This window comes from Calypte anna, chromosome 3, assembly GCF_003957555.1.
Source record: "Calypte anna isolate BGI_N300 chromosome 3, bCalAnn1_v1.p, whole genome shotgun sequence".
NCBI lineage: Eukaryota > Metazoa > Chordata > Aves > Apodiformes > Trochilidae > Calypte > Calypte anna.
The window spans coordinates 76,880,038-77,024,216 of record NC_044246.1 but is presented as its reverse complement, the minus strand read 5'-3'; the positions used below and the strand labels follow the sequence as shown (position 1 = coordinate 77,024,216).

At 39.4% G+C, this 144,179-nt stretch overlaps 1 protein-coding gene across 1 annotated transcript; it reads right to left on the bottom strand.

Annotated features, from left to right (window-relative positions):
* Window positions 1-56,398: 56,398 nt before the first annotated feature.
* CD109 (CD109 molecule) lies at window positions 56,399-135,614 on the bottom strand. Its single transcript, XM_030447070.1, has 33 exons — window positions 135,500-135,614; window positions 135,005-135,165; window positions 117,676-117,704; window positions 113,431-113,661; window positions 113,174-113,299; window positions 104,174-104,213; window positions 103,468-103,552; window positions 100,513-100,609; window positions 99,320-99,455; window positions 98,507-98,616; window positions 96,561-96,800; window positions 96,120-96,221; window positions 95,963-96,025; window positions 94,489-94,665; window positions 91,524-91,676; window positions 90,690-90,764; window positions 90,233-90,293; window positions 89,529-89,664; window positions 88,679-88,796; window positions 85,826-85,939; window positions 85,406-85,627; window positions 83,752-83,896; window positions 82,747-82,923; window positions 78,879-78,960; window positions 77,381-77,609; window positions 76,683-76,848; window positions 75,578-75,768; window positions 72,538-72,693; window positions 72,387-72,452; window positions 64,624-64,760; window positions 60,494-60,650; window positions 59,977-60,079; window positions 56,399-57,708 (listed from the first exon to the last, which is right to left on the bottom strand). The coding sequence occupies exons 1-33, from the start codon at window positions 135,568-135,570 to the stop codon at window positions 57,518-57,520; spliced, it is 4,347 nt and encodes a 1,448-aa protein (XP_030302930.1). The 5' UTR covers window positions 135,571-135,614; the 3' UTR covers window positions 56,399-57,517.
* Between the last annotated feature and the right edge of the window lie 8,565 nt (window positions 135,615-144,179).

Genomic DNA, 144,179 nt, shown 5'->3' with positions numbered 1-144,179 from the left:
CTGTTGTGATACTGCAGATACAAATCTGCAGGTGTAATTTTGCCAAGCTTCAAAACTTTTTACCAGACTATCTGTGCAAAAGCTTTCAATTAATTTAATTTGTTGAGAATTTTTTGAATCCCAAAGTTCCTTTTAAACAGAAATGTTGTATACTAAAAGTGTTGTGTATTAGATTGCTAATGGACATGCAGAACTCCCATCATTTCTCTTGAATTGAAAACTATGTTTTATGTGCTATAGGTGAGAACTATAGCAAACATAACGTTTGCAAAAGCAAAACCAAAACATCTATCTCCTCCTCATTTGAAAATCCTCTTTCACAGACTGCACAGTCAAACGTCTCACTTTGGCTGGTTTGACAAGTAGATGACATAAATCGATGTCACTGGAATGCAAAGCAATGATTGCACCTGAGCAAACTTTCTGTCCATAAGACAATACTTGAACAAGGCTATTGCTTTAAAAAAGCAGCTCATTGTTTTATTTCACTTTGCAGCAGTAGCAGTATAAACAAATTACTGTAAGAGCTCTTCTTCGTGGGAGCATGCCATAGCAGGATGTTTGTTGTTTTGGGGTTTTTTTCAAGATTTAGAAGTTTTCTTATTGCTAGTAAAGAAAAAACCTGGACAGAATGTGAATTTAGGTAGTAAATTTGAAGAGGGCTGTGAGAAAAGAAGGCAGCAAGTATCTGGAAGAGAGCAAAGACTGAAAGAAACTGTTCTAGAGGGGAAGTAAATCAGACAGGCTTGGAGAAAAGGATGCCATGGGCTTACTCGAGTATCATGGAAACATTTGTTGGTGAACTCCAAAAGTCTCAGCAGCTGATTATAGGTTGGTATCTCAGAGATATACCTACCTCTTTATATCCAAACATATTTATCTATATAATCTTAGACAGAGGAAAGGGTGGAAGATCCCTCACCTGTGCAAACTACATGCCACCCCTGATTACACTTTGAGAGCTCAGATCCAAAAGCCTTGAGTTCAGAGGTACAACAGCAGGACTTGTTTTCTGTTTTCTCAAACAGTGGAGAATTAAGGATGAAAATAATTTTTAGCAATTTTTCTTAGAAGCAGTTGTCTTCCAAAGGTTTATTTACCTTACAGCTACCAGTCTTCATGGATCATCCTTGATGTCTCTCCATAGATTCATTCCAGGCTCAGTATATAACATGGCCTATTGATTTTGGCTTGTTCTCCTCCTCATCACATCCTTCTGCAAGATATTTATTCTTGTAGGTAAAAATTGTTGGATCCTGATACAAATAACTGGATAGAGGCAGTCACTAGGCTGTCCCTCAAAAGCTATACATAGAATAGAATCATAGAATGGGCAGGGTTGGAAGGAACCTAAAAGATCATTTTGCATGGACAGGGACACCTTCTACTAGACCAGGTTGCTCAAGACCCCATCCAACCTGGCCTTGAATACTTCCAAGGTGGGTGTGTGTCGGGGGGGGGTAGCCACAGCTTCCTTGGGAAACCTGTTCCACCACCCTCACAGTCAACAATTTTTTCCTAATGTCTAACTAAATCTTCTCTCTTCAAGTTTTAAACCATCTCCCCTAGTCCTCTCACTACACACCTGTGTAAAAAGCCCCACCCCAGCTTTCTTGTATGCCCCCTTCAGATCCATATTGATATCCTCTAGAAATTAGAAAGGAGCACATTTTCAAATCAAAGCAAGCAAATTATATAGGGTCTGTCACTCTGCTTCTATTGCTGATAAGCCATTTAAAGAGTAATGAATACATTACTTTTAGATGTACCTACTACATGAGAATAAGAGTTGCCTTATTATCATACTATACAAAAATATCGGATCAGTTCATCTCTTTTCCATAGAGACCTTTTAGTCTCTATGTGCTTTTTTAGTCTCATAGTGCTTTTAAGATCTTTTCTCTAATATATTATTTTGGAGTAAAATGGAATTTTAATGTGTTTGAAGAGCCAGATCAGGTTGTGTTGTTTTCTTGGGAAAGTAAATAATATCCAGCTGTGTCGGCTGACTCAAATTCTTTGACGAAAACTATCTCCAGCTCCTAGCATAGGTTTGCACTGTGTGTTCTGCATATCATCTGATTTTCAAATCTCCTCCAAAAGTCATGGCAGATCACCGTGAGCGTGACCATAGAACATAGCCCCTCAGAGCAGTTCATGGGAACCTCCCAAAGAGTGGCTTCAGCCCTGTTTCACAAGTGTGCCTTGGAAAATTGTGTTTCCCTTAGAAATAGGTGCAAAATGCAAAAGCTGGACCCTGGATTCAAACATCTTCAGGTTCAAGTGCCCTCACATTTGGCCAAAGGATTTTACATAGGATGTATAAGAGCTCTTTAGAAATATATCAATCTTTTTTTTTTTTTTTTTTTTTTTTATCTTCTTGCTGTTGCAGTACTTGGGCTCTCTGAAATCTCCCACAACAGAGGAACAAGGGGCTATGAGAGGGTGTCAGCACATCACAAATTCTGAGTGAACGGGAGGAAGTACTCTTCACACAACATCCACTTAACCTCTTGAATTAATTTCAACAAGATGTCAGCATTCTAAAGGCAGTTACACAGATTCATGTAAGAACTATTAGTCAAGGACTGTGAAGCTGCCTCAAGTGAAAATCTGGACACCAGATTATTCCAGGGAATATCACTAGCTGCTTGATGTTTTTATTCTCCTCTCCAGCACCTACTGCTGGCCTCTGACAAAGACTGGATACTGAGCTGAAAGAAATGTTATTATGACACAGGACCTATGTATTTTGTAATAGAAATTGCCACAAATCTTCATTTGCATGCTGGCTTCAGAGTTCACATAAACAGATATTGAGGCATTCTGGAAAATTCAGTACATTTACTGATGTACAATAAGAAGACAATAAAGAAATGTATTTATATTTCATAGTAACTGCTAAAAGGTTACTTGGATTTGTTCAGTGTTTATTTTCTCATGTTTCCCAGAATTTTTAGAATCCCTGTTACCTAAGTGCTGTACTTTCCTGTGCTTGCATGCAATCAGGCACAAGAGCCAGCTCACATTTGCAAGAGCTGTAAGCAGAGCTAGAGCTTGCTTGCCTGTAACAGCTCACAGAGGAGTACCTGAGAGGGACTGGGTTGTTGGTAGAGAAAGCTTCTCTGCCATCACAAACACCATCACAGCCAACAATATCAGACCAGTTTCCATTTCCACTGAGGTGTCAGACCCCAAGCCCTTCATTGCAACCACGTACTTTTTTTTAAGGATGTGTTGACTGTCCATGCAAATCAGAGACCTGAGTCTCTGCTAGTACTTGGAGAACAGGAGCTTCTGCTTGCAAATGTCCCACTACCTTTCCAGTTATTTGAGCTTCCAAAACCAGTACAAATTAGAGGGAAAAATAGGAAATAAGAAAGAAGAAATATGAAGAATATGAAGAAGTAATATAGAGCACATTGAGCTGTATATAATCAGTATATGGATTCTGCTAGCAGGTCTTGCATGCATGTACCAGAGATGACCTTTCCTTACTAGGAATGATAAGTGAAATTTAATTTATGCTCTAAATGCTTTGTATTGCTGACACAAGTTCAAGACATTATTGAACAGATGTTAATCCAAGAATCATGTATCCTTATAAGGAAATGTATGAGTAAAATTCAAGGCTAATTTATGTAAAATATAAAGTATCATTTTTGAATTATTATAATATGATACCATAGTAAAAAGAGCAAGGGAAGTGAAATATAGCACTACAAGTCTTTTGGTGCAGAAAGTCATATACACATTGTTCTTGTGGCTTTCGCACAGGGGAGAATAATTTTCTTCCAGAAATAGCCACAGAATACACATATGCTCTTTAACACTAACACGGTAAGTAGGTTACAGGCCAAATTTGTTGTGGAATTACTCTGTACATAAGACAAACTAAAAAGATGCTAACAACAACAAATGGAAGTTAACACTTTTGTTCTCATGAGCCTCAGATGCTCAGATGCTGTACTGCAGCTGTGTACTGCATCTCTATATCCTTGTGCTACCCAGTCAGCATGGGTTTATGAAATAAAGTTCTACCTGACTGACATGATTTCTTCTATGACAAGGTGATCCACTTAGTGGATGAGAGAAAGGCTGTGGGTGTTGTCTACCTGGACTTTTACTAAAGCCTCTGACACCATTTCCCACAGAATTCTCAGGGGCTGAGAAACTGGCTGTTCAGGACTTGGATGGGCATAGTGTTTCCTGGAGAAAAAAACTGGGTGAATGGCTGGGCCTAAGGAACTGTGGTAACTGAGTAAAATCCAGTTGGCAGCCTGTCACAAGTGGTGGTCTCCAGGGCTCAGTACTGGGAGCAGTTCTCCTTAATATCTTTATCACATATTTGGACAAGGGAATTGAGTGCACCCTCAGTAAGTTCACAGATGACATCAAGTTGGATGGGTGTGCTGATCTGCCCAAGGGTAGGAAGGCTCTGCAGAGGGATCTAGTTGGGCTGGATCAATAGGCTGAGGCCAATTTTATGAAGTTTAAGAGGGCCAAGTGCTGGGTCCTACACTTGGGTCACAGTAACATCATGCAACAATACAGGTTTGAGGAAGAGTGGCTGGAAAGCTGCCCAGCAGAAAAGGACCTGGGGATGTTGATTGACAGGCAGCTGAATATGAGCCAGCAGTGTGCCCAGGTGGCCATCCTGGCTTGTATCAGGAATTGCGTGGCCAGCTGAAGGAAGGAAGAAATTTTGCCCCTGTACTTGGCACTGGTGAGGCTGCACCTTGATTACAGTGTTCAGTTCTGGGTCCCTCACAAGAAGGACACTGAGGTGCTGGAGAGAAGGATAACAAAGCAGGTGAAGGATCTGGACCACAATTCTTATGAGGAGCATCTGAGGGAAATGGGGTTGTTTAGTCAGAATAAAAGGATGATCAGGAGAGACCTTATTGGTCTCTACAACTACCTGAAAGGAGGTTGGAGCAAGGTGGACATCAGTCTATTTTCCAAGGTAGCAAGTGACAGAATGATATGAAAAAGCATCAAGTTACACCAGGGTAGAATTATTTTATGTGTTAGGAACCATTTCTGCCATTAAAGGTTTGTCAAACACCACAACAGGTTGCCCAAGGAAGTGGTCTTATCACTATTCCTGGTGATAGTCAAAAGATGGGTGGATTTGGTTCTTGGGGACATGGTTTAGTGGTGGACTTGTCAGTTTTGGGTTTACAGTTAGACTTCATGGTCTTAAGGGTGTTTTCCAAACTAGATGATTCTATGATTTAGCCCTCAAGTAGGAGAGGCACAGTAAATCACTTGCCAAACATGTTTCTTCTTCATAGTGCCCTTTTCAGTATTAGAATGTTAATGCATCACAAGCCGAAATAGTACCATGAGACAGATAAAATGCAGTTTCTGTATTTGCAGTTTTCATGCAAAACATACTGAATCAATATTTTGAATTAACAGTGATTTTAATGTACATGTTCCATACTTAAAATGTCAGATTTGCTATGTGCTCCTACATACTGACAAATGCAATTTTTTTAAACAAGTAAAACCAAATTCAAATATAATATTAAATAACAATACAGCATACATAATTTTAAAAACACCATTGCTGTGAAAATCAGCTCAGCAGGACCAACATAGGTGGCAATAAATGCAGCATTACAGTATGTACATCCCATCCATTTCTCATTCTTCGTGTGTTCTGATTCATGATTAATCCTGGATGTGTACATGCTCCTATCCTCTGGCTCCAACACTGGCTCAGCTCTCCAAACAGCCACCAAATTTATCCAAAAGGTTCCACATAAAAATGCTTTGATATTTCCCAGTAATTGCTGTATTTTATTGTATGTTTTCTCTTGCAGGACATGTTCTCTAATCAGCTCCAGTTTGCTCTGTTTATCATTACACCAGAATGAGAGTTCAATGAGTCAAAAGTCAAATGAGCACAGACACTCCCAGAGTCAAAATACATTATTTGACAAACATTTTCTAGACTCACAGAGGTATTTATGGCCTTAATTTAGCCAACAACCAGCGCCAGTATAAAATTCTTTTTGAACCTCGAAAATACTATCTCTAAGAATTTATTCTGAAAAGGATTGTCATTTCAGACAACTTGGTGGGAGGGAAGAAACTGCTTTTCCAGATGACTGGAGTGAAACTTAGTGCTGCTAACAGCTCCAACTGGATTTAAGAGGACACCTGACTGGTGCAGACTTAATCTTCTCCTATATCATAACAGGCTGGAAAAGTTACTGCATGGGGATATGAACTTGAAAAAGAGCAGATCCAGAAGAATTCAGCCCTGCATCACTTGATGCATATAACTTGCCAGACAGATTATATGATAACCTGTGCTCTAAAGAGAACAAAAATGTGAGGTGCAGAGTTGTATTAGGAAGGGATGAAGTAACCCTTGACATGGGGGCATGCTCAGTCACAAAAATAGACTAATTCATCTGGCAATGACGAAATGTTCTAAAAAACATATGGAAGCTGTGATTACAAGGTTTATTTTTAGAAAATAATAAGTATAGATTAAAAATTATGGTTTTACAAGGTCATCAGTTTGAGTAGTACTTTTCTCCCCGTGTATAATTATGTATCAAGTTTCTAGCGGCTTGCCACTGTGGAAAATTCCCTGTAAACACACTCCAGCTAGTCTCTTCACAGCATTCTCAATGCAAACATGATAAAGCCTTGGCCAGCTTAGTCACACTGTAAACAACATTAAGTAAATATATCATGAAGTACAATAAAATGAACTGGAATGAAATTCATTTGCTGAATAAAGAACCAACAGAGCAGTCATTTATCTGACGTAACAGCAAAATCAAAATAGACTACAGATCTTCTATTGCCATAATTCCTGATCTCAGCAGAAACCCTTCATGAAGCAATTCTTGTGATTTCTGTCTGATGATGCTGTTAAGAATTACAGCAAGCATACTGACTGAAGGGTTCACAAAATATATCACAACATTCAGTGTATTTCTGTAGCACAGGCTACATTTACAATGAGCATGATCATGCTCAGGGGTCCAAGATCTTCCAAGCGTCCAGGCAAGGCAAGAAGTCACAATCTTTTACAGCTCCTTTTCAGCATATACAGCCATGCTCCCTCTTTGTGGAATCAGTTTAGAGAGGGTGCACTCATGAGAATATGGATGTGCCTGTGACTACACTTGGCATGCCCAGGTAGAAGAGTTTAGGGTCTTCCGTACCTTGTCTCACCTTTGGCTTCAACTATCCAATGCTGACAATGCTGGAAAACACTGTGAAATGCAAGCTTGTGGTTTGCAGTGAGGAGACCAGATTTTTTGTAAACCCCATCTGGACTGTCAGTCTATGATAACCTGTGGCAGCAGGTAACCCATCTCACAGAAGGAAGAATTCCCTCCATCAGTTGCTTCTCCTGTTTCCATAGGCCTGCAAAAATGTCCCCTGCCACAAGAGTTCAGCAAGTCAGGCCTTAGCAGAGGCGTGTCCTCCCCAGTGTAAGGGAAGGTAGAGATACACACAGAAGTTCTTTACAGTAGTGAGAAATGGGGTTCTTTATCAAGTAGTGATGATCTATAGCCCATGGAAACACAGCAGTAGATACCAGATATGGGAAAAGGAGAAGACTGGGATGGTATCAGACTGCTTCTCCAGACTACTCATCATCCACCTGGATTTCTCCAATAGCTCTGTCATCCATAAAAGTTGAGGGGAAGTATATTTGCCCAAGCACTATCTAGAAATAGGTAGGTGCTCCTGAACAGAGTAGCTCGCATACATAAAACTTATGTGTATTTTTCTTCGTACTCTTTGGAGTTTAATGATTTCCTTGGGAAGAAGTAACAATAAAAAGTTAATGACTAAGCTTGGACTCACCATTATAATTTATATGGAGTTACTGAGAAATTATAATTCTACAGTGGTCAGCTAATTATTTAAAGTCTTTTCTATTATGTTTTCTGGAAAACATCTTAAAAAAATATCCATGCCATGACTAAAAATTATTCTAATAAAAAATTAACAAAACCTCCATTACTAGGGCTTTCATCTGTGTTTACCTTTACTTGGGTTTCCCCTTTTATCTCTTTGGCCATTTCTCACAATTAAACCAGACCTTTATAACATTGCCAGATTGTATTCAGCTTGTTTATCTTAATCTTGACATCATACAGCTTATTTTATGATTACTCAACTATAGTTACCAAGATGTAAACAGATTTTTATTGTCTGGAAGGGAGGATGTCATATGAAAGAGAGTGACAGAGAGAATCCTGTTAAACCATATTTCATAGAAACCCTTCCTGAAGACAAAAAAGTGAGTGGTTTTCCCCACTTTTTTTTTTTCTAGATAAGTTAACTATAGCTAAATATGTTTTGTTGTACAAATAAAGTGCAACCTAGGGCATTTCATTCCAGCAAATGGAGAGATTCGAGGGATCTGTAAAACCCTGCAGAAAAATGAAAACAGGATTGTTTTCAGAAAACACACCTAAAGAACTGGGAGACATTTAGTCTAGACTGGGGACCATGGTAGTGGTCTTCATAAACATGTCTGCTGCAGAGAAGAAAACAAACTGCTGTCTGTGACAGTGACAAGAAGTCACTGGTTTGAAACTACAGAAAAGGAGAGAAAAATTTTGAAATCAATCCAGGAATAAAAAATCACTGAACTGGAACACTTCCTCACTCAAGAAATCAGTCTCTGACAAGGTAAGAACAAGTAAAACACCTGAGTCAAGAGTGATGGTAAATCCCATGAGCCTGCGGTTACCCAAGCATATGGATTAAATAACAGCTCAAAGTTTGTTCTAGAATAATCTGATACATTAAAAGTCACAAGCCTGCTGAGATCTTACCTGTGGTCTAGTATCTTTTCCCATGCCAGCCTATCCTTCCTTTCAAACCATGTGTTCTCTACAGAGCTAGTCCAGGAAACATGACACAAGCAGAGCAAAAGTGACTTTTCTGCAGTCAAAATGTATTAGAAAAATCTATTTTCCTGGTTGTTCAGCAATAAAAATAACCACAGTTACAGCAACGTCTCCAAGGTTTTAATTTTGCCTGTTATGGAGTAAAACAACTCTTTCTTTATAACCTTATTGGGACCTATATCTCATTAGTAATTTGTACCTCACTAAGTTATGGCATTTGTGATTCTTAAGAAAAGCAAACAGTAGAGAGCTATGAGGTTTTTTAATGGTGATAATAAGAAAATGAATTGCTTTTCATTTCACAAATTACCTGGAGGTAGGATATGTATGTACATGGCTACAAAAATTGGCATCTACAGCTTTTTCTAAAAACTGTAGAATCTTATTTTTTCTGTGGAACAAATGCATGTGTGATTTTGCCTTCTTCCCTTTTATTAACCATGAAAAAAAAAACCAAACCATATCTGTCTTGTTCTTATTATTTTTTTTTCCTGTGGCCAAAAATCTTACCTATGTGAATGCTGAATATTGCTTTCAGTAATACAGTAATATTTCCCATGACAAAAGTAATATGTCTGGTCTTGACATTTATACATGACAAAAATTACGTTCCTCTTGGGTTTGGAACCCCAGGGTTTGGAACTACTTTGAGTTTACATATATCTAATGGAGTGCAATGCAATCTTTCAGTTACAGAGAGTTTTTAAGTCTACAGCTGTTGACCTACTTAGTTTCTGACCAGTTTTTAAAATAAGAAATATATTTTAAAGTTGCATATGTTGTGACTTTTCTGTTTAAGACATTCATCATCTTTAAGCTTCTAATGAAACAAATTAGTAGCACTGAAAATTTGAAAATGAAGATCTGTTTTTCTGTGTAGACTTTACCATACCAAAACACATCTTACTGAGAGACAACTAATAGCTACACAGTATAAGTGCAACTCAATTACTTCAATAGCTACATCACATAGGTTAGAAATCTAAATTACAGTGCATGGGGTTTTGTCAGCATACACAGATATTTTATTTTATATTTCCCAAGATTAATAATTTTTTCACCAGCAGAGAAAAGGCTGGAATTAATGTGTCTTTTGATGCTCCACTAGTCCATAAGCTCCACAAAAACCAATTCAGGGACCAGGTTTTAGGGGATCTGAAATTATGCCAAAAAGCAAGACAGTCCCCTCCAACACATGTGTGTAGGGGTGAGCTGGGCATCACAAGCTGCATCCCAAAAGAGCTAGGACACTGGTTTCCTTGCAAGAGAAACACTGGGAGGCTTCCCCCTAGGCAGGTGTCCTGATGTCCCACCAGCCATCTGTCAGAGCTCTAACTTTTACCACCCTAGTGGTGACTTCTTTTCATTCCAACACAGCTATTAGTGACACACGGAGCACAGCTTCGCTGGAGGTGGGCTTCTTATGTTCAGGCTCTCACCAACACCTCAAGGCTTCCCAGTCCTCAGCTCCCTTTTCTGCCATTCAGGATTTGGATTTCAGCTCCTCCTGGAGCTCACCCAAGACTGCTGCTGTGAACCTCTCAAATAAAGGCTCCAGATAACCCTTTGAAAGAGCTTAATTTGGTTTGTCAGCTGAACTAACTGGGTGGTGAAATATCTCATTTTGTATCACACACACACACACACACACACACACACTCCTTTTCCAGCCTTCTCTAGTGAGACAGATCAGCTTGGCGACTGCCAAGTCCACATGGGGCCAGAATTGCAGGGTCTCAAGCAAGCCCTTAGGATTTTTGGTGGAGAGCTCTGTTCTATCTTAACTTGGCATCAGCTCAGTGATTCATAATAAAACCATTCATAGCCTTTCTTTATAGTTATAGCAGGCTGGGGGAAATGCTGAAAAATAGAAGGTGTTGCTTGCAGTGCCCCTGGAAGCTGTCAACTTTATGAGTTGACCCAAAGTGCTGAAATGGTGCCAATTTGTGGGGTTACAACCAGTAATTCTTCAGTGCCTTCCCTTAAGAAATTGGATATTGTTTAGAAGAAACCAGGTAATCTACTCCATTACACAGCCCAGTCTCTACGAGTTATCATCTACGAATAAATCATGTAGGGAAATGTTTTTGGCTTTCACACATAACAAACCCATTGAGATCTGCTGTGTCACCTTTGCAGCCAGCACACTACGCAGCAGGGGATGGAGGCAAATCCTGTTTGTCTTGATGGACACAACCCATGAAGATAAACATTGTGTTGAAACAGAACTAAATGACTGGACTGATGGCACATCAACAGAGCAAAATAAAACACCATGGCTAATGCGGAGGAAAGGAGCAATTAGAAGACTTTTGTTCTGTTAAGGGAAGGAAAAGAGAACAGACATACTTTGGTAGCACACGTCATAGGAACCCAACAGAGCCCACAAGAAGAAATGCAAGCTTGTAATCATCACTTCCCATGTGGTTTGTTACGCAGCTCGTGGCCCCGCTCTACTATGTTTTACAATTTAATGGTGCTTTTTAAATTACATTTCTGCATATTTCCATTTTATTACATCTGCGGAATGGAAACGGTGTCCAGGCATGCTAAGTGTTCCCTGGTTATCACATGGACACATTCAAACACACACATACACATAGCAGTCTGATGCAAACAGTTTTAAACCACAGGTATTGATTTTAGTGCATTTTAATGGTACTGGAATTGTCATTATATCCATAGAGAAGTGTTTACATCCCTCTACTTTTCAAGCACAAATTTAACAATGTTTTAAGACTTAAATAGTAATGGTTCTATAAAATATTTTAATCATTTTAACAATATTTTTTAATATTTTTTAAAATAATTTTATACCAGGAGACTTCCAGATCTTCCATGGCAGCGCAACATTAATTTAAATTTGGATTCTGTTTTTATCAGCAACAGGACACCATCTTCCTTCTGAAACTGCAGATTCAGTCTGTCTGGATAATTATTCTGATTCTCCAATAAATGCCATCTAGATTCCAGCATTTTCTAGGTTGTGATAATGAAAGAATTTAAATTAACTTTTTTTTTTTTTTTTTTTTATCTGACCATCTATCTGGATGGTAAATCCACTGACTTATCAAGAAATTAAAGTATTAAATAGCTAATAAATACTACAACTCTTTTATGTATTTGCAAAATACACTGTATTCCCTCCTAGCAGGACTCTTGGCAACATTGTCATTCTTCACAAAGGTAAAGCAATCGGGTCAATCCTGAATATTTTTTATCATCCCAGCTTCCTTTAGAGTATGTAAACTACAGCACTGATCATGTTTTCCCTTCAGCTGTTAGCAGCTTGCTGAGGTACTGCCAGGCTATTGCCTAAGAACATCAGCTAAGCAAACTCACACTTCCAGTCAGCATGAAAAGTCACTTTGTCCCACAAAGACATGACCTTGGCCATCTGCATGAATCCAGTCCAGATGGATTTTGACTGCTAGGAAGGAGAGAAGGATCTTTGCAAGAAGAAATCAAGGTGATCTGAGACAAATTTCACTGACATGACACAACACAATGGGTCAGGACCCATCTTGTTACCCTGAACAAGATTTTGCAAATTCTTCACAGAACACCACAGATATTAGAGATATATTAGTGATTAAATTATGAAATTTGTTTTGCCACTGACTTCAACATAAGAACTCTGTCAAAAAAAAAAAACTAAAGCAAAACAAAAAAAAGGTCCTCACAACACCACCAGTACAAAACCTTCAATGCTAGATTGTGCAACCAGGAGACCTCACATGTGGATAACCATGTGCTACAGACATTCTAGGCTCTCAAGAGTGTAGCTTTTCTGAGGTTACTTGAGGTACTCTGGTAAAAGTGCATGAATATACAAGTGATATGCCTGTAATAAAAGACAGCTTGAAAGTGACAGCAGGATGTAGCACAGACAGGGAAATATCTGGGGAAATAAAGCCTCTAAATAACATGAGAGAAAAACATACCACCTACAGAGCAATTTTTCAAGAATTAATTAGAGACATGGAAATCAGGTGGAGAACAGCTCAGGGCACAAGAAAGAAAAGTCTGTCATAAAGGGGCATTTTCTTTTTTTTTTTTTCTAAAATGCAGTTACTTTTAACAGCATGGCAAGAGTTTCAGATTTCAATAATCTGGTCAAAGAGTGATTTGCTCAAGAAAATTGTACACTTGTTTTCCAAATTCTGATGAGTTTTTCCACAAGATAAGACATTGCATTTATTTAGACTTGAGCTGGTAAAAACACACTCTTTTCCAGGCAGATATCCTTGCAGAAATTCTTTACACATTGCAGTAGAATTCCATCACTCTTGGGACAGCCCAGAGAGACAGACACCTCCTACACATCATTTCTCTCTAGGAAGTACCCAAAACCACAGTCACCAGTGCCACCTGAAGGAGCACAGGGCTACTAGAAACATATTTTCCACTTTACCCTGCAGACAACTTTGCTTTAACCATATCCCAGGTTATTGCTAAAACAGCCCTGATTCATAAACCTTATGAATTTAGTTACATGCCAGATTTTAGGATGAACAAATAGTACTTCTCAGAATATCAAGGAGTAACAGCTGGTGCTGAAACTGAGCACCAGTGCTATAATGTATGGCAGGCAGAGGTTTCAAGCAAAGCCTGGACTTGCCTTCCATGCATTATCTCTTTTGCAATGAAGAGCACAATGCCTGCCAGAAGTGTCTCCTCTTAGCAACATTAGATTTTGTTGTGGCTAATGCTATCAAGCATCTCTCTGCTTTTTGAAAGAGTTCCCAATTTCCATTTTACTAAAATGCAACAGATCTTGAAAGCTTTTTAAACCAAGCTTACGTCAGAAAACAAGCCCAGCATTAGTGAAAATTTTGTAGTTTCTTCAGTCCAGCTGTGTGTCATGACATCAGCTGAGAGCCTCAAACAGGATTACTAGTTTGGAACTACTGCCAAGATAGATGGCATTTATAATCAGTTTAGCATGCAGATTTATAGTAATGTTGAATCAACAACACAGAAATATCTAATATGACTGCCTATCACAGTGGATAGATCTTCTAGACTGAACTTTCTTCCGAAGCCTCATTTGACATACCACAACTAACAAAAGGACCTTAAAAACATATAGTGCACCTTGGTGAGAATACTGTTGTGGTCTTGCCTAGGCATAGCAAGCTGCAGCAGTTCTGTAGAAAATAAAGCCAAAGTTAAAATGATCCACTAATTATGCAAATCTATGTTACAGGTCACCCATCAAGTAATTGCAACAAGGTCAATCTCATGGAAATAAATTATAAATCACTGCAGCTGGGCCACTGTGTTCTGATGCTCCACTACCCTGGGGCAAAATGATCCATTACAACATGGGGAGATACTGCCAGGTAGGCTGAGGCATTCAGACCAGATCTACAGATCTAGGCAGAAAGATCCAGTGCCACCTTTGTTATTGAGCTAACTACCTTTTAATGGCTGTTATTTTCCTGCTGTCTATTCACTGTTCTTTGATCCTTCTAATACTTTTTAGTCATCTGTGCTTTTGAGCTAGTATCTCATGCTCCTTTTTCCCAGGTCATCCTCAGGGTACATCAGCTTTGTGGGTCCACTAGACCCAGCTAGCTTTGAGACACCACAGCACTTGAACAAAAGACATGGAATCTAAAGCATAGGTAATTACAGACTACATCTGTTGGGTTTTTTTACACCAATATCTGTTGGCAGAACCATCATTAGCTTCTGACTTACCACAAAATTACACATTTTAGTGACTACACAATATATCCCAAGCTATTCAGTAGATCTTTCATTATCAATTATTAAATAGCCGCTGAAGGATCAAAGAATGCAGTTTTATTGATATGAGTAGAGAATTGTGTTTTCTGGACTCCAGTCCTAATATATTTAGCACACCTCCATGCCTTGCAGTCCTGGTGCCCCGTCATCCACCGCTCCCTGCCAAGCCATCAATCCCAAAGAAAAGCAAGGTAAAGAAGCCATTTATTCAGATATTTTCCTAAATGGTGTTGGACCACAAGTGATATTTACCTTCTGTTGGGAGCTATGAAGCACTCCTATCTTCAGTTTAGACACAACCCCAGTGACTCTTTTTGCACATGCTTAGACTCACGAAACAAGTCAGGAATGAAATCCACGTGGCTTGCTTCCCTGATCACTAAAGACTTCTGTAAGTCAGCTGTAACTTTGCTGAGGCTTAGTCACATGCTTCTCATATCATTATGCACCAATGAATGCTTTTATGTGGTGCACAAATCTCCATAAGGCAGACAGAATTTGTTGTAAGAAACATTATTTTACCATTTCACTCCCATCCTATCCATCCCATGTTTGACTCAAACATTTTTCTCTAGAAATTTGTGGATCCTTCCATGGTATTCATTGGTAACCACTCAATTTTAGGAATGCCCAACCTAAGAACTGTCAACAAGCTCATCCTACCTGGATGCATCAGAGTTATGGTTTAATACTGAGCCAGTAATTAACTGAATGACACATGCTCTCTATTAATCCCCCTCCCCTCCCTGATAAAGAAATGAGGAAGAATAAGGGAGAGAGACTTACAGGTTGGAAACTAAACTACAGAGCTTTAGTGAAAAAGTAATGATAAAAAGGAAAAAATTATTAAGATCTATACAAATATAAAGAAAAATGATACTATGTTCCTCTCCCTTTTTTCCACAGTAAGGCTCACATCACCACAGAGGCTGTTAAATTATAATGAGACATCAATAGATCCAGTTTAGAACACAGTTAAAAGATGCCTACTTATAGCATTTCGCCTAGAAAAAACAATCTGCAAATAAATGTACACTCTGAGGTTAGTAAAATTGTTGGTTTCACCGTGAAATGTGCAGCTTAAGCTATGAGGAATGGAGAATCCTGTGAATACAGTGAACAACTATTGCAACAACAACCTTCTAAATTCTAAAGGCACCCATTCTGTCAGAAATAATTAAAAATGAATATTCAAAAATGTTGGTTTCAAAAAACACCACTTACAGTCTGTCACAAATCACGTCCTTATACAAAATCCCTCCTCTTGTGAAGTGTGTTTTTGTATGGAAAAAAGAAATAACAGGTGAAGGAAGGAGTGGGAAACACTTCAGTGACTGGCACAGACTGTGGTGATATACTTTAAAACTACTCTGTATTACTCTTTTTTCTGTTATATGGAATTCAAAGTTTTCTTCCTTTGTGTAATATAACAAGTATATTTTGTATCAAATATAAATATAAATAAATATAATAAATATATAATATATAATAAATGTAATGAATAAAAATAATGAATATGATAAATATAATAAATATGATACATAAATATAAATACAAATATAAATTTTGTGTGTGTGTGATTAATAATTCATTTAATTTCCAGCAAACATACAACTTTAGACTTTCTCCTGCAGTCATTCAGAAAAAGCAGAAGATTATACAGATACAGGGATGATGACTACCAAGAATGTTATCTTTCCTTGATAAATAAATAGAAAGAAATAAGCAGACTGAGATAAAATAAGAATAAGCATTTCTTAATTCTTCAACACAGATGTCTCATTCAATGTATCAGATTCTTAGTAGTGCTTGAGAAATCTGCTGGAGAGGAATTCACTGATTCAGCAACAGTTCTTTCCATAGATGGAGAACACAAGCCTAGGACTCTGACCCCCACACATATTGGTTTAGAAAGCTTCAGAACATTTGTAGTCACATTCCTCAGGTGGTTTTTTTGTTCCTAGTCTGACAGTTAAAACTGCCATGGCCTTTCTCTTAAGGTGACAGGACTATCTGTTCAACATGAGAAGAGGGTAGCCTTCAGGAATGGGGATCAGAAAATACCACAGTGGCAAATCAACCAGCAATATTGATCAGTGCCCTGCAGACTGGAGAGAAAAAAAGAAAAAAAAAAAAAAAGAAATTCTAGTTCTACTTCAGCTATTGATGCCCTAAGCCACAAGACGCTGTGTTTTGCTTGCAAGCTACCCTTAGAACATCTTTCTGCCTGTAACAAAATTCTCCAGATACAGGTGATGGAATGTCAGCAGGTCCTCAGTAGATTCTTTGACCTTGTTACTACACCCTGTTTCCTTTACATCCCCATAGGGTTGACCAGCTATAAGAAACACTCAGGATGTGATAGGGTGAAAATAATGTTTGAATTTAATTACCTTTCCTTGCTGGTACTGCCACAGTTCACAGCAGATGATAAAACTTTTTGAAAGCATTTACTTGAGATCTTACAGCAACATAAATGCAGTCTCCAGTCCAGATGGGTTCTGCTACATCAAGTTCATATAGCTGCTGATCCAGAACAAACTCTGAAAAAAACATGCCTAGACAAATGGCACATTAACATACATATAATTTACTGAAAACCAGTGCTGATTCAATGTCCATAAACTCTAGCCTGTCTGATTACTCAGATCATGAGGCCAAAGAAACAAATAATATCTAACTCACAGCTTTCAAGAAGCATAGAATCAAGGTTGGAAAAGACCTCTAAGATCACAAAGTCCAACCATCATCCCAAAACTACCATGCCAACTCAATCATGTCCTGAAATGTCACATTCACACTTTTTTTAACACCTCCAGTGATGGTGACTCCACCACTTCTTGGGCAGCCTGTTTCAATGCCTGACCACTCTTTCAGTAAGGAAATCATTCCTATTATCCAATCTGAATCTCCCTAACACAAGTTGAGGCCATTTCTCTTATCCTATCAGCAGTTATGTAGGAGAAAAGACCAACTTCTACCTCACTACAGCCTTGTTCCAGATAGCTGTTGAGAACAATAAGGTCTCTCCTCAGTCTCTCCTTCTCCAAACTAAACAACTGTGGTTCCCTCAGCCTCTCCTCATATGAGAAAATTGGGTTTGTTCAGCCTTGAGAAGAGAAGGCACAGGGGAGACCTTATTCCAATGGTCCAGTACTTAAAAAGCAGCTACAAAGAAGATGAAGACTCCCTGTTTACAAGGAGTCACATGGATAAGACAAGGGGCAAGGGGCACAAGTTGCTCCTCTGAGATTCCATTTGAATACGAGAGGAAAAATTTTCACTATGAGGACAGTCAGACATTGGAATGGTCTCCAAGTGGTGGCTTGGAAGTGGTGGCTTCCCCCACTTTGGAAATTTTAAATTCTCATCTTGATAAACAATAAAATTAGAAGGGGTGGACTAGATGATCCTTGGGATCCCTTCCAACATAACATTCTATGAACCTGTGTTTCTATGATTCTCTGACTTGTGCTCCCATCCCTTCACCATCTTTGTTGCTCCTCACTGAACTTGCTCCAGCGTCCCAATGTCCTTTTTATAGTGAGGGGCGCAAAACTGAACATAGTACTCAAGTATAGGGTGACAATCACCTCCCTGTTCCTGCTGGTCACACTGTTCCTGATACAAGCCAGGAAGCTGTTGGCACATGGCTGGCTGATGTTCAGCCAGCTGTCAACAAACATTTCCAGGTCCTTTTCTACTGGGCAGCTCTCCACCCACTCTGCCCCAGGCCTGTAGCTTCGCATGGGGTGCATACACATTGCAAAGACAATCAAAAAGCCAGTTAAAAGGCTTCCCTATTTGAGCCTGGTTTAAAGTCACCCACTTCCCACTGACTTCCCATAAATACAAACTCATCTGTTTTGTAACTTGCAGCTATTTTCTTAGAAACGCCAGCTACTTAAGGCATATTTTCTGGCATCACAAAGGTAGATTCCTTTGTTCACAGCATTAAAAGACAAAACACAAAGCATCCTTATGCTTTACTATAATTTTTCCATCCAAGGAGTCAACGTGCTAAAGACCATGCCCATCAGAAGGAAAAGGTACTAGAGAATGTTATTATATATGATGCAGAAGAAAAATGTGACTGTGAACACTGGCCTTGTATTCAAGTCAGAACTGACCAGATTATTTTATTATTCTAATAAACCCTTTTAAAGTGTTTCACATGAACAGCAATGTGTCAGAACAGTCCCAGGACCAGACCTTCATCAACTGCAGTTTCAGAAGCCTCAGCTCCCCAGCACACGCAGGGGAGGTTGCATGAACAGAAGTCTTAGAAATAGCAAGGCAATGCTAATGCAGTTATTTTTAGCATTGTTTCAAGATATGTTTTACTTCCCTAGATCCCTGTTACAGCTGAGATGCTGCAGAAATCTCTTAGCATTTTGTCATACGCCTCATGCTGGATTCTCTAGCAAGATCTGCTCTCTGCTGTACCTCAGATAGATCTGAGCTGTGCTGTGAACTCAACACAGTGCTGGATTAACCCACAATGCTAAAAGAAAGAGAAAAGGAATTTAGGAAAGGGTACCTAAAAAAAATGAGAATCTAGTATGTAATATTTAGGCTTATTCTGTGGTCAAAAGAAAGCTGGGTACCTGGCTGATGGTGACTTGAGATGAGGTACTCTCTGGAAGGGCCTCTGCCTCTCTAGAAACAGTGAAAAGAGTCTGAACAACTACTTTTCAGTGGGTATTTTTAGGTGTCTGGAAATAGTGAGCTGTATTCCACCTCCCGGGCCACCTCTTCTGGCACAGAAGAACCCCCAATGAGTTTAGCCTTGTTCATTGAGTCCATGCAGGAGAGACCTTCGGAGAGAGATTATGAGAGTACAATGGGATTCTATCCTAAATTCAGGATTCAGCTGAGAAAGAGGAGTGAAAATGGAAGAACAATTAAGTAAGATATTCCCTTCTGCCAGCTATCTGTTCCAAAGCTGAAATACAACTCAAGAGCATCACCAAGTGACTTCAGACTAAAAGTGCATTTTAAATATAAATGTAGCAAATATTCAAATATTAGTCTCTGGGTATTTTCAGACATCCCCACCCATTCTCGTCTATTTGTGATGCATCAGGAGCATCACAAATAATCACGCTTCTCTAAACTACCCCTATACTGACTTCATTCCTGTATCAATATTTACAATTCAGATTTAAGACAAAAAGATATAATACCAGAAAGGTTTTTCACCATGTCACAAAACATTCCTCCTAGACCTGTAAGACACTATAGCAGTGAGGCAGACATCGGTTTATCTTACTTTTGGCTGAGAAACTGGAAAATAAATAAGAGAGAACCTCTCAAACCTGAAGGAAACTCCCAGAGTATCATTCTCTCACCTCTAACTAATTCTTCTTTTCTGTAATATTAGTTTGGCTGCTTTCAACAAGTAAAGAAAACTTCAGCAAATTGACAGAATATTTAATGGAAAAACCATGGAAAACTGTCTTATGTGTGTGGGCAGTTCAGTTTCCTCCCCACTAATGCTACCTGAGGGAATCAGCTCCTTACTGTGTTTTGACCTCATTGGATTCTCATGCAGTCGTTCCATGAGAGTCTCAAAATTTAACTGCTATTTGTAATGGGAATGTCTTGTACTATATGTTTGCTGATGAATAACTACATGTGAAAAACTAATGAGATCATAGAGCTATAAAATAACTTGATTGTATTCCTAATGGCAAGAAAAACTCATTTCAATTTTTCCAAGTGGTTCATCTTACTATTTCAATTAGAAGGCTAAAATATTTTTTATTTCGAATACAGCACGATTCACTAAATAACATCACTTTTAAAATAAGGCATCTCACCTAAAAAATGCTGCTAACAAAACAAAAAAATGCAGCAAAATTACGTTTGTAAGATCCAAATCCTGCTGTCATTGTTCAAAGCAAACAAGCCCATCTTTTCCTGGTTCTACAAACAACCTTTGAGAAACACACCACCTTTGCAGTTCCTGGAGGGGTAATGTCCTGACAACAAAACTCTTAATCTCAATTATTTACTACCTATTCTTGGTCCTCACACAATTCAATCTGAACTCTGACTAAGCAAGATCATACACCAGCATGAGAGAGGAAAGCAGCCACAAGTGGAAGAGGAAAGGAGGACAGCTTAGAGTTAAACCCAGGCTGTTCAGTTCAGGTAGAAACAACCTGCTGACAAAGCCTGACCTACCATTCAGCCTGGAATGGTGCTGTATTTCATAACCATTTCACAGCCATATCATATGTGAAAAATGAAAAATTGAAAAATTATGTAAAATCAATTGATCAATTGAAAAATGATGAAAAATCCTCATTGTTCTTTTACTGCTACTCTCCCAGCAAAGTACAGAAAATATCAATAAATTTGGATTATACAGATCTCTCAGTCTGCAACGTAAGAGTTTGGAGCTACAGTACAGAAACTTAGGTTTGCCACATCTTGCTTGAAACATCCACGGAAGCACTGTGGCTCAGGAGGCACGTAATAACTTGTCAAACTCCACCAATTTGGATGGTTGTCTGAACCCTAAGGCTGCTCTGCAGTGACTTATCTAATCAGACACAAAGATTGTGAGGAGCTGCCACACCTCTCCTGATGGCACAGTCGGAAGGGAATTACTCATCACTCATGCTAAAAATGGGGGGGAAATACAAAAACATTCTGGTTTTTCTTCCATGTTCCAAAAAGAGCACATTGAGAAAATCCCCAGAAAAAAACCAAACAAAACAAAACAGTAACAGGCATACTTGGTATCCATCCTCCTCACTTCTGATCTAATTAACTCAACTGAACTCTGACATCCAAATATGAAAAATATTGGCTTTTGTATACTGGAAAGTGGGAAATGAATAAGCAATGATGAGAACTCAACAAAGTGCAAGCAGGGAAGGTCCAAAGCTCCCTGCACTATCCCAGAAACACTGACTTGAAGCAGTGTGCCCTGAGGCTGCCAATAATGTTGAATTTTGTCATTCTCTTGTTATTTTTATAGGGGCAAAACAATCCCATTCATTTCTTTTTGTGACCTTCTCAGAGCTTGTGTCTCAGTCTCCCATTCTGAAAAATTTCAGAAGGAACTGTTGATTCCGAGATTATTGTTCATAATATATAACCTAGATAAACATTGCCCTGGCATTTGAAAGCTCATCCTAAAAATCTTTTACTATTATCAAATGATAACACAGTCTTAATAAGTATAATTAACATGTATTATCAGTAATACAGATACTACACATCTCATTTCGGGTCATATCTCAGACCTAGGTGCTAACTTAAATTCACATATTGAAGAAGAATCATATTTAGTCTGCCAAGCATTGCTTAGAGCAAGAACAATGTTTGAAAAAATCTCAATTTGTCTTACATCTCTTAGGCATCTTTGATGTTCAGACATGAAAGATTTTCCTCTCAGACTGATTTCAACAGAAGGTTACTGCTAGTCAGCCCCTTTCATGTTGCTTTCCAGCTGTCTGAAAGCAAATTGTCCTGGCAGAGCAACTTGTATCATTCTTAAGCATCTATCCAGATATTTCTACCTCCTTTTCTCAGTAAATTGATTCAAAAGGGTTTTGTAGTGAATGTCATAGCAGCATATTGCAGCTTTTGCATAAAATGTTCCGCTTCACTCCCCCACCTCTGCCTTTGCAGCCAGTTGTATCACAGTGTCTGCCTCCAGATATGTGGCATTCCCCTAACCTCAGGCAGCACCAGTTTGTAGTGCTTGTCTTTCAAGCAACTCTGGAGAGTGCTGTGCCCTCACACTCCCTCATCTTCCCTGTTTTCTACCTGTCTCATATCTTTTTTTTTTTTTTTTTTGTGCTTTGTTTTATGCAACCTTCCCACTGACTTTCTTTCTGGTGTTGATCCGAGGAGCAGATGCATGTTATGGATGCTTTCCTTTCACACACATACCTGTATGTTACTTTCCATATTCAAATTCTAGATTTGATCATTTGGGGACTGACAGCATTTGTAGGATCATAGAATCATAGAATAATTCAGGTTGGAAGGGACCTCTAAAGGTCACCTAGTCCAACTCCATTACAGTAAATAGGGACATCCTCAGCCAGATCAGGTTGCTCAGCGCCTCGTCAAGCCTCACCATGAATATTCCAGGGATGAGATCTCAAATACCTCCCTGGGCAACCTGTTCTATTTTTCCACTACCCTCGTGGTAAAGAACTGTTTTCTAACATATATTGCAGCAGTATAACATATACTGGAACAGTATAACAAATACCGCATCAGTATAACAACATCCATACAATCTCTAGGGACATAGTACTTTTATTTATTTTCCTGAGACAGGTGCAATGTTTCAGGCAGCCCTGAAGTAGGTTCCTGAAATTGTGGCAGGATCTTCTAAAGGACCCAAACAAGGTCCACTGTTCCCCAAAAATACATAATGCAGAAAGGTGAGGATTATGTTCTGCGCTTTAGGATAAGACCCAGAGTGTACTTTAGGGATAAATCTGACTCAGGATTTCTTGTCCTCAGAAATGTTGTGATGGCCATCAGCTTCTCCCACAGGAAACCTCTTTGCTTGTCTTGGTCCCTGGTTCACCACATCAGGTAAAAACTCAAGCCAGTTGAATTCTTCCCCTTCTTCTCTTATGATAGATACCATCCGTGGGTCTTTGTAAATCAGTGTTTGAACTGCTGACCTAATGTCTTCATTCACACTGTCAGTGTGTAACATTTCCTAAATGTCATTTTCTAGAATAGTTTGCTAATCTGGAGAGAAACAATTAGATGTTAAGGGGCTTCACTGTAGAAGTAGTGTTTCTCTTTCAAGAGGTACAATAGGTGCTCCTCATCATAGATGCTTCCCTAGACTGTTTGAAACTTCTTCCTTTTTTTGTTTTAAGCACTTTTATTACCTTCCAGGTAGCCACTTTTCTTTAGTGCAGGTACTATATCTTGGTTTTCATTTCATTTCATTTCACTTTTTCCATTGCTGGCTTTGCACTAACGTTTTGGAGACGTACTCCTATAATTTGCCTTGTCTTACACTTCTCAGCCTTTCCTCCATTTCCCAAATGTGTCTGTCCCGAAGAATCTTTCGACAAGAGTCATTTTTAAGTAAATTGTTACCTGGGGAGTGTACATCTGTGGGCTGAAACATTTCTTTGGTTTCTGTGCAAGCACATGATGATGGTTCATCTTTCTCTTCACAGTTTGAAGGACCTTCAAAGATCTTCCCCTGACTCTTATTTTTTCTAAATTGAGGTGGGTTTAGCATGAGAGAAAATCCACACCTCACAGTTTCTGAGACTATGGAAAAATATAAGCCTTTCCACTATTTCAAGGACACTTCAAGGAAAGGGGTAGCAGAATGAAACCTAAAGATAGCTTACATCAAGGGATTGTTAGCAATAGACTTTCTAGCAGATCCTTCCCACGTGAGTGGTCAAAAAAAAAAAAAAAAAATGGATTTTTTTCTGCTGTTGTTATTAAGAAGTAGTTTCCAAATATGGTAATTTTTTCTGTACTTCCTAGCCCCAGAGCCAAATCTAAAAGAAAATTATGTAAGAGGAAGCAATATATTTTTGGTTAAAGGAAGAGCCTAGAGTACTTCTGTTGAGAAAGTCTTCTCACCTAATTTTACATTCAAAGCCATTTCCATCCAACTAAAAAGGAAATGGGGCTTTGCAGCATGTTGAATGAACTATGAAGCCAAAAGCCCTACTATTTCCCATCTGTTAAAGGGACCTGGACTGTCATGTGAGAACACTTAAAGCTTTCTGGTGACCCTTTAAGCTAAGGCTCATGCAACAGTGAAAGTGCTGAGGGTTAGAGCCAGGCTGGCTTCTATCCCTTGTTGTTTTAACTGCCTGGTTACCTTGTGTTCTCAAAGACCTGGGTTAAATAATTGTCACCAGCAGTCAACCTAATGATCCTGGAACAGCTGAAAAACAAAGAAGACCCACCTGAGAGGTCATAGCTCACATAAACTGTTGCAGTTAAAGATGGTTTGAAGGTAAGTGTTAACCCAGAACAAATTAAAGTTTCCCAGTGAACCTCTTTAAATGCAAGTATGTTCCAACTTGTGAATAGCAACAGAGGACCAAAGGTGTTGTATCATATCTTCCAGGATACCTCATGTGTTAAGTCTCAATAGGCAGATGTAGCCAATTTTGTTTGATCTCTGCTGTCTGAAACACACTACACCTGTGAGACAGAACCCATGTGCAAATCAGCTCCTGTAAATGAAAGCCAAATGTGGTTGGCAACAGTGCTTGCAAATCAGAAATTTAGCCAGTGCTTTCTCTCAAAGTTTTGCTAATAATTTCCTTGGTCTCCTTTTAAGTGAACTATGTGTGTACAGCTTCTTTGGCCTTGTTACTGATAACTTTCTCAGCACTAACTTCCAGTCAACCCCAAGAGACCCAATTCATTAACAACCTGCTTTACACTTCTCTTTTACACCAGTCACAAAACAAACTCAGAAACAAAAAACAAGTTTATTCAGTGCAGCTCCATCACAGCAGCTTCTTGGGGGAAGATGAAGCTCCAGCATTTGTAATCAAATATGTTCATTTCTTTACCAGCATAAGGCTGATAGTCACCCAAAACTGTTCCCTGGTCTCACTATTACTATGAAGCATGGTGTGATGTTCAATACCTAGCAGAACAGGAGAGTACTTAGAGGCTGTGCATTTCCCAATTTTCATTCATGTGATCTGTAAGGAAGTTGAGTCTTTGAAGTTGTATGACTGAGACAGCTCTTTATTATTTTTCTGGCTTTCCAGTCTTGCAAACAGAAATCTGATACACACAATTTTTCTTTTCCCAAATGATTATCTGCCTCCCTGTAACCCAGTATTAAAAAGTGCAGAAGATATGCAGTCCCATGAAGTTGAGCTGCAGTTACTGGGTGCAAATTACTTGTACCAGGAAGGGAGCAAAACCAATACTGAAGATGGGAAAAACAATACTGTTGAAGATACAAGCAGCAGAACATACTGCAACAGCTTGACACCTAGACCACAGTGTTTAAAATCTAATGACCATGCTTTCTTGTGAAGCGACTTGACGAATCCCTCTGAAGTCACTTTGGAAATAAAAGTCGATGTGAGCAATTTACAGCATCACAGCATTCACCACATGGGGTGGGAAGAAGATCCATTTCTGTAGCCATTATCTCCAGTGGTTTTTTTGGCCTTTGCAACCTAAAAAGGAATGGTTGCTGAGAGAGGGACACTCAGAGAAATTTTTTTTATGCCATGTTTCATGGCATACACCCTACTTGTTTTCACATGTCTTTTTCAGTGAGAAAGGCATTTACTTCAGCTATGTAAAATATTGCAGAAAGAAATTGTTTGCTGTGCATGCACATCTCTTCTAAGTAAGGTGGTTTTTTTCTCTGTCTTTAGAAAACCTGTAACATCATGAACTGAAGGGGAAGGTGTGATAGGTGGAGGAATCATCAGGGAAAAATAAACTTCTATTATAGGCTACTCAGACACTGTTTAGAAATTTTTGAAATATCTGGTGAACCAGAGGTCAGTCAGGGGTTAGATGTGGTAGTGGAAAAATATCTGGCTGGCATTGTCCATGGAAGAAAGTGTTGCAATCACTCTGAAAAAAAACTTGAAATCCAAAGTTGAGGAATTTTATGGAAATTAAGGAGTTATTTGCAACATTTTTGAAAGAAGATATTTCTGTGGAAATATCCTCATCCTGAAAAACTCCCAGTGACATTTCTGGCTCATTTGTTTTTATTGCATGGCAATAGACTGACATCTAGTGGATATGGTCCTCCCAGGAAACCTGGGCATAACCAGGGCTGGGAAGGAGTTGTCTGATCTAATCTTTTTTATTATTTTTAATGGAAAAGTACATTTTTGACTAGGCAAAAAGTTTCCTGGAAAATTTTCTCTTGCATTTGGATTGTAAACCACAATTCTTTCATCATTTCTTTTTTTGAAGCATTCTCCCCAAATATATGACTTTTCTGGGGGTTTGGCTGAAACCTAACCTGCAGTGTTTTTTGTGGGTTTTTTTTCTGTTTCACACTGAAATTTCCCAAACAGCAATGTCAGCCATCTCTATCTCTGTGAGATATCTATCGCTGCTCTACCATAAATCCTCCTCCTTTCTCTGAGGGTTCAAGGAAACAGAGCAAAGGTCTGCTCAGCACGGAAGGGTCACAGTTGTAGAAATTATTGTTTGCCTTTGCTTATGCCCACAGGCAATCTTCATAAATATCCTTTCAGCTCGACTCAAGGGTGTAACTTCCAGACTAGATGCCTGTGGATCAATCCTCACCTCGAGGGTGAGGATTTATCCCCCAGAGAGAAGTTCCTGGACAGAGCACGGGCACAAAGCTCATTTCTTAGCAGCTGGTGTGTGGCAGAGCTGTGCCAGAGCACAGAGTCCTGTGCATGATCTCTGCTTTGTGGTCCAAGAAAAACACAGGAAAATTAAAGCCTCTGATTCTCCCTCCCTCCTAGCAGCATATCCTTTCCTCAGGAGCTGGGTTTCTTGCTGGGTGATGACGTCATGAATCCCCTTATAATCAAAACCACCTTTTCCCTTTTTTCTGCACTTCTGATCTACCATTCCCACTCTTAGGTGTGATTAATCCCTTTACTCACCAAAGGATCTCCTTCTCAAAGCCTTCTCCTTTGGCACAGTGTAGGGGCTTGGCTGAGACCCCAGCCAGCCCACTGCAGCAAGGTTGGACCACCCCCACAGTCACCCCTTGGTTGGAGACCAAAATAATCCATGGGGGTGACACGCCTGCTTCCCTGACATCTGTGAACAGGAATGGTTGGGGGTTTCTTGTATTCTGGAGAGCATTGTGGTGTGTTAAGCCATGAGAGAGACTAGGCAAGGGAAAGGGAAAAGAGTCAGCAGGGCTGCAAGGTAAGGGTCTGGGAGGTCTCTGACTAGCCATGGTCTCACAGCAGGAAAGCCATCCTCATCTCCATCCTCATCTCTACCATCAGGACTACAGCTGGTTTCCAGCTGTCTATTGGCTTGATCTGCAGGGCTGCTGAGATACCTTTATTCCTGACAGAAGAACAGACTAGTAGTGGTCATCCCTGAACAAGTCAAAAATGTAGAAAATCTTCCCCTGTACCAGGGAAACAACAGAAGCAATGACATTCAGCTGGGGCAGTGTTTCAGCAACCCAGTTTCCAAGAGTACAGACTGATCCAGAAGACCTCAGTGCCTAGATTTAAAACTGGAGAAAGGCCAGCAGGACTGAGACCTTCCTGTCATTCCCAGCATGAGAACCACAGGCAATAATCCCCAGGGAAGGCAGAGCAAGGGCTGCACTACTCACTGCGAAAGAAACTCATGGGATGGCTCCTGCTGGCAATTCTTTTCCCATTGCAAATTCCAGCAATCCAGTATTCAATTGCCTTTACTTCATTGGGGTTCCTGCTTGAAAGAAATAACAAATGTAATGCTGGTCCTGTAAAACATATACACTATGGACTCAGGTGTTCACAAAGTCTGAGCAAAAGATCTTTATTCAAACATGTGAAATGTTGGTCAGAAGTTTCACTGAGTATTTTTCATTCTTTGCATTTATTCAATGAATAATTTTATTCAGCAGATAGATTAGACTGTAAGGCTATGTTGTTCGAGAGAAGCTGGGACAATAAATCACATTATGCATAAAAGTTACTGCTCCAGCTTTACTGGAGAGTACAAACAAGACCAGTCTTAGAAAAAAAGACACAGGCATGATACCAAATGATGTCACAGTTCACATCCTGCAGAAAAATGAATCTGGAAGAAATAATACATACATTTCCAATCATTTTTATTTGGCTTGTATACAAACACACAGAAATGGCTGTAGTTCGTGAGGTTTCTTGTCTCCTACTTCCTATACTACAGCAAATATTTTTCCACAGTTGTTTTGATGCATTTTTTATAGTGTTATTTCATTCCTGGAACCAGAGGAAAAATGAATGAGGAGCAAATTTCCAGCACTGCTGCAGCTGGGAATTTCACCTTGACAGTGAAAAGCTCAAACAGGGACCAGCAAGAGGCCTAACAGGTGCTCATCCACAGCATTCATAAACCTTCTTTCTCCAGCCTGAAAAAGAAACTGAGCCTGCCCTGAATGTATTTTAAATTCTAAATAAAAGTGATAATATAAGATCATTGCCACTTTCCCATTACTCACTGATTCTGATAATTCAAGGCAAACCATTATATTCAGTAGATTTTGCTGTGACTATTATTGTTAGCTCTAGTAGCCACAATAGCAGTTTGGGTATCTTTAAAGACCACAAGATCAAAAGTCTCAGTTGACAAACCTAAAAATGTCCCATCACTTTCCTGGGTGGACTCAGGCAGCGGTGGTCAAGCAGCTGGGCATAGGCTGGCATCCTGCCAACCCTGGAACCAGACATCCTGCTAGCCCTCAAATTGTCCTCCTGGCATTTTTCCTCTCAGCCTCCAGATCAGAAATTTGCATTTGATTACATTCAAAGGCAGATTGTCTTTGCTGCTTGGCCCCTGTCCCTGCAGCAGCAGAATATCCTAATTCTTTTTGCAGACTGCTATTTTGCCATCACCACAGGCCTGATGGCAGCCTGCCTTAAGGGCAGTGCACAGGTTAAATAGGGCTACTGGGCATACCTCTTCCCTTTCTCATTCCAGAGTAGGAACAGTGACTGTCGGCAGCCTCACCCACCCCAAAAGCTCACCCTTTCACTGGTGGCAAATTCCTCAACACCAGCCTCATCAGGATCACACGGAAACAGCTTTCTGAGATCAGGAAAAAAATAAAGACCTGCCAAATGCTGTGTCTGGTGCAGTTTCTTTCCTCAATTGCCATGGGAATAGGATGGGAAATCAGGGGAAGGTAATGCCAGTTTTTGCACTGTTATTCCATTCTCCATAGCTGTGAAATGCTATAGATCAGATCCAAATTAAGGGAGACACTAAAGAAGCAAAAAACAGAAGAAGCAAATTTACTCCTCTTTGTTAAAGTGAACATTTACAAACCGAATGTATCTCACTTTTTTGCTTCCACTGTATTGAACCACTGACTAACAAAAAGATGTCCCCATTTGAGCTGGGTTTAAATCAGGCACTTATTTCTGGCATCTCCTTTGCCTGTGGATACACAGCCTTCAGAGAAAATGTTCCCCTCCTGATTAAATATCCAGGCTAAAGAGATGACTCTGTTGCACTGTTCTTCCCTGAGCCATGCTTCCATAAGGATGCAGCTCCAGAGGGCAAAACCCCTGGCCAAGGGCCAGCACCAACCCTGGGACAGCCAACTCCAGCCCTGCCCCCTCCAAAGGCAGTGACAGCCACATCTGCTGAGACCCAGCCTTAGGGGACTTGGCAGAGCTCTGCTGTGGTCTTGAGTTGCACCAAAGAAAGTCAAGGAGAGTCAGGAACTCCCTGCCAGCCCTGCTCGAAAAGCAGTATTGTCACTGAGAGAACTTTGAAATGGACCAGGTTGCTGTTAATGGTGCCTGGAACCAACCTAGCACTGTTTGCTTATTGGTGGCATGGACTGCAGATGACACCGGCTCTCAGTCAGGGCAGTCTGTGCCCTCCCATCAGTTTTGAATAGGATGCGTACTAGGATCAAGTCCAGTGAGGGTCTAGGGTGCTCTGAGCCTCACATGATCTAAGTTTTAGGTATGTACCTTTCAGATCACCATGCAAGGCATTAGGCAAGTTGGGTACCTTAGGATAAGAACTTCAAAAAAACCCAGCACTGACTGGGAAAGGAAACAAACAAATCTCACCAATGCTTTCAGAGCAGGCCCTTCAGCTCTTCTCCCATTGCTTCTGGTACTACACCTTGAATTTTATTTTTTTCACCCATTCTTTGAGGAGTAATAACTCAGATCCCTCCAGACAGAAGCCTAAATATTCCTTTTTTAAAAAGGATGAATGGGTCATGTGCTCACTCCCTTTGCCTCTTGCTCCTGATTCCTATCCTTGTGCAGAGCTGGCAGAAATGGCCCTAAGTTGCCTCTTCTGCTCCCCTCCCACCACACTGTCCTCTCACTGAGGATAGGATGCTCATAAAACATGGACTGAGATGTTGCCTTGCCAGCATTATTCTCAGATATGTGGAGTATCTGCAAACTCTGAGGGCCTCAGGACTGTATTAATGAACAACCACTGGATGTGGTGAGGGCAATACACTAATGACAATCTGCTTTAAAACCACTGTCTCCACTAACCAGAGCTGGCAGTTGCATCAGGTAGCATTTTAGGACACCGCAGGGTTGGCTCAGGTTAGGTGATCCTGGCTGTTTCTGCAGAGCAGTCAGAAGAGCCACACTTTCTGCTTATTTCCTGACAGGTGTGTGCCTGCCTTCAGCTGCTTGGTTTAGCAATCAGGCTGTCAGATCATCATCCCAGCTGCCAGGCAAAGATTAGCACATCCTATAGCAAAATTTGCTTTTTTTCCACTTACCAGATGGCTAAAGGATTGTGCCCTTTTAAATTTTTTTCTCTTTTTATATGTACTTTGAAACTGTCTTTCAAGACTGTATCAGCTGGAGATGAGATGATAATGCTGTGCTGTGCATAAGGAAATGGCCTGGCTCTGTTTAGAAGCTGCAGCTAATCAGCTCAGCCTCCCACTTCTTATGAGGCATTTCCTTTCATGAAGATACCAAATATGGGCTCTCCACAGACTTACAATGTCCACGGGCTACCTGCCAGACCAGTTTTAGGAAGGTCTCTCCTAACAGATGTCCTCTTTTCCCTGTGGTAGCTGGTCAGAGCTGCCTTAGAAATGTCCTATTGCTGAGCCCCATTGCTGCAGGAGCAGGAACACAGCAGGAAAGTCTCTATTAAGACTCAGTGTCTTGGAAATTATTTTTCTCCTGAGCCACATGCAGTCATTGGTCTCTGAGAAAGAATCATATTCCTTGCCTGCGAGGACGTGGGTGGGGAACCCAGGGACATAAAGCTCTGCAGATGGCAGAGGGGTGAACTCATTTCCTTCATTCTGATTGATATAGCTGTGATTTGGGGATATGCTCAAGGAAATGCAAAATGATCGTTTTAATACACTTCAAATTCTGCCAAAGGAGCCAAAGCATTGGAAGCACTTTCTATTTATTATGAGCTTCAATATAAATAAAAAGTCACACATGAAAAGAAAGGAGAAGCAGGTTCTCAAGACTTTTGAAAATATAGGTTTCTACTGCTGCTGCTACTGCTATTGGAAAATTCAAACCTGCTTTTGAATGCCCAAGTGAGAAGAAATTGCAGCTCTAATTTGTGCCAGTGGACCTTATGGGACAACACTCCTGGGAGATGTTTTTTACCCAGGACAAGTAAAATGTGCCTCCAGTTTGAACTGTCATGCTAACAGCAATTTCATGAAGGGCACAGGATGGGAATTTTGGGGAGTAGAAACTGTTGCAGGGGAGCAGGAATGGTACAGGGGTGGTTATTGAAATGCAACATTGGTTTTGCTGTGAGAAGAATGACTGATGTGAATCTTTTAAGAACAGGATAGACAAATAACTGTCAGGCATGAGAAGTAGTTATGGAAAAAATGAAAACAGTGATCAGCTGAAGTTCTCTGTTTTCTATCATTTCTGGGATGGTCTGTTATTTCTTGGTCAATCATATAGCACATTTTTTAATTGTGACTGTTGTAAATCCAGACATAGTAATAAACTGGTTAGAATTATAATATTAGAGCTATTTGTACAGCAATTGGTCAGAATAGGGCTGGGAAAATATGTATGCAAGGGAAATACGTGATGTGCTAGGTGGTCCTTTGCTCATCCTCAAAAAATGCCTTCTGTTCCTAATTCATTGACTATGTCTATTAGTTATATTTATTTGAAACAGTTTTAAAAGCATGAAGGATTATGTAAATGGAAAAAGCTCCTAGAGATTTGCTGGAATCTTTCCATTCATGCCTCATCTGTAAAAATTACATCAGACCAAGGAAAAGGGGAAAAAGCCGAACAGAAAGTCGTGCACAACAGGTGAAAAATGAACAGGGCAGCACACTCCTCATCCCCTCTATCAGTTACAGAACACACCTCAGTGTGCCCTGAAGGTCTGTCCTCCCTGATCTTGAGCCACAGAGGGGAATGGCCTCTGACCACCACCTCTCCCACCAGTCCATCCCTGTTTGTGAACACATAATAGTGAGGCACCTCCCCCGGTAGGCTCACATCCCAGCTGTGTCAGGAAGTTCTCTTCCATACACTTAAGGAACTTCCTAGTCTGTCTGCTCTGTGGAGGAGTCATCCAGCAGGTTGAAGTGCCCCAGAAGAACAAGGGTTAGTGATAGTGAGACCTCTACCACCCACGTGTAGAAAACTTCATCTGCCTCCTCATCCTGGTTGGGTGGCCTACCACAGACACCCAACAGAATATCTGCCTTATTCACCTTCTTCTTCATCCTTACCTATAAACACTCGACCTTCTCATCACTATCAAGCTCTAGACAAACAAAACACTCTGTAACATATAGAGCCACCTCACTAACTACCCTTTCTGAAGAGCTTGTAGCCATCCACTGCAGCATTCCAGTCATCCCACTATGTTTCTGTGATTGTGAATACATCATACCTGTCCTTCCACACAACATCCTGCAGTTCCTCCTGTTTGTTGCCCATGCTGCATGCATTGGTGTAGATGCACTTGAACTGGGCTATTGGTTTCAGCCCTAACATGCCACTCCTAGGCTCATCTGTGGCAGCCTGGTTTTATCCCCTTTCCCCCTTCAAACCTAGTTTAAAGCCTTCTCAATGAGCCCTGACAACTCCTGCCCCAGAATCCTTTTGCTCCTTGTGGATAGTTCCATGCCACCTCTTGCCAGCAGGACAGGTGCCATGATCATTCCATGATCAAAGTATACAAAATTCAACATATTGCACCAGCCTCTAAGCCATGTGTTGATCTAATGTGTCTTCCTGGTCTTTTCACCATTCCCTGACACTGTAGGAACTGAGGAAAACAACACCTGCCCTTCTGATCCCTCTGCCATTTGGCCCAGTGCCCTGAAGTCCCTTTTTATTGCCTTAAGACTTCTCAGGGTAATCTCATCACTGCCCACCTGCATGACCAGTAATGGGCAATAATCAGAAGGTCATACCAGAGCTAGGAGCTTCCTAGTTATCTCTCTGACCCAGGCCCCAGGGAGGCAGCAGACTTTCCTGTGGGATGGTTTGCAAGACAAACCTCTCTTAGGGTACAACACTCCAAGGTCCAACCAGGTGTTCCAGCAGAAACTCAGGAAGAATGCTCTGAGTCTATAGCCCTCAGGGTTGACTAGCCTGGATCAGTGCTATTGCTCCGAGAGCAGCCAATCTCTCTGCTGGCTTGCTCAGGAGTGAGCTGAGCCTGTGCTTCAAGCCTCACCTTTTATTGGCCCCCTAATCCTGCTCATGCACAGTTAGGGCCCTCCTTAATCAGGCACAGGTGGGCTTAACACAAGCTCATGCCCACTACCTAGCAATTAGTGGCACCTGGTTGCCTCATTTCACTACAGGATGGGTCTGGCCAGCATACCAGTTCCTCTGTTCCTCTCAGAAGGGAATCTCCTATGACAATTAGCCTCCTTTTATTTTTTATAGGAGCAGTCCTAATACATGGGGCCACTTGTCTCAACAGCCCCTGGGTGGACTGTAGCAGGAAGACCCTTTCTTGGTCCTGAGGCTCAATGAGCTGCAGGTCTCTCCATGCCTTACACCAGAGTGACCTTCCTCTCTCTGTAGGTGTGTGTCCTACCTTTATTGGTCCCCTGGTCTTGCTCCTGCCCAATAGGGGCCTGTCCTAACCAGGCACAGGTGGACTCACACCCACTCTTTGGCAACTCGAGGCACCTGGTTATCTTGTTTCTCTACAGTGGATCTTTATCAACATCCTCATCTGCCAGGTCCTCTAGTTCCAGAGCCTCAGGTCTATCAAGAAGGGGAAAGTGGGAAGGTGGGGGAGGCTAGGAGGGGATTCACCTTCTACCCCGAGCAGGTCTTTCCATTCACCCCCATTTCTTCAGTCCTCGCCATCTGCCTGGGAACAAGAGGTCAGGGGGTCCTCTGCTTCTAGTCTCCACCTGTTGCCTTTGCCTCAAGGCCAGCAGGTTGTGGCTCCACCTATCTCTCTCTTTCACATTCCTAGATACTTCTAGCTTTTTCCACCTTCTCATTCAGTTCTACCCTTAGGCTGAGCAGATCACTCAGCTGGTCACAGTGTACACAGACGTTGTCACTGCTTGCCTTTGTTACATGGACAGACTAAGCACATTCTGTGCAGCCTGGCACCTGAACAGCCTCCAGCACAGCTCCATCTGGGTCACATTCTTTTTGGACATGGTTTTGGGTAGAGTGGACACAGTGGCTGAATTTTCTTCTGGGAGGGAGATGACCCCAGTTGACCAAGCTTCCTGAGCTGCTTGCCTGGTTTCTGCTCCCTGTTCACCTGCTCTTAGGCAAAGGGACTAAGACTTATCTTCATTAGTATAAAAAAAAAAAAAAAAAAAAAAAAGCATTACATAGCTGACAAGGATAAATGGTGTGAACAGTAGAACAGCATGTGCTGGGAAAGAGAAGCATGCAGGATTCAGGAGGATTTTCAAGTTGGCAGTTATGCAACTTAGCAGAGGATCTTGGTGACAGCACAGTAATCATCTGGTCCTCTTCATAAAAACACAGTTTCAGCTGGATGAGGGAAAAGAAACAGAGATTTAGACTGTCTATACTTTTCAAAACCTTTAAATCTGAAGAGGATAGACTGAGCTCAGTTGCTGTAGATAAAAGAGGAGAATTATTAAAGATGTCTCCTGCAAAATGCTAAGGCTGTATTGTCTTCACTGAAGGGGAAAAAAATATGAGGAAGACAAAAACATATTTGAAAGAACATACAGAAAAGAAGGTCAATGGTAATCAAGACATTGTTTACCTCTTGTTATTTGTTCAGAGTTCTCCATATTTCCAGACTAGCAAAATGAGTTGCAGGAGGGAAAATAATCTTTAAAAAATTCACAGTGAAAGACATAAACAAAGCTATGTGTAGAATCCTGGAAACAATAACTGTCTCAAAACAGCCTCCCTGAAAAAATGGACACTGAGATCAGGTGGAGGCCTCATTCAATAGCCATCTGGACTCTCTTCTCTCAAGGAACAACCCTCATTTGGGTAACCATCCTGATAAACAGGGCCCTATTCTCACAAGAGCAGCCCCCCTTTTATTGGCCATCCCAATAATCTGAACACTATCCTGGCAAGGGGAGTTCTGTTTGATGGCCACCCTGGCAGGTAGGACACTGTCCTTATTCCACAAGGGACAGGGACAGGCAAGGTGTACCCTGTGGAGGCAGAGTCACATCTTGTGTGTGCCCTGTGTGAGGCCACTGAAGAGGGTACCTGCACAGAAATCAGGGTTATTGCTGTGTCATCCCATCTGGAGGGGCCCAAGTGAACACCTGGCCTCACAGGATATCCCAAAGCTTTCCCTGAAAAGGTGGGGTCAGGTGGCATAAAAGAAGCACACTGGAAATGCTGGATGTGCGCCCGACATCCAAGGACCACAACTTCCTACCAAGAGCATCGCTGGATCCAGGGGTGGTGATAGCTTTCCTATCTCTTGATTTTGTCTCTCTCTGTGTTTCTGTTTCTAACCTTATCTCAGCACTTGAGGGTAACATAGTTTCCAACTTTGTCAAGTTTTGTTAGTTGTAACCTATTGCTTTGACAATTTCCTTAAGTTTTTCTAAATTGTAATCCATTGCTTTGAAAGTACCATCATTTGGTACTTTGGTACAGAATTTATAATTCTGCTAGTTGTAATCTGACATGCTTTACAATCTTACTCATTTTTAAGTAAAGTTGTGTTTTATACAAACCTCCTGGGTGATAATCTTACCCCTATAGTACCCCACAATGAACTTAATCTCACCTAATGGGTTGTTAAAAGAGGAGGAGGATTGAGCCCAGCTGCACCAAGGCTCCTCTTTGAAGGAGTTTAGAAAGCAACAGGGTCCAGTCTGAATCTCCCTGGGCTGACACCCACTCTGGGGAACTCCACCCGTGCCCACTCTGTGGGATGTGATATTTGGTTTGGCCCCCACCTCTGGGGAGCCATGGTCACTGTGTGAGACATGACAGTGCTGCACCCACCTGGTGGGCTGTGACACTGTGCTTTCCAATTATGTTCTAAAGAGAGTTTAAAAATCCACACAATGGAACAGAAAAGAAAGAGAAGGAAAAAAATATGAACTGCTGAGAGTACTCCAAAATATTAGTCATCCCTTGAGTCTACCCTGAAAGGTTAGTGTTATTTTTAAGAACACATTCTTTTAAGGAAAAGAATAATTTCCTAGCAGAGGTAATTTCTGGATGGTCATAAAACTTTCTCAAGGGAAGTAGAAGACCCAACAATTAAGTCAACAAAAGCTAGGCAGAGGAAGAGGGGGAGGAAATCTGTACAGAAGTCCTCAGGGCAACCCCAAGAGTGATCTGATACTGGAAGGGAAATGATACAAAAAGAGCCAGGCAGAGAGCAGTTGTTGAATAGGTAAAAATCTGAGTGGGAGAATACAGACAAGAAAAGGGAGCAGAAAACAGGTATGTGCTTCCTAGGTTAGATGGCAGTAATGTCCTCATTGTGGTGACATGAAGAGAAGGATGACACATTATCATTTAGTTTAGGTTTGCTTCATTTGAATTATATAAGGTTTTTATTGGGGTGAAGGCAGGCCAAAATGCTGTCACCTACCCTGTGGCCTGTAACATAGAATTTGTGAATTTTTAGTTTTGAAAATTTTTCATGGTATCTCTATCAACATTTAATTAACTAAGGGCTGTTATGGAGACAAGAGTGACCCACCTCTGGTTCCATCCCAGACTCCCAGGCCAGCTTTTCCTCTAGGCAGTCTCAAGTTACACTGGAACTTGATCAGTTCAGCAAGGAAAACATCACTAACTTTGCAAGCTGAAAACACAATATGTTTAATTTACTGAAAAGACTATGTGTTACATTGCTCTGGAACTGTGAGTGGCACCATGGTTCCCAGCAGCCACAGGAAAGCATGGTCCATGATCTCAGTTGGAGGTCTTATCCATCCCTGAAATAAAATGAACACATGAACAGTGCTCATCAGTCTGAATAAGAACTATGCCAACATCTCGCCTAGAAGACTCCAAAGTTACAAGTTTCTGACTGCTCCTAAGCCTCTCTGAAATTCCTGGAAGCTAAGGCTGCCCAACATCTTGATGAATCTCTAAGTACTATGACAATTTGATCCACTGACATCTGGCAAACACACCAGACTTCTCACTGAATGGCAAAGGTTGATACTTGGCTCACTGGGACCACTTAATGTGTTAAAAAAAGTTTTATTGCTAGGCATTCTTTAAAATTGGGGGAAAATACTCGCAGTCACTTGATCTGCTATGAGGTGAAGATGCCATTTTTCAAAATAAGTGATGACACTTCACAGGAGTTCATGAAGGAAGAAAAAAAATTAAGTAATGTTAGTCTACAAGTTCAGTTTATCAGTTCAAAGTAATGGGTCATTGCTATAGTCAGTAGACATTGAGACTCCCAAAACAAAGAAATTATCATTCATCACAAGACATGTGATGAACTTCAAGTTTCTTTTGTTGTCTGCCTTGTCAATAGTTATCCTCCTCTGAATCTGTCGTTCAGTCAATAGACAGCTGGATTTTACCAGGCTGTGCATAGTGCCAAGCCCACTCTAAGCACATTTGAAAAGTATTCATATTGTGAGAACAGGTGAGAAAATCTTTGTGCAAGGAAATACAGTTTGGAGCTCCATTGTTTGAGCTTTAACCATAGGGTCAGTCCTGAAATGCAACCCACGTGATTCCTAGCACAGAGAGAAACCTTTTGTGATGCAGAGAGTAACTTGGGTTAGAAGCTTTAATTAAACACTACCAAATTCATGCTCTTGAGAAGTCCAGCAATGATGTTATGTGATGCTACTACATCAAGAGCATTGAAACCAGTTTCTAATGGTTTTTAATGGTTCACCAGTAGTCCGACTGGAGCTGCCTAGTGAAAGCAATGTATTCATCTGCTAACATTAAAGCTGTTCTTCATTGCTTTGTGACTTTGGAGCCATGAAACTGGAATTCTAAGAACTGATAAACACATGCCAGGCCAAAACTAGCTGTTTCTCCCCAGGAGGTGTTGGGCTTGGAGGTCTCTTTTTCAGTAGCTCTTTATTCTGAAACAACTATCTCAATATTGCATCTCACCAGAATCTGAAGGTTTATTTTAATTTCAATGCTACTTCTTCCAGCCTTCTTGTGAGTTTGGTGCGGTCTTGTTTTCTTTGAGGTTTTTAAGGAAAAAAAAATAAATTTTATTACCATAAGGTATGACTTTTGGCTTAATAGCTTTTTACCCAGAGCTCAGAAATGTCAAGTACTTTTTTAGAAAAGAGTTTCTTTAATCCTTAGTAGAATTTCTGGTGCAAAGAAAATCAGTCCATAAAAGAGTAACAATAGCCAGATATTTAGGAATTTATTTGGAGATGCAGGGTTCATATGATGTCAGTCTTAAAACACAGCGTATTGCATTACAAGTGTTTAGGACTCCATCATATCAGACATTGTCTAATCCATAAAAAGAGCAGTAGGCATTACTACAACTGTACTCTTCTAGACAATACTGTGAGAGTTTTATCTTTTTCAATATTATTAAAAGGGTTTATGGAAGTACAAATGCCTCTGCATGCGCTGCCAAGTTTCTGAAATATCAAAGACTAAATAAGTCTTGAATTTAAGGTATTTTTATTAAATGAGGTCAGGAAGGTAATTTAAGGAAAACTCACAACTCAATGAATTTGGAATCTTTGAATCAAATCTGAACCTCAGCTTACCAAATCTGCAAGCTTCTGCTAGAGAGTTAGACTTCATGATTTTTCTACAATTCCAGTGATATTTTATGGGTTTTTTCCTCAGTTTGTGACAAATTACAACTTTTAGAGAATGAAAACATTACTATAAAATGCTGAATTATGACACTGAGAAGATATGTAATTCACTCATCATAAAAGACTCTCAAAAAAAAAAAAAAACCTCTCAAGAATATCTTGGTTTTAAAATCTGCATTCAACATCGAAACAGAAAAGAAGAGAAAAAGAAAATAAGGAAATTCTAAGAAATTTCTGCAGAAATTATTTCCTGGAATTATATCAACAGGATCAGTCCCCTTTCTTTCATCCCAGTGCACTGGCAATAATAAGCTTCAGGCCAAATTAGCCACATGAGCCACCCTGAACTCTCAAAATTGGGCACTTCAGGGGCCCTTGTGCTTGTGCCTCAGCTTGGTTGGTGAAACATCATTTCTGAATATACATATCTGAAGAGCCATATCCTCCTATATATCTTCTTGTTGTTTCAAAATTCAGCCCTTGCAAACAGGTGCCCAGTTTAAGTAACACCTTTTAAGAGACCTCCAGGCTTGTGAAAAAGTATAAAATGTAGGACCAATTGTTGATCAAAAATACTATCTCCTCATTCCAGATGTTCTTACACATCACATCCCACATACAGAGCAGACCTTGCAGTGTTCTGAAGTACAGCCAGATGAGCATTTATCTTTTTTACCTATACAAGAATGCATGCTGCCCTTCAATCAGACCCAGCCTTTTCCAATTTTTATAAATTGGCTGATAAAGATTTTTGCAGTCCTAAAATACTTTGCTTCCTAAGCCTTTTCAATGAGCTCAATCTGTTGGAGATGTAAAAGTGTTGGCTTTATTACAGTACTTGGCAGCATGTGTGCCCAAGATGCAAGATTTCTCTGGGAGTAACTTTGAATTTAGTTGCTTTATCATGTCTCCCCAAGCTGCAAAAAGTCAAGTATTAAACAACTGGAGAAATTGTACAGTTCTGATCTTTCCATATTTCAAGAAAGAAACTTGGAAATTTAATGTAGTTCAGGTTTGAGCAGAATTTTCCAAAGTTATTAAATCTGGATTCCTCCCTTTCTCCACCCCTAGAGCTCTTCTCTGGACCTCCTCTGTTTCTGAATCACCTTCTGTATGGCAAGGCAGTTCCAGAATACTGTGGTCATGTTTTCAATTTATGAAGACAGCATTTGCTGAACTGGAGATGGAGTCAGCAATTTTAATTCCTTTTATTCTTTGGTTTCTTGTGTGATTTTTCCACTCACCATCTCTGCACAGAGGTGGAGCAGCAGTCATCCAAATGGGAAAATAGCTCATCAGAGAATTTTTGCTTCTATGTAATTAACTTATTCTTTTAAAAAAGCACAATTGTATCTCCAGAGCTTTGACATTCCATTGCATTAAAAACCTTCTGTTTTCCATGGAGAAACCAATGCAATGATGAAACTTCTCTTATGGGCAACATTTTTTTGAATCAACTTTAATGATATTTCCAGAATAACTATTTAGTTACATGAGGGAATAATATAACCAAAGAAATGCATTTATTTTATTGTTTTTATAATATTTAAACCAAGAGACAATCTGTCACCCTTAAATTTTTAATCCCTTCAAAAGTTTATAGCTGAACTAAAATCCCCCCAGGGTTCCTCCTCAGACCCTTTAAATTGATCATGACAATGATCAATTGTCCTAGTCAAAGCAATATTGATGATCCTAGTGTGTCCTTGAAGTCATGCAAAGCAGCATAAGCCTCAGTTAATTACACAGTTAAAGTAATTGTGCAGTTGTCCATGCTTTGTAGCTTTAATGAGATTAAAAGAGAAAATGAGAGCATTACCTACACTTGGGCACTACCAGACACATACTGTGAATCAGGACTGATCTACCTACTGCTTTCCTGCTGTCTCACTATTCCTTCTTTATCTGTTCACACCCTTGTGTATCCTCCCTGTTTCAAGTGTTGATAGAGAATCTTAGGGTGTAGGGACCATATTATTGCTTCGTGATTATACAATGCCTGGCAAAGGTGTCTTATGGCTGCTGGGAAGGACTCCTGGGCTGACCCAGGTAACATTAATGATACAGGCAGTGGCAACCACTTTTGCACCAAGCCCTGACCCACGTAAGCATGCTGAAGTGATAACCATCTCCACCACACCTTTTAAGTCTGGATATTTCACAAATACCAGGAAAAAGAACATGAAGCATATATTGAATGATCTGACTAGAGAATTTTTGGTTGACAAGTTTTCAATTAGGTTGCACTCAGCTGAGGCTGAGCTATTTTCTAAACTATTCCATTAGTTTAGTACCTGAAAGGCTGTCCAGAAGGTTTATATGAAGTAGAACTTTATTTCAGAAATCTGTTTGGGAAAACCATACATCATTTACTTACAGGAAGCTTTTCAAAATGGGAGTTTGCTACTCATAGCTACTGAAGACTAAACTGGTTTTGAAAGTCTGTTTGCAAAATCTTTTAGTGAATGTATCTGAAATACTTTACCTGATATACTGTTATAAAGCCAGCTATAAATTCTTTCAATAATTATATTTAAAAGCAAAATCTTGTTTAAAATTTGTTTTGGTACTGAACTTCATATACTTTCTTAATTTTATATCAGGAGTCAAAGAAACACAGAATTTTTCTGGTTAGAAAAAACCTTTCAGACCATTGAGACCAGCCATTAACCTAAGTCTACCAGAGTCTATACAAGACTTACTGTCTTTGAGACAGTAAGGATAGGATAGAAAGGAATAGGATAGTAAGGAATAGGATACAGTGAAAATGTACTGTGGCTGAATATGTATCTTCTCTAAGCTAGTGGCATTCCCCAAGTAAGCTAAAAAAGTAGGATTTTCAGTCACAGTTACATGTGAACTACTTCTGGTTGAGCATAGAATCATAGAACTATAGAATTATGAAGGATGGAAAAGATCTGTAAGATCATAAATTCCAACATCAACCCAACACTACCATGCCAACTAAACCATGTCCTCAAGTGCTACATCCACACATTTTTTTTAACAGCTCCAGGGGTGATGGCTCCACCACTACCCTCAGCAGCCTGTTCCAATGCCTGACCACTCTTTCAGTAAAGAAATTTCTCCTAATAGCAGGAATATCAGCCTAGCAAACTTCTAATAAGAAGCATCAGCCTTCTTCAAAAACATGACAGTACATAAGCTTTGCGTGCTCTGCTGCAAGTGATAAAAGGAAAAAATCTAACAGCATAGTCATTTGAACTTTCTACCCCCTTTATTTTCTCTGCTTAACTTCACGTAAGGAAAAAACTGACTACTCTAATAAAACCAGATAAAATCCAATACAGCATGCTGAGGTGTAGAACTAAAGTTACACTGGGCTGTTTGTTGGCATCAGGGGAAAGAGGATTAAAAAAAAAAACATTTTGAATATTGGCAATGTTTCCTCCGAGGTGAATCTGCCAGTAAGCTTTTATCATAGTTAGGTCACTGAGCAGCAGTGAGCTCATTTTCAAAGGAGCAGATCACTTACAGCTCCCTTGGACTCTGGGATATTCAGAAACAAAGGACTGAAATTTATCTTCATTTCTGACTCTGAAATATCCAACACAAGTACTTGAAGATGGTCTAAAAAATAAAAACATATGCAGCTGGCAGCTAAGCATTACATCTGCACTTTCAGAAGGTTCCTCAGCTGAGATTCATTGGTTGCCTCCAAAGAAAATTCCATGCCTGGCTCAGTGTATGCTCCAAGTGCTGCAAGGAGTGCACCAATTTGGGCTAATGTTTAGATTACTGCTCTCGCCAAGAAATAATAATTTTTTTAAGTAAATAACACAGCAGATTATTTTTTAAATGGATGCAATCAGTTGTTTCCCAGATGGTAAAACTACAATGGCTCAAGGGGAGCACTTCTGGTATTTACTCTGGCCCAGCACTGTGGCTTCTTCCATGGGCATCTGCATCCCAGAAGGACAGAAATACAGAAAGTATCTGATGAGTGCACATACCTCATCAACATTCATTTGGAGATGTTGAGTTGAACTCCTTCCAGGATATAAGACCTAGATTACTGGGGATTTCACAGATTTGGGAGGATTTCAAATTTGAAGTGTTTATATATACAGCTGCAAGTTGTAGAACAGAAAATAACAAACCGCTGTGCTTCTATTCAAGCCATACACATGTGGATATGCAAAACTAGTAACTTACCGAGGTCAAAAATCACTCTCTGCAGTTATCTCTGTTCCCATGCAGTCTTGCAGTTTGGATGATTTCTGCTTGACATGTGTGTGCTACCAGCAATGTTCTCTGTCATTCCCTCAGTCACTTGAAATGGTAACTAGGATTTCTAGCAAGTAGGGTTGCTGAGAAATCAGGATAGATCTCCTTCTGTGACTGTTATCAGGATATTTGAAAGGTTTCAGAACATTGCCAAAGGCTTTTTCAAGAGCTAAAAGTTTAAAGACGTCAGGGCATCTCTATATCCATACTCATTCTCACTGCAAATTGCCTTTATGGAGACAGTGAGTATTCCTACCAGGAAAAGAGAAAGTCCTTATTTCTTCTACTAACTGTGTCATCAGTCTCTGTCTTGCAATTTTGATGGCTTCCCAAGGAACAGGGGTTTTTGAATAATCAGGCCAGCAGTTGTCATTTGTCACTGCCTCCAGACCACTCTTGCTGCAGACGTTTTCTACTGAGACTGACACCCTACAGTAGTTTGTTGCATGGTTGACTTCTTTGAGGTTCAATTCTCAACACAATCTCTCCTGGAGAAGCAGTTTGTTGATTAATATGAAACAGCCACCTACTACACTGCACTTTTCAACACAACAGTGAATGTATTACATGGGATAGATATTTAGTCATTTAAATAGTCACTCTTTTTTTCCACCACCACCTCACTGCCAGGAAAAAGCAAGAGCAGGGTTATTCACTAAGAAAGTCCATGAGGACTCCTAAGCCTAAGACACCCTAAAAAGGCCCTAACTCTTGGGGTCAGTGTAGCCTTGGTCTCCTTAAAACATCCGCTTAAAATGTAGCAAAACGGCATGAAATATGGTAATAGGAAGCATTGGACCATTTCATCCTCATCTGTATATGCATTGGAAAAGTACTGAGTGTAGAGATGTTCTTCTGCCTAGCATCCTATCTTCAGAACACTTCACATCCTATCTTCAGTTCATTTGGTCAGCATCTGTTTGGACAAGCAAGCATGAGCTCTGATTTCCTGGAAAAGTTTAACTAAAAGTCAAAAATGTTCTTTTTATCTTTGTTATCACAATCTTGTTTTTTCCGAGTGTTATTACGTGCCCAAGGTATAGTCAGTATAATATTTCTGGTGTTGCAACCTCTAGGATTTTGATTTTATCCTTGGGGAGAAAAATGGGTAAGAAGTAGGAATGTTCAGCATAAATATGATATGGAGGGCAAAGCCTGGCACAGAATTGTAATGCAAACACCCCCAGAGCAAACTGTGCATGTTCTGCAAAGCTGAATCTCCATACTGTCATCTAACAACACAGTTGTAACCAGCACAGACACAAAGTTGTAATTTAAATCTCTTTATAATAATGAGGAACTGGTCTTTGAAACCTATAAAACCTATGATATGATATGATATGATATATGATATATGATATATGATGATATGATATGATGATATGGCCTAGCCTTGGGACCAGCCTAAGAAAAAGGTTCCTTGTGTATGTTTATGCAACTCAGATCTGTAGCTAGGTTGCCTGCTCACATTTGTTAGGTAAAGACAACCCCTGAAGGACTCAGAAACTGAGTTCACTGTCCATAGCACCCCTTATAGGATGTTTGATCCTATACTTTCCAGTGAGGCAATTGCAAGAGAGACTGTTTCATTCTACAGATATTGTGAACCCTGTTATACATTAGAAGTCCAATGTCCTGGTGGTCCAGCTGTACTTTTAAAAATCTGCATTTACTTATGGAGGCAACTATGGGCTAGATTTTCATTTACACCACATAAATTCACTGTAACTCCAGTGAATTCAAAGAAAGGTTTTTAGTGCTTATCTTAGCATCAGCAGAAAATTACAACTTGCACACCTCAGGGAGTCTTGTATAAAAGCTGTCCAGTGCTGTGTCCTTGAAGCAGAGCTTGCAGATATCAGCACTGGAAAGCTGAAAAAAAAAAGCACAAAAAAAAGAACACAAAAAAGCACTGGAGAGGACATCAGATTATACATTCTATCTCCACCACTTAGATAGAGTTGTAGAGAACCAGGTCATTGCTAGCAAATGTTAGTCTAATTTGCTCTTAAAATGGTCTTGCTGAAGCAGCAGGTTATCATCTTCCAAAATAATCTATACCACAGTTCATTTCTCCTAGTAGGAAGGTTTTCCCTGATGTTTAAACTGAAACTCTCTTCAATTTAATCACCTGCTTCTAATCTTACCACTCATGATCACAGCAAATAAATTCTTCTCCTCAAGTTTTAGAGTTTTTTGAGATACTTAGACATAGTTGACAGAGAAACATCTTAACCTGCATCCCTACTTCTAGGTTTATCAAGCAACCCTAATACATTTAACCTTCCCATGGTGGCTGCACTTTCTAGACAACCCTAGTTGTCCCCTGGGTCTCCCCCTGGGAATTCCACAGCCAGACCACTGCTTTCCTGTCGCAGACCTCAACAAAACATGACTGTGGCATCCCTTATAGCTGGGAAGCAGAAAGGCATCATGCTTCTCCCAAGCTATATCCTTGTTTACCCATTGAAGTCTGTTGTTTGCCTTTCTCCAGCGCAGCTTGATGCTGTTGACTCTTGCTCAGTTTGTTTATGCCAGCATGTTCTGTTCCTTGATGTCCTTCATAAAGTGTTCTACAGCATACATAAACTGAATGTGATGCAGAGCTCAAGATTCATGTGCAGCCTGTCAAAATGCATCTTGAGTATCTATAAGAATGTGTTTTGCAACCCATAAAATGGGTCATGTAATGTCAGGTTGAAGAGTCAGTTTTTGCTGCCACTAGCACAGAATAAATATCCATCCATTGACCTAGCACCAACAGTCCAAAATCATCCTTCTCTCTGCCTTGCTTTCCCTCTTCCACACAGACAGATTCCCCTGTGCCTCACATCCCATTGCCAAAGGTATCTTTTGGCCAGTGAGCAGGCTCAGGCTGCTGCCCTGGGTTGGAGATGGCCATTTTCATTCCTGAGCACTGGCACAGACTGTTATTGCTCCAACCAGTCACTTTTTCTCCCTGTTTCTCCCCTTCTCATCCTATGCCTTCAGCTTCCCAGGCTTGAGGAGCAGAAGAGCTCTTGGCTTAGCTTGCACGCAGCTTGTTTTGAATCAGCTCCAGTAAAAGGGCCAGGTACAACCCTCCTGCAAGTCAGATCTGCCCCACCAGTTGCCAGGTAAAATGTGCTAATTTAGAGCTACTTGGGCTTTAGGTTTGTGTCCAAGAGCATTCCTTGTGTATTTGAACTTGTGCAGCATTATCCCAATCCTCCTAGGTGTAAATGTATAAGAATAATATCACTGTGAATAAGTGGACAAAGAATGAAACTAGAGAAACAGATGAGGCAGAGTTCTCTGTACAATGCGATGATAAATGTCTCATACTCCTCTTATGAGAGGGACCATTTTGAGACTGCACACTGCACTTCTCCACAAAGAATTTACACCTTTTTATTTGGTTTTGCTACTCCTATAGCCTGTAGTACAAATCTTCTTGACTGTGGTTGGTCCCTGTGTATTGGAAACATGGTGGATGGAGTCAGTGAAGGAACGATAAAAACTGCAGTGTCCTATTTTAAATGGAATAAATGGCCTGTGCAGAAATTACGATCTCACTCCTTAAAACCATCCCAATATTGTTTCATGTTTCTAGGCATTAGGAGTGCTCATAGCTTTACTATTCTAACTAAAAATTCAATTAAAATCAAGAAAGAAGAAACAACAGACCTAAGCTGTGTGTGAACAACAGACCAAGGTACGTGATCACGCACAAGAACAAGGCACATAAATCTTATTGAAGCTCATCTCACATCCAGCCAAGCCATTCATCTTTAAATGATCACTATGATGATGAGGCATAGGTCATTCCTGAAACTAAATTGCAAACTATACAGGAAAAATCACATGGCACCTTCCTTATACATGTTTTTGTACTGAACTGAGAATACAATGTACAGAGAGCTCTCTGGTTTAATTAGTTGCCCACTGAGCTAGAGTTGGCTGCTATCTTTTTTCTCCATATGAAACCACAGAGCTTTCTCAGTACATTATTTCCACATGTGCTTATATTACTATCCCTATCCCTTGATCCAGCATTTTAATAAGCATTCATCTCTAAAAAAAAAAAAAATATAAAGAAATGTCTATCCACTTACCTAAAGAATCCTCCAGCCCAGTCCTTCCTTCTCATCAATGTGAGCCAGAAAAATCCCTGAGGAAATCCACAGTCTCCCTAGTATGCGGCTGTTGTGAATCAGATCAAGGGGCTCTTTATCATCCCTTTAATAGGGCTACAATTTCTCATTCTTTGGTCCAGACGTATTAAAATCTTTCTTTCCCAAACAGCAGTGCCTAAGGTCAAAACAGACACACCCTATTATACCACTGAAAAGGGAACAGGATACAGAGGTCTGAAAAAGAGCATCACCAACATGCATGTCCTCTGCAAGTGCTAACAGGTGCTTTAAAAGAGTCTGTGGTTCAGGAGAAAAAAAAAGTCAAGATTTCTGTACCACATGCAGCTGCCTGCCACTTCCAATTCTGCTTATGTAGAAAAACAGTATGTTTACACTAATATTTACATTTAAACCGAAGCTATGGTTTTACCACGCAGCCTGCAACAAAACCGCTTTTCCAGGAAGTGATCCATAGTCCACGTGTCCTCTTCCCAGTTTCCTTATTTGGGAGTATAGTATCAATATTGAGACTAAAAATAGAAAAATCTATTACTTTGATTGACAACCAAAGTTGGTTTAAGGTATTATTTCACATTACATTTATACAATCTTGGTTTTATGCATCACCATATTTAGATTAGAAAATTATTCACAAAACTGAAATTCAAAAGTCCATGTAAGTGACTCAGTCTGGAGACCACAGTACCAAATAACTCCAATCAGACTGCAAAATTACCTTCCTGTTATCTACCACTCTACAACCCTTAAACTGTCTGAAAATTTAACTGTATGTGAATTTCTTCTAAAAATTAAATATATTGTCTGTCATTGTAATAAACTCAGTGGGTTTCCTTTTTCTTACAAGCTTTCATGAATGTGACTCAGTTTTTATTACATTCTCAATGACCATAATAAAAGTTTTGGCCTAGAAGATATACCTCTAGGTTTATTAAGCCATTCATATATCAGCTGGGAGAATATGGCAGAAAGCAGTGCATAAAACTACATAAAACACATTTTAAGGCAAAACTGCAAAGAAATCCTTATAGTCAGCTTGCAAAGAGTCAGTGGTATGGATTTCATAAAAGACTTAAAATTGAATTCAAATGGAGAAAATAAAACAGGACACCAAATGCAACAAACAGTAACTAAAATACAAAACCTAAATGTAAATTGCCATTAGGAATATAAACAAAAAGCAAGCTTTGCATATAAATAAGACCACTCCACTATGGAACTGTTTATGCAAGTGCTTGCTGTGGCCTTGGGGAAGTCGAGACACAGATAGGTTTTTGGACCCAGATAAGTGCAGGGACACTGAGAAACCAGATCCATGCTCCATGCAGGATTTACAACAGTTTCTCCATGAAGTGCCAGTGTCTTACATCAACCTTTGTTAGTCTCCCAGTCCAGTCCAGGCATTCCTAGATCAAATTTACCTAACTGCTCAAAAGCCTCAGCAGGCTTCTCACTTTTTCAGTTGCCCAGCTACAAGAGTTGGATTTCATATCTTAAGCTTCCACAGTATTATTTAGCTTACAAGCTATGTGCAGAAACTTAAGACTTCAAGACCTGTTTTATTAATATCTACATTAAATGCTCCTTGCTGCCATTGAAACCTCATGGCTTTTATCCTAATAACCTCTATGATAAACTTTTATCACATTAATCTCTGCTGTCTGTTCTGCAGATTAAACCGCTGCTTTTTTTAAGCCCTTCCTCATACATCTTCTCTGAAATTTTGGCTGCCATTTCCACTCAGAGCCCCTCATCACTGGCGTGTTGTGGCCTTGTCCAAGCAGCTGCTCCAGCTGTGACTGCAGCAATGCTGGGGGGAGGAAGAATCGCTCTTCAGGCAGCATTACTGTGTAAACAACCCAGTGTGTTTGCTTAATTTGCAATAGCTTGACAAATGTTGTCTGATGTGATAGCCTGGCCTTCATTCAGTGAGGGATCCATTTGCATCCCCTCTTTTCTTCTGCAGAATTTCTACCTTGTTTGTCATTTCCCCATCTGTGTCCGTGCAGTTGAGCACGGCCATTGCTGAGCACTGAGCTTTGCTGTTATCTCTGTTAAAGTGGAACTGACACTTTTAGAGCATTTCTGCATTTTGTCAAGGTCAATTTGAATTCCAGTCTCCGAAGTGCTGGAAATCCCCCCAGCCTATTGTTGCCTGCACATTTAAAAAGGCTCTTCTCTAACTTTCCATATAAGATCCCAACATATCCCTGTGAAACGACTCAACTTTTCACTCTGGAGCTTCAAAAGACCTCCAGACCTGCATAAACTTTTGTTCACTGTTGGTTGTTTTAAGGCTTTCAAAGCCCAGAAGAGGATGATAAGCAAGGATCAGAAGGACTGTGGGTTTGCTTTATTGTGGAGAACAGCGGAAAGACATCCAGCTCAGTAGTGAGGATGAGGATGCTTCAAAATAAAGGTAGGAAAATTTAGCTGTGCAATACTCAGCATGACATCCAATGTATTCCTGATCTCTCACAACTCAAGGCTAATTTAAACCTCTGATGTTTGGGGTTTTTTTTCATGGGAAGTGTCTCACCACAACAGTGGTTGCTGCATGAAGTAATTCCATGTGTTAAGAGACATGTCTGACTCAGGGTCTCCTCTACCTCTGGAGACTCAGGACTTTCTGTATCATGGTGGGGGACTTCTGTTATTCCCAAGAGAAGCCAAAGGTTGCACTGGTGGTTCTTAATTAACTCTGTCTTACCTTTATATATACATGTCATCTCTTCCCCTAACTTACTGAGCCAGATGGATCTTAAGGTACGTTCTCTAGGGTATCAGTCTCCTCAGGCTCCCTCTAAAGAAGCAGCACAATAGGTATATAAATGAGTAAATAAATCAAACAGGAGATCATCCAGATGCTCTAGCTTAACCTTTTCAGAAACCCACCTCCTTCCATCAGTTATTTAGACAGGGTAGGAAGATTTGCCTCCTCAGTTACTCCCCTAAGGTCACAGTCCCATCACCCCTCAGGCTGATGCTGTGTTTACTGGGACTGAAGAAATATGCTAGTGACAAGAAGAAATTCTTTTTCTTTTTTTTTTTCTTTTTTTTTTTTTGGTCAAAAAAAAAAGGGGGGGGGATTCCTGTGAAGCAGCAGAAAAGGACAATTTGCAGAGTATGCAAAGCCTGAAAACAGCATTCACCATTTTCTATTATTAGAAATTCTATTTCTATTATTAGAAACCCTCCATATTCAGTAGTCAGAGCCTGCTACATTTCTCACTGCCATTAAAATTGCCACTCCTCAGTCCCTAGTGTGCTAAAAACAGGGAAAAAGGAGGCAGAAAGGGAGCAGGGACAAATGGCAGACATCAGGCAAACATTATCTTGAGCATAAGGGAAAATATTTTTAGAAAACAGAAAATCCATGGAACCATCTTCTACTCTGGGAAGTGTTTTTCTATTAAAAGAACATCAGCATAAGTTATGTGTTAAGAACATGCAAGTACGACATATGGAAATAAGATTAAGCAGAGTATTTTTATTACTTTATTATCTTCTCATACTGAGAAAAAAAAAAAAAAAAAAAAAAAAAAAAAAAAGAAAGATAAAACCCCCCACAAACCTGCATCTCTCAAAGCATTTACACACATAGGAGAAAAAAGCAAGAAACAAGACTGAAACGTTCTGTCCCTTTTATCCTCTGCTGACATCTGGAAATTGTCCAAGGTCTAAGGATTGTGGACAGACCTCTAGGTGAGCAAAACAAATGCTAGAATGGGATTTTTTTCAAAGCTATCATACAGTAATTTTTCTTTAGTGTGGTCTTAATCTGTACAACTAAGGTATTTTTAAATCTATCAAAATATTTTGGAATTATTCCATTTCCAAATTTATCTTCCCAGGCTTTAACATACCTTCCAGTAATATCCTTTTATATTGAGAGTCCCTACTGCAACAAATTTGTCCCAAGGGATCTTCCATACCACTCAGTGTCATCCTCAGCAATGAAACTGGAGGTACTTTCCAAAGCAGCTGTTGTTCAGAAACTGGCTGGGCATCAATCTGCTGGTGTGGGATGGTTAGTGATAGTCTTTGCATCACTTGTGTTTTCTTTTTTTTTTTCTTCCCTATTTTCCCCTGCCCCTCTTAAACTATCTTTACCTGAGCCCATGAGTTTTTCAGCAATTAGATCTATATCTGAAAGGATCACTTTTGTTCACAGAATCAGGACAGTTCCTGAGGTTCTCCAGGACCACAAAAGGCCTGCTTCAAGTTTATAAAATAATCTCAGGCATAATACTTCTGTTGATGTACCTGGTAAAGCTTCAAATAGCTCCATGTTGACTAAAATAATATGCTTTTAAAATACAGTGATCCCTAGTCAGAAAAGTCTCAAACAACCCTCTGTAAGGTCATGGTTAGCAACCTGGCCCTGGAAGTCACCAAAACACCACTTCAAATCATAAGCTTTAAAACAGAGGTGAGGCAGCCTCTAAGATTTGGTGAGGATGGGCAGTGGTCAATACTGTGATCCACCAAAGGTGGCTTTATTTTTAAACAAGCAGACACTAGGCATACATTATTAAAAGTCATCTTTAATAGAATTTAAAAATAGCTACTGCAAACTTTATTTGAAGAAAAATAAGTCAATGACAATTTTCCAAAACCCTGTGAAACAGTCTAGTTCCTTAGCATTTGTTTTATTATTTGAAAAGACAAAATCATTTTTTTCATAGCTGACATGTCAGCTCACCCCCATTTGCTCACAACAGCTCATAAAGCCATTCTTTTTCTACCATGTCTGACTTAATCAAATGTGGAAATGCATATGATAATCCTAACAAAATCAAAGTGGGTATTTCAGGGACTACTTCTCAAGGCAGCCAAGAATTTTAATTGAAATTGCTTAAGGCCTGATATGGAAAAAAAGAAGAGATGCAATAGTTAGTAGCACAGTTAACTTATGGCACACTATAACTGATTGTATGATACTTCCTTTGAGCCAGCATTTTTTGTTTTTTCTTCTTAGTATTAGTACACCACCCAACCCAATAATACTAAAAACCACAACAGGAAAAAAACCATACATGATATAACAGTATAAGATCTGAGAAAGGCTGATTATTAATCCGTTGGGTAAGCCCTAAGGAATACAGAAGTAAAAACTATGACTAGGAATTAAAGAGAAATCTTAACACTGGATTTCCAATGATTCAAATGTAGCACATAAGCTCATAGGCATCTGAAAATAACAAGCTATCCATTAGGAAAAATAATCACTGGAGTGATCTAACACAGCACAGTGTAAGAGTTTATTGCATAGAATAGCATTAGTTTAATGATACCTCCTAGTGACACACAAAAATACAATAAACAGAGTAAGGATCAACACTGAAGTCAAATATTTTGACATGGGGAGAAGGAGAATCAAATAATAATTCAAAAGAACTGATCACACAACTGCTGTTATATTTTATGGATCAATTACTAGTGAAAACATCTAATTTTAAAATCTTCCAAGTATTAAGAGGACTAAGCAGATAAAAATGGTTAACTGCATAGATTTATGAGAGATGAAGAAAGTATCAGAAATATTATTGGCCATTAGAATTAAAATTAAACAATCTTTATTAGGATTTAAAATAGATAGAAAAGGTATACCATTAGGCAGCAGGTACTTTCCAAATATAGTCTTTCCTAAAAGCTCACCTGTTTGTTTTGAAAAACAGAACATCACCCAGTGTTGCTGGTTTTGCACTTTGGGAAGATCTCATATTTTTTTATTTGCACATACACTGCATACTGCAGTACACTGGAGAATATATAATGGCTACATATTACATATGCTTTCTATAGTAATTTGCTTAAACCAAATATAGTCAATATTCACATCCACTTGAGCAACACCTCTGGAGACATTGAAAGAATAATATTTTGCAAAATGAAAAAAAAAATTTGTAAAATGAATAAAACCAATTTTTAATCAAGTTTGATTTCCAATGGTGACTTTCAAGGCAAATGTGAGGGATATAACACTGGACCTTGGCATTTCTGTTTCTCCTGCACCAGGGGCACCATGTCCCCCTCTATCACTTGCCATTGATGTGCCCAAGCCACAGGCTCCTACTCATGAAGTAAAGAGGAGGGTGTCAGTGCCACACTGGGAACCCAACCAGGCATCAAGCTGGCCCAGCTGCTGCAAGCTGCAAACTCATGAGGCAGCACTCTGTCCTGTACAAGAGTGGTTGGTATAGAAGGTTTCTAGAGAACACACAGAGAGAAACATGTATAGGAAACCTCACCTAAGGTCATGGGTGACAGCTAAGATAGAACTTGAGGAGGGCAAGCCTTTAAAATGCAGTAGGCTTTTGTTTTAAACTCAGTCCCAAACAAAGTATTTCTTACTGATTTAATAGTATATTAATGGCTCTGCACAGACTACGTCCATTGACAGCACATGGCTGAAAAGGGCACAGGAAGTATCAGAGAATACTCAAATTTCAAAGAGCAATCACACAAAAATTTTCAGGCAATGCAACATGAAGACTCCATCACAACATGCTTTTCCCTGACTGCCTCTAGCACCACACTTTAAAGCTCCCTAAAGACCTTGTTCCTACAGAGTTCCTAAAGACCTTTTGCTACACGGTTTCCTAGGAACTGGAAGGGAACATGTTCCCTCTAACATCAAAAACTGAATTTACGAAGCAATGGAAAAAATATAAATGCTGAACGTTTGTGTAAAGGTTCATACAAAATGAAGAAAACAAAAGAAGCTACTATGCCATATAATATTCTCTTTCCTCCATTCTACTCATGACCAACACACAATATAAAATTTATCCTTTGCAACTCATTCAAAGCACTCACCACAACTGCAAAGCAATCCAAGGCATTGCTGTAGGAAAGTTCAAGGCCACCTAGTGTAAAAATGTGTTTGAAGTCACAAGATGTACCCTGCTCCTTTAAAATAGTTTAGTACAGAGGCAGATTTGGATGCCTCTAATGATAAGCCTGCTGTACAGAGAGTAGTGACATAAAAGAGGATAGCTGACTCCAACAATTTCCATGACATGATACATTATGACTGATACTTCTTAGTATGATGTGCAAAGCAGCCAAGAAACATTTAAAACCATGTGTTGTTTGTCTCAAAAATGAATGTAAAGGAACACTAATACAAGATCCCTGTCTGAAATTAGACTAAATCCATTTTTCTTGAGGATATTCAGGGATCTGTGACTGCCTGCAAAGTAAACCTATTTTATTTCTCCTATCTCCTGCAAAGGAGAAGTTTATCTGCAGTACATCTTGTCTAGAAAATAAGCCCTTTATCCTGACATTAATCAGGTATCAATGTCCCCCTTAGACCCTCTACATATATTAAAAACTGAAAGTATGTGAGCTTTGGATTCTTGAAGTTGCAGTAAATGGGGGCAAATAACATGTCAAGGCTGCTGTCCCCAAAGGCAAAATAAACCTGCTTTCACAGTTAACCCACTGCAAAACACATCCCAGTTCAGAGCATGAATGTTTTCCATATTTTATACTTGGCACAATTCGATCTATGCTCCCATACATGGGTAAGTGATTCAGGATGCAAAGATATATTTCAGCTTGTAACTTGGTTTCTATTAGCTCTGGACATGTGTAATAAAGGGCACAACTTGCAGAGGGCTAAATCCTGCTTTCTATTGACTAAGTAGTGCTTTGGATTTCAGTAAGTGTATGATCTTATTCCATGTGGGTCAAAAAGCAGCACATGCACTCATGTTAAGGCACTAATCAACTATTCAGGGAACCAGATCCAAAGTGCACCAAAATCAAGTGAAAAGCATGAACAGAGTACAAAGAACCAGGCCTAAGCTCTGCCAGAGAGACAAAACAGAACCCCACGTTTGTGAAAAAACTGTAAATTCTAAATACAGCTAAAGTAAAACAAAAACCCCACCTAAACTAGTTTTGCAGATAAAAACTCATACCTCAGTATTAGAAGGCACTCAGTTCAGGAGGTTCTGGCCTGTTCCCATGCTAGCATGCACTAATTTCTGTTTTGAACAAAATTATAGATGAGCATAAAATATAAAAATATAAATTTTAAGCAGGAGTTAAATTTGAATAGAAATTGGAAATTATTCAAAGAAAAGCTACTACCCTATTATTACATGTGCACATGTACACATTCCGTCTCAAAAAGGTATGATAGAAAGGGAATCAATAGCCTTAGAACTTCTGTTAGTTGGCATGACAACCACTGACTTAATTTCAGTAACTCGGAATGTTATCAGCTTGGCTTCCTTATCAAAAAGGAGTGTGCCTTAGACATCACAGACAGTGTTAAAGAAGGACAAATCAGCTGCCAGACAGGGAAGATGTTCATACACTCACTCAGGCAGAAAGAGTTCCCATGCTCACAGATTTCCACATTCCCAGAGACCTGAATTTGTCCCCACATGCAAAGAGCAGGTTTGGGTGTAAAAGTGCTTGCTGCTCTTCACCCTCCCTCCTCCCAACCCCACTTCACAGCGAAGCACTTAGGCAAACAAGGGTGTGCTTCAGGCTAAGCAAGTATGTCAGGCATTCTGCTGGGCTGAATTCATGTGCAGTCCACAGCTCCTAAAAACCTTTCCCACCAGCCTACACCAGGAGTTTTATGCACAGATGGCATCCAGGACCCATCAGATGACCTGGCACAGAGAGCAGCAAACAGCTGCTTAGAGTTATGCCACTGAAATTGTTGACAACGCCACAAATGCGAGACACGAATGACGCCCCACAGTGACATTTCTAGAAGACTACAAAAATACAGAAAAAGATCAAAGCAGTCTTCATCCTGCTGGCAATAAATGCACCAGTGGACATCGGTATTCTCATGCGGAAAGAGAATTAGGTTTGTTTTTTAATAACCCTGCAAGAACGAAGGCTCAAACATAGACTCCATCTTTGATGCATTTAAAGTAAAAGCCTCACAGTGTAAAATGCATGAGAACATCCTGAGGCCTTATTTTCAAATATGATTAGCTTATGACTTGGCAAAAATTTCACCTAGCTTCTCTGTGATGATAAAAAAGATTGACAACTTTCTGGAGCATGGAACAGTCTGTGAACGCAGAAGTTTTTAGCTCTTGGATCTGTTACAAAGCCAGCTCTTTTTATTTTTCATATTATTGCCCATCAGGGTAAACAGCAAACTTCAATATTAGTGTTAAGTGTCATGTTGGCAGAACAGAAGGCAATCTCTGATACCAAGCTCCCAGCACTCTACTTCCCAGCACCCTAATGAAGAAGCAGATAGTTTCAGAAAAGCACAGTAAACTAACTTATGTCCCTAAAAAACAAACACACTGAAAGTTGGGGTGAAAAGGGAATAGGAATATAGAGCTAGGTTTGTATTTTCTTAGGCTGCTCTCTTGGTTAGCTCTGTGCTTCTTCAGAAAATGACTTCGGTATGAAACTAGCACTTGGAAAGTTTTTCCTGCAGACACTTAAAGAAGTCTTCTGGCACAGCCAGAAATTTCCCATATGGGCCAGCCCAGCTCCCCCTGAACACAGCAGGAGTTTGGTCATAATCACTAAAGATGGGCTGGTATCTGAGCATAAAATTTTCTTTGGATAATTTATGGAAACCTCAGATGTGAAACATAATCTGTTTCCTTTTACAGCATCCAACTGCACAGCAAGTTTACATGAAGGACAAATAGCACGCAGAACAAGGAGGCCAATGGAGAGTGCTGAAGCAGGGCTGGAGAGCCATCTCGATGGCAAAGACTGCAATCACTTTCACAGAAGTCACAGGGAGTTATACTTTGCATTACTTCTGAGTTGTAGCTTCTCACTGCTCTTCTCCCTGTTGCAGAAAGGTGAGGTCACATTGGTTAATGTACTTCCGAGACCTAACTAACAAATTAGCTTCACAAAGAAAGCATATTTAAAGGATACACTAAACCCTGTTATAGACTTCACCATATGCTGCAAAGTACTTCCCAGAATGGGTGTTTATGCCCAGGCAGTAATCTTTGTTCTTTTCACCAAACATCAAAACATTCCCAATAGATTCAGGCAAATGCTGGTGAAAGGCACAGTTCCATTGGCTCAATCAAAGCTGACACAAGTTCATAAATCTCAATCAAACATTTTAAAAGAAATTTTGCCCCTACCTACAGAGTAACTTTTATGATAAAGGAATTGGGATGCTTTACCTGGCAGGTTACTGGCTATGACATTCAAGAGGCTGGTGTCTCGTAATTCATGCTTGCTCTCTTACTACTCTTCAGGGCATTCAGCTTCCTGAAATCTGGGACTGCCCACCTCATCTAGCTCCTGTTCCTGTAATTTGCCCCCCTGTTTCCTGAAGTGTTGCTACAGAACTGAATAGACTAGAAGCCTGGAAAGCCATATTAATTTCAAAAATATCAGTGCATGGTAACAGCTCACAGAAGAAGCTTTTCCAAAGTTTCATTCCTATAGTGGGTTTTGTGGTTTGAAGGGTTTTGTCCCAACTAGGGACACTTGAATTTATTTTTTTTTTATTAGTAATATTCTTAATGGAAATCAGGTTCAGTTTCCTTTCAAGACTTGATATATTGAAAAAAAAATAATAAAAGATATACCTTTACATTACACTTACCCAACAGTGACACCCAGCTAGCTCTGAACAAAGTCAAGTAAGAGAAACAGCACAGTCCTTTCAATGTGCTGAGTATGCTAACCTTGGCAGACCTCCTTGCTGGCACTGATATATTGGCATCCAACCCAGGTCTTATGCCCATACCATAACGTAGTAAGCAGTGGTAATGTTTGCCACACAGACATACATTGCTTTATAAATGCTGAAACATGAGGAACCTCACAACTCTAAATATGACATGAATCAGACTGTCACCACAACATAAAATACACACCTGCAGCTTGGGTCACCAACTCAGAGAGTCATGGATAATAATAGATCAAAAAGAAACACATTCCTACATTACATAGGAACGAGGTCTCTATGAAGAAGCCAAACTCATGACATATGTGTATATATATATGTGTGTGTGTATTTTATATAATAGATATACGTAATATCTATTATATATATATATATAATGTTGACCAATAATACACTATGCTACACAATAATAGGAAGAACATCTTATAAAATAATATATGAAACAATCTTTTTCTTAAAGCCTTCTATTGTAGCATTGAATACAGCGTGCAAATTTTATTCCTTAATGATACTAATTTATATTTTTTAATCAATTTTGATTTATTAATTGATAATTTATAGACACTAAATGTATTTAATCAGAAAAAATATTTATATGTGACTTTTTTTATACATTGGCCTATCTAAAATCATTCTTGCAAAAGACTAGTTCCTGAGCTCTTCTTCCAGTCATTTAAGCATGTGAAAATCCATTTTGGCCATAGATTTTAAGTGCTGTGTGTTTGCTAAAACAAACCAATGTGAAGAAATTTGTCAATACAACTTAATGCCTCAAATCAAGCCAAATTTTTTAATATGGTTTCAGCTGGCTGGCGTAATGTGAATACCTCTCTAGTACCTTCTGCAGCAGCTTATAACCTTTCTTTGCTTCCCAATTTGTCCAAGAAAAAAAAAAAAAAGAAAATCCAAAGCAAGAAATTTGAAACTGTTTTTCCCATGTACATCTTTTTTTCAGACCTACAAAAATACAGAAATCAAAATACTGGCATTTTCGCCAGCGAAGGACTCGTAGTTTAAACAAGAAACAGATTAAAAACCTACACGGAAGATAACAATTAACTTGGTAAGTGAACCATAGTGAAGTTCCTGCTTCATTTGGTAGTTTTGCAAACACATTGGACCAGACTGAAGCCAATTCATACCATCTGACAATTAAGTTATGACAATTCACACCAGCTGAGGAACCAACCCATTAGGACAGTAAACATTTATATGGAAAAATACTATGATTTGTTGGAAAATTAGTCATGTCAATGTCCAAAAAGGCTGCGGTTCTATGAAAAAAAAAGTACATTTCAGAGCAATGTGGTTTTCTCTCCATGAAAATTTGCCCCACTTCATGAAAAGAAACTTTTTTTAAAACTCCTGAGCCACTACAATCCATTTGGAATGACTGACACTTACTAGGTTCATAATAATCCACTACAGTCACTGAAGCATCTTGGATATTTGCAACTTTGAAGTCTCTCACAGCTGGAATATCCACACAAACTTGTGTTTCATTTAGCTAGAAAAACAGAAGAGAAACATCACAGAATCACAGGATGATTACTTTGGCTGGAAAAAACCTTCAAGATCCTAAAAACCTTGGTGATGGTGATTTCATGAAAGAGGTAAGGACTTCTAGCTCAGCAGTAGTTCCCTTGATTTCCAAAGACTTGGAGTCAGATTGCATATAAAAGGTGTTCTTCTCATTCATAGTAATTTCTTTTAAGAAATTACAGACTTCTTGAAATGTATAACTGATTTATACCTACCCAATCAATCCCACTAAAAACAGTGGAACAATTAATTCAGTGTGAATAGCAGACATTGACTTCCCCAAAGAATACAATCATACTGTCTTTCCAATTCTAAACCAAAAAATTTGAGTCAGAATTAACATCACTACAAAGACATTTCTTGGTTATTTTCAACTTACAGAATCTAAGTATAGGTTGACTTTTCCATTGTCCTTTTCCATCTTCTTAACTGTGTTGTCTAATGGGATGAAATCTGGTGACACAGAGAAACCACTGAGTAAGCCAACCTCCATGAGGACCATACCACTACTGGGAGCTGTGCCAGAACCCAAATACCTTTTCAAAGGACAGAGACAAAGAAAATTTTAGTATAAATACAGTGGTCCACTATCCAATGAAACTGTTTCATCATTAAATCCTACCCATGGAAGCAACAATACTTAAGAATACTTAAGAAACAACTGAAACAAAATGCCAACAAGAACATTTCCAATGATAAAGAGGTAATAATTGATTTCTCTCTTATTCTGCCAGATAATTTCAACCACATATGCAAAAGCAGGCTTAGCACTGAGAAAACTACAGTACAGAAATCATATAAGACATTACACTGACACCACTAGGAGCCTTCCATTGGCATCCCTAAGTGCAGGTTTACATCACAAATATGCAGGAAACATTGCAATTAAACATGTTTTAAAATAAGTAATTAAGAAAACCATTGTAGGAACTCTTAAGAAATACACATATTTCCTTTTATGCATGCATTGTTGTGTTTTTATTCATTTTTGGAGGGTGAGATACAGGTATACACCAAAAAGGCCTCCCAAGCCTCTTCATATTTCTTTGACAGTGATTGATGGTTCTATTTAAAAAGTCATCATCAGATTATTTCTCAAAGCTCCAGTTTTAAAATGCATAGCCATATTATTAATGGAGTTTTGGAACAAGAAGCTTTATGAAGTTGTGTTCCTTCTTTTTTTTCCCAAATAATGCTTATTATTACATCGTCTTCCAACTTGAGAATGAGTTGCTAGACTGAAACACTCTTCTGAGCAAGGTTTACATACTATGGTGCACAACAGAACAATCAACATATGTTTATGGTGTTCTGCACTACAAGTGATAGTTAAGTGACCTGCAAAAGTAGGTCATTTATCTTTTAAATAAAGTAGGAGGCAGAAGTGTCCCTCCCTCATGATACAGAGGGTAAAATATTATTGTTAGACTTGTTGTTAGAATAGAAGTATCTCCAGTCCTCTTCTTTTAAAGACCTGACAGTAGTTGAAAGCAATTGGATAAAAGTAATTCTTTGTGGAGCTGGATGGTTTTTAAAAAGGGAAGACTTGCTTTCAAAGCAATGCTGTTAAGCCTGGCAGCATGGCTGATTGAATGCAGATATGACTTTGAAAGAAATAGAGCACAACTGCTGACTTCAGTCAGCTCATGAGATTAGAAGCAAACGAAACCATCTGTTGGGTGATGTGCTGTGCTGAAGTAGCTGCTATTGAAAACAACTGAATTTTAACTGGATATAATTATTTCTACATAATTACCAATAAGAGGGGAGGAAAATACCCAAGTTGTCTCGCCAGGCTGAGATGCTACCAAAATACTAACAGGTAACAAAAAAAAGGTTGTAATGGTTAAGTGAGTAAGAGATATCCCAAGAAGTTAATTGGATCTGCTCTCTTTAACAAAGAAGAGATACAGCCTTGGAGGTGGCTTCTAGTATCATCTCTTCAAGTCCATGATCTCCTAAAAAAGAAAAAAAATCACCATGCAAGAAGAATGACTAGTCAGAGAAAGACAACTTCAAAGTTGTATTGAAGAGAACTGAGAACATTTTGAGTTCAATTTTATGTTTCACTTCCTCAACAATATGAGATCATCATAGATGATGCAAAGAGAGTGAGTAGGACCACTCAGCACAGTTTCTTATGCCTGGAAATGATGTGTGCGCACCATGACTGACCACAGAAGAAACTTGCAGCCCTGAGTATTTGCTTCTCAGACAGTGACTTAGCTACTCTAACCAAGAATCACTTCAATTGGAATGAAACATCATCTGCTACAGTGTTTTAGATGATACTCAGCTGAGATGACCATGGCCAATCACTGTCCAGTTGGTTGAAAGAAGATAGAATATTCTGCAGGTTAGAGAAAGAAAAAAATTGCAAAGCTGCAGCCTCCATTACCTGCTTATGTATACCCACAGCTACTAAACTGGTTAAGATTTCAGCCTTTCTGTCTTTGTCTTTCTGTATAGGCTTACTTTGTTTTCTCTACCAGAAACACACATCATGCTGTAAAGATTATAAGTAGACCAACTTTAAACTCATTCAGAAACTTAATATAGCTAATGCATGTATTATATACAATATAGGGGGTAAAAAAGAAGAGGATGACTAGTCTATTGAGACTAGTACCCTTCGAACATTTTGCAATTAAAACATCATCACCCTAGAGCCTTCCCAGAGAAATGGAGCCCTTCCTGTCTGTATTCCTGAGCCAAAGATCTTAGCTAGAAAACCAGAATGCTCAGCCAAGACTGATCCCAGACCCAAGCTCTTAACATGCCAGGAGTTTGTGTTAGACTTTAGAAAGCTGTTGACACTTCATAGAAAACTTTAAAAGAGAAAAAGCCTCTTCTATTTCAAGAGCTCTCTCATGTATTCTGGTGTCCCTGATCACCATCTGTATCACTGAATTGGTTACCAGAAACAAACAATAACACAGCTCTCTGGCTTTGTGTCTGCTGGCTTTTTCCCAAATTAAATCAATCCTCTCTGTACTGAAATCATCTTCACTATAGCTGATTATTTGTATGATGGTGTCACCTAGAGGCTCCATCTCCAGTCACAGCTCCCTTGTGGTAGGCAGAGCAGAAAAGTAGTTCTAGGCATATGGTGCTTAAGTTTAAATAAGTAACAAAAAGAAAATTTGAAGGAAAGGAATGCAAAAGAAATCATGGTGGGTCAGGTGGTACTTTGAAAATTTTGCGTTTATGAGGAATGCATTATGTCACAAGAATAAAAGAACGTTTCTATGAGAAACTATTCACAAACCGATGAAATCCTAAAACACCAAGAAGGTAGTCATGTCAACATCCTTGAAGATAATAGAAAATGAAAAACATATATGTAGAGTGATGCAATGCCCATATAGCATTTTCTGTGAAAGACACAACACTCTTTAACTACGTTAAGAAGTGCTTACTGAGTAAACTGCCAGAGAACATCTTCATGTATTTATTTTAAATACATATATAAATATTTTCACAGTAAGTATGGATAAGGCAGCAAGTACTCAGAGGAACAACTTGGATTAATGACTGGATGACTTAGGAATATACAATATGACTGCTCAACGTCACCTGTTCTCATCTGATCAAAATTCTATCCAGGTAACATCTGGTGGCTGTTTGGCAGTATCTGAGATGGTGCTTCAGCAGTCTCAGCTCAGTTTTTAGTAGATGTTTACTGAACAAGAAACACCATCCCAGATGTACACACACCCTTATTCAGCAGAAAAAATCAGACTGACTAGAAAACTCATCACTTCTTTCAGCTCTAGAATGATACTTACATTTTATTATATTTCCAAATCCATAACTATAAGACTTATTGGCAAATGAAAGACCACAAAGATGATTGAACAATAAGACAAAAAGGCAGAGGGATTTGTCATAATGTAAATATGGATCTTTTTGCCGTACCAAAAATTCTTCTGAGCAAAGTTTATTTATAGAGATGACCAAAGAATGATTACCTCTAGTTCATTTTGTTTTCAGCACTTCAGAACTTCCTCTTCTTTTTATGAAAAAGAAGTTTTAGATCAAAGCAAGGCATTCTATTCATGAAAGGTAAAAATAATGAGCAGTCGTCACAGTCTAGAATTTGAATGTGGAAGATATTGGTTCAGTTTTCAGGTCTGCCCACAGTTCTCCATGTAACTAAGAAGCACTTGCATCAAAGGAGCCTTTGAGGTTTTTCTTGTAGTTCACAGTAACTCTTCCATTTACCTCCAACATTTAGAGTAACACTACCATTTTGCATACCAGTAAATAAATATGACCTGGTTAGCAAAAATTTAGCAAAAAAAATCTATCACTCTATGCATTTATTCACTTATTAATTGATTTTTAGTTTAACTACTGCCATTTTTACAAATTCTTTTATTCTCTTTAGCTATACATTTATATCACATACACTAGTAAATCCATATAAATGAACAGATAATTCAGCTCATTAAAAATAATTTTAAAGCTGTCTAGACAAAGAGTGCATTTCCTCATTGAATTACCTACCTTGTACACACATTCAAGGACAATCGGTCTTTATCATCTTTGTCATCCTTAACATCAACATTCAAGTCAAAGGCTTCTTGTTTTCGGACAGATCTGAGCTTCTGATCTGTGTGTTTTGTGTTGTAAATAACATTTAGCTGTGGATTGCAAGTAGAGGTATTAGATGACATATCTAAAGTAAATCTGTGTGGTTAAAACACTATGTTTGTAGCAGCACAAAGTCAGAAGAGTGCTCACATTAGACAGGATACATGGCCTTGTATCTGGCAGTTGCACACATGAGATTCATAGGAATTATATGAAAGAAATATCTTTTCTGAACACTTTGTAATGCAGCAGAACCAATGCAATTAGCCAGACAAAACTGAGGCAAACACAAAGGAGGTCTAGGACAACCAGCAATTCTCTCCCCACATGCTATCTGCTGGTATATAATGTGTGCAGCTACTTCCTGACAGCATGAAATGGGATTAATAAAGGCAAACTTCAAATACTGACACCCACTGGGTTTAAAGAGACAGGCTGTATATGAAAGCAGATGAAGAGCAAATGCATGATGTGTGTACAGAATTTGTCTTCAGTCTTCATGTCACAGCATTCATATACTCAAAACAGATGAGGAACAGCATGTTACTCTAAGCTCAGAACAACTCAGTTTTCTTGCAGTTAAATAAGTAGTTTCATCATGTGGTTCATCTGTGCAAAGACAAAGCTACAGTTTTCAGCCTGCCTCAAGGACAGAGCCCTGAAAAGTTTCCAATTCTTCTGGTGTAGATGTGTGTAAGATGCTTGAAAAAGTGGCAGCAGAGTGCTAAAACCAGAAGCCCTCAAAAGATTGTCTGAATGATTAGGAGACAGCCCCATTATTTCAGTATCCTATAAAATTACCAATGCTAACAGCCAAAGAAGAAATGCTGGAGCCAGAATTGAGCAACCAATGAGTACTCTCACAGAATCAGCTATGACATAAAACCATGCAGTAAAAAAACAGGCTGTCCTGCCTACAAAATTTGACTTGGTGAGGTAACAACACAGCTGAACAACAACTTGCACTGTTTCTTTAAAATTGCCTTGGCTGGAGGATGACAAACATGACAAATTTTTAACAGAGTACTAGGGATCTAGAGAACTATGGATGTCAAGTAAACTTAAATCTGTACCAGAAAACATTTTCAAAACCATAATAATGAGTCAAATCAGTGGATAAATAAATATGACATGTTAATTAATATCTGTGGGGTGGGTGTGAAAAGGAAGAAACCAATCCCTTTTCAGTGGTGCCCAGTCAAGGAAGGTTTAATAAGGAATTCCACCTCAACATGAGGAGAAACTTCTTTACTGTGAAGGTGATGGACAATTGGAACAGGCTTCCCAGAGAAATTACAGAGTCTCCTTCTCTGAAGACTTTCAAAACCCACCTGGATGAGTTTCTGTGTGGCCTGCCCTGTGTTATCTTGCTTTGGCAGGACTAGATGACCTCAGAGCTCTGTGTAGTATAAGCTACCAGGATGTTACATAGGCTTGTAGGTGGTTAAGAAGCTTACTAGTACTACTGGATTAGAAGAAGGTGCCAAGGAATAAAGGGTTGTTAAAAGACAGGAATAGGGGGTAAGAATGAAAGGAGTGGATTCCTGAAGGAATCTACTGGGTGATTACCATTAAAGATACCCACACGGTGTAGAAAACAGGTTGATTCCTGATGTGAAAAAGTTTGCTGATTATACTAATTCATCTGATGTAGCAAAGACTAGGATTACTGAAAAGAGCTGCAGAATTAAAGAATTTTAGTGTACATAATAATGGGTTTTGACTTGGCTACCACCAGATCTGTTTACCATTAAAGAAATGGTACAATAGATGAAAATTCAACCAGACATGTATATTGGAAGAAGGACAGAGTAAAGGTCTACAGATTAATGACCTGCAAGGAAAACATTAGTAGGAAACAGTTTTTCATGCAATGGAAGATTAATTCATGGAATTCTTTTCCACAAGATGCTGCAGATACTAAACTGTACAAGAACTCACAGGCAGAACAGATAACTTCATGAAACCAAATTTTCTAAGACCACAGAAACTACCTTCAGCTGAAGGTCTTGACTAATACAAGGTAAGAGGTGAAAAGAGCCAGGTAGTACATAACATGTATTTGTCTTCTTATGGTCCCTCCCTCACATAAACCTCTGGTTGTTGTGGAAAACAGAACACTGGGCTATACTGAGCTTGGCTCTTACGCCTTCTCAAATACAAGAACTGGGGAAGGAGATTCGAGAAAGAGATAATGCTTTTTCATGCTATACACCATTAGCTGCAGAACTACTTGCTGCAAGAAGCTGTGGCTGCTAAAAGCTTTAAAAATATTTCTAAGTTACATATTTTTGCAAGAGAAAAAAAATCAAGGAAATGCCTACCAAGCCAGGGAAAATACACAAAGATGACCTATGAGTAGAGAATGCCCTATGTTGCAAAATGGAGAAGGGCAAAAGGATATACCAGTGGGATTGCTATTCATGCTTGCCCTGTTTTAGTAGCCTTCACTGGTCATCTTCTCTCTACTGGCCACAATGGGGTACAGGATAATGAGCAATATCAGTTGCCCCAGCTTATCCTCTCTAGCACAGTTGTGTACTTAATGCCAAATAAAATAAACCCAAAATTAAACTTGGCGAAAATATCCTAAGGTTCTTCTAAGATCCTATGAGGAGAGGCTGAGGGAGCAAGGGCTGTTCAGCCTGGAGAAGAGGAGGCTCAGAGGAGACCTCATCACTTTCTACAACTCCCTGAAAGGAGGGTGTAGCCAGGTGGGGGTTGGCCTCTTTTCCCAGGCAACTCTCAGCAAGACAAGAGGGCACAGTCTTAAGTTGTGCCAGGGGAGGTTTAGGTTGGACATTAGAAAGAATTTCTTTACAGAGGGGGTGATCAAGCATTGGAATGGGCTGCCCAGGGAAGTAGTGGATTCTCCGTCCCTGGAGATATTTAAAAAGAGACTGGATGTGGCACTCAGTGCCATGATCTGGTAACTGCAGCAGTAGTGGACCAAGGGTTGGACTTGATGATCTCTGAGGTCCCTTCCAACCCAGCCAATTCTGATTCTATGATTCAGACTAATTAACACCCAATGTGATGCTGCTGGTAACTGCAGTATCCCTTTGCTGTGGCACAGCAGGGACACCACCTCTGACAGAGGACAAAAGAATGGGACTGCCAACTCAGCACTTCAGTTGGATGAATCAGAAAGCCCAACTTTCAAAATCCTAGAATGACAAAATCAAATACAGAAACATGAGAAAATACTTACTTTCAAGGAAAAGACATTTGGCAAAATAGTGATTTTCACCAGCAACAGAACAGTAAGTTTACAGACAGTTTTCACATGCAAACTGATAATCACTATCTGCTCCTCTAGTCATGAAGACAAAACACATAGCTGGGCAGGAGGAGGATCAACTTCTTAGATTTTCGTAGAAAAATAGTCAGAAATTAGCTCAAATAACTCCTCTTGTGAGACCCCAACATGAACGGTGCTTGGCTAAGGAAAAGGGAATGAAGAGTGCTTCTAGAAAATCATAGTCCCTTTACAAGTTTCTGGCAGAAAATGTCAGTCCAAAGTAAAAAGAGTCACAGGGAGCTGTTCACATTATAGGTCAGCAAGTCTACAGGCTAGCAAGACAGAGAAGCCTTTAATTTCTGATTTTTGCTTTTGCTGCTACATCTCTCAACCCTGGTACAAAAGTTTGGCTCTTTCTTTCATGACTTCTGTTACCCTGCCCTGTCCTGCTGAATTTTGCATGCTGTATGAGTAAAGAGCCAACTGCACTCAAGACAACTGTGGTGCAACTTTGAAGATTTTTCCTGTACAACTGTTCCACAGGAGAAGGCAATACCAAGGATGAAGCCAATCCAGAAAGCCTGCCCATTAAAGGCATGCAGAAAGTTTGGTAAAGACAAGCTGGTGGTGTCATCGCAGAAGAAAATCTGTTTTAACTGTTGCCAGAAAAATCTAAAAAATGGGAATTTATTGCCAATGCAGGATGGATGAAACCACTTACTGAACAGGTCCATGAGTTAGTATTTTCATGGAATAATTTATCTCTGTTATGGTCTGATTTTCCTTCCTTATTCCTCATGACAATGAAGGGGAAAAAAAATTTCACAACACAGAGTTTAACTGAAACCACCTTCTCTATACGCTCTTAATTTGGGGAGAGATGGCTATTTATTTTATATATATTTATATATAGTTACAAATTTATATATAATCTCTTACATATATAATTAACTAGCATTGAATCAACAAACTGAGAAACTGCATTTCTTCTTAACTCTTTTAAGAAGAAGCTGCCAAAGCTAAAGACAGAATTGTTCCAGTCTTCTCATACTTCAGCCAATTCTGGTGACAGGCCCAAGAAAAGAAAACTTAAAGCTAATCCACTGAATGAGAGATGCTTGTAACAGTATCAACTGTGTGACATTTAAAAAAAAAATATGACCCGTCTATAATGCCCTAATCAATGTCTCTTTGTCTATCCTTTTTGTTCTTAAACTAGCAGTACTAATCTGCTTGATTGAGGGCATGAAATCAATTCAATAATTTCCAATATTTTTCTGTCCCTTTATGACTCCTTAGTATCCACTCAAATTTCAAAAGAGAAATATGTGTGCATTTCCAAGTGTAATTTTTTCAGTATCATCACACTGAACAACATTGTCCCTTGCATAAGTCTTCAAAAATAAAGTGGAAAAAATAGTCAGTACATTTCAGTAATGAGTAACAGGTGATTCTCAGTTTGTTCCTCATTCCCTCTCTATACATGACCCCAGAGATCAAGGCAATCTTGTTCACCTATCCACTTTGCCCATACTCATCCCCTTTCAGCCTGCCCACCCTTCCCTAATGGCTAGTCATGGATTTCAGTGGCATTTTCCATCCTTCCAGAAGACCACTCCAAATTTTTGAGGCATTTGCAAAGCCCAGTTCACAGTGGTTCCAGACAGCAGCGAGGTGTTTCTTCCAAGACTTTCAGCAGGCCATCAAGAAAGGTGGGAACAACACTTCTTCGACTGCTTTCTCTAGAGTGTCTTTACTACACCCTAACCCTACAATCACCCTTTCTTTCCTCCTGTGTAGTCCGTGTCTTAGGTCACCCATAGTACATACCTACATAGTGAAGGGATGAGCTAGGAGACTTTGTTGACAGCAGGACCACAAAGCCACAAGTAAACGTCTGCTTTTGCAATTATACTGCCCAAAATAAATACATTTTATGAGATCCTGCAAGGTCAAGAGAAAAGGCACTGCCAACACGCACACACAGACAGTGGAATTTCACCAAAAAATCAGGTTTTTTTTTCCTAAGAATCCATTCTGTTGGGAAAGCAGTCTTTTCCATTGATGGACTGAATCTTGCGTTTTGTGATACTTAAATGAATTACTGCTTTGACATGCTGCATTTGGCCAGAAAGTCAAATCCCAGAACAGTGAATCTCACCACTGAACTTTGGCGGGCCGAAGACAATGAAACCCAGCTGAGGAAATGTGATCACATTGACATTTGCTATCTGATTTATTAAATATGACCCAGATCTTGCTTGTGTCTGGGAAAAAGAAATCTCGTTCAAATGGTATCAGTGTTCTTTCTTTTAGAATATCAGATCTGCCAAAGGAAAAAGGAGGGAAGAATTGATCCCAGCAAAGAAATAGCTTTGAAGAAGCTACTCCAGTGTGTTAAGTGCAGTATTTTGAACCAAGTCACAGCATCTCTGAATCAAAGCTGCAGGAAAAAAGGCAACAGCATAGTGACCTAAATGAAGAATATAACCTGGCAATGGTTCCTGAACACCAGTTATTTGGGAGCACATTTTGTTTGTGTTCACACAAGAAACCAGGAACTTAAACCATAAACTTAGGGGTGTATAGCACCATGTTGTTCAGTCCTCTAACCATGGAGTGAACTACTGGCTATTCTGAGTGGAAGACTTCTGCTCAGCCTTCACCAGACATGCTGGTTTGGATGAGAAATTTTCCTGCTGGCAAAAACATAATTGGAACCAATGTGCTTCCACAAAAGGCATTTGTTTCCACAAATCAATGCCTTCCAGCAAGAAACAATTTGCTGAAAAGTTTTTGATCAGCTCTTCTGACAAATCAGTTGATTTAGTATCAGGGAGTATTTCTCAAAAATGATTAAGGTTAAGTAGTCCTAACTGTTCTGGAGCCTCACTGTTACATTCCACATTCAAACAGAACTGAAACCACAGATCTGTGAAAGCAATCCTGCTGAGATGTTCATTCCTATCTTGGCCTGCAGGTCTGATCTAAATTATACTCTGAAACTTTTGGACTTTGTTGTAAATTTCATTTGCACTTCTGGGAATTAATAAACATGGGCCATGATTTATGGCACTGTGGGTTTTGTAAACTGGTGCTGAATGAACGAGGTGTATCTCTAGCTGATATTCACTGATGATAGGCAGCTATGAAGAATTCTTTGTAAAGGTCTTTTATCCAAAAGCATATTTACCAAAAATCACCATGTTTTTAATTTCTGAGATACATAAGAACACTGAAGTGAAGGTCAGGTTGGAAGGAATTTGAGATGGAACCATCAAATGGAATGGCAGAACACTTTGAGATGATTAAAGGCAGCCTAAGTTCAGTGTTCCCAACTATGACTAGAAAAAGCCTAACAGGATCTCTGCCTAGTTTTTCAATACACTCAGCAATTACAAGTTTATCTATATACTTCAAATAAAATTAGCATTAGACTAATATTTCTGTATTGTCCAACTTTTCAAAGATCTTCTCTTTCACCTGTGTGGTTCTAAGCTCCTATCAGGGATGGGAAAGGAAGAAAAAAGAACAATTAAGGGCCTTATTAAATCAGATCCAGTGCTGTCTTCTACTCATACCACATTTCCCATAGGCTTAGTGGTAATTTTGGAGGTGGAATTTCTTCAGAACATAATCTCTGTTGGAGGGGGGGGAGGAAGAAGAGGTATCTGAAGAGCATAAGAAGGCTATTTACAGTTTGCTTGTTCTAAATACAGTATGTGCTGATCCCAGGTTCATTTGTTTAAATGTAAGTAAAGATGTTTGAATTTATACTACCAAAGCACAGCCTTCCACAAGACAGGCAGAGAGGGGATCACTATACATCCTTCCACTTTTTGCTGTGCCCTCACTTCTGTCCAATGTTAAGTACCTATTACTGTGGACTGTTTGCAGGATCCTTTGAGTTCACCTTTCAGGCTATTTCAGAAAAGTGTAAAAATTCTGGCCACAATTTTTCTTTATATCTAGTTTTTTCACTATTCTTGTATTCTACTTCAACAAAAGGAAAATAAGAACTAGCAGTGTAATCTTGTTCTGTAATGATCTGTGCCTTACCACAGGCTGCTGATGAGGTTTTTCTGTCTGGTCCACATGCCTTTTTTTACTTTGACCTTTGTGCCTGTCAGTGTACCACTGCAAGACAAAGGACTCTAGGACAGGGCTCTTTTGATATGGCTCTGGCCCATGGAAGTGGCATAAAATTGTCAATCATCCAGCAGTGTTTGAAAGGCCAAGCCATGGAACACAAAAAAAAAAATCACATGAGTATGCTCCTTCACACAATAGCTGGTTCATAGCCATTTATCAACTAATAAAATGCTTTGGTATTTAAGACATTTCAGAAGATCGTTCTTGTTAACATGTTTTATAAAGCTTCTAAAATATACCATTTCTTACACAGAACATACATTTAGTAGGAATAACTGCATACCTGAAAGACAGCAAATCCTGTTCCCTTTGCTGACACTGTGATTGTCATTGGTTGTGCAGGGACAATCTGAAAGACAGGCGAGTAAAACAGTATTTTCAAAGTATTTTCAGTCAGCAGACTTTACAGAGGTATTCTTTGGTTTCTACAGTACCTCCTTGCTCTGAAGCAGAAAACGGTTTTGAGTATCAATTGAAAATGTTTCTGGTGTTTCCAAAGAAGGTGCTGTCACTGTTACATCCATTTCTGTTTTGCCTGCAGTAGTGAGAGTTGCAAATAAACTCAGGGCTTGCAGAGCCACCACTGTGTCCTGTTGAGAGAAAGAAATCCTTCTGCATTAAGTAAGAAACCTACACAGTGAACTATCTGTAATCCATGCCCTGGGAAGTTGACAGTCCCTGCACTGGTCCATTTGTTGTTGGTGCTTGAGTCTTCATCCAGCCATCTCCACTGGGATCCACTGGCATGAAGGATCCCAGGACAGAAGAGGGATGGCAACACAGGAAAAGAAGTTAGCTACTGTGACATGCAATGGAGAATGCAGTGGAAGCCAGCTAAGGAGGTTTTCCTGCTGTGCAAGCTATATGGAAGACCTGACAAGCCAGATAGACACAAGAGTCAAGATTACAAACCACAGACAGTGAAGAGCAAGTCCATGTGGAAAGCAATCATATTGCTGCTTTCTAGGTTTATTTAGTGACTGTGCATTAAATATCCTCTCCTGTACAGGAGCTATTCAGGGTACTTGATCACCCAAGCAAAAAACATAGGTGTCAAACTTGGTTAGTCCTCTGCAGAAGACAGTCACAAAGTATTTGAATGATTTTTTTTTTTTCCACTGGCCTTACTCAGACTACTCATGTGTCAGTTTCTGATTAAGACTTACAGCTTGGAAGCCCAAATTTATAAAACTTCTTTCCCACTGAAGTCAATGAAACTACAGCAACCTTACATGTCTATTTATCCGATTTATCTTATAGGCTGAAGGACCTATAAAACTTTATTGGAGAATCTAATATTAATCATCTGGAATCAGACATACACCTGCCCTTATCTAAGTCGTCGAAATCAAGGAATACTTTGAAGCACCTTTTCCAAGTCTTTACAGTTACATTTCCTGCTCTAAATTCAGACAGAATTCAAGATTAGATATTAGGAAGAAATTTTTTAGTGTGAGGGTTTTGAGACACTGGCACAGGTTGCCCAAGGAAGCTGTGGATGTCTCCTCCCTAGAAGTGTTCAAGGCCAGGTTGGAGGGGGCTTTGAGCAACCTGGTCTACTGGAAACTGCCCATAGCAAGGTGGTTGTAACTAGATGATTAAGGTCCCTTCCAAACCAAACCATTCTATGATTCTATGTTGAGAAATACTGTCTCCTATTGCTGAAGATTAATTCTAAGGTCTTTCACAGAGAATCAGAGTCATAGCATGATTTGGGTTGGAAAGGACCTCTAAAGGTCATCTAGTCCAACCTTCCTGAAGTAGGCAGGGACATCCTCTACTCCTAGGCTCAAACGACGCTCTGAAACACATGAAAAACAAGAGGGCAAACAGCCACCTACAGAACAATACAAATAAGCAATACAAATAAGCATTTCCCTTGGCATGCTCTATAGCAGAAAGCATAACCAAGGCTTTTCACCAGGAAACTTTCACAGCTGAACTATGAGGTGTACAGCTCAATATGACAATGCTGTATTCCACAGACTATCTGAAAAGTTACGGAATACTGTCTCAAGACAGACTCAAAGCCCCCTCTTGTCCACCAATACAGGCTTGGCAGAATTTGCTACTCTTCCCTACCATTTAAATCTACATTAATAGGTATGCTTTTTTTTTTTTTTTTTTTTTTGTATGAAACACTCCTGTACATATAAAATGTACAAATTGTAATCCTAAACATTAAAAGCATTATAAAGCAAAATATCCCAATTGCAAATTCATCCTGCTCTATACCACATATACAAATTGCAATGAGTTATCATACCCAGACTTACAAAATGTAACACATGCAACTGATTACTTTCTTTCTTGTGGTTTAACAATATATTAAGTTTCTATTGTAATAAACTGATGGAAGAAAATCCACAGAACATTTTTTTTAAGCAAGCGTAGAAGTTAACAAAAAGTATGGGGTCATTTCTACAAATTAAAAAAAGGCGTGCAGAGGGACACTGGAGTACTTTTGCAAATCAAAATAGTTTAGACTATGGAAGAACAAAAGGATTAAATTAATTTCTTCACCCACAGGGGTAAATGGTAGACTGCTGGACCTTCAAACTTTCACGCAAAAATAGTTTCTGAAGTGTAGAGAAAAGCTTTTTCAACTCATTCAGTGCTTCAATCAGCCTTTTCAAAAAATAAGCAAGAATTAACACATTAGGAAAACACTAGAACCTCAGGGGAACAGGTCTGGTTCTTAAACTGCATTTTATTAGTAGAACTAATTTCTCTCAGATTAATACCAAACATTTGAAAAATAACAGATAGTCAGTACAGCCTGGTACCAAGCAGTATGATGGAATGTGACATTTTCCTGTGACCAGCATTTGTAGTTAATTTAAGCTAGTTTAAACTAATGCAATCCAAATTACTATATAAATTTTCTGGATGCCAGCACAGCTTACAAGATATGGTTTCAATAACATGGAAACCTCCTGGAGACAATGAAGATCTTCCAAATTTCATGGCCCATCAAAAATCTATGTAATAATGAGGACAAAGTACATTATTAAGATCAACTGCCAACAGAGGCACTAGGTTAGACTATTTCTCTAAAACCTACTCCCCTTTCTTTCAGGAGTTTGAAAACTCACATATGGAAAGAATAGAAAGAGGTTTCTCTCACGGGAAAGAAAGTAAGCACAAATATTTATTATACTTGCTTGGAAAATCTGATTTTTTTTCCATAGGCATCATTTCTTAAATTAAGATCTTTGGTCATTAATATTTTATATAATCACAGTGACCCTCTAATTCTATTCTTGATTATACTTGCCAAATTACTAAAACTTAAAGTCCAGGTTTAAGATGCCAATATTACAAAGAATTCAAGCTTGCATGTAAACAAGGCTATTACAGAAAAACAAAATTTAAGAATTACGTAAAAAAACAAAAGGTCCCTTTTTTATTTTTTTGTTATATACAAGTGCTCATTTAGAAAGCATAAGAAAGATCCTTGAGACAAGATATTACCTGAGTAGATGAAAATCCTCCAAGATGATTTCTTTGATGACTTAACCATTTCATAATAGGGATCCCCTCTGCTAATCTGTCCTGATGAAAGTGTGAGAGCAGAGCATACGCAGCAAGCTCAATATCCATGGACCGTGGCTGCCATGAATCAGAAATTTCAGAAGCAGGTGTTACCCAAAATCGAAATTCTCCTGCAAAAGGAACAAATAATAACTTCAGATCCACATAAGTCTTTGGACTTCTGGGAAAGGCTTAAAGGAAACCTCTTAATTAATGTTTACACATGGGATCTAGCAAGGTTCTTCAAAATTGCGTTAATGTTAACAGAAGTCCTGTAAGCACTTCCTCAGCAGTGGCTGAATCTAAATACAGAAAAAAACTGGAGTCCAAATAGTCCCATTAGCTTCAGCAAACTTTATGTTGATTCTTCTGCTGTCAATCTTGAAGTGGTCATGCAAAGGAGCTCCTGTGAAAAGATCACCTTGTGACTCTGATGCTCCTCTCTCTTCAGGACTAGAAAAGGCTCCTCAGGCACCAAGATTGCTCACTAAGCTCATTCTTGAGTGAAGCTTTCCAAAAAAGTGATTTCCTCCCTTCCCAAAAGTTACTGTTTGAAAGATCCCTACTGAAAATGCAGCAGACTTTAGTACTGTCTTACAGAAAGTCCAGTCCTTCAACTCTTCAGTCCAATACTGATCTTAAACACCTACCCCCCAGGCCCACCTGATCTATCCAAACCACTTTTGAAGAGCTAATTTCATCCACCTCTCTTTAACCAGGCTGATCGCACAAGTGCACATAATAACACAGGGAAACTGACAAGGAAATGTCTTCAAGAGCACCATGGTATTCCTATCAGGAACATGGTAATTGAGACTGAAAGGCCTAGCTTGGTTGTGAATTGTCATTCATTTATGGACACTTTTCTTTTAGGCTGTCTTGAAAGTTCTTAGATAATTCTCCGTATCATACTCAAAACAGATCCTGGATTCAGAAGAAATATTCTTTTATCTCTAATTACATATGTAGCTGCAGATATACGATAGGTATTTTAAAATATGACAAAAATCCATCTATATAACTGTTCAAGATAGCTGTGCAATACCTTGGTGTTCTGCTCTCTGGTTCAGTATATTCAGTGCTTCCTTTGCTTTTGTACTTTTTGCCCAGGACAATGCATAGGTCACAAGTGCCAAAGTGTAATTATCTGAAATGCCTTCTTCTAATTTGTCTTCTAGAAAGTTTGTAGCACTCTTGATAACATAAGCGTGCTGGAAATAAAGATCATATTGAAGACTGTAAAGTGAATAAAACATATCTTGAAATATTATAATTTAAAAGAAACATTTGTACAGAAACAGAAACATTACTATCACCAAACAACAACCAAAAAATACTGAAAATCTCTTTCAGGGTAACAGGCATGAACCTCAAAGGAAAGTCTTTTTGATCTGGCATTGTCTTTTATGAATATGAGTAATCTCAATGAAATCAATTGGAATGACTTAACATCTCTAAAGATAGTTTCCCCTATAAATTCCTTCGCAATTTCTTGGACTACAGCCATGACAATATTCTTGCTAAAAGCAACTGCCTTTAGATTTTGCAAAAGTACATAAAATTGGAGGCCTTAGCAACACAACATATTGTCTTGGACAGATAAGTACAGAAAAGTTTAACAAAATCACTTTAAATTTTGTCTCTGTTCAGATGTCCCCATTAAACTGCCAAGTGTTTGCCAGGAAGAATGACAATTTATTAAGTCCTGGAATAATTATAGATTCTATTTATGAATTTCAATACCTCTTTATCTGTGAACCCTAGGAGGGATGATACGATGTAAGCTGTGAGAGCAACTGGATTATTGGTGCCTCCTTGGAGATCACTGTGTAACACTTTCCCAGGCTCATGGAATTCCCCATTTAATTTCTGATGCCGGACAATCCATTTAGCTGTATCCATGAGTACATCTTGGTCAATATCTATGAATGGATGAGCTTGAAGGAAACATCTTAAAACAAAAGCTGATAACCTTGAGGGGAAGGTTAATAAAAAGCAAAAAAATTAGCAAAGTATTGCATCTCCTTCTGTTTAAGATCATGCAAGAATACTGTCATGCATAAGGTGTTCTACACAGACCTCCCAAGCACAGAGGAGAATACACACCTCACCCAGACAAGCAAGCAGACTATGTTTAATCTTAAATATTATCCCTCTGGCATCTGCTGTGTTTCAAAAATAAATAAAGTACAGACTCAGAGTCTGCTACCACATGTGTATCTTTATTCAAATGTTGCTCTCCTGCCTTTTGCTGCTAGGCTAAAGTGGCAAAAATCACAGTTTACAAAGTAATGCAGTTACGAGTGTGATGATAATTACTACAATTTTTCCTATACTGATGTCATTGAAATGTGCTTTGGTATTCACTAATAGTCCCAAATTCTCCTTTGTACATTCATGGAACCTGTCACCACACTAATAAAGTACCAGAGTTTCCAGTACTGAGAAATTATCTTCACTTTCCGGTCCATCAATACTGTTTAAGGCAAGTCCTGCTGATGTCAATAAAAAATGATGCTTGACGCCAGAAGGAGTGACTCAGTCAGTGACACAGAAACTGGGATGGTTAAAATCAGCAAAGTGTACTGAAAAACATACATATATTGAAACAAACTGAACCTGGATCAGCTGAATAAAATGCTGGACTTTGTCACTGATACCTTTATAGTTTCCACTACTATGCTCACCATGCTTCTCAGGGTGAAAAGGCTTTTTCATTTGTATTTCACTGAAAAGGCTTTTTCATTTGTATTTACTGTTTCAAAAAAGAGCAAGTATAAAGATGTATGTAGGACAGATTTTTACTACCAGTTCTGTTCACCCCTTAGGAAAGGCCTCAGGCAGTCTTTGGCCTCCAGTATTGACAGAACTGAAAATCTGCTTGAAGCACTGGTGATGACAGAGCCCTAAATGGTTTCAGTCAACTTCAAGAATAAGTCATTGAATTATTGTTCTTCTTTTCTTTGAGAAAAAAAACAGAAAAACTTTTAGACCAAGCTAGTCCTCTGGCTAAAATAATTCATTATTCGTCTTTTGCAAAATTAGGAAACCTTGCCCTGGTAATGGCAATGATAGCATGTTGTCCAGCACAATGACCTTAGAGTTGGCCTTAACACCTAATGAAAACCAGAGAGAAGGTGAATACAGCTGGAAATTTTTACCAGCTTCACAAAAAAATTTAGTCGCAGGGAAAATACCTAAAATACTCAAATTCCACAGTGAATCTGGCAGAATTACTTACCATGTGCTCCCAGAGGGATCTTCATTTCCAAAGGCACTAAAAGAGCCATCATCCCTCTGGAAAAGCAGCTCTCTCTGGTAGCCTGAAGTAGAAAAGCAGAGACAGGTATTGAGGACATTCCTCTCATACAGGTTCCAGCACAAAGTTTCTGCTGATGTGAAGCAACGCACTTTTTCAGGCTGAGGAGGGCAGAACTTGAGCTCATATTCTATCTCCCAAACATGAAGGATCACACAAAAGCCCTCAGAAGATGACGAAAAAGTTGGCATCAATAACACAAAGGATCCACAAAAGCAGAGTTAAAGCTCCTGCTCCTCTGCCACCCAAACAGTGCAGTGCAGAGACACTCACACATAACCTGGTGGTTCGAGGAGCACAGCAGCAGCAGCTCTAGTTCAGTGCTCTGTTCATTTTGGGTGTTGTTTGCCCATGGGAATGCTCTGTCTTTCCAGCAGAACGGAAGGACAAGCAAAAATATTTTTCACATGGAAGGGTAAGGGTACAGCAAAGCTAGAAATGCTGTTCAAAAGCACACTTTCAGGAGGAATTTGCTTTTGCCAGTTCTAAAGGCTATCAGGAAAAGTGTGCTGGAAGAGGCTGTTCTGAAAATAGTGGAAAATTTTAATATCCTAAGAAGAATTCATTTAAAATATACCTAGAGATTTTTTGGTATCTAGAACAAGAGTATCTTTCTCCTGACTGCTAAAAATCTATAACAAAAGGGCCCCAATGGCTCACTAGCTGCTCCTGACCATCATAGAATCAGCAGCGTCCTCACTAAATAGCTGACTCCAGTGCAGAACCTATGTTAGAAATCAAGTTTCTTATGACATGCTATTCACTGTAGATTCTGGTATCTAAAGCCTTCCTTCCTGTACATCTTGACTGCCATTTGTGTATCCAGAGCAACAATCATATCTATTTATAGCATTTCAGAAGATACCTTTTCTTCTTTTGCATCCACCTTGTCTTTTCCTTGGCTTTACTATTTAGGCTGTAATAACTGAGGGAGTATATTTATTACTCTAAATCCTGACAGAAAAAGATATCATATTGAACCATCCAGGCAGAAAGAAAATCCTCAGACAACCATCATTAAGTCCTACACAAACAAACGAATTTACAAATACACCCCATGAGGTGCATCCAATTACAATCATTCCCCCGTAAAATGTTCTTGCTTTCAATGATAAAGGTAAGTAAGTTACATCACTTACTTATGTACTAGCCTGAATACATAGTGAGTGAACCAAAGACTTAATTATTGAGGAACAAATGGCCCACACCCTCAACCTAAGTCACAGTGTCAGATGAAATCCTAGACAGTCTCTCTCTATAATAAGAGATAAAAATGTGAATCTCAACTGCTACCTTACACCACTACATCTTTCTATATAAACTCTTACCCCTATAACATTAGGTTTAGTTTTCATCACTTTTAAAGAGTTTGAAAGTACAATTCCCACTTAAAGAGAGAGGGGCTTATTTTTTTGTTTGTTTGTTTATTTTTGTATTTAGCAAGACAGTGGTTAGTTACATGATTGAAACAGGTGAATCTTTCCCATACAGACATATCTGTCATCTCAGTAAATGATCTTGAGGAGTCAAGCCCTCTTGAGTTGGAGGAAAAGAGAAGAAATAAGTGGCATTTCACACCAAGTCACTGTCAAAAGATTAAGCCTCTTCAGAACTAACTGACCATAAGGCCTGAAAGCTGGGGTCTTTTTCTTTGGAGAACCAGCAATATACAGCACTAAGTATTATAATTACTACCCCAGTAGTAGCATAAAAAGCCCTAAACTAAGACACCTTGCTTAACAAGCACTGCTAAGCAGCTTTTCGACAGGAACAAATTTATCTCAGAATTTTTTAAGATTGGGAGGGATCAGAGATGAACAGAACCAGAAGGAGGCCAGAGCAATCACTCAGCTATTTCCTACAGTCTGCTTGCTTTCTTCTCAATGCCAACCCCATTGCAGTCACGCAAAAATCTTCCAGCACGAGCGTACCTAACACGGGAGGGCCTGGAGAGCCTCCTGGAACAGAAGACCTGGGGCTGTGAACCACCACGTTCATTCCAATGGACACTCAACCAGCCGTGAAAAATGATACTTCAAATGTCAACACACCCAAGTGAAAAGACAAGGAAAAGAAGGATCCCATTATGAAGATGTACACGAGTGCTCCCTGAAAACTGGCTGGAACCCAAGAGATGCAGCCTGAGCAAGGCAAAAAGAAGAGTGCCTCGGGATGGAAAGGACTTCAGAAATATGTGAAAGACTAAAAGGTCTCACATTTCAAACAGCTTGGAAAAGCTGCTCAAAGAGATTGCTTGCTTTAGGTTTAGGACCAAAGTTTTCAGACCCACCAGGATTATTTGGTTTTATTTCTGAAGAGGTGATTGAAAGATCTGTCATTCACACAACTGAAGAAAATCTTTAAGAAGCAAATTCTGTTTTGTTTTGCCTTCGTTCTAGGTAAATAAAAATTGCTGAAGGAATGTTCGCTTTTTTAAATATTTAGTGAATTCTGATGCAAATTAAAATCTGTTAAAAGTCTGTTTTAAATTAAACTTCATCACAATTCTTTCAAAACTGTGTTTATAAAAGTCCCATTTCAAATTAAAGATAATTTTTAAGATTACACTGCGAAAAAATCCGAGAAAAAACTGAAATAAACCGTTAAAGTTAAAAAAAGAAGATTTTTTTTTTTTACGATTATAGTTCTTTTCTTTGTTAAGGTTACAAGATTTTCTGCATACTTACTGCTTTGGCTACTACAATGTTAAAAACATGTAAATTCAAAACACCAGAAATACATGAAATAACACCATGTTTCATATATTGTGACATTTAACCCTATAATTTTCATGGGCTTTCACTGTTTAAATCTGCTTCTGCAAAACTGAGACTACAAATAGTGGTAAATTGCTTACAAAATTCAGAGTAGCTGTTTACATAACACATCTATTTCCCCTTTCCCCTCACTTTTCAACTAAATCATATAATCGAAAGAGTGTAAAAAAATCACCTAACTGCTTTTGACATAAAACTAGAATCTTGATGAAAGGAAAATTTATTTTGAGCTGTGCCTTTTCCAAGGGACATGTCAACAACTTTAAAAAAATATATCAAACACCAAAAAGAAATAAATTAAAGACTTAAATAGAGTAAACAAAATGTGAAATGTCATCATGGTGCCTTAGTAAGGGTCCAGCTCACTTGAGGATGGTCTCATTCCTCTCTCTGAACCAGGCTTCCAGCATGGAGACTGATGTGGTGAGCATGCTACATCACAGTTAGACTCTGCCTGATCCAAAAGGCACAAAGGAGCTTACTGCAAATATGGTCTGTACACTTTGGGATGCCCTTGAGTGTTTCCCAATTCAAACATACATTTTCCAAGTAAAATTTTCAAGCGTTTGATTTCCAGCACAGACTTCATCTCTGTGGGCAAAAGCCAAGCACCAGAGCAAATGACAGCCCTGGAGCTTTATAAGGTCATGGTAGGATGAGGATGGTGTCGCTGAAGGCAGATAGGCATGTGGGGTCAATATGGCTCACACACTAATTTTCAACTTCTGTGCCTCAAGAAGAGGTCAAAAAGTGTTTGCTCACACATGATTTCATCAAAGAAGATATAAGAGCCACCAAGGAAAACCACATAAATTGTCTTCTAAAGCATAGTTTTCCTCTGAAAATTAATAAATGTTTGCCCTGTAATTCTGTCAGCCCAGCAGAAAGAAGAAAAGAGGGACACAGGCTTTTTTTGATGAGCAGTACTTCAAAAACTAAATGCAGAGTCACAGGTATCTTTTACTAGTGAGAGTTCTTAAAAATCTTAACATATTTCTTCTAAGCATACAGACCTTTTCTCATGAATGACAGAGCTTTTGATTTAATATCCTCTCTCAGCTGCCTGGTTTTAGTCAAGTATTGCAGAACATAAACATTTGGAGCAAAATTGATCATATTCTGTTCACCACAGCCATAAGGCATCTTAATCAATGATGACAAACCACTGATAGAAGGCCCAAGTAAATCACCTGAAAGACAAATTTTAAAGACAATAAATTAAGGCCTATTGCAAATATCTGACACGTAAAGGGTAATATAATCCATACTGGGAGAAAATATGACATATTGGGAGCTTCTGTACTAAATATCACTAATCAGGCAGAAAACTGCACTAAAGATGCATTCATCTTCTGATGGGCTTTTTGTCCACTGACCCCACTGCTGTATCCACTGTTGTTCCCACAAGGAACAGCAATCAGTCTGGTTGTAGGTGATTCTGCAGAGAAGCAGAATTAAAATAGGACACCAGCAAAATTTGCAGGACCTTCCCTATTAAAATCCAGCTCCCTGTGTTACTCTGAAAAAGGATAGTAAACACCATGTCAAAAATTAAATAAATGAAAGGAATAACACATTCCCATCTATGAAGTCTTCCTATGCTTATTCCAATGCACAATGATAAATGATTTTGATTTAATGACTTAACATCTTAACATACCGACTAAATAAAAAATAACGCCGCTCCCTAAAAAACTATAAAGTCACAGCCATACTGGGCGAAATCTTGAAAGGGTCCTTCAGAAAGGACTCTGAGAAAAGTTTTGCAAATCCTGCTAGGGTAGCTCAGGTTATTACACACCAGCCTCCCTCCCCTGTTTGACAGTCTACAACTAATTACTACTGGCAGCTGCTCTCGTCTTCCTCAGAAGATGCCAGCAGCTGGATTATGGACACATATATACTGAGTTCAACAAAATCCCAGCAGTCAAGAAGCTATTTGAATTGAAAAATAAAATTAAAAAATCATAGCTATCCAGCAGAGAATAAAGATGGAAAGAGAAAAAAATAATCCTTACCAACAGCAGTGACCTGCACTTTCTCACTGCCACTTACAACATCTGATGGAAAAGTGAAATCCAAAGTTTTTGTCACTGTTTGTGGTTTATTCCCAGTTAAATCCAAAAGAACTGTCTGAGAATATGTCTGTTCCAACCCTTCAGCCTGTCAAAAGAAAGACAGGATTACTGAAATCCTCAACAGTGTGTTGCTTTTAGGAGTCACATTGAGTGCTTACTGTACTGTGGGAACAAAAACACTTGGGTATTTTGTGCTGCTTGCTAACACATCAAGAACCTGACCTATCAGCCCATCCAAACTGATACAGAAACATTTTTCTTATAAAGACCTACCCCCACCACTTGCTTCTTGAGACCTGCTATTACAAAAACACATCCACAAAGTCAAGGAGAGCACCACGGTGAGCTCCATGCCAAAAATACAGAGATGCCAAGCCAAGCACATGCCAAGACCAGAGGTGGTACCTTTCATGCTGTCTGAAATCCTACAGCCTGTCATACAAGGAGAACTGAAATTGAAGCTAGGTACAGGACCATAAATGTTTCGTTTCCTCATGCTTGCAAAATCCCTTGAGAAAAATCATCCTCAAAGGGGAGAAAATAAATTAGTTTCTTCCCTCAGCCTAGACATTAGTCCAACAAGCTCTTCTCTTCTGCTCTACAACTGAACTTCAGCAAAAAAGAGCAGCAAGTGGCTCCACCTGAAGGCAGCTCATAGCCCCATAGGACAATGGTCCAAGGAGAGGCTGAGAGAGCTGAGAATATTCAGCCTGGAGAAGAGAAGACTCAGGGGGATCTCATCAATGTGCATAACTACTTGAAGGGAGGGTGTAAAGAAGATGGAACTAGGCTTTTCACAGTGGTACTTAGTAGCAGAATAGGAGGCAACACAGACAAATCCAAACAAAAGGGTTTTCTTTCAATCCTAAAAAAATACTTTTTTAAATTTGAGGATGTTCAAACACTAGGATAAGCTGCTCAGAGACACTGTGAAGTCCATGTCCTTGGAGATATTAAAAATCTGACTCTGCATGTACAGTTCTCAGCATGCTACTGTAGTTGATCCTGTCCTGAGCAGGAAGATTGGAATACTCCTGTCCAGCCACAACCATTCTCTTAATTCTGTCATCTTCAGCATTTATTTTAGGATGATCTGTAAAAGTGCGTACCACCTTCCACTGAAATACTATGTAACATCAACCAGACTTAATGCCCAAAGTTAGGCAAGTCTTAACCAGTTTCTGGTTTAGCAGAAAGGTGGAGACTAAATTACATAAATGTTCATATGAAATAGGCTTTGATCTGAAGCCAGTTGTATGTATTGCTTATCCATAATCTGGTCCACTCTCCAGAGCTATTAAGCTACCTATAGCACAAGGGGTTCACTGATGCACAAACATGTTGCACCTTGCTTTCAGGAAAACTGGAACACCACCTGCTGTAGAACAGATCTGTGTGTTCATTCCTTGAAAGACATCTAAAGAATTTTAAGGGATAAATTATTTTAAAGTATTTACTTAAAGCCACCTGATCCAAAACCAACCATATAGAGCCAGATGCAGACAAGTAAATTACTCTGCTGTTTTGCCACACTCTGTTGTCTATTTTAGGGAAGAATTAATTTCAGGAACAAGTCAAGCTGCAGACTGTTTACCTTTACTAACACCTTCTGGATGATAGCATCAGCAGCAGCAGATGATGATGTTGCTGTCACTTTGATGGGAATCTCCCCCAGCTGTTTTGGCTTGATTGGGAATTGAACAGTTACCCCATCTTCACTTGGTACAGATATAGACTGCTGGTTTTCTGTAGCATTTATTTCATTGGATGTTAGAATAATGTCAAAAGCATCGTTCATATCCAAGATCACAGTAACCTGTAAAGACAGTAGCATTTGTAACACGAAGTGCAGATTTTGATAAACCACTTTCAAGAGCTGCCACCTTATTTGTGTATAGAGAAATAGCTTTTTGGTCCACTAAAGAAAGTTCTTACAAGAGAAACATGTGGTCTGCACCAGTGATGAGACACTGCAGTGTCTAGTAACATTCGAGCACAGAGACTGTTACTTTACCTCAGCATCTTCTTTCAAATAATTAAAGATGTTCACTTCCAAAATGAACTGCTCTCCTCTGATTACAGAGTACGGAAGGTTCAGGAAAATGAAGAAAGGTTGGAAAGCTTCCAGCTGCAACATAAAATCAGCAGTGAACCTCTATAATCAGATACCAATGAGAAAATTACTACATAGCTTGTCTTCTGATGACTTTAAGTTCAGATGACAGAGTATGCTTACTTACACTCAACAGTCAACAAAATGTATTAGCACAGAGGTGAAGCAGAAGCCAAAGATGCTTTGGCATCTTTGTGGGAACTCAGATGAGTCAAGCCCATAGCTTTGACACATCAAGCTCCAACAGAGGCACCTGGAGTGGGACTGAGAGTCTCTCATTTGGCAAGTCTGGAAGCTGTGTTCTGTCCTAACACCAAATTAAGGCAACTGCAAACTGGTTTGAGAGTGCAAGTAACGGGTGATTAAGAATCTGTCACTTGCCCTGTCTTCATGTCAATACTGAAACATATGTTGAAATACAAAGTAACTCTCCCAAATTCTGTAATTCATCAGCACCATAGAATGAGGTATTATTTTTTAAGGCTAATCTCAGTATAAGTTCTTTAGTTATATTTCTAAAAAGTACATATTTTTTTAATTAAAAGAAAAAACCCAGTAATATAACAGCAAGCAGTTTCTTTTATCTGTAAACAGAGGGTTTGGGATGAAATTTTGGCTCTAAGAAGACAGTGGCAAGCTCTCATCAAGCTGAATGGAATCAGAATTTTCCTGCCTGTGAACATCTGTACAATAAGGATGACTGAAGCATGATATCCTTCATTATTGAAATGTCAACTAAAAATGGTTTTAATTTGTTTTTCATTTAAAAATTCTTCCAAGTGCTTTGAGTTTCAGATTCAAAAACCCCTCAAGATTTCTTTCTAGCTGGCAAATATTTCAATGGGGGCTTTAAAAAGCTTTGAAATGTCATTTGCTAAAGCTTTCAGTGTTTAAAAATTCTTTATATATTCGATAATAGAGAAGTTTTGATGGAAAATTATCATTAGTTCTTAGCCAACATTTTCTCTAGGCACCTATTTTCTTTGCCTTTTTTATTTTACGTTTCTCTAAAACTCTTGTGATACAAGTTTAATATCACACTTATGAATATCCTGGTATTTTCCAATAAAATACAATAGGGTAAAATCACTGATAATGTGTAGTAGAAGTCTAATAAAAGCAAGATGCAAAGGAGCAAATGACATTAAGCACACAGATGTCACTTATTTATTTCCTTGTTACAGTTTTCATGCATTTCTTTTATTTGCCTTTCTATATGGTACTGATTAACATCTTTCAGCCACATGGAACTCTAAGCACAATCTAAACATCCCAACAAGGCTGAAGTACTGAACAGTGCATGTGGCTGATTACAGTTAAAGAAAAATCTCAACATCTGCTCTACTTGCAGCCTTCTCAAATTTGAGGATGAGAGGCCAAGTATATATTTTCATACCGTTTGAATCAGAAAAACTATTCCTTTTTCTGCCTCATCTCTGCCAAGCCAAGTGAAAGAAATGAGAATCATGATTCCAGTCTCATAGGAGCCTTAGCTGCAAAATCCAGATCAGGCTCCAAATTCTGTGTTGGAGTCATGATCAGGATGTTCAAAGCACATTTTCTCTGTCTGGTAGTAGCAGCCAACTATAAAATTTGGACCTAGATCTTGTTATTTGGATTCCAAAAGCTGCCCCTACCCAGGAACTGGAAGACATGGGAACTTCAGTGGGAAAATGGTTGTCTCCAAGCCATGCTTGAACTAGTCCAGGCATCAGGTTGGAAATCTGTGACCCACTACTGCAGAGTTGCAACCTTTTTCAACCTTAGGCACTAGAGTGGAATTTTCTCAGTTAGGAACATACTTTCTCCAGGATCATTACATAATGACTGGAAGGAGATAACTACCTTCAGAGGATTATTCAATGTATATAAAATTCTATCTAAATAAGACTTCAAAAAGTAACTTCTATTTTAAACTGGCTAAATAACTCTCTCAAAGTAGCTGCTTCCATCAATACAGAATGAGCCTGGTACAACTGCACTTGTATGCTGGGAATCTCAACCTAGAGATCTGACCTCAGGAGTCCTGAATTTGGCTTAAATCCTAAACTACTCGAGTACTTGGAAGCATGGAAAGAGCCTCAGGAGGTAGGAACCTGGCAGCAAGTAGCATCTCATCCCACTGCTAGCTCTCAGTGTTCACTCTGCTCCTCAAACTAAGTTACCAAAAAGTAGCACCTGTTGTTTAGTACAAGGCAGGTTCTGACAGATAAATGAAAGCAAGGCTAGAATTAAGCCTTTAAGCAATTCTCCTATCCTCCCTCCTGGGGTTAAGTGTTGAGAGGAGCAACACAGTGGCATGATCTTTCCAGCAGAGCCACTGTGCCTCCCAGCCACCTCTTCCCAGCTAGGCTGTGCAAACCTCCCTGCAAGCCCTCATGCAAAGCCCTCTTAGCAGAGGCAGGAAAACCTGGAAATATGGCATCCTCAGGCAGTCATTCCCCTTTCTACATATGAAGATTCTGAAGTGAGCACATTCCAAAAGTGCTCTAACAAAACTACTGCTCTGACAGAGTCACACACGTGTCTGTGCAATGTCTGCAGTACTCAGATGAGCAGGAAGGGGAGGCAGATCCTCTACCACATGTGTTTTCAGTGTTTATGTTTCCTTTATAGTTTGAACACACACAGCCTCTATATCACTCTATTAGTAGAGGGAGATGAATGCTGCTCCAGCTAAAATACAACTTCCAGTCTTCCAGTAATAACACCCAGTTACCAGCACTTAAAGGAGAAGTGTCTAGTGCCACTTACCTCCACTGGAGCAGTTGTCACTCCAAGCCCACTGTTTTCAGACATCACAAAAGCACTGGCTACCCAGGATGTGATGGTATCAGGTACAGTGACTTCCATTGTGGTATCTGTGTTAGACCTGAAAGGGAGAGCAGACTGTCAAAAACATCCATTTACAGACACCAACCAGTAAGTGGACACAGGCATTTAAAATCCATCCCAAATTAAGTCCAAACTTTTGGCAGGAAAAGGTCCAATTACCTGCTAAGATTACCTGCTGATTACCACTTAGAAACTATTATGACTAATTTCAAATTATTTTAAATTACATGTATTGGAGGTAATTACATAGAACCACATCACACTTAATCAACTTTGGCAGATCTTATAAAACAATCCCAGATGACATTTTCTCTCTGAACTCTGCTGTGAAAAAATACAACTATGCTTCACAACAAAGGTCACATTTCAGTATTCTTTGACATTTTGATCTGCTCCTTGAATTGGGTGCATACAGGAACATTTTCCCTTTCTGGGCTATCACCATCTTTTAAAGTACTGTAGAGAAAAACACTGGGTCTCCCTGTCCACTGTCTCCCCCTCTCTAAACAGATGAGAGTTTCTTTGGTCTACAGGATTTTAAACTAATTTATATTGAAACTACAAGGCCTTCAGTCAGGCATTATTCTATTTTGTGCAGTTACATGCCTCGTCTGCTAGGTCTCCAATCCCTCTTGTGGCCTCTAGGTGGTGGTAGAATATAAACAATACCACATTTTTAAGCAGTGTTCCTCAGCACCAGTGTGGAATGCTACCAACACCCACAAAATAACAAGTGTAAATCAGCTTTCATTTGCTTCTCATCTTATACCTAGTTTTAGTGTCGATCCAAAGCCAAGTCTCTGGAAAATGTGTCCTCACATAGAGATTGCTGAAATCAAGAGGTCCATCTTTAGCTACTGGCATATCATCACCAAAACCATCCTCTATGGGTATCATTCCACCATCTATAAAACGAAAAAAAAAAACTAATGTCCTATCTAAAAATATCTAGGTTTAAGAAAAATCAAAGTAATACAGTTAAGAAAAACAAATTCATAGTGTTTGGAGTAAAATCTATAGCATTGTTACAGGTGGTAACAGTACTCTGTGACATTAGGAACTCATTTTTTTTCTTCCATCTTTTCTTTAAGAATGAAAACAGTTTCACACAATCTTAAAATTTTTTCATGGCCTCTCCAGAGTGCTTATTGAACTGGTGTAATATGGCAACACATGAAAAACCACTGCCACATGTACCAGCCAGAACTTCAAATAAAAACACCATTCACTCTCAGGCCTTTCAAAGGTATCGTTGCTCAGGATAGCAGCAAAAAAAAAAAAAAAAAAAAAAGTTTTTAAAATACCAGTCATAGGCATTCTGTGTATCTTGAAGCTTGGAAATGGCAATGGTTTGCAAGGCTAAATGCACCTTGTATGCAGTACAGCCAGAAGACCTAACAGGACCCTTAACCCATGGACCTCTTTCCCCACTAAGTGAATGAAGATTTGGCTACGTTTATTTTTATTACTTACAAAGAAAATGCTCCTTATCCTCCTCAAGAATTGCATCAGTTGATACCCAAAGGCTGCATTTCTGGATAAAATTTATACAGTATATCTCAATACAGGACATTAAAGACAGCAACAGTGCTTATCTATTTTTTCTCTTTCTTTTTAAGAAAATAAAGTCATCATAATAAAGTAATTATAAGACTAAAGCAAGTAACACACAAGAACAAAAAAAAACTAAGATCATCTGAATTTGAATATTGCCTTAATGATGGAAATTTTTTCAAAGAGAAGACAACATAAAGCATAAGGCAATCCATACTTATTAAAGTATAAACATATTTCTTTGTATTCAGAGTATTTACATATTGATAGATTTCACAATTCAAAACCTGTATAAGCCATTTTTCTATGTAGTCCCAAACTAAAAAAAGCATTTTATTCTAGCAAGTCACTAAGTGTATAAAAAAAAAAAAAATACCTGAAAGACACCAAAAGATCCTCTGACAAGGGGGAAATACTGCACTGTGTTGTATAAATTGAGCTCATGGAAGACCTAATATGAGAAAAACAAAATTACCCAAAGAGTGAATACAAACCCACATTTTTCAAAACTTTCACTGTTGCAGATGCTAATTCATAGAGCTGTACCTCAGCAGCTTCTTGTTTAGTTCTCATGTCAAAAAAGAATCCAAGACAGGATGAAGGGTATTAAGACTGCAATGGCTTTATGATTAATGGAAGACTGACCAAAACTGTACAAGCCTAAAATACAAGCCTATAAGTGAATTTAAGCAAATATAAGCTCACTTGATACTCTGGGGCACTCAGGCTATGTCATTTGAGCACTTTGGGAATGATTCAAATTTTCAGACTGTTAATGCAATAGAGCTTCTGCAAGTGAAGGGAACTCAAAAAGATGGAACATTTATTCCACTCTACAAAAAAATAAAATTTTTTCTTTATTATATATTAATAATTTTAAAGAGCACAAAGCACAAATACTGGGGAGTTTTTCTGACTTTTTTTTGTCTTTCCTGAAAAAAAAGTGCCAAGTGTTAGCTCAGCAGTTCATTAAACAGAAGAACAATAAAGTATTAATTGAAATTGGAAATGCTAGGCCTATTACCTTGTAAACCTTACAGTCCTTTCCACTCATGTGATTAAACTACTTGCAGAAGTATAAAATATTTGCATAATTAAGGACTAAAAATCCTACCCAACAAACATGAGTCATTCAGTATATAAACTGACATCTGTAAACATATAACTTCCATACACACAATAATGAAAACCTTTTTACCCATTTACTTACAGTATCTTCTGTTATGTCACTACTTTCTCCCAGAAGCTTTGTACTTTTATCAACAACTGCAAGTCCAATTACTGATCCTGGTTCCGTAGTACTGATTTTAAGGGAGACTTTCTCAGATGGCTTGACCTTATCTTTGCTCCAAGAGATTTTAATCTAGAAAAAAGTTAAAATCAGAACTGGTTTAAATTATACAGTGATATTTACAGCCAGTAAAAGCTTGGAAGAAGCATTTTCTTAGCTTAGTTTGCTATAATTAGGAGTCTGGATTTGCTTATCCTAGGACCTTTTGGAAAACACTACAGCATTTATTTTGCTCTCTTGCTCTCCTAGTTGATCAGTTCCTTGGGCTGGTGAGAAGTGAGCATCAGGACACATTGCTATTTCAACCAGATCTTAGTAAACAAGCAGCAATCTCTTGAGTTATACCAGTTTCTACAGCTGAGGGAAATAAAAGAAACACATTTTGGAAAAATATTCAGTCCTCGAAGATTGCAACTAAGTGTTCCACAGTGAGATGAATACAGAATAAGGATATATATGATTAATGCATTAGTAGGAAGAAATAAATACATTGGCTAATACACAGCACAAGTATTCATTCCACTAGGGTACTAGAGAGAGGAAGGGTCATATGCTCTAAGGTATTTCTAATGCATCTTATCTCCACTGCACCAGATGACAATGCAGAATTTTGGTTTAAAATAAACAAATTTATTCTTTTCCCTCATCAAAATACCTCTTCTGTAGAGTCTAGAGATAGAATTCAGCTCCACACTTAAGTCAGCTATACTTAGCTGTCCACATTTCAGCTCGGTGTTTAAGCTCTCATCATACTCAGAGTCAGAAGAAATAGTGGTAACTAGATAGCAGTTTGGATCCTCGTGAAGCAAAAAACCAAGTGGTGATGAAGAAAGCAGTCCTACAGGCTCCACTCTACTGGCTGGGGGTGGGATTCATAAACGCTGGCACTTGGTGTCATTTGGGATATTTGAAGGTATCCAAGATGCATCCAGTGGTGCTGCCAGACCCGACACATAACCCTTCCACAGCAGTCCAGGAAGAGTAACTTAAAGCTACAATCTTTTGGGTAAACTGATTCTCCAGAAAGTGAGTTTAGACACATAAGTCACATACAGAGGAGAGACTCAGTCACCTGAAGGGACCTGGAACCCTTTGAGATGTCCCACAGCCCCCTGTCCCTCAGCTCCCATGCCAGAATGGCATAGGTGTCCCATAGCACCTGTGAAATACCCACTCATCCTAGGATGATACCTTGAACACCCTGTGACCTTTTGGATGACACTAGATGTCTGTGTTTAAGCAACTGAATCCTGAACTCACCTCTAAATACATGTATGTAGAGGTCTAAATCTACAGCTCCATCATACTGGTCCTCTCATAAATCTGTTATTTTCCTTGCACATTCAGTATCAAAATCACAGAGCATCAGCAAGTACACGAATATTGCCAAAATAAATGGGATTGGAACTATGTACTTCATTGTAAATTGGCATCAGACTGTTCCTGGGTAAGGACATTGTGACACTGCAGCTCTGTACCTTCAATTTTACCAACTCATTTATAGAGAAAGTACCTTTCCAAGTATTTAATATCAACAGTAGCATTCAACTGTTACTGTTTAAATCTGGAAGCCCTTGAGATCAGTTCTTTCCCTATATATCATTCACTATCCAGTCTTTCCTGTATATATAGTCATACTGATATTACATTCATATAATTTATTGTTTTGGGTTTTCATCCTCTCTGTATAGGATTATGTTTTTCATCTATAAATTACATTTAATTAAACTGGTATTTTCAAAATCAGGCTTTATCTTATTCCTACAGAATATACTATAGTCTTATTTGGGAACAATGCAATGAGTGGAAAGATTTATTACCAGAAGGTGAACCAAACTTCTACACTTTCCTTGATAGAAACATCATCCTATCTCTACCCTAGTTTAGTTAAAACTCACAAGTTTTAACTAAATTACCTTCTCCTTTTCTTTTTCTTGAGATTCTTCAGACACTGATACATAATAGCCACAATCAAAAAATGTGTGCCTGCAGCTCCCTCACCATCCTGTCTCTCCACTTCTTATCCTGTGATAACAACTCTCAAATCCTGAATTTGGATAAATCATGAAGCAAATGGAGAAATGATGCATGCAGGAATAAGACAAATAGCATTCCCACTGATGGCTGGTTGTAAGTGCTGATATTTCCATAGGGTAGGAAGAATTTATACCTATCATGAGCCTTTGAGTGGTCTCATCTGTAAAAATTCACAGGGAGGCTTCTATTTTCACAAAGGACCAAGTCTCGTCCTTGTAAATAAGCTGGAAAAATCAATTTATTGCTACATTAGCAGCTTTCCCACACTTTGAGCTTTTCTGGATGATAGTATGCATCATCACGTAAAACACTGATCACACCCACTGATGACAGCCAAAAATAATTTGCCTCTCTGCTTTGACAAGGAAAGCCAGAAGCAGAGTTAATGGAAGGAAGGTCCTTCTGCAAAGCCTCCTCAGAACTCTGCTGTGTGCTGGGCATGCTGTGGTCACACTCTGTGTACAGCATGACCACCACCTCATCTTCCTCAGTGCTTGTAGGTCCACACTTAGAGAACTTAGGAGTATTTGTCCACTATATTGGCCAGAACGACCTTAGGCTCAGTACCTGACCAAACAATTTGAAGCACAAGAAGATGCTGTGTGTCTATATGTGTGAAAGACATTGGGCTACCAGAAATTGCTTTCAGATATGAAGTAGCCCTATATTTATAGCTGGGCCCAACTGTACCAGTATTATCAAAAGTCTTTCCAAAGACTTACACAAAACTCAGACTGGGTCCTCAATGAAGCAAATATCACATTTATAGCCCTGTGATCTAAAATACTGTTTACCACCCAAGAAACAGACAAAAAAATGTTCTCAGACTTGAATTCCATATAGTTACCTTGTCATCCAAGACTGGCTGAATGGGGACAGTGAGCGCATCATTTACAACTGCTCCAAGTTCATCAACGTAGAACACAAGGATACATGCTGAAGGAGCCCAGGAATTTTCTGCTGTCAAAGTAAATGTTTTGGCAGCCTTTGTACCATGAGCCACAATTTGTTCTTTAGATAACACCTGAGAGGGAAAAATTAAACACTCATGCTGTTGGTATCTCAATATGTCATAAGCTCAGCAATTAGTTCTACAAATTGACATTCACATAAGAGACATACAATTGTGATTTATTTATTGTTTTACTAAGTGGCTGACCAGTTCTATGAGACTGCATATGGAACAGGGGAGCAATGTCATATTCAAATATTAGAAATAGATCTTTTAAATGTGTTAGTTCCTGTTTTACAATGGTAAAGAATTACAATGAGTGCACAGAACAACATGCACTACAAGAACATAAAAATACAGCAGTAATATACCTAGTTATGAGTCATCTATAACACCTGGGTTGTAAGAACCATCTATAACAGCATTTGAGTCTTGATCAGGAATACAATCTTAAAAGCAAATCTCCAAAACACCCCAACTTATAACACTTTAGTTTGCACCATGAAGAATGTGCACTGAGGCACACTAACATGTTCTAGCTAAGAACAGGCATTTATTTTACTAAAGCAGACTACATCTGAAGTTACCTCGAAATGCCTGGGGTTCAGGCTCACAGCATCAATTTTTCACTCTACATGTGTTCCTACTGGACCACACCACTTACTAATGAAGACAGAGCCATGAAGAACAGTTCCCTGCCTTTCACTTTACATCTCCTATTTTAGAAATTACACATGAATTCCCTATATACTCCTAAGGTTTTCCTTTACTATTAAAGTAAAAAGTACTATTAAAGTTCAATAGTAAAGTATCCGAAAGAAAAAGAACTGCAACTGTCATTATCATTATGGTGTAGACTGTGCACAAGACATGCATGTGTCAAAGACAGGACAGGAGACCCATGATGGTATGGATAATAAACCCTTCAACACAGATGCTGTAAGATACAGTACAGCAGCCCAGCTGTAATAACCCATTAGGCAAGCCGCATGTTTTAAAATGCTCCCTATGAAGTTCCCTTGTTACCCAGCCCATTGGGATATCTATTTTCTCACACACAGGGCACATCTTGCTCAGTGTCCACAGGCTCAGCCCTGACAGTCTTAAACCTGCACACAGTCCTCCTTGATTCTGTAGGACTTTGACATGTCTCAGCTTGGGCTGCTCCTGGGACATCCCTGCCCCTTCTCCCATCACGGGTGCTCTGCAGAGAGACAGCATTGCTCTCATAGGTGCACCTTGTCTCACACATCTGCACGCAGATAGCTCAACACTCCAATCAGGGATATGCTTCCACTGACTGGAGTTCACTCAAGTTGGTGGTAAAAGTCATCATGGGTATTGCCTGTATGTAAAACCAGTAACTTACCAGATAGTGGAACTCTTTCACGGGCTTGTTGCTTGCTACACTCAGCTCAAAAGGTTTCCCAGCCTAGAAAAAGCACATGGTTTATATGGGTGATCATGGAAACACGATTAATAACTTAGACTGTTCTTATCTTGGCAAGCTTACTCTCAGACTGTACCTTTATATCCTGGCTCTTTGTTTTAACCTGGAGATAAGTTTGGCTGGGGGAGCTGAACACGTCGTAAACACCTATGTCAGTCCTACTGCTGAGGAACTCTGCCTGTGAGACAATGTAAAACAAAGCTCTTAACAGAAAAGCAAAATCTGTGTTATGTTCACACATATGTTACTGCTTACTGGTGGCCTCAGTGGTAGTACAAGGCCACTTTACTCCTTACTTAGGGCGTTTTTTTTCCCTTCCTGTCGTGGTGCAGTTATTCAGATCACATTTAAACAGGATCCATCACTTTTTTTTCCATCTCTAACATGAATATGAAGTAAGGGAATAAACATTTTGTGATATATCAGCTGTTGCAATGGCAGGAACAGCATCCCATTGATCACAGCCCACCCAGTTTGGTGTGTTGCTGTTCCAAAGCAAGATATTACAAAGTAATACCTGAACTCTCAGAGTTTTTGTATTGGAGAGGATTGGAAACTCAATATCAATAATTCCATTTTCTGGGACAGTGTAATTCAGGACATTGACCGTCAGATTTCTCTCCTCTGTTGCCTCATTCTCAAGGTGAGAAAGTGAAGGGTGGTGAAAAAGCAGGTCTGACTGTTGGGCAGTGATTGTGACAAGATTCTGCCTCTCCTCAGCTGTCATCTGGTTGCTATCAGAACGTGTCACCTTCAGCTAAAAACAAAGAGAAAAAACCACACCTATCAAGCAGTCTAAAACTAAAATTCACAACACATAACCAGGTAACAATATATTTGCACTCACATCATATGAAAAAAACAAGGGCATCTTCAGATTTCTCACATATCAGTAACTTTACATTTAATCCCTTGAGAGCACTGCAGGTAAAGAAGTCAGGCAAGAAAAAAATGATTCATAACTCCAGGGAGTTAAAAAAAATAAGAAAAGCAAAGCAGACAGAACCCCAAAGGTGACCTGCCTTTCAGCTTTCCCAGTTATTCTCCTTGTTGAAAACGCTTGTTTCTCAGGGAAATTATGCATATTCTACCTAAAGTCTGAATAATTAATTTTATCATTTGTACCTCACCACCACCTCAACAAAGGACAACTTAACATTATATCATGTTGAGGAAAATGTGTCAGATTAGCAGAGATTATACCAAGTCAGAAGTTTTTATGGATTCTTCAAAAGAGCTGAAAAAAAGACTCCAAAAAGGCCCAAAAATTGACAGTCTGTAACTTCTTCACTCCAGCATCCCTCAATCAGCACTACATTTTACCTCAGCCTTTATTCCCACATTCAAGCAGATCCTCATCCATAGTAAAATTGTTCTCCTTCCACACTATACATGCAAATGATTCAACTTCTATGTTTAGAAGCACCAAAACAATTAATTTCCCCATTTCTTTTTCAGTCCAGAGGTCTGTAACTCTATTACCTCTCCTCCTCCGCCATTACCGCTTCTCCTCCACCATTATTATCCTATTCTCTCTCTGTGCAGAAAATACAGACCTCTGCTTACTAGTAATAACAGCAGCTGTTTCTTCATATTCCCTGGCAGCAAAACTGATACCTCCTTCCCTCTCTGCCAGCTGCAAGCATTGATAAATGCTTCAGCTACCTCTCACTCAGCTCATCTTTGGAAGGGGAAGAAGTAGGTCAGAACTGGAAGGAACTGGGATGTTGGCAAGGAAAATGAACAAAAAACAAAGATGCAAATGACCAGGCTAGTGCAAAGCTGTGGCTTCAGTCTACTCTGAAACTGCATTCTCAGCCTATTTTATTGGTATTTAGGTCTGGTTTCTACAAAGTAAAGGTTCAAGAATTGAGAATTCAATTCCCATTTCCAATTCAAATGCAGTGATGCAATATGCAACCTCCCCTAAATGTAGAAATGCAGAACACAGTCTATGCACAGCATGAAGAACATTAAATATTTCACTGAGAGGGTTGCAGCTGGTACAAGAAAAGAGAGAAGGCAGAAAAGACACTTTCACTTGAGAGCAATGTGATTTGATGAGTTTTACAGAATTTTGCAATACCTGCTTAGTTATATCCATTATATAAAGCATATATGTCTCTGTGCATATATATACACTTCCATATACAGCTATTATAAGGAGGTTTGGGGCTCAATAACTACTCTATTGATTTAAAGCACAGTCACCTAATGGAAAACAGTCTGCTAGAAACTGAAAAGATTTCTCTTCCATCAGAATGCTGACAAGCTATACTCAAATATATCCTGCCAACATCCAGCATTTCTTGCCGCTTTGTCCTTTTCTACAGCATAGACTTCTAAATTTTTATAGAATTTACAGATATGTCTTCAAACTCAGAAGCAAACTTTGGCATCTAAGCAAAAACACAGAAGTCACTTTTGTTTATATAAAGATCGTAATAAAATGAAAGAACTTACGGTAGCTATGAAGTTCAGAGAAGGTTTTATAACTCTAGAGTAGTCCATAAACTCAATAAAATAATCACTTTGTTTTGGAAATATGATGGTACTTGAATTCTGGGAGTTTCCTGTTGAGTAATTGTACATATTTAGGCAACCTGCTTTAAACATACATATTCCTTCAGCAACAACAGTATTTACTGGTAGTGATTTTAAAATAATTTTATTCTATTTTTCATCATTTCTATTCCTATCACTCTTCATCCTTCCAGTTAAGGATCAGCACAAAGATGGTGTATGTGTTGATGCTGTCTTTCACAACATTAAAGAAGCTGTGCCACGTAGTGTTCTATTCCACAAAAGACTATGTCAGACTGACACAAGGAAAGAACTTACAAATCCCAACTCAGCCAGTCTAGAAGAGAGTAAAGACAGTGGAATGGGGCTAGAGAACTCTTTCTACCAACATATTTTTACAAACAAGTCAGGTAAGTTTATGATTAAACTTAAGTTTGTAAGTCTCAGGTTACTGTTAGCAATTCTTTATGTCTGCTCTTCTCATTAAAGTGATAAAGGTATTGACTGAACGTATTTCCGGGGTATTTAATACATAATTTAGCATAGATCTGGTTTCAACTGAGTTAACAGCTGCCTACACTATTTAATATCTAGGCAGGCAACAGTTCAGATACTACATTTTTTTACATAAAATATACTGCCATCAACACATGATGCTTTTGTAGTGCTTCAAGCCTTTCCACATAGTGGTAACCTCTTCAAGCACCACCTACTCTTTGGATTTCTCTCAGAAGACACCACACAGCCACATACCTGTGAGTGACTCAGTGACCACTGCAATAATTTCTATTGGCTCTGTGTAAGGACTGTCACCTTGAGGCCACGAATGATCAGCATTCAAGTTTTGCAACATAAGCTTGTTACAGGTTACATTCACAGATCCATTTATCTGCAATGCAGAAAGGAAAAAAAAATAATTAAAAAAATAAAATAATTAAAAAAAAAAATCTTAGCCAACAAAGCCAAGGACACCTTTTCATCTACAACAGCTTATTTCTGGTTAAGACCTGTAGGTCTGTACCAGTTCTGGAGTGTCAACACCAGAAAATGAGCACTGACCTTTATTTTTTTTGCTTTTGGTAACCATTTTTACCTTTTCCATTGGGAATTGTTGACTGTAAGAAGTAACTACCTTGTCCTTGAAGAAGTTCCTTTTTTTTTTTCCTCCCAAATATCTACTTCTACATGGCCAGAGCAGTGGTGCCTGTGCTTTATAGGAAAAGACAAACAGCTCTCTGGCTGAGAAGGGGGATAAACCCTCTCCAGCATCACTGAGCTCAGTTTCTGGGGGTGCCAAGCTGCTGAAGGCACTGAAGTGAGCCAACTGCAGGTGCCAGCCCACAAAAAACGACAGGCACGCCGTTTAGCAGAAACTGAACCAGTTTTAATTTTGCAAAAGGATGTTTGATTTTTCAAAAGGATGCCACTTTTAAAGCTTCAGATTAAAACTGCATGCCTTTCTAAATGTCCTAGTCCAGGTTACAACAGTACAGTACCTCCAATGTGATACTTTGGGTAGTTAGTAAATAGGATGCAAAACACTTTACTATGCTAAAGCTCCACTTAAACAAGGGCAGTGATCTCCTCTGGCCTTCTAATGCAGGCTGGACTGTCCAGGAGCACACACAGGACCAAGAAGCATTCCTGGGTATGGGCCTTCCATCACCTCTGCTGCTACATTGGGTCCTGGGAAGTTTTTCTACTTGGGCCAACAAGCACTCTCCTAATTAACTTCCAGTCACAGTTCAAGGAACCACGGTGGACAAGTATCATTCCCAACAGGAGGTTTGAATGGAGCCACTTTGTTCTGGAAATTTAAGAGAATTTAGCACTATCCATGAAAGTCACTGCACAGGCCATGCCAGTTGAACTCAAGAATGGTCTCAGGAATACTGAGACACAGCCTTGGAGTCTACAACTCTACAAATCACTAACAAAAGACCCACCTCCAGTGTTGTCGTTATGTTCCTCCTGTTTGTCCAGTAAGAGACAGGAAGACAAGTCACTGTTACAGTTCCCTTTACTGGCTTTCCATATGTGTACCTGAAACACATCATTCAATCAAACAACTCACCACCACCAGGGCTTGGGATCCTGAAGAGCTCTGAAGGCAAAAGATTCAGCTAACATTTTTTCCCTGCCTTCAAATATGGCTAGAATACATTTGTACTTTTAAATATGGAGTTTTCAATACTAATACCAGCTTGTTGACACTAAAATCAGGAGCCCAAAACCTGAGGAAGACATGAAGCAGTAGGAAGTGCTGATGTTTCTTGCACATGAGCTCTAAAAACTATTAATGATATTGACAGTGGCATTGAGAGCATCAGCAAGTTTGCCGATGACATCAAGCTTGGTGGTGCAATCAGGATGCCAGAGGGACAGGATGCCATCCAGAGGGACCTGGACAAACTGGAGAAGTAGGCCCAGGTGAACCTCATGAGGTTCAACAAGCCAAGTGCTGGGTCCTGCACCTGGGCCAAGGCAACCTGAGATATGAATACTGAGGCTGGAGGAGGACACACTGGAGAGCAGCAATGTGGAAAAAGACCTGGGAGTCGTAGTGGACCGAAAGCTGGACATGAGCCACCAATATGTAATTTCAACCCAGAATGCCAACCACCTCCTGAGTTGCATCAAAAGAAGTGTGGCAGATCAAGCGAGGTGATTCTGCTCCTCTATTCTGCCCCCGTGAGACCTCAGGTGTAATACCGTGTCCAGCTCTGGAGCCTTCAACACAAGAAGGATGTGAATCTGTTGCAGCCTGTCCAGAGGAGGGCCATGAAAATGACCAGAGGGCTGGAGCACCTCTCTTATGAAGACACGCTAAGGGAGTTGGGTTTCTTAAACCTGAAGAAGAGAAGGCTCTGGGGGACCTATAGCAGCCTTCCAGTACCTGCAGGGGGTCTACAGGAAATCTGGGGAGGGACTTTTTACAAGGGATTGTACTGAGAGGACAAGGGGTCATGGTTTTAAACTGGAAGAGGGGAGATTTAGGTTAGAGATTAGGAAGAAATTCTTCAGTGTGAGAATGGTGAGACACTGAAACAAGTTGTCCAGGGAAGCTGTGGAAGCTGCATCCCTGGAAGTGTTCATGGACAGGTTGAATGGAGCTCTGAGCAACCTTACCTGTAGTTAGATGATCTTTAAGGTCCCTTCCAACTCTAACCATCCTATGATTCTATGATTCTATGATTAATGTTTTTATGGACTGTACAGTGTAGAAAAATTAACTATACTAAACTAACCTGGAAGCAAGTCATTGAACATAACTAATATACAGTAGAGTTAAAATGGGACATAGGAAGTGTGAGTGTTATGCTTCCCAAGTGCTGAAACTAGAAAATGAAAGCTATCAATATATTTGTATTCAAACTATTTACTAATCACAGTGCAAAAAAACCATAGCATTTCTACATGGCAAATGTGGAAACTGTAACATTCTTAGTTACAGTTCTAGTACACCATTAGCTATCTGCAGTTAGTGGGCAGCAACAAATCAAAAATTTTGTACAAATGTTTCAAAGTCATACACATTTACATTTACATACACTTTTACATTATCAGATTCAGACCTCATTAGAACTCCTGACAGAGGCCAAAACCCCCAAATCATTCCAGTCTATCATTATTAAGGTTCAGCTGTGATAAATTAAGGTACTTTAATTCATCATGGATTTGGTTGGCAGTCACTTAAGAAATGTCAAAGCTTTGAAATGCAGAAAGAAATAATAATCAAATCGTGTAGTTACAGGAAGAACTCTGACAACACTGTCTTGCATCTGAATTCAGAATTCCTGAGTAGACCTAATGACAGTAATAAGATGGCATTAACTTTGAAATTATACTGCCACTGGGCAGTATCCCTGTATATAATCTAATAATACTCCAGAGATCAGAAGGGAAAAGGTTTTATGATATCTACAAGGTAAAGGCCATATAAACTCTTTGTATACAGAGGCATTATGCCTACAAAAAAAGTCACCAGGAATGAAGTCACTCCCTATAAAATTGGCACTGCTGAGATTCAATCTCAGACAATTCACTGGTGTCCAAGTCTGGATTTATTGCAGCAGACAGGTACACTTCCAAGTACTTTATGAGGGCCTAATGAAGAAGATAAGTACTCTGTGGAAGACCAAAACAACTAGGGAACCAAATTCACATTGTCATTATAGATTATATATTATATATTGGAGAATAAATAAATTAAACACAAGGAAGACCTTTTATTTTAGGTCTTTTTGATTGGATCTATCAGGTAGCTGTATTTAGCTTCCATCTTCACAAAGTAAAATTAATTTCTATTTGAGATAGATTTTTGTTCAGCTGAAAAATAAAATATTTATGCAGTAGTCTACAGTGAAGTCTCTTCTCAGCTTCTCAAGTTTTCAACTCTTCATCGAAGTAGAGATATAGGTATTTTTTTAGGCAGCCTATACTTCAAATCCACATTGTGGATAACTTGGATCAAAAAGGATGTGCATAGAATCTTGCATAATTTTCCTACTGATCTAATAAAATACAGTTGCCCTCCCAACAGCTCTTCACATGATAAGTTGGAAAGCACCATAGAAGAGATGTAAGAACAAAAAAAAGCCTCAAACATACATTATAAGTAAGACCCAAGAAACTTTATGAAGAAGGCAGCTAAAAATACCTTGTCTATAATCTAGAAATACCTTTACAGGACAAACAAACAAACAAACAAAAAAGCAAAAGTTTTAAGATCTATATAACATTGTTACAACAAAATCCAGTAGCTAGAAATTGAAGCTACCCAGCTAATTTAGATTACAAATTATTTTCTAGCATTCTAAAGGTGAGTTTTTACTTTGGCACTTAAAAACTAACAATTTTCTGAAGAGTGAAGGTGACAATGGTATCAATGATTTACTTACTTTGCAGTGACAACACCAGTTACATCTTCCTCTCTCAAAGAGTAGTATAATGGTATTGTTATCATAACATCAAATTTTGGTAAAACTAAAAATAGAGAAAGTATTAAATTCACATAAGAAATAATATCTTTTTCTTTTTTTAACTCGTAAGAGTAGAACATGTAATATCATAAAGGCTACTACAGTTTCCTAAGTTAAGATGTACTTTTAACTCAACCCTGTGCATGTCTCAGACTTAGCATTTTTGTTGAAAGAATACCAAGCATCATAAAAGTAGCCTGTATGTAAATTTGTAAAGCTGAAATATAAAACATTTGGTCTATGCAGCCTTTATTGAATCATCAACAAGCTTCATGAACAAACATCACACAGATAATTTTGGGATGAATACATTGCCTGAACAATCCTGCAAAAATGGGGACAATACTGCATCTCGTAGGCTTAGGGTAAGGATTTGAAAGGTTGCATGACATCCAAATACCACAGCAGTAGGCCACTGAAACTAGCGAGGTAAGATTATGATTTTCCCAGGACAGAGAGTCAAGACTCAGAAAAGCAAGATAGCTGGAAATTAGGTTCTCTAGAAGTCTTCAAAATATTCATGTTAGGAAATGAAAGGTAGTAAGGAAAAAGTTAGTCTCTCTGAATTAATTAAGAATCAATTACCAGTTTTGGTCACTAACAAATGCCTTTAAGTAACACTTACCATATTCCATCACTTTAAATCTCTGATAATAAACTTGACCCTATTGAGGGGGAAAAAAAAATAGAAAAACAGACCATACATAAAATTTGGGTTAGAATAGTAAACTTTAACCTTCTAGATCCAACCCCACATATATTCCAGTTAAAGTACAATTTCTGAAGTGATGCAATTTTACACCATGGCTCAACAATTATCAGCTCCTTTCATGGAACTCCTACAGGAATCAGCAGTGTTTGCACCACTGAAGGATGCAGGAAGCTCACATGTGACAGATTATAAGTATACATCATGAAGAGCTCAGAGAGCTTGAGATTCATGGACAACTACATGCAAATGCTTTCTGTATAAAAAAAAACAAACATCCAAGCTACCTAGTACAAAACTACCTAGTGTAAGTTCTCACTGTTGTGATGAGCCATGACTTACCCACCAGCAGCATGTTTCTTAGCTCATTTAAAATTAACTCAAGTATCTCTATACAAAACAGAAGCTCTTATAGTGTCTATCTAGGGGACAAGACTATTTCAAAAGAAGATATAATCTAAATGCTCATAATTTACTCAAAAAACAGCTACATTTTTGTTACAGTCTAAACTGTATACTTCAGCAGAAGTAGTCTTGGGTTATATCTTCCTATTTTATTTACTTTTTAGTTAAAAATCAATGGAAAGTATGAACAACTATATGATATATTAGTACTTGTGTTACTTCCTTATTTTTCTACTTTTTCATGTCTTTCCTGACTTGCCTTGGGAGACCATCTGAAAGGATAAGCTGCTAGATCTTTGAGATGTGGCACAATACACCATGAATGGCACATCATTGGAAAATTGGTTTCAAAGGTTGTTTTCACTCTCTTAACATTAAATGTTCAGCAGCTATTTTTGTTCCTTGATGCAATGACAGCTGACCTGAAATAGTCATGGTACTCAGCCACATAAATTTTGCTCTTCGTTGCCTTACTCACTTGTTCTTCCCTGCTAAAGTGCAAGCAACTCTGACTAAGCATGTACATAATTTGTCTGCAGACATACAGCCCTTATTCTATGACTTTTTACAGCATTGTGCCAAAAGTAGCGATCAGCAGAGAAATGACTTGAGGTGATTTACCAGCAGTGCCTGGAACTGGAACTCTGAATCTGAGCAGATGTGCTTGACACAGGGATTACAAAGGAACAACGATTTTCCAAGGGGAAAATCTGAGCTCAGCTGGGCTGGAAGAACAGGCTGAGAAACTGAAGGAGACTGTACTTCCTAAAGGACAGGAAGGGAGAGGCTCCTTTTGAAAGTCTATTCTGCCTCTTTGCTTAAGACTCCTCTGGAAAATAGGGAAAAGATGGAGATAGACAACAATCTGTCACTAGGAGGTGGCTGTTTTGAAAGTTTAATATTGCCAGCTGCTGCTCAACTGCATGATGAGGTTATGCTGGTGTGGAGCTCAGGAGCCTTACAACTTTCATTTTTGCTAAAAACAGTAATACCACTAACAGGTATCATATGTTCTGAGGTGCCTCAGTCAACTTGGTTTGAAATGTGGGGCAAAGGAGACTGACTATGGATAGCCATATTGTCAGGTTGCCTTTTTAACCAAGATATGTCAGATGGGAAGAAGTGTCTGTGGTGCAAGAGGATAAACTGAGAACTCCTGTGGGAAGAACCCTAGGGCCAGGATCCAAGCTGGAAACAATTATAACTGTTCTCTCTTACCTAACTAACAAATATGAAAATTAGGCATCTCAAACAAAGGCTCCCATACCTCTACATTTACACTTTTCCTAGCAAAAGACTTCTAACAAAGTAAAAATCAGATTGCTACCAACTTCATTATTAACTCACCAATCACCAAAATAATTGCCATATTTATATTCCTAGGTCTAGAAAGATACATGCAATATCTGCACATTTGTGCAGATCATAATCCTTACAAGACAAAATGCTGCAGCACTGATACACAATCAGATTACAATGAAGTAATCTTAGGAGCAGGCATCTTAGGAAAATGACCCATAGTGAATTTATCTCATATCTGGTTTTCTGAACATCTTTTGTTTCCAACATTATATCTGTCATTCTTGCAGTTAAGCCAGCTGGCAGGATGAAAAAGCATCTCCTTGGAAAATTAGTTTTTCTCTCACGTTACCTTAGAAGAAAAATAAATAAATAAATAAAAGCTTAGAGAATTGTAAGCAGTAGAAAACAAGTATCAAAGTGAGTGTTCTTGGATGCACCTTCTCTAAAATAACAACCCTTATAGCAGAAAGCAAGCTATGCTTCACAGAGAAGGGAAAGAAAAAAAACCCTCCTAGGTCATCTGGATGATTTGAAAACCAAGCCATATTTCCCAGTAACATACATTTTGTGGTCAAACTGGTTTGTAATAGGGCAAGTAACAGCACTTCAACCATGTCAGATCATCACAGTTCCTCAGGGCAACACTGTCTCTCTGGCAAATACTGTTCAAATATTTTGGTGTGGATGTTGTTGAACAAGTTTCCAGGTGTGGTGGCTTTTAAGACAAGCACTTAGTCACACATAAAACCAAAAGGGTTTTTTTAAAATAGGAAAACACCATGCTATGCCACTTGTTTCCAGCTCAAATTAATTCTACTATTGTCTTCCATGCTTCTCCTGCTTCTTAAACACACTCACCCTTCCAGACTACTAGCATTTCAGTAATCAGCATTTCTTAAACTACAAAACATCTATTACATTGTGTGCACATTGCCCAGAGCACTAAGAAAACAGTGCCAAAAGAAGATTCCTATAGGCATTCAGAGACCATGAGGATGATGAAGCCTTTCTGCAGCTGAGCCTCAGATACTGTGGACCCTGACATCAAAGAATGATTAACAGCTACAGCCTAGATTTTGCTTTGCTGCAATGAGCCGGTCTTGTTTGAAGTCATTTGGGTCTAATCTAACGAGTGAGAGTGCAGGAATTATTTTTTTTTTCTCTTTGGCAAGAAAAAGTCCCGGAAACGCATCTGGTCGATGTCCATTTTCTTCATTTTTTTTCCTGACTTCTACGTCCATCACCAATCACAGCATCAGGAAAGACTCCGGGCATAGCCTCAGAGATTCGCCCCGAAAAGCCCGAGTGCTGGCAGGGACTGCGTTCCCGTGGCTGCCCTGCCACCTCCTGGCCCCTGTCAGAAACACTCCTCCGCTTATGCTCTGCAGCTAAATACAAGTTTAGCCAGGCAGAATTAAAAGAAGCATTCCATGATCACTTTCGTGAGGTATTTTCACATGGAGGAAATAAACACAGAAAGAAAATTCACTATTTCCCCGACTTCTGTTCAAATCCACCACGCAGTCTCCAAAAGCTAAGCAGAGTCTCACTATTGCCACCAGTATTCACACCATAAGATCCTCAATAAATATCAGTGCTCATTTGCAAACTAATGAATACACAGCCAATGCCAATTACATCCAGTCTGATTTCCAAGAGGGGTGACATTTTTTTAAGTGATGATATAAACTTAAATGTAATGGATCAAATGTAAAATCTGTAGCTGACCTAGCAGTAAAATGTCATGAAATTCAGCATACATATACTGAAAAATACATAAAAACTCAACAGTTAAAAAATTCAAATGTAAATTATATGATCAACCCTAGCTGATTTTGAAAGTTACTTTATAGATGAAGCTTTTTAAAAATATTTTTGTTACCCCTGAAACTCTTCAATATATGATATAAATTTCCAAATAATGTTTCATAAATTAGATTTAAATATATTGTATGGCTCCAAACAACTCCTGTGCAGAGATGCCTGCTACTAAAACTCAGCAACGAAAAGCCTTTCCGCACCAGGATCCAAAACAGGAAATATAAGATATCCAACTAAAATACAAGGTGGAGACTTGGAAACCAGACTGTAATTACTCTGTCTTGAGTTTTCTTGGAACAGCTGTACTAACACCTGAACTCTTATTAAAAAGTACTACAGGATGTTTAACAGCAGCAAGCAGCCAGAACCTGATTTAAAACAGGATTCAGAGGCAGTATTTCCAGGAATCCAAATTTGGTACACTTGGGAACTGCTTTATAACCCATGAAAGGGAAATGTTATTTACTTAACTTAACAACAGTCTTTAATGACAAGAGGGAAACTTGAGATGAGAAGGCTGGGCAGCTTACTATTTAACTAGAAAGCTCAGGTCATGGCATCAGGATACTTAAGTCATGCAGAGATCAACCTGGGTTATCCATCTGCAGATGTCCCTAAAGTCTTGAGAATAGCCATAAATTGTGCTGGATCCCACGTGGATCCTGGGCTAACAGCACTAGCTAATGACAGGCAGGCATATTATTAAAAATGCCAGACATATACTAAGTATTCCTTAGCAATAAATCCAGTTTTTCAGTGACGCCTGTTATCAGGAAAGGATTGCTGAATCCATACAAACTTACATATGGCACAGGAAAAATCTGTACCTCCCTTGGACAGCAAAACAGCAAAACTAACCAAGGCAACAGCTAGAAATATCTACCTGAAGTGATCCAGGTCACTCACTAGATTTCACTGAACACCAACTAAATTTCCACCACATCACCTACACACAGACAACTGTTTAAACCTCAACCTGAATCCCATCCCATGTGACCTTGTATTTCAGGGCATAAGCTCACTCATAACCAAAAGAATCAAAAAGTTTCCTGTTAGAAAAGTTATTATCCTTTATTCTGCAAGGCTGCTATCAGAAAGACAAGTTTGTGAGACTACCCACTAGACAGATCTACTGTAACAGCGTGAATATTGCAATAATTTTTAATATATTCTGCACATGGTAGCTTTATCCAATATAAGGTGCTGTTTAGGCACACACTTCAGAAATAATATATATTGCTTTGTAAGCCTTTTAACAGAGAATTTGAAAGAAAGCAAAGCAGGTGTGAATGATGGAGTGAAAAGAATCTGAAAGTAATCAACGTAAGCTTCTGTGTGGCACTTGGAGTTCCTGTTTTATTCCCACAGAAGAGGAATTGTAAGAATAGACATTTCTGTATTCCAAAGCCTACAACTTTTATATATATATATATGTAGCTATATATATATGTAACTATATATATATAAAACTATATATATATATATAACTGTATATATATATCTGTATATAACATATAAATAGAGAGAGAGTTTTTATATATATATATATATATATATATATATATGGGAGTTGTAGGCTTTGGAATACAGAAATGTCTATTCTTACAATCCCTATATATAAATAAAACATACTGTTCTTTTACTGTTCTATTTTAATTCTCAATTTTAATTCTCAATTTTAATTCTCAAGAGTTTAATGAGAGAAGGAACCATTTAGCCTGACCTGTTTTTATCACAGGTTTGGTTACTCAAGTATTTAGCTGCTCCAGCAATCTGCATTACTATGATGCACCTTCCAAAAAGGCAACCATCCCTGATGCCAGAACACTCAGCAACAGAGAAGCCCTCACTCCTCTTTTCCCTTTTGTTCCAAAGATTAGGAGTCTCGTTGATGAAAGACATTTATATGCCAAAGAGAATTTTAGCTTCAATTTCTACTAGTTTGTTCATCCTGTACCTTTCTCCATTAGATTAAAAAGACTTTTAAAACCTGTTACAGCACTCACAGACTGTAATCAATAAATCCATTGATTCATTAGATCCTTTGATATACAGTCAGCAGATGGGACTTCTGCAGCCTCCCATTGTGGAGCCTTCTTCCTCAACTCCATCCACAAACTCTACCATCAGTTTATATTAGAAACAGCCTGAGTGAGTGCCAACTACCCAAAAAATCAATCCACCTTTCTTTGGCAGACTTTACATGTATTGCTTTTTTCCAGGAGCTTGGGGGGAGACCTTATCACTTTCTACATCTACCTCAAAGGAGGTGGGGGTCAGTCTCTCCTCCTTAATAATAAGTGAAAGGAAAAAAGGAAATGGTGTCAAGTTGCATCAAGGGAGGTTTAGATTGGATGTTAGACTGAAAAGATTATTAAACTCTGGAATAGGCTGCCCAGGGAGGTGGTTGAATCTCCCTCCCTAGAGGTGTTCAGGAGATGTGTAGACATGGTGCTTAGGAATATGGCTTGGCACTGGCCTCTGTAGAGTCAGGCTAATGATTGGGCTCAATGATCTCAAAGGTCTTTTCCACAGAGAAGAATTCTGTGATGCTGTGAAAAGCCTTTACAAAAATCTGTTAGCTTATTAACCAAATCCATAATGGTCTTCAAGAATTTAATCCTTTATCAGTGAAATTCCAAATCACTTTTGTAATTGTTTTTATCATGCCAGATGACAGGTCTAGAGTTTCTCATGTTACCTCACTACTCTTTTCTGCTAAGTGCATTCATCTTCTGCTGGTCTTCTTCAATCTCCCCACACTGAGATTCACTTAAGCACACAGAACCCTCACCCCTATTAAACGCTTCCATCTCTGCCACATAATTACTATTTCCTCATCTTGCTGAGCTCTGTCACTGCTGGATCTGGCAAACTTAAAAATCCTTTCATACTTTTATTAATTATAGTTTTCCTTGGTATCTTTAGGTTTTCTAGAAATATGCAAGAGCTCAGTTTTTCATTTATATGGATAAATATCTCTTAGTTCCCCTTTTATCCACTTATTAAATGCAGCGCCTCTTAAATATTAACCATTTACTCTGTCAATAAAAAAAGAATCTTGATTCTGTCCCTCCCAAGTTTCCCTTTTCCAGAAAGAGCATTTGGTAAATGTGACAAAAACATTTTGCATTACTTTCCCCCTTGAACTGTCTCCTTTAACAATGGTGAATAAAGATACCCTAGAGGGGTGGGCATTATCCCAGCCCTGGATATCCTTCATGAGGGTGAAGCATTTAGAGCTGTATTAAGAACCCTAAACCCTGCATTGCATGTCACCCTGAATGAAAAAACCCTAAGCTTTAAAATGTAATAGTAGGGAAAACAAGATGTTCTTACTAAAAGATGATAAAGACAACTTAGAAAAGAGTGCACCCCTGGCACATCCAAGGTGAAACCAAATGTCCAGTCTTTGGTAGCAGCCAAGGTTCACATGTAGAGAACTGCAGCAACTAGAATAGACAGAGAGGCACTGTGCCAGTCTGAGCCTCAGGGCTTTCCAGTTAACAGTTTCTAGTAAACTTTATATCTGTGAATTTTTCGAGACATTTTTTAGTCCCACATGGGTTTTCAGTATTCACTGCAACTGCCAGTGCTGTGTTCTACAGTTTAGTCATGCTTTTTTAATTGTTCTGAAATTGCTCTTTACCTCCTACACGTGGCACCCTCTAGCTATGCATTAGAAGAGAAAGTAAACAAAATGTTCCCTATTTGTCTTCTCCCTGTTAGTGATGGTTTGATAGACTTTCTCACCGTCATACATTTTCCATGCCCATTAACCTTCTGCAGCACACACTAGATGGCTAAAATTTGGAATAGCATCTCCTGTGGTTTACTCACATTTCATTTCACTTGTCTGCTTTCTTGCAGCTGTTTCATTAGCCCAGATGAATCTAAGGCATTTTGCTTTCAGTTTTACAATTATTTTTTTCCTTTTCTTTTTGACTCTGCTCCAGGAGGGAGTGGCACTCATGCTCAGATACTGAAAACAGCTGCTGCAGTTCCTTCAGCAGCGTCCTCCTGCCTTAAGGATTACTCAAGACTTTGCAGAAAGCAAAAGCAAAATTTCACAGGCACTTTTTCTCCTGGCAAGTGAGCCGTGGAAGGAACTCACCATTGTGACCAGCCTTTTTTCCCCAGATCTGACCTGCACTTCCCCACCTCCTGAAAAGCACCTACGCAGCCGTAAGTGGGGCTGTGCTGTCAGCCAGATCAAGGAGCTGGTCTGGGTTAGGTAAAGAAAAACACAGAGATGCTTTTCAATCTGGGTCATTTCCCAGGCACACTTTAAATCTCAGCCTTAGTACAGCTGCCACAGTGGGACCAAGAAGCTACTGAATAGCAGCGCAGGGATGGGAAGGAGTGGCTGATGACAGAGGCAACTTAAAACATTTTTCCCATCAAAGACAATGCTAATGATTGGACACCCAAATGAGAAAGCACTTGAAAAATCCAGTCCTGACACTCACTTGAGCACCACCCTCACCTACTTTACACTGTCGAAATCAATCAAGCATGTAACTGGTACTGGTAAATATCACTCCCAAGTAATATATGATCACATAGGTTTTTCTGCTTTTGACCACATCTTCTCCCTTATTACAGAACACTGAGCAGTCCTGTTTGGACTTGCTAAATGTCTCTGAATGGCCAAGTCAGAAATGCAGTTCCAAAATTACAGGCAATTAAAGCAGGCTGAATAAACCTGACACACAAAATTCTGAACAGCTAAAGCTCCAGCTATTTTTGCAACATGTTCCATGGCGTATGAGGAGTGTACAGCTTACAGGACCGGACTGATAATCACTATTACCAACAGCAACATGCAAACTGGACCATACCAGGTTTTTTATGCAACACTTCTTTACTATTCATCCCTTCTATTTTGCAGTTACTTTTTTCCACAGTAACTTCTAGGTCATTGTGAATGAAACGCCCCTAAAACTCGTCAGAGATTTGTAAATTACAGTCTTTGATTCCACACGCCTTGAGACAGTAATCATCTGCACAACAGGACTAAAGGGATTTCCTTAAATTCACTTACAAAGCAGACGTGAGTGATTTTTAATTTTTAAAAAATAATATTCCAAAAGAGCTTTCTTTTACGTGAGTATCAAAACCCCTCATTTTTTAAATAACATTTTTATTTTAGAACCAAAACACAGTCCTTTAGATAAAATACTTAGCTTTTTTTATATCTTCCCTTACAAAACCACTGAAAATTTCATGAGATTTACATAACATCTTGGGTTTGCCATGAGGGAAGAATTTCCTCTTCTGGTGGCCCACGCTTATTTCTGGTTTTGCTACTCCAAAGTAACCACAATTTTATTTGCATCTATCAGGAGAAATAAAACCTCTCTGGGACATGGCAATGTTAATACTCACGTTCACTTCTACTTCTATGGTCCAGTCTCCCAGTGGAGGGTCCATCGATAATTGAATTTTTTTGGAAACTACACCCAGATCACCCTCCTCCATCAACCACTGCTGAATCAATTTCTTCCGAGGGTCCTAGGAGAAAAGTCAGGCTGCATGTTAAGTGTCAGTGGTCTTGGTAGCAATGCATATTATCTTTATTTGTCACATAAAGTTGGAACACGTGACAAATTCCAACGTATAAGCAGGTTCCTGTGGATACTTACTCGGATATATATATTCAGAGATGCTTTGTAAGGTTTGAGATCAGGATAGACAGTGACAATCCGAAACATGACATCTTGTCCTGGTTTATAAATAGATTTGTCTGTCTGGATGAACACAGAGATGCTCTTTGACATGAACATCAAGCTGGTACGGTTAGAGAAGATAAGCTGGCCACCAGCATGGCCTTCCACCAGTAATTCATAGCTCCCAGAAGCACTGTTCAAAGGCAGCTAAGAAGAAAATAGTTATTCTGTTAATTATTGAAAAATATTTTTGAAGACATTATTATTCCAAAAACATTTGACATAAAATTCTCACATTTTGCTAAACTTGTCAACTTGTGTAAATTCTTAAAAGAGAAAGAGGATTTCAGGGCTTTAAAGTGTCATTTCAAGAGTTACCTGAGAATGTGTTAGCAGAAGCTACTTTTCAACATACTTGCATTTAATTTGCAGTAGTAATCACGTTTTCAACACTGTAAGTACCTATGTATTCATAATACCATTTGCAGACTCACACATGCTTTCTGCTCTCTTTTTTCACAGTTATTTAGAAGTTTCTTGGGTTTGACTTTTGGGGTTAATTTTTTTCTGACTCCATCACTTTTTGTAATGAATTTTCGAAAAAAAAAAAAAAAAAAGATCTGAAGAAGCTATATGTGGGCAAGATGAGCAGAAGAGTAAGAAAACATTACATTTCTTTTTACAAGCTTAACCTTCATGCAGATCTCATGAGGTGAGGTGTTGTTTTTCAATAGAAACCTCAATGATTCTGTCTCATCCTAGTCTGATGATTCATAATCATAGCACATATTGCACCTCATCTAGAAAGTAAACTATTATTCTTTCAAAAGTATTAAGCAATAAAGGAAGAGACATTTTATGGTTAATTTCAGAGCTGGCAGCAAACAGGAACAGACATCACTGGCAAGGAGATTAAGACCAAGTAGGATCAGTATAACCATGCACAGGTCCCTCCCTCTATCACTCCAGTGGGCAGAGGAAATCTGGAGCTCATAATTGAGAAGCATCAGCTCATTTCCTAAAGTTATGTGGGAGGAATCCCAGCCACAAGGGTCAAAAGGCTCGAAGCAGAGCTGCTGCAACACATGGGAATTTCACCTCAAGCAGAGCCTACACAGACAACAGATAGCCCCAGGGACATCCCAAACCAGATGCTGGCATCTGTACTGCTGTCTGCTTAGGAGTGTCTCTTTGAAGAAGGAAAAGGGTTTTAACACACAGCTGGTTCCAACAAGTAGCCCTGCTAAAAAGCTTAAGGATCACATGCTTCTGTTTGCAGTTACAGCAGCAAATCTGGATTAAAATCTCTGAAGTCAAGACAACTAAAACAGACAGGCTTGCATTTTTCAGTGTAACATATGGAAATGAAGTGCTCCTCTTTTGCTCTGGTAATGAAAATTACAGCTGCTAACTCACCGGGCACAGAACTTCAAAAAGTGTCCTACCAAACTCTATAATGAAAGGCTGTCGTGCTGTCAAAACTCATTTTAATATCAGAAATTCCCAAGCAGGGAAAAATGTCACAAACTGGCAAATGAGACAGATGAAAATGTCTGTATCAAGAACACTTCCTTCTCTGTGTGTTTAGCTTTAATGAGGAATCAGCTAAAATTTCATCCCTCTCCCTTGACCTCCTATTTCTAAGAGCAAGTAAGAAAAAAAAAAATCCGATAGGGAAAACATTAAAAGGCTCTCTTTTTCACCCATAAGCAGGTATATGCTGACAAAGGAAGTAGGTATTCCCCCTTCACAATCTGGGCTTACATAACTAAATTCTAGTTGCAAATCATCACACTGAAACAGACCCTGCATTTTCTTCAGCTGCAGGTTTTTGTGTACACATTGCCAAGAACATATGATTCACATATTTCAACATCCTCCAACTTCCATGCCAAATATTCTGGAATATATTAGATAGGAGGAACAGCCTTAGTCACTGCATACTACCTTAAAATTAATTCATTTACAAATATCACCATTTAGAAAGAAGGTCTATTCCCTAAAAAGCATACAAGAGTCCCTACAAGAAGTTCAGGAAAGATTATAAACATTCAAAATCAAAGTGAGGTGGAAGTAAGCTTGTTTTTTCTCATCACAGCAGTGAGTTTTGCTCTTCAGAATTATTTGAACATACTTGCAAGGATTGTTTTTGTTTTCTTCATTAAAAGTTTGCGAATGTCATTTGAGGATCTCATATATTTTTCTGTATCTTTTTCCTGTGGTGAATTATGGTAGATAAGAGTTTGGGTTGTTCCCTTGATTTTTATACTTTTTCTGCTTCAGAAGATCTTTACTTTCTGCAACATGGTGACAAAACTGCCTGTTGTACCTTTCTTGATGTAAAAGCCAGAGGCAATGGAGTTTGTATTGCCATGGCAGTCTATTAGAAAGTGCAAAGTAACACATCTGGGTCACAGACCTGTGCTGACAGAAACTGCGCTGATCCAGCTCCTCAGAGGGTCACTGTTGCAATAGCAGTCACTGCCTCAGCCCCACCAACTCCTTCCCTAAAGGCTTCTTTCTCAACCCAAATAAGAGCAAGGCAGTACGTAGTAGAACCTTGCTGTGAAAACATTTTATCTTAGTCGTACATCCCCCCCAAGTGAATGGTATTACTATCCCCATTTTGGCACTCCTAATGAAAAAGAAAAAGGCCACCTCATGTAATTCTCCTGACCACGTCAGACACCATCGCAAGCACCTCAGACAAGGAAGCTTCTGTTTCCTCTGGAAAAGGTGACGGGTGAAATCATAAACTCATTACCCACCTTCTACTACCAGCCAATTACACTTTGGCCAAAACATAAGTCTACCATGGCTACACAAATGAAAAAACATCTTACTATTTAAAAATTAGTCAGGTTTCATCACTTCAGATAGTAGCGAGAGAAGAAGGGATTCACCTTGCCTTGTTTCAGGTGCATGAACACTGAGCCCTGGACAAATTATACTGATGAACTCGGTAATTTCATCTTTCTTTTTATTAAATTTTCTGTGTTTGCTAATTTACAGTTCACACAGATGCATATCAGCCTGGTAGTTTTCACAGTGTTGCACTCCTCATTATCATCGACTATCCATCTATCAAATATTTCCATATTATTTCATCAGATATACAGTTTATTTGAGATCAAAATTTAAACCCACTAGATTTAGGGATAGCCAAGCTTACAGATGTTTAAAAAAATAAAGACTTTGGTAAAACATTTTTCCTGACACAAATATGTAATTCTTTAGATCAAGTTTGCATAAAATCATAGAACAGTTTGGGTTGGAAGGGACCTTGAAGATCATCTTGTTCCAACCCTCCTGCATGGGCAGGGACATCTCCCACAAGACCAGGTTGATCAAAGCCCCATCTAACCTGGCCTTGAACACTTCCAGGGATGAGCCGCTGACAACTGTTCTGGACAACCTGCACCAGTGTCTCACTACCTTCACACTGAAGAATTTCTTCCGAATGTCTAACCTAAATCTTCCATCTTAAAACCATTACCTTGTCCTATCACTAAATGCCCTTGTAATAATTCCCCCCCCCCAGCTTTCCTGTAGGCCCTTTCAGGTACTGGAAAGCTGCTATAAGGTCTCCTCAGAGCTTTCTCATCTCCAGGCTGAACAACCCCAACTCTCTCAGCCCATCCTCACAGGTGAGGTGATCCAGCCCTCTGATCTTTGCAGTCCTCACTCCAAGAGCTCCATGTCCTTCTTATGTTAGTGCTGAACATTCAGGATTACAAATTCAGGATTCATACTCAGCACATAATTTGATAATATTAATTTTTGTTGACTAGTTAGTTTAATATGTACTTTCACTGAACATACATCTCCAAATCATTAAGAAGACTGTGCATAAATACATTTTTATTTTAATATTCCCCATTGCTTTGAACAGTTCTTTCAGCTCAAATTAGCCCTCATGGCGTGTCTGAAAGAAAGATGTAGGTTGAAAAAAAACACAAAACAAAGTTTTGTGTTCAAGTTTCAGAATAGCTTGTGCTGATTTTGGAAATCAGCTCCCAAATGCTGTAACCACTTGTAACAAGTTGCAGAGCACTGTGATCTAAAAACTCTTTGGCTTATTGGTCAGTAAATACACTCATCTGAGAATACAAAAATAGCTAGGATCACATAAAAAATACATCATCTCATCAACACCAACTGATGAAAAGTTTAAGCGAGTCAACATTTTCTGAAGAAAGAGAAAAGGAAAGAAATACTTACTACTGGAAGAACAAGAGTCCCAAAGGAATCTGAATAAAAAAGAAGAAATAACACACTGTCAGAAAACCTATAATAACTTACCAGAACATCAACATTATCAGGTTAACCAGAAGAGCAGTGCTCCTCCCCCATTCCCACACTGCCCACAATTCCACATTGGCCACTGAATCCCCTCAATGCAGCTGCTCTGGAGCTGAGGGCACAGGGACCATCCAGCCAACACATACACGATGGCTGCAACCAGCTGGCCATCATCCACACACTTATCAGCCAGCTGACAGCTGCCAAATGCCATCTGGACATGAAACTAAAAAATATAAAGCCTGGAGCAATTCCTGTCTTAGTTGTTATTGACATACTCTGTTTTACACTTCATTTAAGATTTCATTCCCTGCATCTACTGATCCCAAGTCCTGTCAAGGCCACTGTCAGCCAGCACCTATAGACACATGAAGGAGCACAAAGGAAAGATGGCTGGTGGGAAAACCCAAATAACACCCATCCCCATCCCAGAGGAGAACTCAGCCATAGCCAGAAGCACAGAGCCACACCAGCACAGGAAAACCAAAATCCTCTAGTTAGAGACATGATCCCCTCACCATCAGGCTATGAGATTCAGCAGATTCCTAACAATCACAACCATCCCAAATCTGCTAAAAGAACAAGCCAGGAAAGAACAGCCCAGAGAAACAGAACGCAGTGTTCCACTGACATAAAGGTGGCAACAGTGTCCCAGATGGGATTTATCTGAACAAGGAGGGCATGGTTTGGCACTGCTGTCCTGGAGAACAACTCCCCTCTCAGGTACCACTACCCAAAGACATAAGAATCCCTCTGCTTCCACAAAGAAGTTTGTTCTGCAACTCTTTCAAATGTAAAAGAAACCCCAGATATTTTGTATTAACCTCCTCTGCAATTTAGTAGGCAACTCCTTTTAGTAGTCATTCTTACCAAGACTAACAACTTTTCTAGAAGGAATAAAAAAGGAAAAGACTTTAAACTACAAGCTGTCAGAAGTGGGCAAAATAGCAAAAAAAAAAAAAAGCCAGCAAAGCCAGGAGCAATGCAGTATGGCTACATCAACCTAAAGTTGGTACTTCACTTTTCCCCAGATATATCCAGCCCACCCTTCCTCCCTTACATGGTTGGTGGAAGATGTGTGATACCTTTTGTAGGGGCAAAAAAAAGTATGAATTCCAGCCTACAGAAACCTTACTTCTCTGATTGGTGGGGGCTGACATCCACATTCTCCAATTGAACATTTTCCTTTACATTCACACAGACTGCAACACCTTTACAATCCATTCAATCCTCTACTCCACATTAGTTATTATTTTCCATTGATTCTGCATCTCAAATAAAAGCTAAAATTTTCAAAACTATGAACAGAATTTACCACCCTTGAACAGAATTAACCATCCTCAATGCATTACATCATCATGGGGATATGTAACTAAAATATTAATGTATGTTGTTTCATTAACATTTTTATTTTAACTATTTCAGATAATGTAGCATCGAATACTTTTAGAATCCAAATAAGTGAGCTCTTAAGTTCCTGAATATCATCAGATCATGGAGCCATTAGTGTCACAGATTTTAATTATGTAATGTATTGTAGAGCAGAGCAGAGCAGAGCAGAGCAGAGCAGAATAGAATAGAATAGAATAGAATAGAATAGAATAGAATAGAATAGAATAGAATAGAATAGAATAGAATAATTTCAGTTGAAAGGGGCTTACAATGATCATCTAATCCAACAGCCTGACCACTCCAGGGCTGATTAAAAGTTTAAGCATTTCATTAAGGGCATTATTCAAATGACTCTTAAACACTGATAGGTCTGAGGCATCGATCAGCTCTCTAGGAAGCCTGTTGCAGTGTTTGACCACCCTCTCAGTAAAGAAATGCTTCCTAATGTCCAGTCTGAACTTTTTCTGATGCTGCTTTGAATCATTCCCATGTGTCTTATCACTGGATATCAGGGAGAGAAGCTCAGAATCTCCCTCTCCTCTTCCCCTCCTCAGGAAGCTGTAGAGAGGAATGAGGTCATCCCTCAGCCTCTTCTTCTCCAAACTGGACACGCCTAAAGTTCTCTGCTGGTCCTAACAAGACATTCCTTCCAGCCCTGTCACCAGCTTTGCTGCCTTCCTCTGGATGCATTTAAGGACTTTAATATCCTTCTTAAACTGTGGGCTCCAGAACTGCACACAGACTCAAGGTGAAGCCACACCAGTGCTAAATATATCACCACTTCTGACTGGTTGGTTCTACTGTTTGGAGCACCCCAGGATGTGGTTTGCCCTCCTGACTGCCAGGGCACACTGCTGACTCATATAGACTCATATTTTCTTTTGCTGATTCCATTCAGTTAGATCTTTTTATATCCCCTAAAAAGCAATGAGTTTGTATCTACATTTTAGTCATTTTTTTCATGGAGTAAGCAAAAAAAACGCTATCAATTTCTTTAGTTTCTTTCCTTCTTGATCCTGGGCACAGAAGCATTCCAATATGAAGCAATCAATCTTTGAATTCCAACAAATGTTAATTTTGAAAGCCAAATTTCCTGGCTTGAGCTAGGACATAAACAATTTTCCTTATAGTAATTTTACTTGTCAATTAAGTCACTTCTAAGTAGCTTCACTTTCTGAAATTAACAGTATGTTTTTCAGTCAGTGTCTGCTTCTGGGACTGATAACACTCAATGTTTTTGCTGAAAAATGGAATGCAGAACCAAGGTCACTGCTTGGTTCTGCTAAACTGGAAACAAAAGGGACAAAAAGGGATCACACCTGTAACCCTCCTGCAGGGAGGAGTGAACCAGACAGGCAGACCAAAATTGACCAAATGGAGTTTGGTCAGTTCCATCCCATTGCATCATACTCAGTATGCACCTGAAGGATCACAAGGTTCAAGCTCTCTTCATCCACAGCTGACATCCTGACAGGATTCCATCTGTTCTTCTACCTCTGATGCCAATCTGTATGTTCCTGAATCCATGAGCTCCTGAATCCGTGAGTTCCCGAATCCATGAGTTCCCGAATCCATGAGTTCCTGTCTGCTGCTGAGTTCAGAAGCCCAGCTATGGACTTTCTCAGGGCTTGCCATGCAGCATTGATGGTGACATGAGTGTTGTTGCTGGGGAACTGCAATATTTGTTTTGTGTTTATTTATTCTGGGGGTTTTTGGTGGGGTTTCATCATTATTTTTTTTATTAAATGTGTGTAGTTTAGTTTCAAACCAGTATCTCTCACTCCCTTTCTTTCTCTTCCCTTTCTGGCAAGGTAGAAGAGTTAACAGAGAGCATTTGTCATTCATCTAATTGCCAGCCTAGCATTAAACCTTGACCTCAAGGAATTATTTCCTTTGAAGGTGGCAAACAGAAGGAGGTCTCAATGGACTCAACATTACCCTGGTTGCTGCCATCATATACTATCTATTCAAATTATAAAATGGATTAAACCAAATTACTCACATCCACACTGCAGTACTTCATTCTGGTATTCAAAAGCTTAACAGCAATAGGTGGAATTGGGCCCTAAGCAACACAGTTAGTTCCACAACATGTTTATGCTACCCCTAAATACACAATTTTTTACCTATCATCCCTCTCTCATCCTCACTTGAGAAGCAGCCCATGCAGTCATTGACTGAGCCACCTCACCAGCCTTTGGGGTTTTCCACACAGCATTCTCAGACAAAATACACACTTTTTTTCCCTTTAGCCTGGGGAGAGGACACCTTGCCACTGCATGGTGGCAAGAAGCCCCAGACTCCACCAAGCTTCCTTGGTAGACAGGACTGCAGCACAACCCTAGCTACAAGAGAGGAATTACACAGTCCTACAGAATACTCTATTCATTGGCAATATAAATCCCTCTGGATTTACTGATATTTCCAGCATCTACCCAAACAACTCCATGCCCAAACAATTGCACTGGAAGAGCCATCATTTTAGCTAAAGGAAACATATGTTCCTAACTCAAGACAGACAGATACTGTTAACTAGGAAGAATTTTTTTAAGGGATTATGATATTTCACTAGTAAAAGAAGCTGAATATAGTGTAACTAGCAGCAACAGAGATGGTATAAAGCTACTTCCTGAAGTTTCTCTGACTTTTATTAGTGTAAAAGCCTAACCCATCTCTAGTTGCCATCCTCCTGTAAAATAAGGCTGTGTTACAGCTGGGTTTTGTTTGACTAAAACCCATGACACTATGTCACCAGAAAAAAAAAAAAAAAAAAAAAAAAAAAAAGAAACCACCTTTAATCTATACAATGCAGCTGTGCATAGCAATGGCTGCAGAAATTGCTTATGTACATTGTGGGACACCAAACACAACTCTGATATTGATACCATAGCCCACACCATGGGGTTTCTATTTCCATCTTTACCCACAGCAATGCAAACAGTCTAGCACACAGGCAGAGCACACATGGCCCTGCACAGCACCTCAGATTTCAAAGCAACTTTTCAAGTAACAGGGCAGGGACTTTGCTGCTTTCTCATCAGGGCAGTGCCTGCTCACCTCCACCTATTTTGAGAAGAATTAACGTGCAAAAGACAGAAATCTTAGGGTTGAAATACTGGGTTTTGTCCATGTTTGCAGACTGGGAGACTTAACATCAGGTCTGAGCCAGATACAGCCTTGCTGCAGAGGGGTAAACAGTGGAGGAGGAGGGAGATTTAAATCATAGTCACTACTTCATGCAAGTCAGAAAGCATTTGCCTTCTGAAGCAGTGTTGGGGAGCTACAGCCTCCCAGACTGCCACGATAACACCCAGAGTGATGTCTCATTCCCAGCCAGTAAAAACCCAAGGAGGATTCAGGGCATGAGGTAATCTTCCAGTTCATGTCACTACATAATTGTTTTGTTAGGAACTGAGCAGCTTGGGCAGATCCGAAACTCTCTGACACTGCTGTGAGGTTCCCCGTCATGCAAGACTTTCCCATGTTCTCAGAGACCACAAAGTTGCAATCAAGCCCCTGGAGGTCTCCTCAGCTACACCCAGGGATAGCTTTGGATGTGCTCAGGATAAATATTTCCAGTATGCTAACACTGAATTGATGAAATTCACCACATTTTTCTGTCCACTGGATGAATTAAAGTTACACTTAATCATACAGCAATGACTGCTTTATAAGGAGTCAGCCATGGTGCAATAACTACAGCTCTGCTATGGCACAGATGGACACACTCACCCATGTGCAGTAACACTCCTACAGGATTTACACCACACAAGTTGAGTCCAGTGACACCAGAAATGGCAACAGTTGTCACCCTCCCTTGGCAAATCCCTGCCATTACAGGTAACTGACTCCAGGCAGTAGAAGCAGGTTTAGAAAGGAGCCTAGAACAGCTACACATCCACAAAAATCATCAAATAAACACTTCCTCCTGACCCATCATATCTGCTCACCACAGCAGCAGATTAATTGTCACGACTGCAGTAGGACATGGAGAGCAAAGACCAGGAGACAGCATGGGTCCTGCTGCCTGGGGGGGAGCCACAAAAAACTCAGTCAATTCCTTCAGTCTCACCCTGAGGAAAGTTAAAAAATAAGCAACCAAAAATATCCCCACAGAAGTCACGTGATCCTTTACGAAAAAATATCCTTCCTCATCACTGGTAAAAGCACTTCTCTCACAGCATTCCTGAAGCTTGTACTGTACTCATTCAATAAATACTACATTGAGGAAATACATGGAAATACTGTGGAAACAACTGTCACATTGTCCTGTCTTCTCTTCTTCAGCATTCTTGGCATTTAGGGCCGTCCAGCAGAAGATGAACCAAATGCAGTGTGTTAATGACATGTCACCAGTACAGACACCAGTGGGAAATTAAATCATCTTTTTAATGCCATCATACCATTTCTCGGAGGCCTAATAATCTTGTTATCAGCAAGGCAAAAAGGGAAAATTCTGCATCACAAAATTCCTGCGTGGGTTTAATAGACTTACGGAGAGCTGTACAAACAAGAGCATCTTACACTCTTCCCATTGCATGGGCCTGACCCAAGCCCAGCAACTTACACGACCCCTCCTTGAGATGACACCACCAGCACTAGGAGTGGACAAATGTTTCAGCTTCCACTCTCCAAAAAGGACAGAGGTTCCAGAAAAACTACTTTATGGCTTGGCACAGTGAGCTAGAGCTTGTGTCAATATAAATCAGTACAGCACCACTTCAGTCTCTACCTAATTTACACAAACCCAGGTCTTGATTCTCTATTTTAGCTCATGTGGCAGGTATTGCTGGACTTTCTCACTTTTCTAAGTCTTGTGTGAGAACAGAAAAACATAACTGGAATCACTTCAGACTGATTTACTGAAATGATGCCACATCTTTCCCCTGGCAGCCGCGTTCACATATCCATACTTAGAAAATATTTACAGAAAAGCAATTTCTTTGCAGCAGTAAATGGAATTCTACTGCAGAGCCTATTTCAAAACTTCAAATCAGAGAAATAAAAAACATTTTTAATGTCATTCCAGATTTTTCTTCCTATCCAAAATATATTTTTTGCTTAAAAAAAAAAAAGAGAGAGAGAGAGAGAAAGAATGAGCACACACAAATACCAAGGCCTAAACTGTCCAAGAACTGCAAAATATTTTTCCTTATTAACAGACCTACAAATCTGTCAACTTCACAGTGTTCTTTAAATGTGTTATACACCTCATCTATTATCCTAAAATTAGCACCCAAATTAGCCCTGGTTAGTTATGCAAGTAGCCCAAAAAACATAGAGTGGGATGCTACTCTTAAGCTATGGCTAAATTTGGGGCACACAATAGAAGGAGGGGCAATCCTGCACTATAACACATGCAATAGAGATTCCTAGTGGATACCAGTGTACACCAGTATACCAGGCTGGCATCCAAACCCAAATTAAGCCAACAGGCCTGTAGCAAAGGGGTACATATTTGCTCCACAAAGCCTCCTAAACCCTGCCTGCCTGCCAGCACTTATGTACACTTCCCCACACAGCCACTCATTAGTGTACTCCTAGTTTCTACCACCCCTTATCCTTTCCAGTCCTTTTTTGCAATTTTGGAAGTTAAAAGCACTCAGAAATTATAAAGAGAGAGAGAGAGAGAGAGAGGCAGGATAGCAGTTCTCCCTATGGAGAAAGATGTAAAGGGAGAGGTAGAATAATATGAACTGGACCAGAATTTATCATCTGAGGGTTCAGTCGAGAGACAGTGTATCAAAGCTCTAGAGGACAGGAGAAAGATGGTATCTATAGAAGGTTTTGTAACCTTCTATAGGTAAAAGCCATGTTTTACCAAACTCTGCAGTGACTAGCAAGTTCAAGCCTCAGTCTGAAATGCAGAGAATAGGAGATATTCTGACAACCAGTACAATTCATGACAAAAAAACCTTATGCAGCTAAATCCAGAAGTTTTTCCCCAGTCTTCCACGATCAGAAGAGTGGTGGAAGCCCAACCACAGAAACCACAAGCAGAAACACTCATGGTCATGGCAGAATAAATACAGATCTACTGGAAGTTATGCAGAGAAAGTCCTTTTCCTCTGCCCTCTCACCACATCATTCCCTGTGTGTTTCTACTTCACATGACAAAGGAGTCATGGTACCTCCCTGTTACTGGTTCAGCCCTTCTTCTATCACCAGCACTTCCAGATCCACCCCTGAGGAAAACCACCATCTCTCACCCTCTCAGAAAGACAGACATTGCCAATGCTGGGCAATGCAACCCTACTGCATCTAAGATCCCTTCCACAAGCAAGCATCAATTTCCTGCAGACTGGTCCTTCTAATTTCTTTTTAGACTCAGGTCATACTTCAGATATTTAATTCCACGCTGAGTCTTCTAAACAAAACAACAAATGCTATGGATTATACTATTATTACCACTTCCAGCTGAATGGTCAGAAAGCAGCCAGCTGCAAGAACATAGTATTTAAAATGTTCTGTGGTTCACCTGAGACACTTGCTGGGTAGGACTACAAAATGGCTTCACATTTCTGAAACCAAATAATCTGTTTAATTAGAGACATTCTGACAGAAATCCAGCAGCTACCATCACAGATGTCAGAACACAACTATGAGGTCTTTTCAACTTTTTCCCAAGACCAGCCTCTAAGAGCAGTCTGGGGACTTTTTCTTATGTGAATGACATTATCACTGCCTACCATACTCAAACAACCAAATTCCCATGTATTATAAATTTATAGCTCTTATCAAGAAAAGTTTTGAGTATTATAAAGAAAAAATTCTTGATGTTAGAACCAGTCTAAGAAACTACATAGACAATTCAGAGTAATCTCAGATTTAAGCCTTTCAAACAACTAAATGGGAAATTTTATATATTTCATATATTTCATTTACTTGGTTTTCTCTTGGTGACTGTATACAAGCACACAAACTCAGGCATCTGCACATCCTGCTTTCAAGGCACTGTTGGCCATCATTATTATCCATTCTAATGTCCATGAAACAAACACAGACAAAGCCACTATTAATCCAATTTAAAGCATCTGTAGCTTTTATTTCAACTTAAAACATCAGGAAATCATACCAAGACAAAATGTGCCTAAACCTGTCTATGCCAGAGGTCCGGTGGTACTAATATCACTCTCATCACATCAATTGCTGCAACTGAAGTGAAATTCCAAAGTTGTCACCTCTCAGACTTGTTCACTGCAAAAAAACCAGTCAGGACCTACTTAAGTTTCCTCTCAGAGAGACTGAAAAATTTTTGTTTTCATATTGGGTTATTTCCATTTTTCTGAAATGCATTCAGGGTCTGTGATGACAATGCCACATATTTTTTCTGTGATCACAAAATTACTTTGATATCTAAGAATATTACTAGACACCTCTTTCATCAAGAAAAAAACAAGGCAATATAAATCCCTAACCAGTCAAATTAAGCACCTGGACCTCACAGCTGCACCTCCAGGAAGCTGGAAAAGTGGGGGAAAAGGGTCTGTCATTCTCACTGCCTTTTCTGTACATGTACTGATTTGGGCTGCAGTGAATCTAGGTTAACCAGCATCATCTCTTGCCACGTGCTATTCAACCTCTGCAGATAGGATCTCAGTTCTGCTTTCACAAGCATGCAGTAAGGGATAGCATTGCATGGGAACCAGCAAGGCTGCCAGTGCTGTGGGAGTCTCATGAGAACAGAAGTCACCAACGTACGAGTGGAGACCTGTGAATTTTCCTGCATCTAAAAGTACTTTTATAATTCTCAACTCTTCAGCCTGGATCTATTTCTCATTAGACATCACTAAGAACATCACTCAAGACCCAGCTGGAGATCCACTGTTAGCTCTCACCATTTTCTCTTTAAAGCTACTTTCATATACCTGAAGGGTAATAACCAGGTGCATAGCACACTTCCGACACTTCCACCCCAGTTCCTCAAACCTCTCTTCAAATGTCTTCCAGAATCTGGAAGAGACTCCCAGGGTCAAACCAGAAGTCTTTTTAGCTCAAGGTCCCATTTCTAGCAGTGGTCAAGAACAGGATAGAAATAGAACAAGTCCCCAGTGACCTTCCCTTGGGTATTCTTCCCAGAAATCTAAGTCTTGGAGCTTGAAAAGCCAAAATTGACGTCTTTATATTGGCCCAGCCCTTGATGGACTTTTGTCTCATTAATTTGTGCAATCTCATTTTCCTGCCACAACACCTGGGACACAGGGCTCCACAATTTACTTCCATGTCATGTGAAGGCCCACCTTCTTCTGTCTGGTTTGAACTTGCCTTTTGACAGATCTCAAATCTTTTCCTCTGTTCTTCCTGGAATTTCTCCAGTTGGTTCACAGCCTCCAGGCGGAGTGCCCCAAATCAGGAACAGCTTCCCTCGGGATGACTAATTAGAGCTGCAAAGATTATTAGAATACTTTCTCATAGCTTAAAAAATATTTCTGTATATATTTGAGTACAGTGTTTGCCTTCTTTTTTAGCACCAAAGTATTAATTACAAGCGTTCACCTTTTTGTACCTTTAAACCATCACCACACACACAGGCTTTTCTGCAGCACTGCTGCCTCACCTTCTTCCCCCTCTAGTAAACACATACTCTTTATTCATCATCAAGAGCAGAACTATGCAGTTGCTCTAGTGAATCACACTCCAGTTTTTCCCCTAATCATTTGCCATACTGCCAGAATTAGTTCAAACTCTAAACCTACCTCTCAGCATCCCAATCATTAGATTAGACTCACCAATCTAACAAACATTATTTCTTTTTCATCCATGTCAGGTATACTGAACAATATAGTTTCAGGGCAATCAATTTTCAGTTTTATAGCAAACCACCTAAATCAGCTTCATGCATATTGTTTCCTATCCAGACACAAAAATATTAAACGATGATGTCCCCACTTCCCCTGCTGGCTTTTCAGTGTCACATGCCAGACTATTAAAAGCCTTACTAATGTCAAAATATAACAACATTACACTTCTCCACCTACAGCCCCTGCCAGCCCATGGGGGAACACATTTTATTTGAAGGTTTCCAATCTTCTAGAATGTGTCTCTTGGCTCACGCTCTCAAAACTTCATTAGGCATTTTTAAATTATTTTAATCAACTTCCTAAGTATTCTACAGGCAATTTTATCACAGCTCTAAATAATTTCTTTAACAAAGTACTATTTAACCTGTTCCTCCCCTTTTGTTGCCTTAATTCTTAACTGTTTTCCATGGAGAGTTAGCTGATCCTTATACTGAAGATGGAACACTGCCTTTCAGCATCACTGACCAATGCCCTCCCCATCAGAGTGAGTAGCAAGCCACATCCTTTGCTAGCTTTCTTGCTACCAATATGATATTTTAAAATCCTGTTTATTATCCTTCACATTCTTTCTTACTCATGGTTTGCCCTTTCCATTTTGTTCTTTCTTCCCATGCTATTCCTTTAAGCTCAGCCTTTGTAATCTGATCTCATTTTCAGGTTATACACAGTTTTCCTTTTTCTTCTGTTGTTTTTTCACCAGTGAGATCATGTTTACTTACTTTACTTTTTACCCTTGCACTATGTTAGAGTAATGTGTTCTTAACACCTTTAATCCCCCAAGAGCTTTCTCCCTTCACTTCCCTTCTTGTTTCTTATGGCATCTCACCTCCCAATTCCTGTTAAGTTTTGGCATCATTTTTTCTCCAAATACACAGTCTTGACTTTGTTTTTCTCTCTTCTCTCTTTCCTAAAGGCTGTAAAGTTCCTGGAGTTCACAATAGCAACTGGGAACGCCTACACTGGCATTGGTAATACTCCCTCCTCTGTAAGAATTGCCTCACTGCCACAGTTTCTGCTCTTCCAACCTCCTCACAGCAGTGTGAAGCAGCCTGTAGCCCTCAATGTGTCACACTCTCCTTGTCTGGTTATCAGTGAAGAACATGGTGACCAGAACGACCTTGGATATGAACACGTAAGCCTTGAGGCACAGAGGGACTCTTTCCCTCAAGTCTCAAACAGCATCCAATCAATATGATAAAGCACAAATACTGGATGGGATTGCTAATTCCATTTTCTGTAAACTATCTAATAGGCCTGTTAGCAGGATGGATTCAACAATAGGCACAGAAACCTGTGTTTTTTTCTTATATGTACTCCAGCAATGCGCAAGCCCTAACAGAGAACCCACTGCTCCACTGGCTCCCTTCTCTCTGAATCCAGTCCCAACAACCACTTATAGAATCATAGAATCATAGAATTGGCTGGGTTGGAAGGGACCTCAGAGATCATCGAGTCCAACCCTTTTACCACCGTTGCAGTTGTTAGACCATGGCACTGAGTGCCACATCCAGTCTCTTTTTAAATATCTCCAGGGACGGAGAATCCACTACTTCCCTGGGAAGCCCATTCCAATGCCGGATCACTCTCTCCGTAAAGAAATTCTTTCTAATATCTAACCTAAACTTCCCCTGGCACAACTTAAGACCGTGCCCTCTTGTCTTGTTGAAAGTCGTCTGGCAAAAGAGACCAACGTCCACCCGATTACAACCTCCTTTCAGGTAGTTGTAGACAGCGATGAGGTCTCCCCTAAGCCTCCTCTTCTCCAGGCTGAACAGCCCCAGCTCTCTCAGCCTCTCCTCATAGGGTCTGTGCTCGAGTCCCTTCACCAGCCTGGTTGCCCTCCTTTGGACCTGCTCCAGGACCTTGATATCCTTCCTGAACTGGGGGGCCCAGAACTGGACACAGTACTCGAGGTGTTATTTTTCATGGGTTATCTGCATGTACTGAGTATCTGACAACTTATTTCTCATGAGGTAATGGTTCTGTCAGAGCTCAAACAAGGACACACATGTTTGGAGGTGGGGGTTATGGACACAAAATTATGGTCCTCCTGCTCTCTTACCATTTGGCTTTTTTAGGCATTGATGCAGAATTAGTCAGGAAGAAGCTGTACCACTAAACTGCTAGCAAAACCCTTCACAACACAGTTTTTCACTATAGATTTTGTGGTCACTAATGAGTCAGACATTTTATTCTGAACTAAGGCAACACAAGGTTAACAGAAGGAACTGTTGTACTCCGGCCATTCATTCCCCTTTAGCTGTAAACTTTACAATTTACTGTTGCTAGTGTTTTTCACTGTTTCCCATACTAACGTGGTCAGAACCATATTATTAAGTATGCAAAACATGCCTTCTGGTACAAGCAGATTTTCCATTGTCTGCGTGGATGATCACTGCATGTCTGAGCTTGACAGACATTCGAACAAACTCTGTCATGTTTCATAAATCCTAGCTGAGTATTCACCATACTCTAGCTCAATAATCTCTTAACAAGTACATTTACTCCTCTCTAGAAGTACAGAAAAGCAGTGAAAATTAAGTAACAGAAGCAATTAATTTAAAGGGAATGCAACCTATGCATGCTGGTGTAAACCAGATTCTCCAGCTCCCTAAGTAGTTCTCACCCACTGTGCCTTATATACTTTATTGCATACCTTAAACACCAGAAGCTCTAATTAAATCTTATTTTTAAGAATTAAAAATATTCACACGGTCAGGCAAATGATGATATCTCATTACACCTGAAAGCTTTTCTTAAAATTGGTTTGTTTTTTCCAGCTTAGAAGCTACTCACTTTTCCAAAACATCCTAGCACCAGCAAGGTAAAAAGACTTTTGACAAACTCTCACAATTAAAGTATAAAGTTGCTCATACATTAACACAAACTGCAATGTCCTGGTAGCAAACCCCGTAAGAGAACGTTTCTTGCTAATTCAAATACATCTTTACTGATCAGTGACTGGATAAGCGTGCATGACAAGAGTCATCCTTTCTCTGCAATCACCAAAAATCAAGCCATTCATGCATAAAATCTAACTTGCTCATCTCTTATTCTCATTGTTACTTTTTTTGTTGTTGACCCAGAAAACCCAACAGCTCAAATTGCACATAAGCCATTGTTATCTTCTGCAGTCATTTTCAATCAGGCTGAGGATCTTCCTGATACTGCATCTCTATGGAAAATGTGTCGAGGCTTGATAGGGTGCACAGAAACAGCTTCAGTTCGTCCTTTGTATTTTTCTGGAGTCCACAGCAAACAGTGGAAATCTATTCTCTCCTGGTGACGCACCCACCTTGTTCGCAAAAAGTTCACCTGTGGCAGCAATATTCTGCTATCAGACACTTAGCTTTCTGTTTCAACTACATTTAATGTAATTGGTTTAATTTCTGTCCCGAAACATTGGTCTTAAACCATCTCCTCTGCTCCAATACTTTTGGATTCTGGAATACTGAGCTAAGCCTAAAACTCAAGCACTTTAAATAAGTGTGGATGCACATTTTCTCCCTCGCTTTAAAGAATACAAACTAGCCACTTATTAAGAATATGTTTATTTTCCCCTCTGTTACATAAAAATCATGATAAAGATGGGAATCAACGTGCAACTTCTAAAGCCTTGGCAACTTCCTAGGAATCACTCAGATAACAAAATTCCACTTCCAGTAACATTAAAAAGGTGTTTTATCACTCATCAAAGCACTCTATATCTTATATAAGACAAGAGTTATCATATAAAAATAAAAAAAACCTGTGTCTCTAATTCAACAAGATTCTTTAATTCAGAAATTTAGACCAGTACATATATATACCACATTAAGCAGCTGCTGGAGAACCAGGAGGCATTCTTAACTTTAAGCAACTGCAGATGCACTTTGCCAGACAGGCATATAATAGCTCGTATGCTGAGGTGCTTGGCTGAACTTGGCCTGAAAGATTAAACAGCACAAATAAAACCAGTGTCCTCAGCCTGTCCTCCGTCCCCAGCATCTAGCTCCCAACTCTGCATCCACCCCAGTTCCATCAGCACAAATGTTTGAACACTGAACCAAGGAACTTGTTTGCCTAAAAAATATTCAACAACATAAAAACTTTATTTTTCAGCCAGATCAGTTTTGCAAGGCAGTTAATCCCCTGCTTTTGCTGTCACCATGCGAGGAAAAATACAGAGCATAATTGAGCCAGCTTAGGCAACAGTGCCACTGAATTTGCAGCCTAACCAAGGTAGGCAATCAGTTCCAGCTTTCTGGATAATTCAGCACAGTCAACAACTTCAGCTACACCCTGTCTCCCTTAATACTTATTTTGCATAGACACATGGCAATAGAAGTCATCAAACACATGTACTCCGCAGGAACAGTAATACTACTGTATTAGCCACTCTGTAACCTACTGGGCCCCAGTGACAGATAAAGTAACATTTTCTGGGCACTAATACATGCAACAATGATGTCATTTAAAGAAAATTTTGTGTTCCTGGGTTTTGGGTTTTTTTCCTTCAGCTGCAACAAGCTGGCCTAATAAAACCTCCCCCAGTCTTCCTTTAGTCACATTCTTTGATTAACACAGCTACAACAAAAACAAAAAACGTATTTTATCTTTAAGTTGTTTTGTACTTTAGTGAAGAATTTAAAGCTTTAGAACCTTACTCTGACAAACTGCTTTCTGAGTAACTCTGTTCACAATGAATCCAGTCCTGCAGCACCTTCAGATCCACGCCTTGAACACCACATCCTCTGCTGCAGGGCAACTCCCTTGCTCCTACCCTGTAACAGTTTTGTTTATGGATTTGCTCACCGAGAACAAAAGACTAACAAAGTATATAACTTGACTTCAAAGAACTCATTGCCACAGACTGATTTTTTATATCTTTGCAAGAGGGAATATACTGCATGTTCAGCATTTTTTTCTTTTTTGCTTTTTTTTTTCTTCTTTTTTCTGTTCCATTTACCAAGTAAAAAACCATGGAAAATTCAAATATATATTTAAAAGACAGGAAAAAGATTAAAAAATCAGTAAGTTCATACACTTTGGGTAATGCACTGTAGCATTTCTCCTTTTTCCACACTGCCTGCAGACTGATACAGTGTCAGACCTGTTCTTTATCACCCAGTGTTCCCTCTGACATCAGCATCTCCCAGTGTCAAGCATCCCTGTGTGCTGTGCAGATAGATACATTCACATATTTTCACACACTACCAAAGTTGCTTTTTAATGTTGGAAAGGACAACAGACAAGTTGAAACTCACACTAGACTCAATGAACTTGATGTTAAGCAGAAAAGAAGCAAGAAATAAAAGCCAATATAGCTAAAGAAAGAAAAGGAGACAGATGAAAGTTACCTTTTTAAAACATTAAATCAGTAGGTTTGGGATTGTTTGGGTTTAGCTTTGTATCAAAATACTGCCAGGGAGGTTTTGGAGAAGAACTGAGAACTTAAAAAGACAAACTCACTACTAATATTGTAATAAATACATCAAAGTTATTTTCTCCACAGAACAAGAATGTTGGCTTATACACTGCTGAACTCTCTGCTATGTCTACTCCAACTGGCTTGGTCTGTACTTTTGAATAAGCAAAACCTAAATATGGTATGTAGTGTGTTATGCAGATTTAAGCTTAAGGAGCTTTAGGCCTGAGAGTTAGTCTGGTTTATTTACCTGTAGATTTCAGTGCTAGCAAATCCATCCTACTAAAGTAATTGCTTTAGGTATACATCACCACAACCGTTAAATTCGGACACCAAGAGATCAGGTGTATAAAGCAGACTTAAATCGGGAATTAATACTTAATTTTTAATTTTTTTTTAATTAGGCACAGCACTACGGGAAATGTGCCTCAGGTTTATGCTTTTAAACTGTCTGTTGGAAGACATGTAGCTGATAACAAAAAATTAGAGTGCATGAACTCAATCTGAAGTATTTTTGAAATAGAGAGTTTTGATCAGACATGCTTTTCTGCATTATGGAATTATAATGGCCATTCATAATGAATTTTTTGATCTGGTCAAATGCATTCCATCACACTCAAAGCCTCAGTCTTCTCTACAGGCTGTAAAGCGAGGCAGGCTTTCATGAAGGCTATGAAATGAAGGTGTGATGCTTCCAATTACGGCATCTACATTAACTATAAGACATCAATAGAAAAATTAGTTGACACCAACAAGAAAGTGCAATACAGAAGGCTAGATTTTTCTAGGATCTCATAGTGTCCCCAGACTCAGCTTCTGACAAATAAAAAGCTAGAGTTTGGGTGTTATTTATATTGCCTCATGTTAAGAGCAGTTTGAAAGCTGAATTATCTGGACAAAGCATGTTCCTTCTCGTGAGGGCAAATCTGAAGCATGACATCTTTATGTTCCTGTTCCCAGTAGGCCTTTATGAAAAGGAGCACTAACCAGATCACTGCAAAGATGTTAGTTCTCCCGATACTCAGAACAGCCATCACATCCTCAACTGCTGCCCAGGGTGTGCTAAAAGGTTCAGTTATCTTTGACCCCTAACCTATCCCAAGACTGTTCTTGGTCCTTAAAAATTTCTGTTACCGCAAATGAACAGAGCTCCCAAATAACAGTCTGACACACTCATCTCTTTCCTATTATCATGAGGTTCTCCCTTAGGGCACGAAAAGCAGCCAGCTGTAGATGCTTTATCACCTTGCACGTTCCACCCTTACCATTATCCCTGTTGCTTCCATTTCACACCTTAACAACCACCCTACCAGTGAGCACTTCTGCCTCTACTACTTCCTCAGTGACCCCACTACATTGACCAGAGTAGCCCCTGACTTCTCAGAAACCCCACATCCATCACACTTTGCTACTATCTGATTAGTTTACAAAGAGTTAGCACACCCTTTAAGGCACACACTATCCAGCTCAGTTGCCTGCCTGCACACAGAGCCAGCAGAGTACAAGATGACTTTCCCGTAAGTGACCCTTACTTGGTAAAATAACGTTCCTATTTTAGTAACGTTTAGAAGCTGTGATATTTTGGGAGCAGCAAAGATTTTTTGGGCCAGGCAAAGCTAAATCCTCCCAGACCAGCTCCATTTCTTACCTTTCTCAAAGACCATTTCCCTGGCCAAGATGGTCTTGTTATTTCTAATCACTTCTCCCCTTACGGTGACCTGCGCTGGGCTGTCCGGCAGCAGAGCTACCCCAACAGTCACGTTCGTCCCAGGCCTGATGTTCCAGGGAGCTGCCACCAGGAAGGTAGGTCTAGAAAATCCAAACAGGCAGAGGGAGAGAGGGCAGGGAGTAAAACACAATCCCCAAAAAACTCACAGCGTCCACAGAACATCGTACGATACATGCCGCACAGCTCTTCTGGTGCTCCCCTCTGCCAAGGCTGGAGGTGATGCTCGCTCCCCGGGCGCTGCCGAGCGCACCCAGGGTTAGCAGGACGAGGAGGAGGCAGCGCTGTTCTGCCCGCTTTCGGAACCTGCTGCCGGGGAAGTGCCCCGCCGCCCCGCGCAGCCTCTGCGCCGAGCGGAGAAGGGAGCCGAGACACTCCGTGCCCCCGCCCGACCCCGGCCCACCCAGCCCCACGTACCCGGCTGTCGCGGAGCTGCAGAGGAGAAGGAGGAGGAGGAAGAGGCGGACAACACCGGGGGTCCCCGCCATGGCGCTCCTTGCGCGCTGCCCGCAGCCTCTGATGTGCGCAGGGCCGGGGCTGGGGTGGGGGCCGGGGCCGGGCGGGAGGCGGCTCCGCGGGCGGGGGAGGGAAGGGAGAGGCCGCCGCTACCGCTGCCGCTGTCCCAGCGCCAAACCCGCTCCGCCGGCGGCAGCCGCCTGAGCACCGGCGGGGGCGGTGCCGAGGCCAGCCCGGGGGGGAGCGGGGAGGGCAGCCAGGCACCGGGACGGACTCCTGGACACAGCTGTATCCGGGGGGGCAGCCCTCGCAGCCCACATCTTGGGCAGGTGCAGCTGGGGAGCAGGCGGGATGCTCAGACAAGACAGAACCCTGCAAAATAAACTCCCAAAGGGATGTTTTCTGCCGGTGGCACGGAGCAGAGTGACACCCTGCTGGCGGGGACTGCCCGTTTCTACATAAGGATTTGAGCTGCAGAGACAGAGTTAGAGAGCCCGCCCGGGCGCGCCGGCGTAGGACTCCGGCTCGGAGGAGAGTCGGGACCGGCTCTGGGTCTGAACGGGGAGAACAGCGCTGGCAGAAATTCAAGGAGCCTCGTAGCTACTTAAACGTAAACCGATTGGTGATATAGCTCTGGCTGGACTAGGATCTGTGTCCAGTATCTGCAAAATAAGGTCATGTCTGCTCACTCTCAGAGTCCAAAAAGTGCCCTGATACAGCTTGGGTGAGATTCTGCTCCTTTAGCAAGTTCGTTGTGACTGTGTAGACCAGACACATCTGAAAATGTTTTGATTCATCTGAATTCTTTCATCCCTGCACAACTCCAATCCATTTGGAAATTCCAGCCAGTTCTTGAAGTCTGACTCTTCATAAGTGCTGAGCTGCCATCCTCTGTGTTTTATGTGCAGAGAAAATAAAATCAGTTATAACGTTGAATAGAAGCATCATATTTTGCTGTTATGAAAATCAAATGTATTCCAACAGTATCCTAGGTAGGTATGCAGTCTTTTCAGATCTTTTAAATTTGCTTCTGTAAGTTCTCTTAGTTTTGCTGATTATTTTTGGAGCACCAGACTTTGTAGTGACAGGAGAGATGGTGCCCCCTCTGTAGTCTGGGGAAGGATATAGTGATATTGCAGTAAGCAGATCTGATGTCTCAAATGTCCTTTTTGGCAGCTCCTCACGTACAAAATTTCATGATGGGGCAAAGTTTGAGAGAAGTTTGCTGTTGATGTTTTAATTTGTAAGTTCTTAATTTGTTGTTTGTGAGAAACAGACTGGGAAGATGAACAGTCAATGCCACTCCTTTTCTTGAAAATGGTGAGAAAAACTGCTTACAAGTATTCCTGCATCCCAAGTACCTCAGCCTCAGGTGGTAAAGCTACCCATAGTATACATTTATCCAGTCTCTGGCACTCCATCATACCTGTCAATACTAATCAGCTCTCTTAGGCTCCAAAACAAGGTGGTCACACACAGACTTGTTGGCCAGTGCTAACCCCCAAGCCACAGTACAAATTGTTTGAGAGAGCACTTGCTGGCCAGAGCAAAAATATGCCAAGGTCAGCCTGAGGATAGACACAATCAACTTCCAGTCCCCAGAACATTTTATGTCACTGTTTAATTCATTAGCATGGATGTAACTCAAAAGTCCCAGATCGTAACAGTCCCTTGCTGGAAGTGCTTGCAAATGTCACAGATTTGATTTATGCCCAGTTATGAGTATTGTGGACTCTCTGCTTCCCCCTTTTTTTTCCTTAATGGCTTGTTATTTAAAGATACTTTTGTATATGTATCATCTGTCTTGAAGAGATTTATTTCTGATAAGAAATGGATAAACAGAAAGTAAATGTTAGGTACCATTCTATAACAACATGCAAGCTCCATTTCTTACAGGTATATCCATCTACTCAGAGACCGAAAATTAATGGAAAATAATGGACAGAAAATTAACTCAGAAATTAATGGAGGACCATGCTACTACTTGGAGATCTCTGAATGCCCAAGTCCTCTGAATCCTCTTTGTTTCCTTTCTAATCCAACATGGAGTTTCCCCTGCCAGTGTTACAGCTCCCTCTGATTCCCTCTGCCTTGTCAGAAGACACTTCAAGCCCCTTTTCATCCTTTCATTTCCAAACAGGATATAGTACCCTGAAGGTACATATGGAGGATTTTCATGGTTAAGTATACAATTTAGGAATCAAATGTGATACATAAGGATTCAGTCAGTTCCCAGTTGGCAGATAACATGGAGTAGCCCACTATGCTACTTAAGAATCACGTTTTACCAGCATCTAAACAAGTTCTTGATTTTCCAGAGGGCTCTGCAGCTTCTAATATTCATTGTAACATAAGTTGTGATTTCCCCCAAACACCACTTCAACTCCTAAATTATTTTATGAAATGTCCTCCTTTGCTGCCCAAGTTGCACAGGGAGCAGTGATATTTTGTGATGGTTGCTGTAAGAAAGCCAGACCCAGGAGCTCCCTTCACCACGTTCCACTCAGGATCTCCCAGCTCTGTGGCCCACAGCCCTCCCAACTCTGTTCTACAGCCCAGGCAATACAGTTCTTTCAGGAAAGGTTTACTTCTGACACAGATCATTTCAGTGGCCCTGTTTGCAACACAGCCCCACAAACTGGCTATCAGCACAGGATGCAGATAATTAACAGTTGAGCATGGACACATATGAGGTAAAATAAGGAAATTTTAAGCCAACTTCAGCCCTATAGCCAGTGTGTGCTTTTACTGCACCATATATTTCGCATATATTTCACATATATTTCATATATTCTCTGCACACAGAGAATAAAAATGGGTTATAATAAGCAGTTACAAAGCATTGGGCTAAGCTGTTATCCTATGCACCCTCACTAAGTGTTGAACTCTGTTCTGTTGGATTTGTGTTTCAGGTAAGCATAATACATCACACACAGTTACAGGACTGTCACTTAATTAACCCTGTGCTCTATTAACCTGCTAATCTCAATTTTCATTTGCCTACCTTGGGGTTTCACTGTGCAGTTATATGTCAGTGTTTGATCTAGTTCAGACTGGTAGTAACTCAAACAAAACCAAGCAGCACTTCAGTTTATGCTAAAATGGTCAAATTTAAATTTAGGTGTTCCTACATTTGAAAAGATTTTGCACACCCACGGGCTTCTATTATAGGGCACAAAACATCCTCAGCTAAAAAATACTGTTCCATACAGAATAGGCAGATGAAACAGATTACATTAGTCTGATAAAACTTCTAGATCTGTGTTTAACTGAACAACAGACCTTATCCAGGCTACACCACATTTTCCAGGCCACAAAAACAACCATTTGGCAGTGTCTCAGGCCTAAATAGGTTTTAAATACCTGCCTCTGACAACCATCTGAGAGATTAATATGTGCACAAAAGTGGAAGCAGGGAACAGCACAACAACTTACTGAGATCACCATGAGGGAGAAATTTGTTTTGGATCAGACTTCCGCAGATTAGGAAAATTTTTTAAAGAGTATAGCCTGGCATGAAAGGATTTAATAATCTTCAGCTGCTCCAGGCCAGCAAAGGGGATAGGCTGGAGACAATTTTGGAGGCAAAAGAGGTTGTTGTTGTGTTCAGCATGCCAAACAGGGAAGCTAGCTGAAAAATCCTTTTCTTTTCAGTTTTCCCGTTTTGGAGGCCATTACCAGAGTCAAGTTTTACACCCATCTGTGACATAACCATAATGAAAACTCCACTTTTACCACCCTCACTGCTCCTCTAAGCCTTATTTTGTTAATCCTTCATGGTCTTTTAACAGAGAACCTGTAAAAGCTGCAAAAGTCACCTACAGCACTGGCTATGGGCTCAGGCATCAACTGTTAGGTTGTCTGTTCCTATCTTAGATAAAGTCCAGCCCGAATATATGTACCAGTATCAGATGAAATCATATCTCTGAGTTGCAGGTATGCTCCAAATGGAAATGTGTTTAGGTGAATACAAAAAACTGGAATGGTTCCTTAATGAGTTCAGAAATTAACTTCTGCCTTGGGTAATAAGAAGTATCACAGCACCTAGTAAGCTCTACCAACTGTATGAAGATTGGCTAGAAATAAACACACACACAGCAAGATCTGCTTTTCTCAAATACCACACAGAGCAAACAGTACTGTTAGGTAAATATAAAAAACTAAGCACTATGGAACAGAAAATACTGGGGAAAATATCAACAAAAATTACAACAGTGAGGACTTGAATGGTCAGTGCCCTGTCCTGCTTTTAGCATTAAGCTTTTAGCCTGAAGATCTGCTATGCCTGGAAAGACATCTGCCCGGATTCAGCAAGAATTCAAACAGATTGCAGTGCAAACAAAGCATATTTCCATGAAATGAAGCAAAGTCAGGGAAATATGAAGAGCTATGTTATGTGGAAACTTGAACTAGAAGATCACTATAGTCTCTTCTAGCACAATATTCTGTCTTTTCAAAAGCCTAGCCAGTTGTCTTACACATCACTGAACCCAAGGCCTGCAAAAAAGCTCATTTAGGGAGTGGATAAACCTTTTAATTAATCTCAATAGGCTTTGGGTAAGGTCCTAGCAGAAACTGTGACTCAGCAGCTCATGGAATTAATAAGGAAGCAAAAGTCTATTTTATCACTTGTAGTGAGTGGGCAAGAATTATAGTATAGAACACTATAAATATAATATTATAAAATAATAAATAAAAATATAGATAAAATATAAATAAATAAAAATATAAAAGTATGAAAATATTAAATGTTAAAATGTTAATATTAAAATATATAATATGTAAATATATAAAAATAGATGTGTGGGAGATCATTCCATGGTAGTAGGAGGACATATTCTGTGCTTGGATGTAAGGTTGAAGAATTTGCATTTGTTGGAAAGGACTGACAGGAGAAAAGGATATAAAACTCTCCCAGAAGTGCTCAGTAATAAGACTTTTGATGCTGGTTGTGATGATGGAATGTGTCGAAACATTTTACACTACAATGACAAAGGGTGTGCCACACACTGAAACTTGCCCTGAGCTATCAGGGTGGAGTTCCATGAAAATCTGGCCTGTGTTGTGGTTAAGATCTTTTTTCCTAGTACCTGAAGACACCTTTCTTGATAAATAATGTTATTTGTAAGTCCACTTCCAACATGAACTGTTACTCCTGCCATAGTAGGTAGGGTTGACCTGGTCAGATGTGGACTGGGCAGTTGCCTACAACTAGTTATTTACATTTGCTGGAGAGACAATAAAGTGAAGTAGGCACTTTTCAGACCAGATTTATGTGACTCATTATGATACCAAAGTCTGAATGAGCAGACATTGAAAAGTGGCCCTCTCAATTAGTCAAGTGAACCCCCATCCTAAAAGTTACTGATATCTATAAAGTGTTTAAACAGGGAGTCAAAAGAAGTAGTTTAAATATATTTTATTATCTCCAGAGCATGTACAGTGACTATAGCTTAAGTGTCCTCACTGAGTATTCAATTAATCAAACCTAAAAACAGACATTAATTTTTACAAGTTTTGGATCAGAGCCTTTTTGAAGGTATCAGGTTTTGTTTCTATATGTTTCAAGGCTTGCATAAGCAAGCAGTGTCCAAACAGGAGAAAAATAGTGTCTTTGTGAATATAGGAAGAGCTTATTATTTTGGAATTAGATGCTTATATGATGAGCTGGAGGTCACTCAAGTTGCAAATCTATGTGATATCTCTAATAGGCTTTTAAGTGCAGCTGAATTTTCTGATTTCTTCTGCAGGCCTCCTCAAAATAGACTCTTGGCTTTACAGAAATCAGTGTCACTGAAGTCATTGCCTTCAGTGAGGTCAAGACTCACAAGTGTATCCTCCACATCCCTCAGATCTTTCTAACTTTGACACAAAGAAATGAGTTTTCTTGCATTAAGTGGTGCATTTAGCACCTTAACTTTATTAGATACACTGTATTTTACCTGATGCATTGGAGCAGAACATTTAGGAAGCAGGTCCACCTAAGGGCTTTTTTTATTGCAGTGGAATTGACACCTTAGTATTACTTTGGTTCAGAAACTTTCTCTGCCTGTAAAATGCTAAACCATACCATAGGGGCATGTTAAAGCACATACAAACATACTGTATTTATGAAAGGGAGACAAGTTAAAAAATTACAAATGGTGACAGGTTCTCCTCAGAAATCCTTTTTCCTGTGGCAGTATTTTTTACAGTTGTATGTGATGAAATTCCACTTACCAAGCTTCATTAGTCGTTTTATATTACCTGCCCTTGCTCCCTTTCCTCTCTGAGGGTTTTCAAAAGGTCAGTGCAACCCCTCCTCCTTGCAAATACTGCTGAAACAGCCAAAAACAACCCCTTGCTTTTCTTAAGCAACTTTGTGTGCATTAACACTATTTCATTTTAAAGAAAATTAGAATTCCCTGAGGATTCAATTATCTTACACTACAGCCTATAATTAAATTGTAAATTTAATTATAGCTTTAAAAAAAAATTCTAAACCCAGTGTTTCCATAATGTCACAGTAGTATATCACAGCATTCTTAAGTGTGAACTCATACATTGTAACTTCACTTTTAATTAAGTACATAAAAACTGGCAGATTTTTAATGAATGTATGTTTCTGTAATAGCTATTTTCAACCTTCATCCACCCATAAAAAGGGGATGTTAGTACAGCACTCTGATTTATAGACCAGTGTATCCTGTAGGCAGAGGCAAGTTCCTTGCAAAAGCAGACTGACCTGACAGCAATTCAGAGTGTAGGCAAACCTAATTTCTCATATTTTACACAAAAGTAAGTCAAGATATGAAGACAATGCCCTAAAGCAGCAGAATAAAGAGATGGATATTTTAATTAATCAGAGCGAGAAGACTGAGAGGGACCTTGATGGCACTTTGAGCTAAAATTGTTTGGGGTTTTTTGGTTTGGGTTGGGTTTTTTTATTAAAAAAAAAAAAAAAAAAAGGATTTTTAAAAATCCTTTACTTTCCATTCAACTCCACCATGATATCAAGAAGCAACAGGGTGCTTATTTAGGGTTGAGGTAGGTGGACATTAATCATGCAGCTAAAAACTCTGAGAAGCTCCATTCTACTTTGGATTACATCCATTTGATGATCGCATAACATGTTGTCTATTACAGAATAAGTTTAGGTAGCTGCTAAAATGCCTGCTGCAGACATAAGTGATTAAGAATTATTTTTTTTAAATACACTCCAACTATTTATAAAATTTGTACCCAACTTTGTGTTTAGATTAGGCAGAGGTAAATACCAGTTGTCTCTCCCGGGGGACTAACTCTTACCGCATACTGCCTAGAGGAAAGGAGGGAAGGTGAGGAGCCCTATCTCAGTGATTAAGAAGGACCTGAGTAAATGTTTCATGTTTCAAGCAACCAAATAAGCCAAAGTCTAAATAAACTTAGCCCTTGAGTAATGCCACTATAGGATACTCATTCAGGCTGTTCAAAAAGCAACATTTTGTTCCATTGCCAACAAGCCACAGCAGCAGTCCTGTTTATTTAAATAGAGGGTGTGGACCTAAGAGCTACATCTTTCCAAAACTTACTGCAGCAACCTAATGTTTGGAAATTACTGTCATATGTCTGAAATGTATCCTATACTGGATACCTTTCTAAGGGCTCCTAGCCATGCTTTTGGGCTAGAAAGTCACCCTGTGATTTTCTGACCACTAACAGCGGTTCCTGGAGTTTCTTCTTTTCTTTAATTTTTGTTCCTTAGCAGTAGTTTACTTTGGACATTAAAAAGAAAAAGAAAAAACCAAACTATATTTAAAACACCTAGTGCACACGATGGTTTTTACTCCTAAGAGGAGTTGCAGGATCACAGGAACACAGGAAAACACATGGTAGAGGGCTCAGGAGTCATGTAATCCATCCTGCTTTTCAAAGCAGGGTGAGCAATGAGGTCAGACAAGGTTATTTGAGGCTTTATCCAAAAAGATTTTGAAAACCTCCAAGGATGAGATGGCATAACCTGATGGTTAGGTGATACAGAGCTTGGGAGTTTACTGTTACACTTCTTACTATGTCTAAAAGAGAGCTGTTAAAATTTTCCAGCTGCACTTTACTTGATGCACATACATTTTCAAATACAATCAAAGGGAGAATTGGTGGTGAGGATTCGGTCCAGCTGATATTCAGTGTGTACACATGCAGGCTGTCCCAAGACCTGACACTTGATATGGATCACAAAGGAAGTATAGATATACTTTACATCTACCTTAAAAAATTCCAGCCTTGACGCCTGATGCTCCCAAGCAAATAGAAGGAAAAATCCTTCTATTAAAAGTAGGTTATTTAAAGTACACATAAAGTTACAAATGATTGGAGAACACTTTTCTATGCTAGCCAGAAAGTACAGTTTGCCTGCAGATGTCTGAAGTGTAGGGTAAGACAAAACATAAACACAGCACAAAGAAACTGAGTTTGTAAGGAGTGTATTAGCCTGTTTAGCTGAGAATTTTTTGTCTTAATTTAAACATTTATATTACTTGCAAAGAGTATGGCAGGGTGTAAGATACACCCCAAAAGCTTAACAACTGCAAAACAAGCTGGAGAGAAGTTCAGAGAAATGTCCTGCAGCAGGTGAGGACACAGAACCAGCCTGAAGGAGGTAAAAGACAAGGGCTTCCCAGAG

Coding starts and splice junctions, on each gene's coding strand:
- CD109 (XM_030447070.1), bottom strand. CDS start 135,570: ATGGCGGGGACCCCCGGTGTTGTCCGCCTCTTCCTCCTCCTCCTTCTC. Junction 85,940..88,678: donor TGACAACTGCTCCAGTGGAG/GTAAGTGGCACT, acceptor TTTATGTTGCAG/CTGGAAGCTTTCCAACCTTT. Junction 85,628..85,825: donor ATTTGAAAGAAGATGCTGAG/GTAAAGTAACAG, acceptor CTGTCTTTACAG/GTTACTGTGATCTTGGATAT.